Consider the following 115,753-nt stretch of genomic DNA (forward strand, 5'->3'; position numbering starts at 1 on the left):
AGATGGAACCCTGACTTGCTCTGTTATTTTGGAAAAGGGGGTATGAGGCCTTGTGGATGAGGTGACCCAAATTTGGCCCTGCCAGGCCTCACCTTTGCCCTCTGCGGCAAGAATGAACCCAGCCCCATCTGTTGGAGGCCCCTGTCAATACCTTCCATTCTCCACACCAACCCCTTTAAAAGCCCGTGCCGGGTGGATAGAGCGCCCCCAGGAGTAAAAGCGTTGCGTGTCATCACAAGGTTGTGGGGTCAGCAGGACAGCTTGGCAGTGCCATTTGAAGATGAGGAAATAGGTCCAGAAAAGTTCTATGGACCCAGTTGTCTGTGGACCCAGTTGGATCAAAGGCAGAGAACAAAGACTAATCCAGGTCTCTGGTTCCCAACTCAGCTCTCCACAGTTCCACTGTGGGTTCTGGGATTGGGGGAGGCCAAAGGCCCCACCCCATAATAGGGATTTCAGAGAACCTGGAGCAGCTTTGCCTGACAGCTTCTGGAAGAATTCAAGACAGTGTTTGGAGACATTTCTGGTTTCTGTGGCCTCCTGTCCTCGGTCTTGCTTGTCTCCCCGTCTGTTTTATCTGGCCTCTCCCCTCCAGTCGGTGCACAAACACATCCCGCAAGACTGGTGTCCAACTGTCATATGAACCAACTGAGCCTGATTCCTCATCTGTGAAGTGGGACAAGGACAATGGCTTCTCTCTTTAGTCCGGGCAGCCAACTCCCGCCCTTGCCCTCAGAGCGCTGAGGACCCGACCCTCCACCTCCGTGTTCAGCTTGGAGAACTCCACACCAAGAGCCCCGCAACGCTGGCCCTTGCCTGCGTTCCCGCACCTTTTCTGGCTTCCGCAGAAAGAGCTCCTGCCGTCCTCTCCTCCACTGCGTACCCACCTCCATCGCCCCCACACCTCACGTATAGCTTCCCCACCCCACTCCGCCTCTCTGTCCATCCTTTGGGTGAGGGCGAAGGAGGGGCGGGATTTGAATTGTTTTTCCAGGAAAGGAACCAGCCGTTTTATGGTTAATCGGGTGTTTGTGCTCAGAGAATTTGGGGAGACAGGCCTCGGGGCTGGGGTGTAGGGGGCGATTCCGACCCTGGCCGGGTCCAGAAACGGCAGTCTCCGAGCAAGGCAGAAGCGCGAGTGCCTGGTAGCGCAGAGCAGAGCCTGCAGGGTCAGGGAAGGGGCGGAGCTCTCCGAGGTGCTGAAACCGCCCGGCTCTCGGTCCTTCGGGCGCCCCATCCAGGGACCCCGGGGCCCTCCCGCTCAGCGCAGGCAAGGCTCCAAGTCCGAGATGCCGGCCCGTGCGGTTCCCGGAGACCTCGAGAGACCGGCGGCTCGCCTTCTGGGGTCTGGTTCTGGGCTCCACCCCAGGTGACCTTGGACACGACTTTCCCTCACAGGCATCCGTGAACTTGCCTTTCAGGCCTCGGCTGCGCATCCCACCTCGGGGCCAGAGAGAGGGTGCGCACCCCATCCCCTGCATAGAATGTGGAAACAGGGAGCTGGGCGGCGGGGTTTGGGGGCAGGAGGGGGTTGTGTGCTATGGGCGGGCTCCTCTCTCCCTGGCGGACCGTCGCCGGTCTCTCTCCAGCTCCCTCCCCAGCCTCGACGGCGGCGCCCCTCTTCTCTGGCTACCCGGCGACCAACACGCAGCCCCGAGTTTGGAAACAGCCGGCCCTCGGCTCTCTGACTGAACGAAACCGTGGCTGCAGAGCCGACCCCACCCACCCATAACCTCCTATTGGTGTCAAACACTCGCGCCTCCGCGGTCCAACTGCGCGCGGGGCCATATAGGGAGTGAGGTCCCCGCGGGGCGCGAGACAACCTCCTGGTCCCAGCGCCTGGTCAGAGCGGAGGCGGGGAGCGCAGCCTGACCCGGCTGCCAGCTCTCTCCCCAGCCCGCGAGGGGGCGCCGCGTCCCCATGACAACGCGGACACCCCACCCCACCCCACCCCCCAGCCTCTGGGAGCACAGAGCCCCCAGCTGAGCAACACTTTCGACCGTGGGTGGTGCCCCCACAGTGCCCGAGCGAGGAGCTGCCGGCCGGCTTCAGTCAGGGGAGCGCGTAGCTGGGGTCCCGGGTGCCCCAGGTGGCCCCCCGCGCGTCCTCGTTGGGTGGCCGGCCCGAGGCGGGCGGCGCGGCCCCACCAGGATTGGCTGCTTCCCCGTGACATCACGCGGCTCGGGGAAAAGTGCGAGCGTGAGCGCGAGTCGGAGCCACAGCGCCGGGAACTGCGGGCGGAGCAGGGGCCGCCCCTCGGCACCCCGTCCCCGCCCCCGGCCCGCGGCCCCGCTGCCTGCCCCGCCCGCTGGCCCGCGGGGCCGCCCTCCTATCCCGCCGTCTGTCAGGTGCGAGGGGAACGGGGCGGAGGTGTCTGGTAAGTGACTCTGCGGCGGCGCGGGGGCGGAGGACTCGTTGGGGGAGGACGCAGGGCTCCCGGACACTGTGGGGCTGCTCAGAGACGGGTCCGACTGGGACAGGGCCCCAGGCTTCTTCGGGGGCGAACGCGGTGCTGGTAGCTGCCGAGGGCCCCGCTGGAAGACAGGCCCAGTGTCTGTCGGAGGCTCCTCCAGGTACGCCTCTGGGAAGGAATGGACATTCAGGAGGTCGGTAGGGCGTGCCCACCCACACCCCCAAGGAGCGAGGGGCAGCCGTCTGGAGCGGGACGCCTCACTCCAGCCTTCCCACTGGCAGCTCTGCAGGGCGCCGGGCACTGGAGCCCCAAAGAGCCTTTTTCCCGCCCGTCTCCCTGCCCCGCGGCACTGCCAGCCTGCTCCTAGCCATGGAGTCCTCCATCAGCGACCTTGAACCCCGACGGAAAGCACCTCTGCCCTCTCCTGGAGCCCCTCCCCCACTCCAGGGCTCCCCCGACCCTTCCCCGGGCTGTTGCCCAGGCTCAGAGCTGCGGGAATCCAGCGCTAAACCCCGAGCCCCGTGGTTCAAGTGTCAGGCGCAATGTCGGTGCCAAATCCCCGGCGCCCCTTCTCCTTAACTCCTGCGTTTCCTCTCCCGCCCCAGGGATACATCCAGGTTCCACAGCCTTCCCGGAGCTGTAGAGTGAAAGCCTAAGAACCTACCCCACCCCCCACGACGTCCAGAGCACGCGCTCCGTTTTGGTCCAGGAAAGGGGTGGAGGGGGAGCTCAAGGACCCAGCAAAGCACGGTGCCCACGCCCAGCGGCTGCAGGAACTGCGTGCTAAGGGGTTGGGGGAGGACGGGGCACTAGAGAGACAGGGCCCCATCGACAACCACGGTGACGTGGAGGAGCCTCCAGATGGGCCCAGTAATAACGCCCAACCCGGCCTTCGAGGCTCGCCTAGCCCCTGGATTTGAGGAACCAGGTGCCCACTCTAGCCGCTTGGGGCCAGACGGCACTTCTCCGGCGGGCAGGGTTAGAAGTGTGGGAAGCAAAGACTCTTACACTCCCCTAACCCAAGCCTCGGCTGGGCCTCGGGGTTATGCGGGTGCTGCTTGCACCCTCTCGCCGGAGCCCTTTGACGATTACACGTAGCGGGCACGCTGAACCGAGCCTGGTGTCCTGCAAGGCCGCGTGGGGAGACTCTTGCAGCGGCTTCTCCACAGAAGTCAGCCCGAGGTTGGGGAAGTCAGATTATGCACTGAAGCGTCGGGGACAAGACACCACTGAGTACTCGGCTAACACGATGCCCCAAGCTCAGGAGGCCCTCGCAAACCAGTGTAGTCTGGCCCTGCCATCCTTCCCCTGGACCTTTCTCCACCCACAGGGGGGCGTTATCCAGATGCCGGCTCTTGGTCCGACTTTCTCCGCCCTCAGACAGCCAAGGTCTGGATTGAGTCTCCAGGCGGAGGCGTTTGGATGTGGCGGGTCACTTACTGTCGGCCCTGCATTTACTCGTGACACAAGCGCATTGAGTCTCCAGGCGGTTATGCACATGCACGTGTCCAAATGGCACGGGCATGCTCACGCGCACACCGGGCGCACTGGTATCCAGGCGTAGCTGAGCGCGCATACACGCACATGAAAGCAGCTACTAGCTTCTACTCCTCTCCCCAGTAATCACACATAAACAAAACTCGCACTCGCCTTCCCGCCCACACGTTCCTCGCCGTGTGCCGGGTGGAATCCGGGTGCCCTTAACTTTCCCACTATTGAACCCCAAGTGGAGCTTCGGGCAGCTCCCGGGAGGGACCTGGCGAGGGGCCCCACCTCCCTTCCCTGGGAGGCCCTGCCTGAGGCCGCCTCTGTTCGCGGTCTTGGAGTTGGGGACGGTGGCCAACAGAGGCCCCCCGCTCTAGGTCCGGAGCAGGCACCCAGGGACCGACATTGCCATCTAGCGGTGCGCACAGCTCTGGGCTGGGCGGGGCTGCACGCCTCCCCAGATCCCAGGCCCGCCTGGATCCCAGAGAAACGCGCGGGAGGGGGTGGAGGTCAGAAAGTCTGCTGAAGACCCCAAGGGGTCCAGAAGGACAACAAGGGTGGGGGGCGGAGAGACACTGCCCTCCGCCCTGTCTGCAGCTGGCAGCTTCCCCAAGCCGTCCCAGAACAGGACTAAACCACTCCTTACCTATGGGGACAAGATGTCCCCATAGAAGACAGAGATCTCGTCTGTTCTGGGAAAGCTAAGTGGAGGACCCGGCAGGGAATGGGAGGAGACCCTACCCAGGCCTCCCGTGACCCAACCCTAGATGTGTGGTTTGGAAGGGGGAAAGAACAGGGGCAGGAAAACAACTCTGAAGCAGTAGGACCGTGGAGTTGAGAAGGTAGCTCCTGGATTCTAATCCTGCCCCCACCCCTACTTACACACTGGGTGACTTTGGGCAAGTGAATTAACATTGTCTTCACCTATGAGTAGATACTTACATGTGTAAGATGAGGATACTAACAGCACCTCCCCTTTCATGCTGCTGTAAGGATTAAATCAGATAATCTATAGAAAAAGCTCAGAGGGACTCCTGACTCATTGTTAACACTCAATAAACAAGAGCTATTATGTTTTTCCCTATTTGGCACCTCCAGCCCTGTTCTGATCTGGCTGGGCCGTGTCCTGGCCTCGGGAGGCTGGCTAAAGCGATGGTTTCCTTCCTGCTGGCTGACAGATCACTCCTGCCCACCCTACGCCTGCCTGTAGGTACCAGCGATGGGCAGCCTCTCTGCTTATGTCCTCCCAGCTCAGAGGGTGATGCCTGAGGTGTTATTTCAGAGGCTCTCAGAGCTGAAAGGGGCTGTCAGACATCTGAGGAGGGGGTGGTATCTGGTCTTTGTCCTTGACTCATTGGTGACCTTGGGAGGTGGTACCACCCCCTCTTAGCCTTTCCTCCGATGAACCAAGGATCTGGGCAAGCGAATTTGAACTGCCAGGCCAGGACGCTGGGTCTGTGTCTTCGATGGTGGATGAGAAGGGCTGAGGCCAGGCTTGGCAAATGGCTCCAGCCTCCAGTACATTTTCATGCTAAAGATGGAGTTTAGTTGCTGATCTTCCCCCAAAACCCTCAGAGCTGCTCAGTGAGAGGTCCCAGGACGAATCCTCTCTATTTCACAAATGAGAGAGGTGCAGAAAGGTGAGGTGTATTGTCTAAGGTCACAGCTAGACCCCCGTTGCCCTTGGAGCCAGGGCTGCAGGATGAGTGCTCCTCCCTTCCTGCCTCCCTCCCTCCAGACCTTCTGCCTTTCCCTCTCTGTTTCTCTCTCAACATAGACACACAGAACTGCGTATATGACAGTGCCCTGCAGGGCTGTGATGGGGCCGTGTGTGTGTGTGTGTGTGTGTGTGTGTGTGTGTAATGGTGCGTGTGTTGGCGGGTGTGAAGGAGCTGGGCTCAGCGGCTGCCCTGGCACCGCACACTGGGCGTGGGCCTCCCTCACATGTATGGAAGAGGAAGAGGGGGAGGAGAGGTGAAGAGCAGCCCGGGTGGAAGGGAGTGCAGGCTCTGGGGAGGGCCCTGTGCTTGGGGACCCCAGCTGGTATACTGGTGGGCCAACCCACAGGCTCCCCTGCAGCAGTCCCTCTCTTCCTTCTGGGACACTCTCTCACCCTTTGGGTTCTCCTGGAGACCTTGGGGCTGCCCTTGCCCCTGGGAAGCCATATTTCCTCAGCTGATGGGCCCTTTAAGCTTCTGATTGTTGAGGGGCTCAGCCCCTAGCTGCTGACCCCAGCTACCCTGCACTGCACCCCTGTGCTCTGGAGTGGGGATGAGGGCTCTGAAAGGGGAGGCCACAGTGGTATGTAACTCCCTGAGCCTCTCTGCATGGCACTCCCCCTCATCCTCAAAGCTCCCAGCTCCATGCCACCTTCTCTGGTCCTCTGGTAGGCCTTCCCCCAGGTGAGATCACTGGCTCTTGTGATTGGGCCTCTCTCTACCAGAACTCTTAGCGCTGGGACAGCAATGTGATGCTGAGCAGCTGTGGAACCTTGGTCACGCTAACACCTCTGTGTCTCAGTTTCCTCATCTGTAAGTAGTGAAAAATAATGGTTTCTATCTCATAGGTTTGTTGTGAGGATGAAATGAGTTAATACATGGTAACAACAACAAAAAAGAATGTGCCTGGCACTGAGAGGACAATAAATGTTAGCTGCTAATACAGAGGGTGCCCAAAAGTGGGTACACATTTTAAGAAAGGAAAAAACTGTATTAAAATTGTAATACTCAATATATACTGGTAACAAAAGATGAATACAAGTCATGTGTTTACATGGCACCCCTGGTACATACTCTTGCCTTTGTCCCCAGTACCTTTTTTTGCCCCCGCTCCCTGTTTTGTTTTTGTTTGTTTTTTGTTTGTTTTTTTTTTTTAAAGATTTTATTGGGGAAGGGGAACAGGATTTTATTGGGGAACAGTGTGTACTTCCCAGACTTTTCCAAGTCAAGCTGTTGTCTTTTCAATCTTAGTTGTGGAGGGTGCTGTTCAGCTTCAAGTTGTTGTCCTTTCAGTCTTAGTTGTGGAGGGTACAGCTCATCTCTAGGTCCAGTTGCTGTTGCTAGTTACAGGGGGCGCAGCCCACCATCCCTTGCGGGATTCGGAGGAGTTGAACCGGCAACCTTGTGGTTGAGAGCCCACTGGCCCATGTGGGAATCAAACTGGCAGCCTTTGGCGTTAGGAGCTCTGAGCTCCAACCGCCTGAGCCACCCGGCTGGCCCCTTGTTTTTTTTGTTGTTGTTGCTTTTTTTTTAAGCCATTGTTTCTCAGTCTAGTTGTGGGGCGTAGCTCCCTGGCCCATGCTGATATTATGAGCCTTGCGCCCCCCCCCTCCCCCAGGCAGTTGGTTGGCAGCTTGTGGCTGCCGGCCGCTCATGGTAACACACGTCAGCACACGCCAAGCTCCGGCTGCTCATAGCAGCCCAGCTCCAGGGCGAGGCGTTGTTCACAATCTTAGCTGTAGAGGGCGCTGCTCACTGGCCCATGTGGGAATCAAACCGGCCACCTCGGCTTTAGGAGCAAGGCGCTCCAACCACCTGAGCCACCTGGCCGGCCCTCCCCAGTACTTTCTGTAGGGATTGGAGAGCGGCAGGTCCCCAGGTAATGTTTGCTTAAGAAATGACCAAAGGGGTGAATAAATGAACACTTCTGACCAGGGTCACATGCTGACATCTGAGACCACTCATTCCCTCCCTGCTAGCTTCCTGGGGCCCCACACACACTGGCCCCCTGGCCTTGTCTCAAACGTGCCTCAGGGCCTTTGCTCTTGCCATTGTCCTTGACTAAGCCACTTTCCACAGCTCTTCATTTGGCTGCTTCCTTGTCACCATCCAGGTCACCTCCTTGGAGAGGACTTCACTGGCCACCCAGCAGGGGACATCCCTGTCTGTCCTCTGATTCATTTACTGCACCATTGTCGCGCCTTGTTTTTTGTTACTGACATGTTTGTATGTCTCCCCTTATTGGATTGTAAACTCCGTGACAGTGGGGGCCGTGTGTCTCATCCACTGCTGGAACTGCAGCACCTGGTGCTGGCATTCAGTGGGCACTCAGTGTTGAGGAGGTGATGAGACAGTTCTCTAAGGTTCTGTAGGATGATGTTCCTCTGTCACCTTGACTCTAGCTCACTCCGCATTACCCCACCGTTCACCCCTTTTCTCTCTCCTTCCTCCTCCAGACACTGCTCTCCCACCACTGCTCTCCAAAATGGCGAACTTCACACCAGTCAATGGCAGCTCGGGCAACCAGTCTGTGCGCCTGCTCACATCAACCCATAACCGCTATGAGACAGTGGAGATGGTTTTCATCGCCACGGTGACAGGCTCGCTGAGCCTGGTGACTGTCGTGGGCAACATCCTGGTGATGCTCTCCATCAAGGTCAACAGACAGCTGCAGACAGTCAACAACTACTTCCTCTTCAGCCTGGCCTGTGCGGATCTCATCATAGGCGCTTTCTCCATGAACCTCTACACCGTGTACATCATCAAGGGCTACTGGCCCCTGGGCGCCGTGGTCTGTGACCTGTGGCTGGCCCTAGACTATGTGGTGAGCAATGCCTCTGTCATGAACCTTCTCATTATCAGCTTTGACCGGTACTTCTGCGTCACCAAGCCCCTCACCTACCCAGCCCGGCGCACCACCAAGATGGCAGGCCTCATGATTGCTGCCGCCTGGGTCCTGTCTTTTGTGCTCTGGGCGCCTGCCATCTTGTTCTGGCAGTTTGTGGTGGGCAAGCGGACGGTGCCGGACAATCAGTGCTTCATCCAGTTCCTGTCCAACCCGGCAGTGACCTTCGGCACAGCCATCGCGGCCTTCTACTTGCCCGTGGTCATCATGACGGTGCTCTACATTCACATATCCCTGGCCAGCCGCAGCCGAGTTCACAAGCACCGGCCCGAAGGAGCTAAGGACAAGAAGGCCAAGACTCTGGCCTTCCTCAGGAGCCCCCTGATGAAACAGAGTGCCAAGAAGCCCCCACCAGGAGAAGCTGCTCGAGAGGAGCTGCGCAACGGGAAGCTAGAGGAGGCGCCTCCACCAGTCCTGCCTCCCCCGCCACGCCTGATGGCTGACAAGGACACTTCCAATGAGTCCAGCTCGGGGAGTGCCACCCAGAACACCAAGGAACGACCACCCACAGAGCTGTCGACCACAGAGGCCACCACACCTGCCACGCCCGCCCGTCCCCTACAGCCTCGGGCCCTCAACCCAGCCTCCAAATGGTCCAAGATCCAGATTGTGACGAAGCAGACAGGCAACGAGTGTGTGACAGCCATTGAGATTGTGCCTGCCACACCAGCTGGCATGCGTCCGGCAGCCAACGTGGCCCGCAAATTTGCCAGCATTGCCCGCAACCAGGTGCGAAAGAAGCGGCAGATGGCAGCCCGGGAACGCAAGGTGACACGGACCATCTTTGCCATTCTGTTGGCCTTCATCATCACCTGGACGCCCTACAACGTCATGGTCCTGGTGAACACCTTCTGCCAGAGCTGCATCCCCGACACAGTGTGGTCCATCGGCTACTGGCTCTGCTACGTCAACAGCACCATCAACCCTGCCTGTTATGCCCTCTGCAATGCCACTTTTAAAAAGACATTTAGGCACCTGCTGCTATGCCAGTATCGGAACATTGGCACTGCCAGGTAGGCAGGCAGGGGTGGCACAGGAGGTGCTGCTGGTCGCATGTGTGTGCTGGGGGACCACATGGCTCAGCTTCTGTGGGGCAAGATTTCAAGGCACCTCTCCATGTTCATGTTTGCTGAAGAGAACCGAGGTCTCCAAGACCCTGCGAGGCTCAGGAAGAGGCTCTGGATTTAGAGAGACCAGCTCTCTGCTCGGGCTGAGAAGGGTCAGCCCTAGGAAGTGTCAGAATTGGAACTGCCAGGCCTATCTCTGTTGCCCTGCCTTAGGGAGCTGGGGTCACTGGCCTAGGTGGGCACCTGCCCCCCTGACCAACCAGCATAGCTGAAAGAATGGACATCTGGAAGGGAGCAGAAGCCCAGGACCCTCTTGGGAGGAGCAGAGGCCAATGCTTGGGAGAGGCTCGGTAAGGGAATGGAAGAGTAGAGTCCCCCATTCTGTTGTGATCGGTGCTTTCTGCCCCCCTGCACCCCGCATGTAGGCTCAGCCCCCTCCTCCCAAATCCCACTCTAGGGGTAGAAATCTCCCCTTGCTGCAGCTGCTCAGCCAGGTTCTGGTGGGATGGATGGGTGGGCTGGCTGGAGGTCAGGCAAAGTGGGCTCTGAGGCACCCCCCAGCCCCCCCCCCCCCACACACACACAGTCAAGTCCAGGATCGGCCAGCTGGGAGGTCAGGGTCTCACTCACCATCCTGTGGCCCCAGCTTGAGCAGGGAGTGGTTCGCAGGATTCTGACTCCTCCCACCTCCCCAAGGAGGGCTTATCCCAGGTCACCAACATGAAGGTGGGGCTGTGGTGGGCAGTGTTCCCCGCTGGCCTCTGCAGAGTTCGAGGGAGGCCTGGGTCACCACAGAGAGAATAGGGATGGACTTTACCCACACAAGCTCCAGTGCCAATAGAGGCCTAGATTGTAAGGCTTGCAAGCAACCCCCATCTCTACTCTCCTAATGGATAGAACCTTCCTGATTGGTAGAACCAAAAGACCTTTGCCTGGGTGAGGCTGAGATGGGAGTGTCAGCTCTCCGTGAGTCTTCCGGGTTGGTTCCCTCCCCCAGCCCTGGTGTGCCCCAGGAGAAACAAGGACTGAAAGGCTCAGGGGACTTGACGGGGACACCCTTTCATGGGAGCCGAGGGCCCTGGGATACATTTTCAGAACCATTTTGCTTTTTCTGTGTGCTCTTTCCATGAGCTCTGTGGAGCACCAGGCCCCCAAGAAAGCTACTGTTCTCTCCAGCCTTTTCTTCCCTCCACACTCTCCCATCCCCAACAAATTACCACAGCAAACTCCCCAGGAAGGGGCTTTTATATATTAAAAAAAAAAAAAAGCTTTTATTGGGAAAAAAAATGAGCTTGTTTCTTAGTAATGGCATCATTGTGGGGAAGAACAAAAGGGGAACGGGAATCAAATCCCTTGAGGGGAGGCTCAAGCTGCCCAGAATCCCTTGTCCCTACCCACTGTGGGCACTTGGGAGTGGGGGCGGGGAGGGAAAGGGAAGAGGCAGGGCAGGATTGATAAAGCTGATGAGTAACAAGGCACTGGTGGGTTACATCTTGGGCCTGTGGGAAGAAGGGCATGGGCCAGGAGCTCTCTGGCATTCAGACCTGGCTGCTAGTCCTTTCCCTTCCCTTTCTTGGCTGTAAAACAAGAAAGAAATACCGTGTTAGAAAAGTTCAGGTGACCCAGTCAAGATCCCCCTACACATCAAGGAGAAGAAAATTCTGCCCCCTAGTGGTTCTTAATCAACGGACCTGAAAGCCAGTGGGATAGGGCAGCCATTATGGGGCTGGGCTTTCCCCACACCCCCAACTTAAACTTTCTCTGGGGATCAGATCACCTTCAAATTCCTGGTCCCAGGAGCCCTGGACAAGAGCCTGGGCCTCTTCATCTGAGAGTGGGCATTTGACCTCTGCCCCGTTGGCCTCCCTGGGCTGCTGGGAACCAGGAATGAGCTAAGGGAGGAAGCATGGACAGTGAAGTCCTTCCCATACTAGAGGGGGCAGAGTTGACTAAATGCACCCTATGGTGGGAGAGGTGACAAAGCCACGCCCTTCCAGGACTATTTCCTGGGTCCTAAACCAGATACCCCAACAGAACAGTGTGACTGTTCTTACTGGGGCCAGAAGGATTTACTGTCTCCTGAGCACGGGTGTGGGCCAACCTCTGCAGGCACCCACCTAACGTATCTCTACAGAAGGGGAAATGAAGTGCAGAGATGTCAAGTCACTCACCAGGGCCCAAACCCTCAGGCTTAACTATTCCCCTGGGAAAGGGGGGGCAGACCCCTGCCACGACCCCCCACCCCGGTCACCCCTTGGTTGACCTTTGGCCTTGGCTTTGGTCTTGGGGGTGCAGGGCTTGGTCACACGGATGGTCTCCTGGCACTGGGCATTGTACCGCGCCTTCTTCAGGGTGCCTTGGCGGGCTTTGGTGCCTGAGCCCCCATCACAGGATCCCCAGTTCTCAAACTTGTACTTGCAGTCGGCTGGCGGGAGAGTGAGTGCCCAGGGTCAGAGCTGGGCGGCCTGTGGCCTCCCTCCACAGGCCTACTCAGGTTTCGTTGTGGCTGTGTCCTACCCCTTTCGTGCCCTCCGCCTGCGCCCCACCTCACCTCCAAACTCCTTCTTCCAGTTGCACGGCACCCTGCACCGGATGCGCTGAGTCTGGGCCCCGCAGGTACCTTCGCGGAAACCGGCGCCACAGTCCTTGCTGCTAGGGGTGCAGGGACCCCAGGTCCACTCCGAGCACTCGCTCCCCGGGCTGCCCTTCTTCACTTTGTCTAAAACGCACGGGGAACAGAGCTCAGGACCCCGGGCACGGAGAGACTCACTCGGGGATCCCTTCCTGGGGTGCGGACTTCGGAACCCAGGCGGCCCACTAGTCCTGAGGTTGCCGGCCTCACCTGCCGGTCTCCAGCCCTCCTTCAAACCCCCAAACCCCGTATCACCTTTCTTTTTGGCCACCGCGGAGGTGAGCGCCAGCAGGGTGAGGAGGGCGAGGAGGAGGACGCCTCGGTGCTGCATCCTGGGGGGAGAGCACGGGTCAGAGTCCCCGCCTGTCCCTTTCCCCACTGGGGGGCCGCGTGCGTGGACCTCCCACCCACTTTCCCATTTTCCAGGCCCAGAGGGTCGGGCTGCTTATGCGGCGGCGGCGGCGGGAGGACTTGAGGGACCGGTCCCGCGCCGCTAGCCGGGGCGTACAGCCGGGAGGCATCTCCCGGGGGGAGTGCCTAGAGCCCAGCACGCAGCTCAGGCCCCCACCCGCCTCCAGCCCCCAGGTGGGCAGTGGCCCCACCGGGACCCGCGCACTCACTCGCTCGCTGCCTGCGCTGCTTCGCTCCCTCCCGTGCCGGGCCCGTCCCGCTCCGGCCGCCGCGGCCCCTTTTGTCTCCAGAACCGGTCTGAGCCGGTCACATGGGCCCCCGCCCCCTCACCGAGGAGGGACCCGCCCCGCCCCCTCCCCTGAAACCCGCGCCGCCCCCAGACCCCGGCGTCCCCGCCTCCGCTCCCGCCCTGCGCCCCCGGCGCCTCTACCCTGGCTTCCCACTGCCGGTTCCCGAATCCTCGCTTCGCCCGGCTGGTGTCTTCCGCCCTCAGACGCCGGGCTCTCCTGGCCCCCCCATCTTGCGAGCGCAGGGTCTCCTGGCCCCAGGCCCAGCTTTCCTCCCCCTCCCAGGGGCTGTCCCTGTTCCCTGAAGGACGCCAGCCTCCCTGGCCGGCGGCGGAGCCTTCGATGGAGACTAGGAAGGAGTACGGAGTCCGGGTGTGTCACTGGGCCCGGCGCGGGGCCCGCGTTCCAGCCTGTGTGCGTGCGGCTCAGTCCCCCGAGCCCCGGCTTCCCAGTTACCCCGTCGAGGCCCCACTCCGCCTCCCAGAGCCTGTTAGGCCCCCAGCGCCCACCTAGCTGCCGTAACCGCGTACCAGCCCCTGCTCGGGCCGAGTCACCAAGTGTTCAGGGAGGTGCTCTGCTCAGTCTTGGGGAGCGTGGGACGGGAACCCCAGAGAAAGCGAATGGGTCGGAGGGCGCTGCGCCTTTCCGGGAGCACAGGTTTGCGGGGCAGAGGTGGGAGAATTGGAGGAGGAGGGACCCGCATTTGGTAAGACTGGAGCTGACAAGAGCAGGCTAAGAAGTTCCAGACCCGCCTCGGCGGTGGCTGCGGTTAACCCACCCCTTCTGACCCCGGGAGCTCCGGGATCACCTCACCCGATTCCCTAAAAAGCGAGCGCAGCTGAAGCCTGGGGGAGGGGGCTTACCCTAGGCCACAGGGCAAATGGGCCAAAGAATCCAGGGCTCGCCCCCGCCCCACCTCTCTTTCACTTCCATTGTTATCATCCCTGCGGGAAGCGGGAAGCTGGAGGAACTTAGCTCCTCCCTCCGCCCCGAAGAGCTAGGCAACCTGGCAGAGGTCAGGTCCCGGGCAGGCCCTGGGACCCGACCCCCTAACGAAGAAATAGGACCCCCATAAAAGGGTCTGCGTTCACGGTGTCCAGTTCCCCTCCCCCACATAACCCAGCAGACCCGGCTACTTCTGGAAGACCTCTCCCACAAAAAAAGGAAAGCAGAAAGGAAAAAAATCCACTTTACTGAGTCACACCCAGCTGTAAACATGTCACCGTGAAGCCCCACCCCAACCCCAGGCCACACAGTCTGCAATGAAATGACTGGGGAGGGTCCGTGGGGTAGGCGCCAAGCAGGGCAGCGGGCAGGCAAATGCAGCAGGCTCCGGATTTCTGGGAGGAAGCACTGGGGAAGGTGGGGTCAGGTCAGGGGAGGGGGCTGAGCTCTCAGGGGCCTCAGAGCAGGGGCCCTAAAGGACCAGGTGGCTTAGGGAAGGCTCCCTGATAGGGCTTCAGGCCCCTCTGCCCTCCTCTGGCCCCTAAACTCCCGGGAGGGCACCCACTGCAGTGGGTGAGGGCCAGTCTGCAGGTCATAGCCTCAGCCCGCCAGCCCACTGCAGGGGTGTAGCCTCAGCCCGCCATCCCACTCTGCAGGGGTGTAGCCTCAGCCCGCCAAAGTCTCGCCCAGTCCAGTCCAGTTTCCTGCTCCTGTGAGCCTCCAGGTCAGGCCGAGGCTCGGGGCGGGGGGGGGCAGGTGAGTGCCCAGCTCCTCAGAGTCCAGCCCTAGGTCTGGGTAGCTCCTCAGGGGGCAGCACGGGGCTCCTTCCCTGGGGCATGGGTCCCCCCGTGGCTGTCCCACTGGAATGTGGCAGTGAGGTGGGCGAGGAGGGGTTCTGGCCCCTCTTCCGCAGCGAGGGCCTCAGCTACACGGCTGTCTCCTGGTCCTCCCGTTGGATCATCTGGTAGTGCTGCCGGTTCTCCAGGTAGGCGGCCAGCTCCGTGTCCTGAGCCTTCTCTGCCCGCTGCCGGGGGGTGTCACCCTGGAGGAGGGAGGGGCTGCCATCAGGCTTAGGAAAGGGCAGGGGCTCCCCTTGGCTTCCGGGGGGGAAGGGAAGGCCTCCTGGGCCAGGCCAGCCCCCCCCCTGCTGGCTCAGGTTTCTCAAGGTTGAGGAACAGCTTCAAATCCCCAGAGGTGGACCTTCCCGGTCGCCCTTCTCACTAGGGCAGCAAGTTTGCTAGAATAGGTGCCTCCCGCCCCCCTGGCTGATCTGCTCACCTGCTGGTCTGTCTTCATGAGCGAGGCCCCAGCCTCCACGATGTAGTGGCAGATGGTGCGCTGGCCCAGGGCTGCCGCCTGGTGCAGACAGGTCTCCCCACTGGGGGCACAGGAGCTGGCTGTGAACCCTGTCCAGTCCTCCGGCCCCTCCCATCTGTCTCCCAAGGGCCGTCAGAAAGGGCAGGAAGTTCAGGGCCCTGGGGCAAGGGGGGTGGCCTAGAGGGTGAGATGTGGCCTGGAAGGGTTCATGGGCTCCCACCGGACCAAATGGGAGGGGCTGGATAGAGACAGGGTGGTTTCCAGGGTGACGGGGCCCAGCACTGCCCAGACACTCACTTTTCCTCTACAGCATCAAGGATCTCTGGGGGGGCTGGCAGAGAGGGGAGAGGGAGGTCAGAGAGGCCCGGCAGCCTCTCCTCCTCCCCTCTTGGCTGGGCCCAGGAGCCCCAGCCGCACAGCTTACCGTGGTCCAGCAGGTAGCGGACCACTTCCTTGCTGCCAGTGCTGACCGCGTGGTGCAGGAGCGTGCGACTCCGATCGTCCCGGTGCATGAGGTCACCCCCGGCTCGGTGCAGCTCCTGGAGCTGAGGGTAGGAGGCAGAGCAGGGCTGGGGTTCCTCTGGGCTGCCCTCATTCCCGTCGTCACAGAAATGCCCCCAAACTCACACAAAGGACACAGGCCTCACACACATCATTCCCTAGGAGCCACTGGGGGGCTTTCTGGAGGGTCAGGGGAGACAGTTGGCTTCTCTCACCCCAGCTGCCCATGGACTCCCCAGAAGCACTGACAACCAGGCCCTGGGGCCTGCAGTTCCTCTGAGACTTGCTCCTTTCTGATCGCAGGGACGTGGAGACTGAGCTAGGAAGCTCCCATGGATGGAGCAGGACACTGATTGTGAGCAGGGCAGGGACAGGGGCGAGGCAGAAAGGGGCAATCACCGTGGAGACCGTGCTGAGGGCAAGACGATGACGGGTAACGCCTGAAGGTGAGCTCCTGGCTCACCCAGAGGCCCCACGCCCCAGTGCCCTAGGGGGCTGCCCAGGGGCCGAAGCGGGAGCCCGGGCACCTGTACCTTACAGAAGTCGTTCCTCTTGGCAGCCTCAACCAGCTCTTCACCTGCAGGACACCTGCCTGTTACACTCTGGGGCTGGAGGCCTGGGCTCGTGTTGGGGCGTGCACACACACGTGATGTGCAGAGAAGGGGGCCTGTGGGGCCTGCGCGCTGTGCATGGGACTGGTGGTGAATGCGATCACGGGGCCCTCAACAGTTACGTGTGTGTGAGGCTGTGTAAGGGCCCCCTGCCCCACCCACCTCACTCCTCAGACCAGGGAGAAAGGAGGGGCCCTGCAGGGAGCGGCCTCACCTTTAGGGGGTACAGCATCCCCTGGCAGTGACCTACAAACAGAGCAGGATGAGATGTCACATGGCTACAGCAGCGGCCCCGCTTGTCGCCCTCCCCTGCCCCAAACAGGGGCGCCCTTCATTCTTTGAACAGTTTATTGAGTGCCTGCTACGTATCAAGCGCTGCTGTGTCAGGCACTGGCGATACAGCAGTGAACATGGCGGATGGAGAACTGGCTCTCAGGGAGCTTACATTCTAGCCAGGCAGACAGGTACACAAATAAATAAAGTATTTTCAGAGCAGGAAGTGCTATGAAGAATACAAGAGGGGGTAGTGTAATTGAACAGCAACTTCAGGTGGGGTTCCTGGTAAGACTTCTCCCGGGAGGAAACCCCCACGTGTGCATGGAGGGCCAGCGCTGTGAAGGACAGGAGGTGTCGGGGCAGTAAGGACAAGTCCGGAGGTGGGCAAACCTGAGGCCTCAAAGAACTGAGAGCTGAGTGGGGCTGGACTGTGGTAGTGACGGAGGGGAGAGGGCAGGCTGAGGCTGCACATGAGGAAGCGACCTGACATGACCAGGTATACAGGGAGGGTACATGACCGCAGGCAGCTGGGAGAGGAGGTTCTAGGCTGGAGAGAGAGCTGGAGGCCCGGGGCACGGTGGCTTAGATGGGTGGTGTGATCAGATGCTGGGAGAGGTGACAGGACTTGCTGAGGGGTCAGACCTGGGGTGGGAGGGCAGAGGCCAGGGAGAGTTTGCTGCCAACGAGCCGGCCAGGGGAGTCAGTAGGGGCCGCAGGCAGCGAGCTGGACGTGTGGCTGGCACGCAGGGCAGTGGCTGGGACTGAAGGCAGGACTTCAGGAGCTACCAGCTTGTAGGTGGGACTCAGAGGCAGGGGACTGGAGCAGCCTTGGGACTCACCGGGGTGTGGGTGAGCAGGGGGAGGTGGGGAGAGGGGAAGTGGGGGTTGGGAGGTCAGGCCGGGCCGATGCCCCCAGCAGCTCTGGGTCCAGGATATAAATCTCGTCCTGTGCGATCTCTGTCACATAGTTGAGGTGTTCCTGTGGGTGGGGAGGCCAGGCCAGGGTCAGGGCTGAGGTTCACAGCCTTCCGGGTGGCCGATGGTGGGGTGGAGGGGCCGCACGGCCAGATGACCTGGAGAAGCCTCGCTATGGACGTAAATTGATGGGGCAGCCAGGCGAGGGGCCCTGCCAGTCCCCGTTCCCCTCACCCCTAATCACCCCTCCTTTCCCAACACTCAAAGCCCAGCCCGACCTCTGTGTACTGGGCCCACCGGCTTGCCAGCCCCTTCCCACTGCTAAGTAAGCCTTTCCCCAGGCGACCTGGCCCCTGGTCCAAAGTGCCTTTTCTCCTGTGTCTCTCTGGATGTCACCTGCACTTCAAGCCCCCCCCCCCCCCAGCAAGCCTTTTCTGGGTACACTGGCTCCCTTTTCCTGTTGATACCATCCCTGTGCACTCCAGCCCGGAGGGCAGGGCCCTGCCCTGTCCACAGAATGGACAATGTGACAGCTCTATGGAACATGAGGACAGGGTGGGCCCCCTGTGGAGGGTCAGGCTAACAAGAGATGATGCCAAGTGCCCTGGAACCAGCTGTAGATAGAGCAGGACAGCAAGTGCTCACCTGGGCCCGGTCGATCCTGTAGAAACGGCTGGCAGTGGTGGCTATGGGAGAGAAGCGAGTTGGCTGAGAATGCAGGAGGCCCTCGTCCGGGCCCAGGTCTTCTGCTGCCCCAACCCCAGACCGCCCAGGGAAGGGGGCAGGACACGGCCCGGGACTGCCAGGGTCGGGCCTTTCAGAGCCACTCACCGTCCAGAAAGCACCACTTGGGGGACAGTGTCTGGCATGTCAAGGACTTGGCTCCAGCACCTTCAGGCTCCTGTTGAGAGAAGCAAAGGCCAGGGCTGGGTGGAAACAGAACCTGGAGCAGGAGAGAGCAGCACCGGGCAGGCCCGTCCCCTCCCCTCACCTGCTGGAGCCTCTCAATGTGGGCGCGGCACAGCTCCAGGTCACTGTCTCCTGGGACCACCACAGTGCCCAGTGGCACGGCTGGAGGACAGAGCAGGTCATCAGCAGCTGCTGCACCCCAGCACCCTGCCCTCAGAGGACTCAGCGGCTCCTCAGTGCTCCCCCAGCCCTGCTGTCACTCACAGGCCTCCTTGAGCTGCTCCTTGTCGTAATGCAGGGCCTCGTAGTCATGCATGCTGACCCTGCTCACCTGGATCCGCAGCTGCTCAGGCACTGGCTGCTGGCTGAGGGCAGGAGCAGCAAGAGGGGACTCGGCAAGGGCCCAGCTCGAGCACCAAACCAAGTGTCCCCTCCCAGCTGCCCTTGGGCACAGGGACCGTTAGCCCCCTTTTCAGCTGGGGAAACCAAGGCTCAACGAGGGGCAGAGTCTGGCGTCGGGTCCAGGGCACGTGGAGGCTGCAAGGGCACGTACTCGCTGTGCAGGGGGGTGGCACTGCGCCGCTTGACCTTCTGCACCATGGTGGCCTGGTTGCGCAGGGCGATATGAATGCGCGAGGCGGCCAGTTTGCAGGGTTCGCCATCCACCTGCACCGGGATGGCCTTGGATGTGGTGAGCACCACCTCACGGCACTGTGTCAGCCGTTCGCCATGCCCGCCCACCTGCAGCGCTGCCTGTGAACACAGAAGGCTCGGGTCAGGGGCCAGGGCGGGATGCTGGGACCTCAAGCCCTGCTCCTGCCAGGGACCCTGTGGCCAGAGAACACAGAGTGACCCCGACGGAAAGCGGAGGGAAGAGGCGGCCCCAACAGAAGGGGAGGTGTGGGCAAGACCCAGACACACGCAATGAGGGTGACTCCCCAGCCAGAGGGGCTTGATGGAAGTAGCCTCCCAGACGTAGAGACTGAAAGACACTCTGAAGTCAGAGAGAGGAGGAATCCAGGAGCCCCAGTCAGAGAAGGGACGTTTGGTGACCCCCACTTCCACCTTGGAACCGTGCTTGTGAGCACTGTAGGCCCAGGCCAGGTACAAAGTGGAGCTGGGGCCTCAGGCAGGCCCCACGCCGGCCCACTCACCAGGGACGTCATGGTGAAGCCGATGACTTCGAGGTAGCCGTCATCGTGCCGCTGGGGCTCGAAGTCGTGGTGCTCCCCAGGGTGGCCCCAGGGCATGGTGCCTGCGCAGTACCTGAAGGGAGGGGAGCGGCGGGCTTCAGGGGACAGTCTCACAGGATGGGGACAGCTGGACCCACCCAGAGCCGTCCCATCCTCACCTGGGGATGTTCAGGAAAACAATGCACTGGGGTTTCAGGTCCTGAATCTTGGGGGTCAGGTCAGTTCCGTCACACTGGAGGCAGGGACAGGGGAGGGGGTTGGGGTACACGCGTGGTGCCCAGGCAGCTTCCCTCCCGGCAGGGCCTGCCGCGCTGCCTGCCGGCGCGGCCCACTCACCACCACGCGGATGTGCTTGGCCAAGTCCTTGGAACTGCCCATCAGAAAGTCGGAGAAGGCTGTCTGTGGGGGACAGGCGTCAGCAGCTGGGGACAGGGACCTTCCCTCACCACTGCCTGCCAGGGCTCCTGCGGCCTGGCAGATACCGGTGGGCTGGGGGCGTGGCTGGGGGACTAGGTGGGCGTGGGGAGGGGGTGTTGCTGGGCTGGCAGACTCCAAACTCACCCCGGCATAGAACATCTTATTCCGAAAGCGGCTATTGAATTTCTCTGGGTTGGCCTCTGAGTGGCAACGAGAAACGGGAGATAGTCAGTCACTCGGGGGCTGCTGGGGCTTCCCAGGCTGGGCTGGGGAGGGAGCACTGGGAGCGAACGCCTTTTACTGGTCGTGGTAAGGTCTGACCCTCCTGCGTCCCTCCCTCCCCAGCCTCCCAAAGCCTCAGCAAGAGCTTGCCAACCTCGAGACTCATGAAACTCCAGGGTGACGTGGGCATCAAAGCCCAGACTGAAGTAGTTGTTGAAGACGTCCAACGGTAGCTGGAAAAACATCAAGGGACCAGCATGAGCGTTGGGCCTCATGGACACCTCCCCGATCCAGGCCCAGGGGCACGGTGCTTGCTCAGCCCACGTGTTTTCAGAGGCCTTTCCCACACACTTAACACGATCCCCCAGAAAGCTCTTCCCCAGCTTCCCTGCCCACCTCAGGATCTGACCTCTCGGCTCCTCTAAGTGTCCTGTACACAAGAGCACCCCCCACTCTGCTCATTTCCTCGGCTTTCCTTCCCCCACAATGCTTCCCCGATGTGCTATATTCTGTAGGAGTCCACAAGTGGGGGCTTTGTCGCGTTCACTGCTGGCAGGAGCCTGGCAGGTAGCAGGTAGCAGGTACTCAGCAAGTATTTGCCGAGCGGCTGAATAACTACTATCCCGTGAGGCTCTGAGGACCACTATTCCCACCATATAGAGGAAGAAGCCAAAGTTTGAAGAGATGAACAGACTCCCCATGATCCCAGAACCAGCAAGTGTGCAAGTGGGGCCCAGCCCCGGTCTCCTGGGAATGCCAGACACTGAAGTGTGGCGCGGCACCCGGTACATGGCCCCGGCCGACCTACCCGGTCCGTGGCGCCCTCGTCACGCTCCTCAGGCCCTGCTTCCGGGTTGGGCTCTACGTGGAGATCCCAGCGGTCCAGCTGCACCACGTTCCCCTCCTCCACGTGGGACAGGATCTTAGACACGGGCTCATCAGTGTAGCCCTGGTGGAAGGAAGCAGGAAGTGAGCCCCTACCCCACAACACAGCCCACCCCTGCGGCCCCACCTCCGGTGGGCTCTTACCCCACCCCAGTTGAGGGTGCGGGCCAAGTCATTGCCAGTGCCCAGGGGCAGGATGGCAACAGGCGGTGGCGGTTTTAAGCGCAGCTGGTCCAGGGTAGAGAGGATCCAGCCGACCTGGAGAGGGCATGGCAGAAGAGGCCAGGTCAGGCCAGCCAGGCCCAGGCGCAGGTCCGGGCAGGCTGGGGAGAGGAGGGGGACCTCACCGTGCCATCGCCCCCGCACGCCAGGATCCGCAGGTTGTGCACTTTGCGGTACATCTCCAGCCTGGGTGGGAAGACAGGGAGGGGGTAAGGGTATATGGGACGGGCCCTGAGCGCCAAGCAGACCCTCGCCACTGTCCCCACAGACACGTGGCAGGTACTTACGCCTCCTTGGGGCCTCCCTGGCTCAGGTCAAAGACTTGTCGGGGATTGAGATACCAGAGGAATGACTGGATGATTTTAGCGCCCTGTGAGGGTCGGGGAAGAGGCAGTCAGGGGTGGTGGGCTGAGGTGGGGAGCAGGCAGGGAGAAGGCTGTGGCTGTGGGAACCAGGCCTAATAGGGGTGAGGGGCAGAGACAGGATTAGATTTTCCTCAGGATCCCTGGGAAAGAGGGATGGGGCAGAAGCCTGAAATGGAACCTGGAACAGCTGAGGGGTGGGGGTGGGGTGGGAGAGCCTGACCCCGTGCCTCCCCTCAGGCTCTCTGTGGAGCAGGGAGGCTGTGCACACCTGGTTGCCCCCACTCTTGGGGTTCACAAACACCAGCAGGGGCTTCATGAGGGGGGATGGGGTGGGCCTGATGATGAAGGGTCTCCAGCGGCCCTCCTAGGAGACAGAAATCCCGTAAGGCTCCTTCCTGTCCTGGAGGACCCTACCCCATGCTCAGCGGTGCCCCTGGGGGCCCCTCACGTACCACCTCTGGATCAGACCTTAGGGTGGGCCTGGCCATAGTAAAGCAAGTTGGGTCTGACCTCCCACCCTCCTCAGGGCTCTAGAGCCCAAAGTGACCCAACAAAGGCGGAACCAGCCTGTTTCTTCCTGTCCCCTCCCGCTGTCCACCTGGCCCCAGGTCGAACCTCGGGCCCTTTCTTGCTGGATTTCCTCTTGAAGGATGCTCTCTTTTTCTTCTTGCTGGCCTTGAGGGTGTTCTGCACGGGAAGCAGGGGGGTTAGTGACAAGGTGGGTGGCGTGGGGTGGCTGGCAGGCCCCAAGTGCGTAGGAGGTGTCAAGGGTACAGGCAGGACTCACCTGGGGCCTGCGGGCACGGAGGATCCAGGTGGGCGGGATGACCACGGCAGCGTGGACCCCCAGGGAGCAGGGTTCCTCGATCTGCTGCAGCATGAAGCAGGATACCTTGCTGTGGTACTGGTGGGAGGGGGTTGTGGCTGAGCTGGGCCGAGCTGTGGCCTGGGACCCCAGCCCGGCCCAGCACAGCATGGGGGATGGCCTTAGGGGGCAGGGTGAGCGCCACTCACTGCTTGCTTGCACCAGGAGCAGCTGATGGCCACAATCTCCTTGCTGTGGAAGGTGAACTTCTGCTGGAAGCCCTAGGGTAGAGAGGGTGGTTGGGGCACCAGGGGCCAGGTCCGGAGCGGTACTCTTAGCCCCTCTTGTGTTGCCAACCTCTCTCCGCCCAGGAAAATTGGGCACATTTTTAAAAATTAAGGAAAAAATCTATCAGAAAGCCCCTAGAGCAGGAAGGCTGAGGCAGGGGCCTGTGACTCTGAAGTTAATTGCAAAGTTTTGGGTGTGCACACGTGACCTGCTGGAGAGCAGCCACAGCTAAATCCGGCTTGACTCAGATCCCCTCCTTCCTGACCCCAAACCCGGCCAGGCCCCCTGGGCTGTTCTGTCCCAAAGTCCTTTGTGCTTTTTAATAGTACCTGTCACCGTCCTTCCCTTGTGCATCCACAGACATTTATCGAGGGCCCACCCCCTACGTGCCAGAAGCTGTGCCAAACACTGAGAGTCAATGGAGGAAAGGGGGACAGGGGTCCCTAGTCCTCTCAGAGCCTACACTTACTGAGGGAGACAGACAAGAAGCAGACAATCAATGAGTGAACAAAACCACCACGGCCCATGCTCAGGAAGACCGCTGTGGTCTGTCTTCGAGCTGTACCCTCCTCCAGGAGGGCAGGAACCCAATGCCCAGCTCAGCGCTCGGCACCCAACAGGCGCTCAATGAACACCTGCTGAGTTAACAACTGAGTAAGGCTACATGAGTCTCAGAGGGTGTGCTCACGACCTCAAAGCTGTCAGGACACACTGCACTACAAGAAACCCTTCCTCTGTGCTGTCCTGCTCAGCCCGGAGACCGAGGTGTTTTGGAACTGACTGGGCACCGCAGCCGGGCTTAGAGGGAGCCCTGGGACTCTGCATTCTGGGGACACAGGCAGTGATGGTCAGGCCACACTGGACACACAGTATAGGACTTGGGGGCCGCAGGGCCCAGGTCGTGGGCAGCAGGCTGGTTGATATCCTTGGGCAGGGCCTCTCACCTTCCCACAGTGCCGACACTTGCCATCTTGGCGTCGCCTGTGTACCCAGTGATGCCGCACGAAGGTTGGCTGGTGGAAGAGGAGAGAAGCATCATTGGAGTTAGTGAGAGGTGGAGGGAACAAAATCCCCGAGCATGGCCTGCGTCCCTCGATACATCAGTGATGAAGGTGGGGGCTGCAGGAAGGTCTCTGAGGTCTTGTGTGTGAGGGGAAGGGGCTGAAGACTTCTTTTTGTGTCCTGGAGCACAGCTACGTGTCCAAGGAGGGACAGTGCTAGGAGGCATGTGGTGCCTCACCCCGCCTGCAGTCAGGGCCAGCCAGGCTTGCCCCTGGGACCTTCTCAGAGTCTCATCCTTTGCACCTCCCTGGGCCCCAGAGCAGCCTCGAAGGTGCTGAGCCCCCTAGTGGCAGTTGGGGGACACTGCAGAGAGGTCCACTTGGGGTCTCCTTGCCCCTAAACTACCTTAGGCACGTACCTCACGGACATTCCTGGAGCCTGATTCACGGAAGGACGGCTTACAGCGGAAATTTATCTGTGAAAGATTGCAATGACCACAAAACGTCAGAATGTCCCCTTGGGGTCAGGCATATGGCCGATCCCTGCAGGAAAGGGTCACTCAGAGTCATCCCACAAGGTAGGGAGGGATAGCCCCAACTCATCCCGGGGGGCCCTCAGAACATGAGATGCAGCCTCTCAGAAGCCCTCCTGAGAGCCCGAAGGAAGCTTTCCTTTCTCTGCCCAGTATTTTGGGTTTGGGAGACTGGGACTTTACTGTCCATCTCGCCCACCAGGACGGCACCATGGTTTCCTTCTCCTGTATTTTTCCTCAACCTCCAACATTCCCAACTTAGGCACCTGCAGGCACCCCGGTCCTGGCCGCAGACTTGTGCTGACTGGTCTCTGGAGAGAGACCTCTAGCTAATTTGTGGAACCCTGGTTTGAATTTCACTTTAGAGGATGGTGATGGGTCTATAACGCCTGGGGCTGCATTTGTTTCTCTTTTCCTAACTGTCCCCTTTAGACTTAGCAAAGTCATAGAGAATCCTTATCCTACGAATCTGGCGCTGGGAAGCCTGGTCTGTGCCATTCCTAGTCCAGGTGCTTTCCTGTATGCTACGCTGCTACCTGGGGGCGCTGACTGGCTATGGCAGCCCTCCCAGCCTCTGCCTGGATCCTCCCACCAGCATTCCTGCTACCTCGCTCTAGAAGCACGGGGCCCAGACATGCCCCCAGCTGCAAACACACCATGGACAATGGACTTTGGGGAAAGGTCTCCACAGTAGGAGTGTGTAGGGGACAGAGCCTGGTTTTGGGGTTACACAAAACTGAGCCAGCCACAGCTGAGTTATGAAGCTTCAGCAAGGCAACGAATGCCCCCTTCTAAGTGTTAGATTAGATACTGATAAAATGGTGTCATGGGATCATTCATTAATTCATCCTATCAACTAACAGTCAATGCACCCCACTCTGCCAGGCTTGTTCTGGGCAGTGGGGATATAGCAGCTACTATACAGGGAAGCAAGGATTCAAATGCAGGCATTTCAGCTCCAGGGTCCTTGGCTCTTCACCACCACAGACACTGGGCTATCGCTGGCAGGCAATGCTTGTGTAACACGACTATGCATGTGCAGACACACACGTGTGTGCTCTGAGGGCTTCAGCACCTGCAGGGCAGGGGCAGGAAAGGCTGAGCAACTACACTCACCTTCTCCAGCTGTTCAATGCAGGGGGTGTGCACCACGATCTTGCAGGCTGCACACTTTCTCCGGGACACTGACTTCTGCTATAGGAAAGAGAGAACCCCTGAGGCACCAGGTAACTCCACCCTGAATGCTGCTCCAGGGCAGGCAGAGAATCCTTGCATTTTCCCCAGCACAACTGCCCTCTGTGTGCACCGGGAACCCCCACTATTGGCTCCTGGCATCAGGACACAGCTCCCATTCCTCTCACCATCCTTGCGCAGCCCACAGCAGGGGCGCTCAGGTTCCCACCTTCCCCTGTAAGGGCTACAGCCCTCCAGCCAGCAGGGGTCGGCCTACAGGCGCCTAGAGCCGGATCCACCGCCAGGGGGCAGCATGCCGCACACAGCGCACTCACCAGCATCTTAGCTACACAGTACTGCTCTCCAACATAGCAGAAGTCCCCCGACACGTTGGTCTCGAACCAGATGTGCTCCCCATACGTCGCGGACTCCTAGACCGTGGGACGAACATGCTTAGTGCACACCTGCCACCCACCTCACCAGTCAGGCCCCGCCCTGACCTACCAACCCTCTCTCCCCCAAGATAAACTTGCTCCAGCCACCATGATCTACTTTGCTCCATCCTGTTTTCCCCATTGTCCCTACTATTGAAGGCTTGGTGCAAACATGGCCACCCCAGGAGGTCTGCCCTGACCCCACAGGCTCCTCTCGCATCTGCCCACAGTACCTCCACCCCCAACTGCTGCCGTGGCCCACAGCCCAGCAGAGGCTGGTACCCATGTGCCCTTCAGCACCCAGCCACTCACACTCCAGTCCACAATGCTCCGGATATGCCGCTCTGGCTCGCTGCACGGGGCCCCTGGAGCCGGAGGAGGCGGTGCCAGGTGCTGGAGGCCAGACTTGGTGATGGCTTTCCTACAGAAAAGGAGACAGCTGAGGCCAGCTGAGCACTTGGACACTCTGCTCCTTACCCCATCACTTGGGACCTCTGCCCTCACTGTGACCCCAACCCAAGGCCAAGACAGGGATAGCAATAGGGAGGGAGGGTAGAGGGCCCCTTCCAGCAGCCCTGAGACTCAGAGGATTCCTGCAGGAAGCTCAGCCCTCCTCACAGCCCTTCCCGAGTGTGCTGCTCTGGTGCAGGGAGCCCTCAGGCCAAGCAGAGTCTCAAGGCCTTTCCTCTCGGCCAGCTCCCTTGGAGGCCACACCACTCGCCCCGCCGGCCACAGCTATACCTACGCAAGCAGGGCGCTCCAGGCCTGGGGTCCGGCCGACTTGCGCCGTAGGGCTACCTGGCGCCTGCGGGACAGTGGGCGCACACGGGCGGGCATCATGGGGCCAGCTGAGGCGCCTGAGGTTCTTCTGCCCCCAGGGCCAGGATGCTGGCCTGAGGGCCGCTGCTGGCTGAGGCGCCGATAGTAACCCTGCAGGCCCCAGAGGGCGCAGTCATACACCCTGTCAGCAGGGAGCAGGTGGGAGGAGGCTCGACGCAGGCAACGGGGCACGGGCAGCAGGGGCCGTGTGCCCAGGTGTGGGGTTGGCCCTGGTCTACTGGTGCTTCGCTGGATGGCACTCAATGCTGCAACTGTCACATCCTCCTCTTGGACCCCCTCCTCCTCCTCCTCCTCCTCCTCCTCCTCCTCACTCATGCCCACAAGCCTGGTCAACAGCAGGGGTGCACCCAGAAGCTGGGCCCCAACAGTGGCAGGCTGTGGGGTGGGCACCTCATCCACGGTGAAGCGGGGGTTGCAGGCAGGGGGCGCGGTGCTGGATCTGCGGCGGGTGCCCCGGGCCCGCATCCCACAGCCCAGGAGGCAGCCCTGGAGCTGTGCGCTGGAGCGACGCCTCTGTGTTAGCGAGGAAGAGGCCTGCCCGGCAGGGGAGCGGCGCCGCGCCTTGCCCGTGGGCAGCCCCACGCTGCTGGGCCGCCGCTGCCCCTCTCCAGGGCCTGGGGACTTCCGCTGGAAGTGTCTCCTAAAAAAAGTCTCCATGCAGGGGCGGGCTGGTGGCTGTTGGCACAGAGACCAGGGAGCTCACATTTACCACTGCTGGAAGCACTGGCACTCTCCCCAGTTATACCTCTAGGCTGCCCCAGGAGTAAAAGTGCAGGAGAGGGATTCCAGCTACCCATCCCCCGTCCCCTGTCCAGGCACCATAATCCACCAAGTCCTGGCCTAAAGGACTTCGACTCTTGCTTGAAGCTGATGGAAAAGAAAAAGGAAACTGGAAGTTGCATCCTGGGTTCCAGTTCAGAGTTGACCTAGACAGACTGAGGGGCCGAAGTCAAGGGTTTCCCTCCTCAGGCCCTTTTTTTTTATTTCCACCAACATAAGGCAGGTTAGATTTAATGTGCGTTCCTGGAACATGGCACAAACCACGCCATGGTAATAAAACAAGGCTCTCTGAAAAGAAACTCAGTCTTGATAAGAGCCCTGACTCTCTCAGTCCCATTCTTGGGACCAGGCTGAGTGGCACCTAGAAACAGAGAGGGTCTGACATATGCCTTAGGGATCAAAGGACCCTGGGGAAACAAGGCCCTCAGAGAACTGGAGAGGCAGCTGCACAGGGAGAGAAGCCACCCTAGAGGGACTTTGCATAGGAAGCGACAAGAGGCCTGAGCCAAGAGAAAAGCCTTCTGGATTCTGGTGTGCGCGTGTCTGTGTCTCGGCGGGGCCGAAGGTAAGAACTTTTCTAGGAACTAGACTGCTCTCTCTCACCCTTCTGAAGAGGTGCAGTATGGACACCATCCCACGTGTGAAAGTATTGGGTGATGTCTGAAAACCTTTCCAGCTCTGCCACTGAGGATGCCTGTGCACTGCGCTTTGACCTAGGGGCCAGTGCTACCGGTAGAAGCCCCAACTCTCACAATTCCAAATACTGAGTTGCCCTGACTGAGCCGCCTCCAGGGAGGCAGGGCCCTTGGAGACCAGCCTTGCTCAAATCATTCTCCCATGACCTGTTCTAAACACATGTTCCCCTTCCTTCACCAGCTCACCTGCTCCTGCCACCTCTTCTTCACAGGCCACTGGGATCACCTGCACTTTTTCTCTCCCCAACAGTAGGAAAAGGGCAGAAAGACTGGCATGCTGGTCAGTTTAGAGTCATTTCTACCTGAAGGCAAAGCCTACACTCCAGAGATGAGCTGGGGAGTCGGGTCTTTCCTCTTGGACTAGGAGGCTGGGCTTAAGGTGGGATGGGTAGGGAAGGTGACCATCATAAGAACCGTAACGGTTCTATTTACTGAACACCTACTATGCGACAGGCCCTGGGCTAAGCACTTTCATTTACCATCTTGTCTGATTCCCTCTATAACCCTGTGAGGCAAAAAGAATGAATGGCTCTATTACAGAGAAGACAAAACTGGGGCTTCGAGAGGCGCAGTAATATGCCCAAGGTCACACGGCCGGTCAGTGGCAGAACCGGGACCTGAACCCTGGTCGGCTGACGTGGGGTCTGCTCTGCACCCAGGAAGAGGAGCTTGAAGGCCCAGCTGCCCACTGCTGCCAGGGTATTGGCTTGCCAGCACGCCCCCAGGGTGTCAGCTTTCTCTGCCAGTCTGGTCAGGCTGCCCTGTGACAGCTGCCTAGCCTGGAGAAGATTAGTCACCCGGACACACCGCCTGATGCTAGTGTCACCCAGAAAACAAAAGGCCACAGTCAGTGGTGGGGGGAGGTGCTGCAGGCACTTCGTGGGTGGCGCTGAGGGCTGGGCCCGGCCTGCTGCCCCAGACCCACACTGACAAGAGAGGCCAGGAGGGAGCAGTCACCTGCACAGCCCGCTTCACAACAGGGGGCAGCTTCCAGCGCTCCCACGGTGCTCTGGCCCACATACTGCCAGCAGCCCAAGTCCACATCTGCCCAGAGTATCCTCCGCTGCCTGTAGGTGCAGTCACTCCAAGTCGGGAACAAAGCAGGCCGGGGGGGGGGGGCCCAATGTGCTACGCTGTCCTTTCACAGGCCTCAGTTTCCTTATTTGTCCAAGGAGGCTGATTTGACATTTTATTATAAGCTCTCCGGCCAGGAACCCAAGCCTCTGTGTTTCCAACGTCCCCTCCCCCCAGTCGCTGTGCTTCCTGTTCCTCTGGTCTCCATAGAAACCTCTGTCCTCTGGTCAGCAATTGCCTGACTCCTGACTTCCTATCTCTGCTGGCTTCTCCTGAGTCTGGTCAGAGCCCAGCCTGGCCTCAGGCCTGTCCCAGCCTTCCCCGTGCTTGGACCCGGAGCCTTTTCCCACAGCACAGCTCTGAGCAGCAGCTTCTTTTCACCTCACACTGTGTTACCTTCTACATACTACCACAAACTACGAGTATGTGTAAAGGTCACTGGAGGAGGCCCCACCGGGTTCTCACACCAACCACAGAGCAAACGGGCTGCCCTCAGCCTCCTGGTGGGGGGCCTGGGGAAGCCTGTCACACCCAGAGGGAACAGGATGGGAAAAAACTCACGGGCCCCATCAACCTCTGGCTGGCTGCTGGGGGCCCAGGGAGGACAAAGGATACTCGGGAGAGACATGCAGGCTAGTGCTGGCCACATACCCGCAGCTGCCAGTGTGGGTGAGCAGCCTGAGTGCCCCAGCTAGGACGGACAGGACGCCTGACCCCGCAGCCCGGACTCTCTCACTCTATGTTAGTTTCGAGTAGAAAAGCCCAAAGGGTTTGAAATCCTGCGTCTACCATTGCTTTCCTGGGCTGATCAACTAACATTGAGTCTCGATGCTCTCATTTGCAAAATGGGGATGATACCACCTCGTTCAGAAGGTTGGCATAAGGAACATTCTGATGAGATGATGGCATAAAGTACCTGACGCTATGATACCTGACAGAAAGTAAGGGCATGGCGGGCCCTATGCCCACAGCAGACACCAGGCGTGTGGATCATGCCACGTCCTGAGGTTTGACTCTGCCCATGGCGGGACTGGGAACCCAGAAAGGGAAGCAGGAGTACCTAGAGTGGCCACCACCCACTCATGAGGAACAGAGCCTGGCAGCCAGAGCCACCTGGGTGTCTGCTCATGCCGTGAGGAATGTCCTCTGCCCCTCGTACCAGGCCTAGCCCACAGGGACACCTCTGCCTCCAGAGGTGCTCACCCAGGATTCCCTGTGGGATTCGGCCAGAGTTGCCAATCCATGCGGTAGTCAGGGCCCCACTCCCAGCAGCTCCAGAGCGAGGGCCTGGAGCTGCCTCCCCTGGAGGCTGCTGCTTAGAAGCCATGTCTGGCTGCTCTGCTCCCAGGCGGGGACATTGGAATGGAGGCCTGCCTGAGGGCTCGTGAGGCAGGGTCCCATCTTCCCCATGGTCTTTAGTCACTAAGGTGGATCCTACCCTAACAAAACAAACAAACAAAAATGCACAGTGGGGAGCAGATGGGCCTGCATGGTAAAGGAGGTGACCAGGCCAGTAATGTTTACCTCCACTGGGTCTGCCCTGGCTCGGGGCAGGTGGTCCACCTACCCTTTGCTTTTCCCTTTCCCTTTCCTTTTCTATCAGCTTCAGGAACCTCTTCTAGGGATGGTGGTGCCTGGGCCCTCCCCATCCACCCCTTCCCAGACCCACCCAGACAGACACAGGAGGGAGGAAGCAGAAGGCAAGGAAGGGTGGGGGAGCCCCCTTTGACCTGATCTGGAAGGCAGGATTGCAGGCAGGAGGTGGGTGAGCAGATGGGGGCTGGAGACCCTGTGGGCAGGCGAGCCCCAGGGTCTGGCTCCAGCTCCAGGCTGCCGGCCTCTGGCTGAGCAACTCCTAGTTTGGAGAGTGAGCTGCTGTGGCTGCTCCTCTGCCCCCTCCCCCTCCCCGCCCTCCCCCCCCCAGCCTGAGACAGCCGTTATGAAAATAACCTGATTGGTAACCGACTACACTTCCTCTCCCAGTGGCCGCTCCTGGCCCTGCAGCAAGCAGGCGGGTAAGTGCACACGCGCATACATGCACCCATGCACACAAGTACACACCACACGCACGAGCCTTGCCTTCTGGCTCCTCTTCACAAAGTCCCAGAGCCAAGCTGAGCGATAGCCCACTAGCCTTCCCTCCACCTGGCACCCATTACAGGGCAGCCCCTGCCTCAGCGCTGGGACGGTGTGTGGGGGGAAGGTCTGGGGCGGGAGAAGTGAAGGTCAGGCCCGCTCCTCTTCTGGCCATCTAACGCCTTGTCACGCCCACTGAACAGGTTTTTTGGGGTCTGGGGAAAGCATCTGAGATAGCTAACCACTGGCTCCAGACAAAACAACCACAAAAATAAACATCTATCGAAGGTTTCACAACTTATAAAGCACTTTTTACAAGCATTATCAGACAGGAGGCTTAGAATTCCCCTGGCACTGGCTACCCCAACAGGGCGTCAGCGGCTCGTGGAGACTGTGGACTAGTGACAGCCCACAGCTCAGAAGTGGCTGAATCCGGACTCCCGATCCTGGGTGTCCCAGCCCTGCCGAGGGGGCCTGTCACAGCTGCCCTGGCTTGTGTCCAGGACAGACCAGCTCATGTCACACCCATCTTGCCCCAATGCCACCGCAACCCCCCAATCCCCACCCCCCTCGTGACACACCTGGCTCCCCAGGGTCTAGATAGCAGCTCCCAAACTTCCTGGTCCCAGGACCCCTTTATATACTCTTAAAATTATTGAAGAACTCAAGAAGGTTTTGTTTATGCAGGTTATAGCTATTAAATATACCATATTAGAAATTAAAACCGAGAAATGTTTAAAATATTCGTTTAAAAACAATCAGACGATTGCATGTTAATATAAATAACATACTTTTATGAAAAATAAACTATATTTTCTAAAACAAAAAAACAGTGAGAAGGGTGCCTTGCTTTAATTTTTGCGAATCTCTTTAATGTCTGCCTCAACAGAAGACGGCTAGATTATCCTATCTGCCTCTGCCGTCGGTCTGTTGACATGTTATTTTGGTTGAAGTATATGAAGAAAATTCTGCCTCACACTGACATGTAGTTAGAAAAGGAAGGAGTATTTTCATAGCCTTTCCAGGCAATTATGGATATTCTTCTTTGCTACTACACCAAAATATGACAAGTAGTAGTTTCTTAAAGGTTAGTGGCTATGTAGAATCTGAAACCACACCAGTAAGTGACCTTTTCACTGGTCTATCGTGAATTTTGCATTTTGTAACATGAGGCATAGGTCATTGGAAAATCAAATTGGTTTACTGAGTTATGCTGATGTTCCAAATGCTGACACATTTCATTATGTAGTATCAAAAAAAAAAAATCACACTTGCTAACATCCCTACTGATCTCATTAGAAAACTCATTTTAAGTTCTGGGAAGCTGTCAGCTTCTAGGCAGTGGATATAAGGTTTCAAAAATTATAATTTTCCCTCAAAAGCTCAAATTTTACCATTAGCAACAAACACTGCTACTGTTTTTGAAGTGACAATCTCCCTTCATTCCTTTTGAGCAAATGTCTGCCAAATACCAAAGTCGGAAGAGTTTTGTCTGTCACGTGTTCTTTCAAGTTAAAATGGTGTTCCTTCAAAAAACTGACTAGTACAGCTTGCAACTCAGTTGCAAAAGTGCTTTTCAGTATACCCATCATAGTTTGGGTTGCCTTACGTACAGGTATGTCACATGTAATATTTAAAAAGATATATACTCAAGGATCTAGGCTTTATAAAATGAATACTTTCTGTTGCATTTGTTGTTGTTGTGAGTATGGAGTGAAGAGTACAACGGCTACTAGTTTGTGTTGGGGTCCCTGCCTTGATCTGTGCTGAGGTTCCAGCAGTTTTACCCACCACTGCTTCCGCACCACCAGTACAAATATCAACACGGTGAAAAGGGCACACACCCAGGGAAGCTCTGAAAGTATTATTACGAAAATAGTTTTGATCTCACCAATTCCCTGAAAGGGTCTAGCCGTCCCCACCCCAGGACCATACTTTGGGAACCACTGATTCAGAATGAATTCCAATCCTCCCGCCTGGCGTATGTGGCTTCTGCAGTGTGGCACTAACACGGCCTCCCATTCCTTGACACAGGCCCTTGCTTCTAACCCAGCTAACCTAGTCTGTCCCCGTCTAGCTGTGCCCAGGCTCACTGCTGTGTCCCTGCACATGGCCTACCTTCTGCCTGAATACTGGCCTCCTTCCCCACCTCATAGCAAAACCCCACCTGCTCACAGCTGCTCCAGCCAAGAATACGTCCCTCCCACTGGTAATTTCACACCACCCATTTGGCTCCTCTGCCACTGGACCCATGGAAGTCCTGATTCTTTCAGATCCATATGCCTCATTCCTCCCTCCCTCCCACCAGACCACAAGCGCCCACAGGGCCAGTGGCCAGGCCTCGTGCATCTGGGCATGCCCGCCAGGGTGCCTGGCAGTGAGCCCAGTGTTTATTGCTGACCAGCTCAGGAGGAAGGAACAGGGAATTCCATGGAGGGGCCAGAGCCATAAGGAAAGAAAAGGGCTTCTTCCACCTTGGGTAGCACACCCAAGGGCTGACCACAAGGCCCAGACTGGTTCAGACCACTTCTCTTTGTTGGGCATAAGGGGATGGCAACAGCTTTTGTTTTAATAGCTACCTTCCTCTTCTCTCTGAAGGCCCCGAGGAGCGACAGCCAAGGCCCCTTTCTGAGCTGGGTGCCACTGCCGCTCCATCTCTCCATGGCTTTCCTTAGGAAACCTGGACAGCAGGATCTGGGGATGTGAAGTGAGGGCGTTGGGCAAGGAGGGGAAAGGAGGGGCTGCCCTCAGACGCCTGGGGGCTGGGCCAGGACCCAAGCTGTGAACTTGCTGAAACATCCCATTTCTCCTTCAAGTCCTGCCTCCCTGTCTCAGGGTCTGGCTCCTGGTAGGCCCTGGAGAACTGTTTGTGGAATGAATAACTGACTCATTCTTTTAGAGCAGGGGTGTCCAAATTTTTTCAACGTTTTTCACCAAGGGCCATATGCGGTAAAATACACACACAGCCGGGCCACTCACTCGAGGTGAAGTACTATTGCCTCACCTGGTTTATTTAAGTAAACTAAATATATTTTTGGAATTTGCTGTGGGCCAATTAAAAATGGACTGCGGGTCGCAGTTGGCCCGCGGGCTGCAGTTTGCACACCCCTGTTTTAGAGCCTCTCCTCCAAGCCATCCTCCCACTGCTACCAGAATTCATTCTAAAGCGTCCATTTACCCTTGATTGGCTCTCTATTGTCAGCTGAGCAAAATGCAAAGACCTGGGCCTCGGCTTCCTCTCCCATCTCCCTTTTGTACCTTTTATATTTTATTTGACAGATATATAACTCACTCTGTGCCAGACTGTTCTAAGAGTTTTACAAATATTAACTCATTTAATTTTATAAAAATAGTATTATCCCATTTTACAGATGAGGAAACCGAGGCACAAGAGATAAAATAACTTGCCTGTGGTCATGCAGCTAGTAAGTGGCAGAGCTGGGATTCCAACCCAGGAGTCTGCTCCAGGTCCATGCTCTCACCTCACTCTCGAACTCTAGCTGCTTCTGTCAAACAAGCCTGTGGGTTTGTGTCTGTGCATTTGGCACCTGATAATGTCTCTACCTGCGATACCATTCCCCTGTTCCTCTCTACTGCTTAGTGACTGTGCCTTCATCTATTTCCTCTCATCTTTTCAGAACTGGCTCAGACGTCAGCTCTGCTGGAAAGTTCTCCCCAGCCCCCTTTCCCAAAGGGTTAGCTGCTCCCACGCTCCCGGCTCTGGCCCTCTTAGTTATTCTGGGCCATCAGTGCGCTGGTTTACAAGTCTATATCCCCCACCAGACTGGGAGCCCCTGGAGGCTGTTTATTGCTGGTAATTGCATCCCCAAGGTCTAGGAACGCCAGAAGTAGTTTGAAGAGTGAATAGAGGGAAAAGTGAATGGTCCAGGCTCAGCCTCGTGGATCAAGCTGAGAGCAAAGGGCTTCAGGCCAGCACAGTGACCAGCAGCTGGCCAGCTCCTGAGGCCTTCCTGCCAGCAGCGGTGGACAAGCTGCTGGTTTGGGCTGAGATCGTGTCTCAGAGGCACACTGAAACCGATCCCTGATGGGAAGGCTGATACGCCTCCCTCTGAGTCTCCCAACCCACTGCTGGGAGTGTCACAAACCCTATGCTGGCCGCCATGTCCCTCTCCTCTTGTGACCAGCCCCTCGTGTTGCCTTCTCCTGTGTCTGCAGCAGGTTCCCAGTCCCCATCTGCCACGAGCAGCATTCTCCCTCATCCCTCATACAAAATTTACTCGCCCTCTGAAACTTCTGATTACGTTGCTCCCTCCTCCACCCCCTAGAAGATCTTCTCATAATCAGCTGTCAGCCCCTGGGGCTCCACCCTGCCCCCCAAGCTTCCATGCACCCCCCAGGGGTTTTTCCTGCCGCTGAGGCAGCAACTGTGACTGAAATCTCTCTGAGTGGTCTTTCCCAAGGATTTGGACTCGAAGGTCCAGACAGGTTTTGCCTCTGATCAGTTTTATGACCTCAAGCTAAGTCTCTCTTACTTACCCTGTCTGAGCCTCAATTTCCTCATCTGATAAATGGGGGTAACCCCACTTGTCTTCCCTGTGGAAGCTTGAAAGAGAAAGTGTTTGTTCATGGTAACCAATTCCTCAGTTTACCAAAACTTTGAAGAAAGAAAATAACTCCAGTGGCCTAAAAATGAGGACCACCAAAACTGAGTTGCAGAGCAATCTGGCAACTACCTAAGCTGAAGCTACACCGCCCTGTCTGTAACCAAGCACAGGTGGAGAGAACGAGCAGGGAGGTGTGCAACAGAACCGGCTCTGAGGGGTTTGCTTGCCAGGGCAAAAGAACTGCCAACAACCTAAATGGCCATCGACAGGATATGGGCAAAATAAGCTGCTGTGCAGTTACCAAAAGGAACAGTATATGGCAGTTAAAATGGGTTCACTCGAGCTCATGTTTCAAGATGGTTAAATGTCCAAAATAATATGGATGGAAAAACCTAAACTCAGGACATGTACAGTATATCATTTAAATAAAATGCAAAAACCATACAAAGTAGTACTATACGTTGCTCCACACACATACCTGTGTAGGGAAACATTTTAAAACAGGAATGTGAATACAAACACCAGAGTCAGGACTGTGATTTCCTTTGGGGAGGGAGACGTGGGGCCTCCAGCTCTATCTAAAGCAAATACGCCGTAACGGGAAGATTTGAGCAAGCTAAGTGGTGGTGTTCCATTATTCTGTAGATTTTTCTAATTGTAAAATATTTAATGCTTTAAAACAATATCCTTTAAAACAATTTAAAAAAAAAGATTCCCAGGGGGACATTTCTCTGAGGTTGCCCTGGGTCTTCCATAGATGGCATGGAACCCCGAGTGCGTTCCTCACACTGTGTCATAGGAGGAACCCCACGTCCGTGAGACCGGAAGGAAGGTCTCCACCTAAAGGGTGCCTTCCAGAGGAGGCCGAGTGGGGAGCAGGTTGTGTCAGTGGTGTGTCTGTGTGGGCTGGGGAGCAGGAACCAGCTTGCCCCCTTTCACAACCACCCCCGCCTCAGTAAAATGTCAGCAAGCTGGGGAGGGGGTGGAGAGACAGGCAAGCTGTTAACCTGAGAGATGCTGGGGCGTAGGCGAGCAGGCCCAGGCTCCCAGACAGTTATTTTGGCGTGTGCTGTGATCGGGCTCAGCCCTGCCAGGAGAGAGGCCTCTCTGTGGGAGCTTTGCCTTGGTGCTCTGCCAGGAGCGAGGGGGAGGGGGCCTCCCCCTGTCCTCAGACCTCTCACCATGAGGTGCTGGGTCCAAATAAGGCCCAGCGTGCTGTGCTCTCCTCCTAAGCACCTCTCCCCGGGCCTCAGGCCACCCACTGAGCCCAGGGTGGTATCAGGGGCTCCTTTAAACACATCCAGTGAATCTTTTGCTCCCTGTGCTGTGACAGCAAGATAAAAGGTCACAGGCTTGCCCTCCCCTCCAGATCCAGCCAGGGAGCCACAGGTCAACTGCTTACAACCCCAGCCTCCCTACTCAAGGGTCTCCCCAGCCGAGCCTTGCCCCCCCCCTGAGGTTAGGGTCCTGGTGGCAGCTCTCCCTCGGGGTCCAGGAGCAGATTGCTTCATGGATCTTACTCCACTCCTACATGATAGAAAAATCTCTCACTCAATCGCACAGAGCCCTCAAACCCCTCTCAGGCTCCACCAGCTTGGGGATGGGAAGAAAGAAGAATGGAAGAAAAGAGTGCTAGTAAGTAGGGCAGCCTGCTGTTGTGAAAAGATCCTTGGGTTTGGGCTCCAGTGAGAGCTGTGTGATCCTGGGGCTGATCTGTGTGATCCTGGCCCCTGATCTCTCCGAGCCTTGGTTTCTCCTTTATAAAATGGGAATAAAACCAACTGCAAGGTTGTTGTGATTACATGTAAATGATGGATTTATAAGCTTCTGGCAACTATTAATTGTCAAAGAAAGATGAGCTGGTACATCCCTCACCTGGATGCAGGGGGTGCAGGGGGGCGGGTGGGAGTGCCCATCTCAGCCTCCTCCTCCTCTCCCTGGGCCACAGAGCCCTTGGTCGAACTCAAACCTGCTCTCCGCCACCTAACCTTATTTCTGGTGTGTCAGCCAAGGAAGGAGGCAAAAAGAAACGATGGCAGAATGATAACTCCTCAAGGGCATTTGGCCACTGCTCTGAAATGGCCTTCCGAGGCTCCTACCTGTAACCCAGCGCCAGCCAGGCCCTGTGCTGAGCAGCACAGGGGGTGGGGCTGACACAGGAGCAGCACTGAGTGCTTGGCACCACCCAGAAGTGCACCCTGCTAATCCCAGCCAGGAACAAAGGGAGCTGGTGAGCCTAGATGCAGGCACAGCGGTTCGCCCTTCTTACCCACACTGTCCCCGGCCCCATGCTGACTGAGAACTGCCCAACTGGCTGCAGCGCCTACGGGAGAGGCGGAGGGCAGGGTGAAAGGTGCCAGATGAGAATTTCTCAGAGAGCACGGAAGGCTTTGGGCAACCTGTGATGCGGCACAAACTGACATGAGCCTGGATGTAGGGGACCAGCACTGGAGCCCCAGATAACCCCCTAGCTAGCTGTGAGACCGTGGCGCAGTCAAGGACACCCCACTGGGCCTCAGTCTTCAGGGAGGAGGAGGGGTGGGGATGGGCGATGTGGAAGCTCACGCTCTACCTGCCTTCTGCCACATTCTGATTGGCTCCATCCACCCTGGCAGCCAGAGTATCAGGTAACTCGCCAGTAGGAGGTGTCTATGGGTCCACCCACAGCAGGTCTTCGGTGCAAGTGGACTAGCAGGAAGAATCTCTCCTCACCTGCCCTCCCCACAATGGTGCCTGTCGCCCCCTTGTGTCGGTCTAGGATACTGCAGGGCAAGTTCCCTCAGCTTCCGGACCATGCAACTCTCTTTGGCCTTCGTGGGGGTACAGGGACCCAACATCTGCTTCTCCTAGGATCCAGCGCGGGTCAAGCCTCAGGGCTAGGGTACCCACTCCCCTCCTCCTCTGCTTGGGTGGGGACTGGGGAATTGGAGGGCTCCAGGAAGCCAAGGGGGGCAGGCCTGTTTCTCTCTCTCCTCGCCACCCCAGCTTCTGACTAGGGTCATTCAGTCTTTCTTCTGTCCCTGCCTGGGAGGAACCCACCCTCGTGCTCTCTTTTTTGAGAGTCCTGGGTGGTACTGCATCCTGAAATTTGATCTTTCCGGAGCATGGCAGGGAGGGAAACTGACAAGAGTTACCCATCCCCTCCTGGACCTGTGAGCCAGAGGCTCTGGTGGGTGTGTGGCAGCAGAGGGAAGACTGAGAGAGTCCTACCCCAATTCTCAATCTTGGTCAGCTCCACACTGGCACAGGACGTCGTTTAGGAGCAGGCTGAGTTAGGTGAACTAATGCACAGCACAGCCCACTGACGTCCCTATTTCTTCCGAAACCAGTGGACACCCAGAGACTGTCTTGCACTCCCTTCCCTTGGCCACCTGGGCTGCTCCCAGTTTTAGCCTGAGCAAGACAAACCACTCAAAGAGGTTCCTTTTGTGCCAGATATGCCGGCACCATGGACAGGGATTCTCGTCTCGGAGCACCCCTCAACACATCCCTGCCAGTCATGGCAAAACCACCCCCAACCGGGGCTGCTTCTGCTCAGGCTGCCTTGTGGCACCCTCAGCCAGCCTGGAGTCTGGGACCGTGCTCACTTGGAGCCATGTGGCATCACCTCTAAATGGGACCTATTGTTTCAAACTTGTTCCACAGGTGCATTTCCTGACCTCCAGAAACTAATGACTTTGAGCACTAATGAGGGGCAGGGGTGGCAGAGCCAGCGCTCAGGCTCCCAGGGCTCTGCAGGCCGAGGTACCTTCTGTCTGGATGTGTAAAGTGCCAGGGAATTTCTGATGCCCCTGGAGTGCAACAAGGCCAAAGGATAAGTGAGTCTTCCCTCCACTCCTGATCACTTCTTAGACCAGCAGAATCTGAATGGTAAGGACAGAGGAAAAGCCAGCCGATCTGGGGATAGGGCAGGGTCTGTACATCCTCGTCCAGGAGGGGGCTGATGGATCCCAAGCGGGGACAGGTGAGGCGGAATGGAGCTGGGGGGAATCATGACTCACCTTTGTGTCTTACGGGGCTAACAACGAGGAGAAGGCAAACTGCTCCCCAGGTTCCAAAAAGGTAAAGCCAGTTGTGGAGGGCTGAGGTGGGCTTTAAGGAAAAGGCTCTTAAGGAAGATGCCAAACAGGCTGCCATTCAGAGACTGTTCTACCTGACTGGACCGTCACTCCCCTTCAAGTCCACAGCAGACTGTGCTGATTGATTACAGAACTCTCACCGAGCCAAAACCTGGGTGCAGACTTCTCAACACGGCTTCAGCAGCCATCATCAACCTATGTTATCCTGATGCTCTCTTCTAGCCACTGTCGATCCACTCATCAGGAACCCTCAGTCTCAGGGTCTGAGCTGTGTATGGGAGGGATGGGGTGCAGGGGGGGGGGGAGAAATGCAGAGGGTGGACACCCAACAAGGTTAAGAATGAACAAGGAGCCTGGGGAAAAGATGGAGGGGTGGCTTCAGCTGGAACACTGGGGACTTTTACCTGAGACTGGCAACCAGGAAAGGTGGCAGGACCAAAGAAACAGCATTAAAGGGGCAGTGCCCAGGGCAGGTGCACTGTTCCAAACGTTTGTCCCTGCTCCCTCCAATCAAAGCAAGGGGCAGGAAGGCAGCCCCAATGGCATCTGATTCTCTGAGCTCCCAGGCCTGTCAGGGGAAAGTCTTTTCCCCTATTGCCCTCTCCCTGACTCTACTGGGTTTTCCAAATATATTCTTTTCTGAACGCCCCACTGCCCCAGCACAGAGTTACTACGCAAGGGACACTCCTTACGTGCTTCCAGAGATGCTGTTTTGATTTTCTTCTCATTAAGCATCCTATCAGATCACTTAGGCTCCCCATTACACAGTGATGTAATACTATGGTTGGCAAACTTGGTAGAACATTAGAAACACTTGGAAGCTGTAGAAAACATCCAGCCCCACCTCCAGACCCGATGAGTCACACATGCCAAGGGTAAGATCTAGGAATCTGTACTTCCTAAAGCTCCACAGGTCATTGGGATGTTCTGTTTGGGAAGCTGGTATCGAGGAAGGGATGTGGGGTTTGGAATCAGACTAGAGTTCCAACTCCATCTCTGCCTCTTCCTTCTTATGTGACTCTGCGCAAACTACTTATAGTTTTTGAGCCTGTGTTTTTCTCATCTATAAAAACGGAGAAATAACACTTGTCTTGCTTATTTAGAGAATTACGTACAGGTACTTGTTGGCTCTCTTGTTTCTTGTTCTTCATCCTGAATGCGCCCGAGGTTCATCCCTACCGGCACAAACCTGTGCCTTTCAGAAGAGGCACAAGCCCAGGTCAGAATGGCCCAACACTTGGTACCCTGTGGGCAGGGACAGGAAGCCTTTGGCGGAGCCCCTCCCTCCCCCGCTGAAGCCTGTGAACACTGGAGGCTACATCCTGCAGAGCTGAGTGTAAACTGTTCCATCTTGCAGGGCTGTGGGTGACAAAACAGCCGTACTGGAAGATTTGCTCCCTGCCCTGTTTTATATGACACTGAAGCCTGTGTGGCTCACAGAGCTTACGCAGCTCCACTTGCCAGTGTGAGGACCCAAACCCCTGGGTGCGCTTGGCAGCAGTGCAGGTGCAAAGAGCAGGGCGCCGGTTAGGGTAAGGCAAGCAGAGGGCATAGGTCAGCATCACAGGAACGCCAACCGACAAAACAGGAGAAAAGCGCCCATGTTATTGGTGGCAAAGTCTACCTTGGGAAGGGACAAGGTAAAGCTCAGAGGGGCCAAATGCTAGGAAGCCTGGGCAACTGAAGGAAAGTGAGAGGGAGGCCTTGGGCAGACTCCCAAGTGGTCAGAGTCCAGTCTGAGTTGGTTCTGGGGTCCTTAGCTGATTGGCTGGCTGCAGGCTTCTCCACCACTGGAGGGCAGGAGGCAGTCAGGAGAAAGTCCAGGGAGCCAGGTGGGGTTACTCCTGGGCTCCACTTTCCCTCACCTTACACCAGGGCTGCAGTGGCAGGAAGCGGTTCCCAGCCAATTCAGCACACAGGCCATGAGCTGCCTGCACTCAATCTTTCCACACCCTCCCCCCAGTTCCTCACCAAGGTCCTGGTCAAAGCCGTGTCACAGGCACAAGATGGTGACATTTGGCGTGCTGGGGGAGGGGGCAAGATGAAGCCTGAAGAGTCAGCACAGATTCCAGACTGCAGCCCACACCATCCCTTTCCCAACAAGGGAAAGACTGGAAGGCGGGAGTGGGAGAGACGCCTACGGCCGAGAAGAGGCAGAGGTTGGGGTCTCCCTGCTAATTAAGACCACTGTCGGACAGGTGGCCAGGCAGCCCCAACCCTAGGGAGAGGCGTAAAATGCTGAGCGACTCATCAGTGACCGGTGCTCCGGGACAGGCATGTGTCCTGACAGTATCAGCCAGGCCATTGTGCAGATGTCATGCGGTGGTGGTAGGCAACGGGGACCCACCGAGGAGACCCTGTTCTATCAGTGCCCAGAAGGGATGAGTGACCAGTCCTGGGGCCCTACCTGCTGTTGCCAGGGGGCTGAGGTGATTCTGTCTTCCTGCTGGAGAGCTGAAAGCTGACCCTGCCTCGGTACCACAGAGGAGGTGCGCTCAGCTGCCGGTGCCAGGGAAGGACCCTCGCTCGGTACCAGTGCCGAGACGCTGGCGGATGACCCACACGCAGAGCCGACCTCAAGACAGCCCGAACCGCCGGTGCCCGGGGGAGACCTCCACTCTGTATCAGCACCGAGGTGGCCGAGGAATGCTCCCGGTGTCAGGCGCGGTACCCGCCCGGTGCCGCGGTGCCCGCCCCGCTCACCTGTGCCCGAAGAGCCGAAGCCCGGGGAAGCGCCGCTTGCTGAAGCGCCGCGGAGCCTTGTCCGGCTCGGGACCCGCGTAGCGTTCGGAGCCGCTGGACGAGGCGGAGGCTGACTCCGAGTCGCTGCTCCGGGCCTCGGGGCTGCCGTCCCGCGGCTCCATCCGGCCCTAGCCCCGGCCGGCGGCGGGCCCGCGGGAGACGCCCATGCCGGGCCGGCGGCTGGGGCTCAACACACCGGCTCGGCGCCGCCCGCTGCGGCCATGGCGCGCGCTCGCTCTGCCCGCCCCGCGCCGCGCGGCCCCGCGCCCCACGCCCAGGTGCCCGGGAAGCGGCCGCCACCGCTCCAGGAAGTGCCGCCAGCAGCGGCAGCAGGACCCCACATAGCTGGCCGGGCTGCTGCCTGCCCGCTGCCGAGCACGCCCCCTCGGCTGTGCGGCGGCACCGGCCCGCAGCGCCCTCTGCCGACAGCCGACCGCTCAGCAACCCGCCTCGGCTTCCTTGAGGGGACGGGACTGAGGGGCGGGGCAACCGAGGCTCCGCCTCCCCAAGCCTTGGCCGGTCCGCTTTGGAACCCACAGAATCTCTCCCGCCTGACACAGCGGCCCTGCGCACACCCAGACACATACAATATTGTCCTCCCTTAAGCCTCCCACCAACCAACCTACCTGGTCACTAGTGAACACCCGCGAGGGCGGCTGTCACCATTTCTCCCACAGCCACACGGAATAGACACCTTTCTCGCACACTCAGTGCCCGCTCACAGCCATTCATACAATGATCAGCCCTTACCCCTTTGGCTCTCCCAAATCATACCCACGGGAACCAAAGTCACACAGTGCTCCCCATACACACAGAACAAAGACGCCTCTCACACAACTACCATCATTTATTACTCAAATGAACAATTTCCACCCCAGCCTCTCACACTCAGAAATACTAATATATACCAGGACCAAAATCACTTACACCAACCAAAGTGACCCTCTCATACACCAACAAAGAACATACACGTTTCTCATATAAATTCATCTTTCCACAGCTACTCATAGTTGTTTCCAACCCTTTTGCACACTCCTGACACATAGCATTTCCCCAACACAATATCCAGTGAAACCTGCAGATCTCTTACACTACAGGAACCACCTGTACACCTCTTACACACTCATAAATACATACACATAAGGAGCACACTCATTCACCAACATATACAGGCACATAGAACATACATGCCTTTCTCCTATATACAATTACCCCCCCAGGACAATGGCTACACGTTGCCACATCCCTCTTACATACACATCACCCACCAGAAATAGGCCTCTCAGACACACACAGATACACTCCAAGGGCAGCAGAATTTGTCCCCTCTAAAGATAAGGAAAGCAATTGGAACCAGGGCAGTCGCCTGTGGTGACACAGCGAGCACTCGTGAATCAGCAGCTCGAGTAGCCTCTGATAGCCTCTGCAGGGCTGACAAAGGGAGGTCAGGAAGTTGGAGAGCACGGTCTTCTCCCTCCCGAACCCTGCCACCCTGATGCCCACATCAGCTGCCCACTGTTTCTGTTAGTGCTCCTCACTGCAAAGCCACATCCTGTGTCACCTTCACTTTCACCTTCTCCTCTGGGGTTCTGGCAGCCTGTTTTCCAGCCTTAGCCAGCCACATATAGCCAATGGTGAGGGCTTTGATCTGTGGGTAAGCCTGCCGTTTTGAGAAACAGCACCCAGAAGCTCAGAACCTTCTTCCAGCTTCCTTAAAGTTTTTCGTGGACTTGGAATTCTGACCAGGGAGATGAGGCACCAGCCCTCCAGCTAGCAGTAGGTATCAGGATGGCCAGGGGAAAAGCAGTGAAGTCCCCAAGTGGGCCTGACACTCTTCCTGGGGTGCATGGGCCCCTTTGAGGAAGTTTTCCAGTGATTCTGACACCAAGCTCTGAGCGAGGAGCTGAAGTCCCCACTGAGTTTGCACAAGGCCTTATAGCATCCAAGTCCACATTCCTTTTCCCAGATCCCCCTGCTGTTTGTGCCTTCAGCTCTTAGCCTCCTGTGAGTTCAGCTTTCCACCACACTATACCCCAATAATTCAAACATCAGAGCTCCCCTCACCCTGCCAAGAACCACTTTGCCTTTTTCTGAGCCTCTGTAGAGCTGCTGGACAATGGGTGGGTAACCCCACTTCTGCCACAATCTCCCATCCCAAATAAAAGACTCATAGAGGGCTGGAGGTGCCCATTCCCAGGCCACCCCAAGTACCTACTGTGTCTGGGGGTTCTCGGCTGGGATCTGTGGCACGTCCCAGGAGCGGTAGCGCCACATCTGCCTCAGTGCCCCCGGCCGCTCCCCTTCTTCCGTCCCCACCGCCTCCGCGGGGCCCAGAGCTGTGGCCTCATCTCAGCCTCCCCTGGTACTGTGACCAGCCCCCAGTACGCTCATCCTGCCGGCGACTCTCTTCCTCTTTTGGCACTTCCTGACCAGGGGGCCCTGCGAGAGGCCGCTGACTGCCCCAGTAGAGGACCACAGTCCTCTTAGGCGCCTTCCGCTGGCTGGGGAAGGAGGCTGGCTGAGAAGAGGAGCTGCACAGGAGAGCAAGAGGCAGGTGAGAACAAGCCCGACCAGCAACCAGGAGACAGCCCCAAGTGTCAGAGTCTGCTAGGCAGCGACCAGGCCTGCCCGGGCTGGAATCCGAACCTTGGCCCCAGCCTGGCCTTCCTCTCCACTTAACCTCTCCAATCTTCACCTCTTGGTCTAGCTGAGGTCTCCCACTGCATCACAACTACTGAGTAATGGTAGGGGAAGGGGATACGAGCGGTGCTCAGCCCACCACACACAACTCTCTCTCCTTAACACCTCTGTGAGCATTGCACCGTTTAATAAGGATCAGGCGCACAGGACGGTGTTAGAGTGGAAAAAGGAGCAAGAATGAAGCTAGAAGATGTGGGTCACGTCCTAAGTGGGTCTCTGCCACTTACCAGCTGTATGACCTGGATCAGGTCAGAGAGGTTTACCTCGCTGAGTTACCTTAAACCTTTCTGGAATAAGGTAGGACATAAACGGATAAACCAATGAATGTGTGTGTCAGGGACTTTTGTGAGCCTCCGTTTTCATATCTGTAAAATGATAGGGGAGCAATAGTAATAATTGAGCTCATGGAGTTTCATGAGGATTAAATAAGAGGTGAAAGGGTTTATAAATGAATTAATTCAATAAATATTTATTGAGTGCCTGCTATGCATCAGACGCTGTATCAGACTGCACAGCAGTGAGGAAGGAAGCAGGGCCCTAACTCTTAGAGCTTAGATTCTAGTAGGGAAGACATCTAGGAAACAAATAGTTAATATATAAAATAATGTCAGGTAATGGGATGTACTATAGAGAAAAGTGGAGCCAAAATGAAGGGGGAAGAGAATGACGTTGGGGTGCATCACTTAGGTAGCGGGGAATGGGAGAGCCTCTCTGAGGAGGTGATGTTTGAAAATAGACTTGAATGAATTGAGAGCAAACAACATTACTATCTAGGAGAATAGCATTCTAGGTGGAAAGAATGGTAAGAACAAAGGCCCCGAGGAAGGAATATACTTCATGTGTTTGAAGAACAGCAAAAAGGTTACACTGTGTTGGACTTTGAGGCCATCATAAAGATTTGGCAAATACATAGTAAGGCATACACTTATCTTTATTATTAAGGTTGGTGGTGGGATGGAAATTGTACCTTCCTTCAGCACTCTTTAATCACACTGCTCTATAATTAGTTTTTTTGTTTTGTTTTGTTTTTAGCTCTATATATTTGTTACCCCAGGAAAGCTGTAAATTTCTCGAGGACAGAAATGGTGTCAGTTCAGTTCAATAAACATTTACGTTGCAGAACCTGCAGACACTGGAATACGCATGATGCCATCCCTGCCCTGAGAAACCTCCATCTGGGGCTGTAATCACCTTTGTGTCCCTCATGACTGGAACATAATGTTTCCAAATAAATATGTGTTTAATAAATCATGCCATGCTAGGAATGATTAGTACTCAGTAATAATAAAACAATAGCTAATATTTCTTGGATACTTCTGTGCCAGAAATCTTTGGATCCTTGTAATGACTCTCTGAGGTAGATCCTATTATTTTCCTTTTACGTATGGGGAACTGAGGTATAGAACTGCTATGCTCATTTGTCCAAGGTCACCCAGCTGGTAAGTGATGGAAATAAGAATCTGTGCCCTTAAATAAGACATCCCAGTACTCCTCTACGGTTGGGGACATGGCCAGGTCATGCCCCTGAGCCTTGGCACGTCCTTTTCCATCAGCGCTCCCTCCAACCTATCATCTCTGAATCCCTCAAGGCAGGTCCTGTATGCTGTGGCCCATCAGAGGTTCTGCCAGCCAAGCCAAGGATTCTTCTAGAAGGAGGCTGTTGCAGGGCCCTGTGCTCCTCTCCCAGGGATTCTGCAAGCAGTTTGAGCAGTTAAACAGAGGAAATGGGGCTGGGCTTGTTTTCCATCAGAGGCTTCTGGCAGCCCTGGAGCAGCAGAGAGCAGGAAATGTGGCTCCTGGAGGGGAAGTGGGGCAGGCTGGAGGCTCTGACAAGCACAGCAGTCCTGACTATGGGACCAGGGTCCCCTTGGGCTTGTACTCCTTGAAGCTGTCAATATTTTCCAAGTGGGGTGGGGAGGACAAAGCTGGAAGGGACAGGTGTGTAGGGCTGGGGAGGATGCCCTTGGCAGTTCCTAGGACAACATGTGCCAGCACTGGGGAGCTGGGGACCCCTCAGAATCCACGCAGATACACACAGGAAGAGGAATCTGGGTAAGAAAATTATTCTGGGCTTTGCTGAGGCCCCAGAGGGTGACGTGTTCTACTTTCTGTGGCCTGGATGAGCCAGTGGGAGCTGGGGAAAAGAAATGTACCAGGGCACCAAACACTCAACCCACGATCTGGACAGCCTCTGCTCCCAAAACCAGCCAAGCCAGCCTCCTTGGCCTGACCTTCAAGGCTCCTTATGTTCTGGTTCCTTCCTTTCTTGCCTCTTTGCCCAGGCTTTCCCTGCAGAGATTTTCTCTCAGCTCACACCAGGCTGGTGCTTGCCTCACAGTAGGTGCTCAATAAACATTTCTTCCCTCTTTTTTCACACTTCCTTTAATATGCACCCTCACCCCTGCTATTCCATTCTGCCTATGCTGCTATCCTGGCCCTGTCTGCCCATAATGTTTGGCCAATCTAAATCTCCATCATTCAAAACTCCAGCCCAAAAAACTAAAGTGGGAAGGTGGAAAGAGGCCCAGACTAGAGTCCAATGGTTCAGATTTCAGCCCTTGCTGAGTGACTCTGGGCAAGTCACTTCACATCTCTGGGTTGGATGATGAACCAGATAATTTCTAAAATCTCCTTTAGCTCTCACAGTTTCATTTGAATCACCTTCCCAGATCTGTAGGTTTTCACTCATTTATTCGCTTGACAAATATTTTATACATACCCACTAAGTGTCAAATGCTGCCCAGAGCCAGCACTCCCACCATATTGATTTATCTCTGACACTTTTGTTCCCAACAATATTCCTATATCATGCGACCTTCTGAGTACATTAGTTTTGTCTCCTTACAGGATTCTTGAACCCTGTATTGCTCCCAGCTCCGTGCTGGGTGCAAGTATGTGCTCAGCAACTTCCTATGGAAGTTGAAATGAGCTGAATACGGTTTTCCCATAAGCTGAGCAGAGGGAGGGGAACTGGCTTCCTGTTTGCTTGAGTGGCTGCGGCGAGGCATGCAGGATTTTTTTAATCCAAGTCCCTCCCTAGTAGCTAAGTCTGCGATCCAGGTAGCTGCTGAAGCCCTTGGAGGCAACCCAGAGCCCAAGAGTACCTGCTAATCGCTGGCCCTGCCCAGGTGCTAGGCCTCTGTCCCCACAGAGGTGACAGAGGTACCTGCAGGTGCCACTGGATATTGACAGATGAAAATTTGATTAGGCTCCTTCCGGCAGCCTCATTAAAGTCAGGAGCAGGAAGAAATTGGAGGAGAGACTGGTGACTCTCTCCCACTGGGGCAAGAGAGCTGTGGGAGCTCAGCAGTCAAAGGTGGTCCCTCAAACCATGATTTCCCTTGGAAATTGTCCTTTGGCACTTCCCGGTTCCCCAGGCTGGAGGTGAGAGGAGCCTGGGGGGCTCTCCCCTCACTCTGGGTTAGCTGGATCGGCCCTAAAGAGCTTTCCTTTGCTTCCAGCCTGGACTTAGCACCAAGCCCCCGGGGCAGAATAAGCAGGACTCCTGTCCTCCAAACCTCTCACTTGTATCTGTTGGCTCATAAGCCAGGACTGCATGCAGAACCACCTTTCAGCTGCCACACCCTCTGTCCTTTTGTCCCTCCCCGGAATATGTGCACTTGGTATGGAACCAAAAGAAAACATCCATTAAGAACGAAAAGTCCAGGCCCTGGGAAACCTAATAAAGTGAAAAAGGCTTTGGAGTGAAAACTAATTGAGCTGGATCCCAGCTCTACCCATTATTGGCTGTGTGACCTTAGCAAATTGCTTACCTTCTCTGAGGCTTAGTTTCTCATCTGTAAAATGCTGCCCAATGGCCCTCATATCCCCACCTATCCTATGCACCCTACTTGTCTTCCTTCCCCAAATATCTATAGGCCAAGGGCACTAGTCAAGCACAGTGGAGCCCAGCAGAAGCCATATTTAGTCCCAATGCCTTCCCAATCCCCTTTGTGTATCTTTGAAGAGAGGTCTTCTTCAGCCTGTGCTAACACTTATCTTTGGGACTGGACTCTTGGGGGGGCCTCTCTGAATGCTCTGCCCTGAAACTGCACCAACTGAGGCAAAAGTAAGACTCCAACCCCAGCTTCCAGTTGCCTGGTCCATGGGTTGAATTCTCAGAAGCACAATAGAGAAGAACCTGTTCAAATGCCTCTGGTTTAACTGATCCTCCAAGCTCCTCTTGAAATGCCCATATGGCTTGTGTCCGCCCTGGTGCAGGTGGTGGGCAGCACGAGCTGCTGGGGGCATGTCCCAAGCACCCTGTGTCAAAATCGGGTGGATAAGACCGTGTCTCTGGGATCTCAAGCCCTGTCCTGCTGACTTCAGGACGAGCCCAGCCCCACTTCCGGGCACTGTCTTGCTTAGCCTTTGACTCACTGGTCAGTAAGAACCTCAGGTCGCTGTGGGGGAAGGAATTCCGGGCTGGGCCCGGGTCCCGCCCTTCCCAAAGGAAGAAAAATGGATAGAACCCCCAGCTTCCAGCTTCCTCTGGCAGCGGGCCCCCTCCTCCAGCTCCAGCTCAGCTTTCTGCCCCTGGTTTTTGCATTTTTAATTCAGGACAGAATGTGATCTCTTGCAGCTCCTTGCTTTATCCTGTTGCTATTTAAATTACAAATCGGCCCCATCTCCCTGTCACTCTTGGGTTATTTTTAGCTTCTGGTAAATAGCAGCAGGGAGAGTTGAATCAGGTGCCCCTCCCTGGAGGAGCTGTGTACCCGCCGCTGTATGCCTGCAGCAGGGGGCACTCTCCCCTGCCAGTTGTCACCCCCAGTTGCTTCCCCTCGGCCCTCCTGTGGGGGTGGAGGAGACAGAGGGAGGACTGCAGGCTGGGACTTTGCACACAGGCTCAGCGCATGCTCTTAGTCTCTGTTAATCTCTGCCACCCCCCAGGTCTCACCGTCAACCATTGCTCAGAGCTAATCTCCTTCAGGGGCCTTCTTGGACCCCCAAACCCACAAGGAGGTCCAGCTCTCAGGGGCAAAAGATCTTCTAACTTGTGTCTCAGCCCTGCTATGAGTCAGGAATTTTACATCACTTATCTTCCTTACTCTCCTCAGCCACACTCTTGTGCAGGTATTATTGTTCCCATTTTCCATATGAGGAAACAGGTCAGAGGTGAAAGTGACTTAGCCAGCCAGGAAGGGGCAGGGCTGGAATTGGAACCCAGGTCTCTCTGACCCCGATGCCAGCACTGCATGTGTGTTGTACTGTGTCTGTCTCTCTCTGTGGAATGCATGTGTCCTTTGCCCGATGCCCAGGTTGACCCCCAAGGCCCGCTGTCAGCTGTCTTTCCCATGTGTTTGTCCTACCCCCTCACGGGCCACATGCAGCCTGCTGCCTGTTTTTGTAGGGCTGTGAGCTAAGAATGTTTTTTACAATTTTAAATCGTTGGAAAAAAGCAAAAGAATAATATTTGTGACAGTGGAATGATATGAAATTTAAAGTTCAGCGTCTATAAATAAAGTTTTGCTGGAACCCAGCCACACTCATTCGTTAGCATATTCGTCCAATGGCAGAGCAGAGTGACAGAGAGCGTGTCACCTGCAAAGCCTAACGTATTTACTGTCTGGCCTTGTACTGAATCATACTTTTGTCAAGGAAAGGGACCATGTCCCATACTTTCATGTCATGCAGTGCCTGGCCCAGGGCCAGAACTCCAGACAGAGGAGCTGGGCCTCCTTCAAGGCCCTGCTGGGGCTACAACAGCACCCAACACAGGGAAGCGCCCTGCCAATCACACCCCAATGTTTTCAGCTCACATTTTATTCCCCCCCACCCCCTTTAGCTTCTTCACAGGTGAAACTGGTGGTTTCCAAATCTGCTTGACTATCAAAATTACCTGGGAGAGGTTTTTAAAGTTGAGATGCCCAGGCCCAACCCTAGACTCCCGATGTCAGGATTCCAGGGATAGGGCTTTAGAAATGATTTTAAAAGAGATTCCCCCCCCCCCAGGTGATCTGAGGGCTCAGAGAGCTATTTGGGAGCCACTGGGCTGAGCTCCAGAGGTCCAAGCTCTGCATCTTGTGACTGGTCCTTTCAGACCAAACCCAGTGTCCCTTGTACCCCTCTGGCTTTTCCAGGCTGGACACTACCCTCCAATGGTCTTTTGAGCCCAATCCTGATAGTTTAGAACTTCCTCAAATGTATGGGACATACCTTTACCTCACAACCAGATGCAGACACAAGATGTATCCCACAACCCGACACCCCCGAGTTCTATTGGCACAGACCTGCCATCTCTCCATTCACGTAAAGCAGATGCCAGGGCTGCTTCCAGCCCACACTGGGGCTGTGGGGTGAAGGAAACCTATTTTCCAGAAACCCCCATATCCCTACTGTCCTGCTGAAAGCCCCCGTCTTCACCTACGTCAGAGGCAGCCAGGCCTCAATCCTGCTTCCGCTTCAATCCCTCGTCTTCAAAATTTTTTTGCCCCCGCATTTCTGTCCAAAAGCCCTTCTCTGTGTGAAGGGCTTTCAACTGCTTTTCTTAGAAACTCCTTACAGCAGGGTGGGAGGTTTAGCTGTGAGCCAGAGTGGCATGGAACTGTGGCAAGTGGAGGATGTGAAAAGGGCCTGAGCTCTTGCCAGCCCTGGGAGGCCTGTGCAAAGAAGAGCTTGCATCAGTCATCAGGCCACTCAGAAATGCAGGCTCATGGGAGGGCTTAGCCAGAGAGCACGGCTTTTTCCACTGGGGTCCCCTGGGCCTGGAAAGGTTTTTGAGGGCCCAGGGCTGCTTTCTTTTTCACAGGGCTTCCTCTGCCCTCTCCCCAAGGGGCTCTCCTTGACTTGATGCCTTGTCCAGCTCTGGTCCTAAGACTGGGCTCCTGGCCTAACCCTGGTGTGAGGAGGTACCCTGCCTGATCTGTCCAGGGCTGACTGCTGGAGCCCACCCTGGTGCTATCTTCTGCAGCCTTCACACGGGGGACCCGGAGGTCTCCTGATCCCTTCACAGCCACAGAGGAGCCATCGCTTAGTTACCCTGCATCCTCAGGGAGTAGAGGCCTCAGGTTTGGCCCTGGAGGGGCCTCCATTCAGGAACCACCCTAGGAGAATCCCAGCCCTTACAGCTGCCTCCGCGTGTGTGTGTGTGTGTAGCCTCTTTCATCTCAGACCTTTAATTTTTCTATGCTTCCTGTTCTCTAAGCTTGTACTCCACTCTGGCCTCCTTTCCAGCTCCAGATGCTGTTTGTCCTTGATCCACAGACAAGGAAAATCCTGGGGTCACCCACTTCTGTTACAGGTGAAAAACTGAGACCCAGAGAAATATTGTCTACCTCAAGGACACACAGCAAATCACTGGCAGAAAAGAGAATTCAAGCCAGGTCTCCTGATTCCCAAACTACTATTTTTCCTAGGATTCTACATTCTATGGCTCTCCCACCTCCTCTTCCCTCCTCAGTCACCTCTGTACTCTCTCCTCCCCCAGGGGACTTTCAAGGGCTCTTCTATCTCCAGCCAGAAGGCATGGGATAGATAATGCCCTCCTTTCAGCATGGTGTTCTGGAGGAACTTGGTAGTGGAGCCCAGTGTACCCCTGATTCCTGATATACCCCCGAAGGTAGGACCCATGGGAAACTAACCCACTCCCCATTTATTCTGAGCATCATGGTGGAGAAGTCTCTCTGCTTCGCCATCCTCCTGTAAGTGATGGAGGCCTGATGGCTTCAGAGCTATTAAGAAAATTGGGGCCCTTGGAGCTCCCAGGGCTGGGCCGGTTTTATGAAACACCTTCCCAGAAGACCCTGGGAGAAGCAGGACAGCCTCAGACACACCCCTAGTCCTCGTGGTTATAAACAGACAGAAAAGTTGTCCTCTCTAACCAGGCTGATGGCTTCAAGAACTGCAGATGCCTCAGTGTCCCCGCTGGACCCTCCAAAGGAGGGGACTCTGGGCCAGGAGCTTTACAGGGGCAGCAAGTCTAAGTTGAGGCTGAGGTCTGGGAGAGGAAGAGGAAGGTATGGCCGCCTCCGCCCTGCCTCCAACCCCTTCACAGATTTCCTCTCTATGTAACTGACCCACACTTGTTTGAGGGGCAGCCCTCCCGTCTCAGGTCATGCAAGTGGTTTCTGGGGCCCACTCCAGGGAAGCCCTAGGCAGAGGTGGCAGGAGCAAGGAGGCTGGGAATCTTTCACAAGCAGAAGATGGTTTAATTAAGACGATGCCAGGTGGGGGTGTGAGGTTGTCTGCCACCAAGGACGCCAGTGAGGGCCTGCTGGGGCAAAGATGTCCAACAGCGGATTCCTTCCCTATCACTAGCCAGCCGGGTCTCAGCGGTGGTGGCAAGGGCATCTCAGTCCCTTCCACAAGCCAGTGCCTGGCACAGGGGCAGCCCATAGGAAAGCTCAGGTAAGGCTTATTGAATGAAAAGGGAGTCCCTCTTTCCTCCAGGAGGGCCAGGGTGTCTCCCAGCTCTCCCGGGCAGGTTGAGGTTTGTTAAGGATCATGTCTTGGTGACATCTCCCCTCACTGCCCAGTACAGTATCTGGCACCCAGTCGGCATCAGTAATTCCACGTTGAATGCATAGGGCTTTCATATAGAGAAGGGGTCCCAGAAGCTCGCCCTCTCCCATGCACACGGAGGGCAGAGACCCCTTGGTAGTCATTTCTGAATCCCCAGCATCAGGCAAACAACGGGCACTTAATGAATGTCGATTGAAAAGGGGGGTGGTCCCAGGCTCTGCGCTCCCCTCGGTGCCCATTCTCCTTACCTGTAAGACACCTGCTTTCGTAGGTGCATCTGGCGGAACCGCTCCTCCACCGGGGGCCCAGCAGCCATGCCCCAGGGTCCCTCGGGCCAGGGCTGCGAGACCTCGGCCTCCTCCCCCCGCCTGCAGCGTCGCCGCACCACCTCCTCGGCTGCCCGGCCGCAGCCAGCCCCGTCCCTGCTGGGCCCTCCGCCGCCCGGCCCCTCGGCCATCCTGTAGCTGCCTTCTTCCCGCGGCTCCTGCGGCCTTTCGGGGTTCCTGCTAAAGTTCAGTCTCCCTTCCTCTTGGGCCCAGGGACGCGAGGCAGGGAGGGAGGGGAGCGCCGGGTCCCGCACTTCCCTCTCGACGCCCGGGCTCAGACGACGCGAGCAATGAGACGCTGGGCGCTGCGCCTGGGAAAAGCGGCTGGGATCCTCCCGCGCCCTGGGGTGTTCTCGGTGGGCGTCGGGGTGCTGCGTCGTGCTTGTTGGGGCGCCCCCCGGACGGCTGGAAGCGGAGCCCGAGCGGAGCAGGAGCCGGGGTGGCGACCGCGCTTCTGCATTCGCCGCCGCTGTTACGCAGCGGAGTGTCACCTTAGAGACACCTGCCAGCCTGCGGGGTCCAGAAGGAGGGCGCCTCCCGACCCGGCCTGCTCGGTTCCGGGCACTGAAGGAGCGAGCCCCCGCACAGCAGGCGGTGGGCTAGAACACTGCCCCCGGCGCGAGGCCGGGGGTGTGGGGCGCCCGCTCGAGCCCCCGCCGCCCCCACTCCCGCTATTCCGCTGCTCAGCAGCTGCCAATCATGTCCCGTCTGTCACTCAGCGGCTGTGATACTCCCCCACCACACACTCTCGTCCCGCGCTTTCCGGCCTCGGCATTCGCAGCAGCAACGGGCAGGTGGAGGGGGAGGCGCGGGGCCGGTGACAGGAGCCAGCTTTAACCCCGTCGGCGCCGCGGGAATTTAGAGGTCCCAATTAGATTTGGCTAAAGGGCACAGGATGGGGAAGATACTCAGGGACGCCTTGAATTTGGGGATGGACCTGATTGCTGGTAACACCGCCAAGAGCTCTTCTGGACCCTGCCGGCAGGAGGACCCAGCTGGAGGTGGGTGTGGGATGGAAAACTTCCTGACCCTGGAGTCCTTAAGCCTCCTCAAGGCCTGGCTGCTTCCTATGACCGGCCTTCCGCTGAGGTTCCTGGGCCAGGGTCTCCCAGAGATTGAATCAGCCTCCTGGGTCTGGAGACGCTGATGAGAGTCCATCTTGGACTTCTTCCTTTTCCCCTCCAAATCCCATGGTTCCTCCTTGTATCACCTCCTTGTCCTTGGGGTGTTCACCACCTGAACTTTACATCTGAACAAGGGTGGGACTCTGAGAAATTATTCTCAGATCTAAGGCCTCCTGTTCACTGCCTCAGACTCATCTTTCTGAAGTTAACCTTGGACTACTCTCCCCCTGCAGATGGCTCCCCCTTGCCTATACTTTACCCCAGCATTCAAGGCCTACCTGGGTCGTCCCACACCCAGGAACACTCTGGTTCCATCCATTTCCTTCTACTCATCTGTGCCTCCTTATTCTGGGAACTGGCATCAGGCCTGTACACCATTGTTCAGGCTGTCCCCTTCATCTGAAATCTCCTTCTGCGGACGTACTTCCAATTCTGAGGCTCCACTCAAATACCTCCTCCTCTTCCAGGAAGTCTCCCTGGATGGCTCTAGTGGAAAGGCTCTCTTCTTCCTCCCAGCCCCCCTTGCCCTCAGCACCAGATGTCTAGTCAAGCCTGTGTCTTCTCTTTCCCTATTCACTCAGCCCAGGAAAGTGGGAGGGACCAGACTCACCGAGGTAGAGAACGGGCTACAAAGGGGGACAGCTGTGCCGCTCATGGCTCCTCTGACTCTCATCAGCCCTACAGTGGCCGTCCTGCTCTGTGCCACTGCCTGGAGTTGGTGCCCTTCTCTGTCCCACCTATGGAAATCCTGTCCATTGTCAAGGCCCATCTCAAGTGCCACATCCCCCGTGAACCCCTCCCTGATGCTCACTGCAAATGCTGTCTCCCTCCTTCAGCCCCATAACTATTTCCTGGGCCTCTCTCTGGGCACTCCCCCTCACACTCTAACAATAACTAACATCTCATTTGATCCTCACCACAACCTTGGGTGGTAGATATTATCATTTCCTCCATGTTACAGATGAGGACACTGAAATGTCATTCAAGTGATTTATTTGCTTAAGATGGCTCAGGTGGTGAGTGGTGGAGCCAGGATTTAAAGCCAAGCCTTCTGGCCCCAGAACTCATGCTATTTCCCATTCCCCCATGCTGGCTGCCACACAGTTGCAACCTTGAATTTTCTTGTTTCCCTCATCTGTAAGCTCCCAAAGGGCAGGAAGGGGCCTGCTTCAGCTCTGCCTCCCACCTCTCTCTGCGTCTAGCAATCCCATTGTGGCTAAATGGAATTGCATTAAACTTCTGGACCACAGGGGAGTTTCTTCCCTAAAGCCAAGTTCTAAAGATGCCCTGATGCTGGAGGAGGAGGGGCAGGGCCCTCTGGCACCCTGCCTTCTAATTGTGGCCCATCGGTTCGCCCTTGGGATTTCTAATTTCCAAGCAGCCTGGCCCAGGGTAGCCTCCTACACCATGAATTATGATAGTGCTGGCTAGGTTTGACATTCCTTCACCAGCTGCCTAGCTGCTGGGTTTCCAGGTTGGTGTTTTGTTCAGCTCTTTCCTGCTGAGCACTCCCCACTCAATCCTTTTAAAAGAGAAGCTTCTCTCCTCTGTCCTCATACCTCCCCCACTTAAGACCAGCTGCTCACTGTATTATTTTTTTATCTGTAGCTCTGCCCTTTCCCAAGAATCCAAGGGGAAAATGAAGGCCCCCTCCCCTGACTAGCCTGACCAGCTTTTGCAGCCTCTCCCAGTGGCAGCCTGCTCCTCTGAACGTCTCCAGCCTGTCAGATGCACTCAGAAAATAATTGCCAATGTCTTTTGAGTGTTTACTGCATAACTGACCTTGTGCTAAGAGCTTTACGTGCAAGCTTTCAGTTACCCCTCACAGCAGCTTTATGAGGGTGGGTACTATTTTTCAGATTAGGACACTGAGGCTTTGAGAAGTTAGGTAATGTGCTAAGGTCACACACTGAAGTGCAACGCAGATGTCAGTGCCCACGTTCTTAACTGCCACTCTGATGACAAAGCAACTCAGGCTCCTTTGGAGGTGAGTTCCCAGCCTGTCTCCTTCCCCTGTTTCACCAGTAGGTGACCCAAAGGTCACCTGCTACCTACAGCAGGTGCCAATTTGGCCTCTGGAATTGGAATTTTGCCCTGGCCCATCCCAGCTCCAGGTATTGCCCACAGCTGCTATCCTGGCTTCCAGAGTTTTGGTTTCCAGGTGTAACAAAGGGTTTATTGTGGCAATCTGAGCAGGATGACTGGCATCGTGAAAGCCATCACGTGTGTGTGTGTGTGTGTGTGTGTGTGTGTGTGACAAAGCCTGCTGCCAGGGCTGATAATAGAATGCGGAGGCTGTAGTTCCATCACTGGGGGTACATGGGGGGTGCGCCCCTCAGGGGCAGCGACACATGGCCCTGAGGAGGTGGTATGTCAACAGGTGGCTTGTGGGAGTGGATTAACCTTGCATCCTAACATAGGTGGGTCAGACTGCTTTAGATGGACAGGCATAGGCTGGTGATCACAGATGACCACACTTTGACTGGCTTGCCAAATCCTGGGCTCGCTAGGGTAGTTGCTCCAGGAAGCCCCAATGTTCCTGGACCAGGGCAAGAATACAAAACTGAGTTAGGGGGAAGGACATCTGGGGGAGAAAGGAAGGCGTGCTGGGGGGTGAGCTGGAGAGCTGGAGGGGCAGCCTGAGCTCTGGAGACAAACCAACCTGTGCTCCAATACCAACTTTATCACCACTTGCTGCATGATCTTGGTCAAGTCATTTCCCCTCTCTGAATCCCACTTTCTTCATCTGTAAAAATACTCACACTTTAAGATTATTTTGATTCCTAATTGGGACGTGTATAATTCTCAGTCCAGTGCCTGGCATGCAGTAATTAGTCAAAATGGGAGTATAAAGGGCGAGATTTCAAGTCCTTTGAATCAGGAGCTAGTTCTTGTTTGTGCTATAATGCTAGAAATGTGCTATGCAACCCCATAAATATTTGTTGAATGAATGAATGAATGGCGAGGGGTCACACCAGACGTCAATTTTGTTTCTTATTCCTCCGAATGACTATTTCAAACTTTCCCCTTTCCCCCAATTCAGCTCCTATGCCAAACCTCCCCATTGCCCCATCCTCAAACTTCACACCCATAGGGGGCTCCCTCAGTTTCCTGTCTCCCCACATTCTTCACTCACAGAATGCCTTCCCTTTCTCTCCAGGCTTCTCAGGTCCAAGGTAGACCTCTCCACCCCCTCTCTGAATCACTTCCTCACCCCCCACCCCCATCCCTTATTTTCCCTCTGTGTCGGCTCTTTATAGTCTAGGAATAACCAGTTGACTCTCTCCCATCTAAAAGAACACACCCAAACTGTCCTTGATCTTACCTACGTCCCATTTAGTCACCACCCTCTGTTTCTTCACAGCTGAGCTCTCTGAAAGAGCTCAGGTACAGCCCTCCCCCACATCTACCCCATCTTCAAATCAGTCCCTTCTGTTCTCACTTCCACCCAGGTCGTCTCACTTCTGCCCTAGACACGGCTCTAACCAAGGTCACTGGTGACCTCCTATCTTCTTCTCATCTTTCCCAAACTCTCAGATGGTATCCGACACCTGAGCATGGCTCCTGGGAGCTCTCTCCTCCATCAGAGGAGATGTTCTGGGAACACTCATCTTTCCTGGTTTTTCCTCCCCGATCATTCCTTCTCAGCCTTCTTGTTCAGGCCTCTTCCTCTACTGTCTCTTAATGTCCATCTTCCCTGCAGTTCTTCCCCCAGTTCTCTTCCCTTTATGCAGACCCCAGCCTTTAACATACCACCCGGATGCTGACAATTTCCTAATCTCCACCTGGGTTCACTTTTTCCCAAGCCCTAGACTGACTTGTTTATGTGAACATTCTACAGGCAACTCAAATGCCAGATATGCTAAAATGAATCCTCTTTCTCTCCAAACCTGCTCTTCCTCCTGCATTCCCTCTTGGTAAATGGACACACCATCCATCCAGGCCTTCTAGTCATACACCTACATGTCGTCCCCGGCTCCTCCCTCTTTTGCACAAATTTGATGTCAAAGTCTGTTGATAATTTCCTCTGTCTCCAGAATCTGGCTTATCTTCACTATACCCCCTGCAGAGCCCCAGGACAGGCAAATCTGATTACCTCACTCTCTAGGTTAAAAGTATTCAGAAGCTCCCCATCACCTTCGGGATAAAGTGTTCTGTCCTTCGATCCCTGAAAGGGCCATACTTTTCATCAGGGCCAGGACTAGGGTGAGGCAAACTGGGCGCCACGGGCAGTGAGGTCCCCAACAAGTGGTCAAGAGGAGGCTGTGGGAGGAAGGGGGATAGACGAGGCCTGATGGCCAGTTCTGAGGTTCCATAATTCTGTCTGGTCTTGTCCAGCTTTTCCCTGCGTGGGCAGCTGGTGTAGGCACCATCTCCCCACCGCAGCCCTCCTTCTCAGCATGAAAGTATCGTGCTTACATGTTCAAGTCCAAATGCCTTAGCCAGGCATTCGAGGCCCTGATCAGCCAGCCTCAGCTCTTAGCATCCTTGCCCTCTACCTTTCGGCTATTCTAAACTATTAGAATTTCCTTGAAGTTTTCCTGCCTTCTCCCATCTTGGAGGCCTTTGCCCAGGCAGTTCCCTCTTTCTGGAATTCCCCTTTTCTCTCTCCTGCCTACTTCCAAAGGCTTTGACATCACCTCTTCCAGGAAGCTCTTGCTGCTCAAGTCTGGGTGACGCACTGTCCTCTGTGCTGTGAGAGCACCCTTGCCGGCCCCTTGGTACATTGTATGGATTTTTTTAAAAATAAATTTTATTGGGGACCATTGGGGGACAGTGTGTTCTCCAGGGCCCATCAGCTCCAATTTGTTGTCCTTCCATCTAGTTGTGGAGGGCGCAGCTCAGCTCCAAGTCCACTCACCATTTTCAATCTTTAGTTGTAGGGAGCACAGCTCATCGACTCTAACAAACTGAGCCATCTGGCCACCCCTCCAGAGGCTCAGAGGGAGCTCTTCTTTTTTTTAAAGATTTTATTGGGGAAGGGGAATAGGATTTTATTGGGGAACAGTGTGTACTTCCAGGACTTTTTTCCAAGTCAAGTTGTTGTCCTTTCAGCTCCAGGTCCAGTTGCCGTTGCTAGTTGCAGGGGGCGCTGCCCACCATCCCTTGCGAGACTGGAGGAATCGAACTGGCAACCTTGTGGTTGAGAGCCCGCGCTCCAACCAACTGAGCCATCCGGGAGCTCAGCTGCAGCTCAGCTCAAAGTGCCATGTTCAATCTTAGTTGCAGGGGGCAGAGCCCATCATCCCTTGCGCGACTCGAGGATGCGACTCGAGGAGTTGAACCAGCAACCTTGTGATTGAGAGCCCAGTGGCCCATGTGGGAATCGAACCAGCAGCCTTTGGAGTTAGGAGCACGGAGCTCCAACCACTTGAGCCACCGGGCCGGCCGAGGCAACTCTTCTTTAATCTAGTTGTGGAGGCCGCAGCAACTTGGCCCACGTGGGAATTGAACAGCAACCCTGCTATTCAGAGCTTGCGCTCTAACCAACTGAGCCATCCAGCCGCCCCCATTGTGTGGATATTGCTTCTAAATGCATAGCTAATCTTTCTCGAGTCACTCTGTGTTGGGCCCTGTTCTAAGCACCTTCTATAATTTACATCATTGAATCCCCACAACAGTCTCCTGCATTGGATGTTAGTTGTATCCTGGTTTTACAAAGGGAGAAATGGATGCTCAGGGAGATTCAGGTTACGTAGTGTCTTAGTTTCCTATGCTACATAACAAATTACCACAAACATGGCAGCTTAAAACAACCTACATATAATCTCAGTTTCCATGGTGCAGAATCTGGGCAAGGCTCAGGCTCTCATCGGGCTGCAGTCCAGGTGTTGACTGGGCTGAGGTCTCATCTGGAGCGGGGGTCCTCTTTCAAGCTTGTTCAAGTGTTGCCAGAATTCAGTGCCTCGTCTGTCACTGGAGACTTAGGCCCTCAGCTCCTGGAGGCGGCCCCTCTCCATGCAGTTTACAACATGGCTCTTTGCTTCTTCAAGGCCAGCAGGAGACACTTGCTCTTCAGGAATAGCCCAGTCTCTCTTTTAAAGGCTTTTGCCTGATTAAGTCAGGCCCTCCCAGAATAAGCTCCCTTTTGAATGATTCAAAATCAGCTGACTGGGGACCCTTAATTACATCTGCAAAATCTCTTTACTTTTGCCATAAAAGGTCATCTAATTATGGGAATAACATCCCCTCATATTCACAGGTCCCCTCCATACTCTAGGGAAGGGGATTAAACAGGGCACCTACCGAGGGCTGACAATTAAGTTTGCAAACCTGTTGCAATAATGTTGCTAACCTTTTATGATATCAGAGGGATTATTCATTATGAATTTGTATCACCTGGACAGTTAACCAAGTTTATTATTTGGAAGTGCTGAAAAGGCTGCATGAAAAAGTTAGACGACCTAAACTTTCAACCAACAATTCATGGCTCTCGCATCACGACAATGCACCAGCTCACATGGCACTGTCTGTGAGGGAGTTTTTAGCCAATAAACAAATAGCTGTATTGGAACACCCTCCCTACTCACCTGATCTGGCCCCCAATGACTTTATCTTTACCCGAAGATAAGGGAAATATTGAAAGGAAGACATTTTGATGACATTCAGGACATCAAGGGTAATACGATGACAGCTCTGATGGCCATTCTAGCAAAAGAGTTCCAAAATTGCTTTAAAGGGTGGACTAGGCGCTGGCATTGGTGTATAGCTTCCCAAGGAGAGTACTTCGAAGGTGACCATAGTGGTATTCAGCAATGAGGTATGTAGCACTTTTTCTAGGATGGGTTTGCAAATTTAATTGTCAGATCGCATATGCCAGGGGCAGGAACTTTGGAGGCCATATTAGAATCGTGCCTACCACACACAGCAAGCAAGAGACAGCTCCAGGAGGCAAACACAGCTCTTCTTACTCGGAAGTCTGTGCCTTTAATCCAGTTCAGGCAAAGAATACCAGGACAAGAAACTGGCAGGTCTTAGGAGGACCCACTTGGGTACTTCGTATGAAGTACCTAGCACAGCACCTGTCCCACAGTAGGTACTCAGTACTTGCAGTTCCCATCCCTGAAGGCCAACTTGGTGGCTTATATGCCTCTCTGCTTCCGTACTCAGCAACGGGAGGTACCTGAAGAAGCCTTGGAGTGGGGCAATTGCAGCAGAATTCTTTGACCATCTAGTTTGAATTCTGTGTCTGGCTGGAAGAGGGAACCCAATAAAAAAGTCTTCCCATACCCCCACACCCCAATCCTCAGTCACCCCCTATCAAAATATAAAATAAACTTACCTTCTCACGCCCCCATCCCTCAGATCTACTTACCCCTCCTCCCCCAATGAAGAAAGGGACAAAGTCAGGAATTGATGCTGCATCTTTTTTTTTTTTACTTTTGCCTTCTTAAAGCATATGCTGAGCTGAAGGATGAAGCAGTTTGGCAATTAAAAAGGCCCAGCGGCTTGGGCAGCAGCAGGGGGAAGCCAGGTGAGGGGAGAACTCTTTCCCTGGCCGGGGAACAGCGAAGCCCGCACTAACTTCATAAAATATAAAACAAGGGAGGGGTGAAGGTAGGAGGGAGACTTGTAAAATACAATATCTTAGGGGATTGGCAATAATAAAAAATAAGGTTCATTATTTACAAACAATTTCTGTTCTTGGTCTCTGTACAGTGGGTGGGGGTGAGGGGTGGGTGTATGTGTGTGTGTGTGTGTGTGTGTATGTGTGTGTGTGTCTGTGTGTATGTGTATGTGTGCATGTTGATGTGTGTGTTTGTGTGTGTATGGGGGCCAGGGAGGAAGTGGTCGTGATGGTCATTATGAGAAAGGAGGGGGGTAGCCCAGTAAGTGGTTTATCTGAGAAGGACGGATGGTTGTGGGAGGGAGGGGGGGAGAATGGAGTGGTTGGCCCAAGGGAATAGTCCAAACGTGAGCGGGTAGAAAGGAGAGGCCCCAGTCAAGATCTGGGGTAAAGGGGGCTGGGGAGAAGTGGAACCCTTTCTCTGGGATGGGACCCCAGGGGGCAGGGGTACAAGCTGGATCCGGGTTAGTGAGCAAGACAACCCCTCTTCTGGGTGCCAGGGGGTATGTCCTATGTCCTGGGTCTTGGTACAGCCTAGGAGAGCTTGATGGTGGTGTTCGGGCCCAGATCCCTGGAGAGAGAAGAGAAGTCAGAGGTGATTTGTCCATTGAGGACACTCTTATCCCTCTGCAAGCTGGATCTGGACATGGAGGGATGAGGCCTTGGGAGGCTGTGGCCGACATGGGACCAGGGGTGGACAGAGGGCAGGAGGAGCTTGGGACTCTGGGAAGGGAAGGGGCCACCCACTCACCTTTCATGGAACCACTCCTTAGGGTGGGAGAAGTTGGGGCTGGTGCCATTTCCAACGACATCTTTTGGCCAGGCTTCACTCAGGTATTTGGTGGTCTCGTGGGTGCCGTCCAGATGGTCATGCTGCAGGTGGTCCTGGGGTCGCTGCTCCACTGGCCCCCCAGGTTTGATTTCCCAGCCATCTGGGGGCTCCACAGGCAGCAGGGCGCTGTGGCCATCCTCCCAGGACCCTGGCCCCTCATCGTAGAACAGGAGGCTTCGGGAGGGCACTAGAGAGGGAGCTTGGGGTGAGACAAGGTGCCAAGAGGCTCCCTTCCCATCCTGGCTACATTCATGGTCTAGTAGGTATGGACATGGGCCCTGGAATCTTACAGGCCTGGATTTGAATTCCAGCTGTAACAATTCCAAGCTATGTGACCTCAGACAAGTCATGCCTTTGCTTTAAACTTTCTGAGCCTCAGTTTGTTCATCTGTAAAATAGGGATACTAGGACCAACTTCATGTAGATGTGAGGTTTAAATGAGATAATAAGTGATTGATTGTGCATAGTAAGCACCCAGAGAAAGTAGATCTTCATAAGCAGAGGGTACCGGCCAGAGCATCTGAGAGTTGGGTTCTAAGTCCACTTCTATCACTCACTTTCTGTGAGACCCTGAATAAATTTCTTCCCCATTCTAGGCTCTAGAATGCTTTTCAGGGAAATGAAAGGAAAGAAAACCCATTTGTTGGAGATCTACTAGGTGCCAGCATTGTGCAAAGCCCTTTGACATGTATGAAATCATTGGCATTTCACAGAAACTTAGGAACTTGATGTTTTTAGCCCCATTTCACAGAATAGGTAATCGAGGTTCCAGGTTATCAGGTACGTTGTCCCACACTAGTTTGAGCTGAAGGTGAGAGGCAATCCCACTAGGATCCATTACCACCCTGCCAGCTCTCAAGCCCTGACCTCTGTGAAAATCTGTGTGAAAGGGGTCCCCTAGGCTTGTGCAATGCACCAGCTCTGTGCACCAGCCTGCTCCACTGTAGACGTGTCCTCCTCTTTGCCCTGCCCAGACACTGGGCCTGTAACCACTGCATTCACCTGGAATGAGGAGCTCATTCCTTCCCTGGCCAACTCTGACCCTGGCTTCATTCATCAACACAGGCCCCCCACACGCCCCCCAATCCCAACTTCCATTCCTTCCTCTCCTCAGGCTTCCCCTACCACCAAACGTACACGGCCCCTCTGGCCTTGGAAAAACATCCATGGCTCTCAAGACCTTGCATCCCCACCGCCCACATCCCTTAGCAACTGTCCTATTCTCTTCTTCTCAGGCTGTACACGTCCAGGGAGCGGTTGTCACTCCCCGCCTCCACTTCCTCTTCCCCTAACACTCCCCTTAGCCAGCCGCTTCCTCCCCTCAAGGCCTTACAGGGGAGGAAGTATCCCTCCTACAGGATCTCTCCTTCTCGAAACTGAAACGCACTCTCCCCATCTCCTTGCCACCTGACTGCTCATCCATTTCCTCTTCCTCTTCCTGCCCTGCCACATAACTCGCTCCTGGTAAATGACGAAGCACAGTCAGGAAGTTCCTCTAGAGGTCTACCTGCAGTAGCTTCTGCCTCTGGAAATCCATACTATTCTTCGCTGTGCCCTGTACCAGTTCTCCCCAGTGCCACCCATGCGTTGTATCTGTGTTGCAAGCATTCATACACACACCATGTAATTTAGTTCTCACAACAACCATGTTCAGTAAGTGCGGAACTGTAACTCTCATTTCCAGATGAAGAAATTAATGCATAGAAAGCTTAAGGCACTTGCCCAAAGTCATGCATGTAGCAAGTGGCAGTGGCAGGTATGACTGACTCTGAAGTGCCATGCTCTTCACCGCTCTAAAGATCTGAGTCCGTACCACCACGACCCTTCTGCTCCCCATGGTAGACATTACTGATAGACTATGGCACTCCTTCCTGTTCCTCCTGAGTGGTGTCTCAGAATCCTTAACGCAGTGTTTCAGGCAGCCGCCACCATCTTATTGGAAATGGCCCTGGAGCTGAAGCTCATTTGCTGTCCCAGTCATGAAATACTGATGGTGCTTAGCAGAGGCCCCATAACCACTGGCACCCTAATACGTGGGGGTTAGGGTGGGAACGTTCCTATTATCCCCTAAACCACCCTTAGGGGGGCCGGGAATCCGGGGGTCTGCATTGTAGTCTCAACTCCAAAGCGAACATTGAACAAATCATAGACCTTTTTGGGCCTCAGTTTCCCTATCTGCAAAATGAGGAGGTAGAATGAGATGATGAAGCCCAAAACTTGGCTCCTCTCGTGTCTGGCTTCTGTCCAGAAGTTGGAGCTGGGGGAGGGCAGCCCGGCTCAGGGCACTCACTCTGACTGGCTGTGTAGACGCTGTCAGTGGCCATGGGGTCTTCCTTCACAGTCTGCGAGCCGGAGGAGAACTCAGGGAGGCAGGGCACGAGGGAGCCCAGCACCAGAACGAAGCACAAGGCTGCCACCTGGTAGTGGAGAGAGAGTGGTGGTCAGAGCCGGGGCAGGGAGGGGCTACAACCCTGGCCACCTCTAATCCTCCCCCTCCAAAACCAATAGGTGCAAGAGGTTCAGTATTTTTCCAGGAAAGCAGCTCCCAGAGCCAACTACCCCCTCTCTGGAGAAGGTGGAGGAGGCTGCTCAGGCCTTCTCAGCCCATTGTAGGGGGCCAACACGGGCACTGCAGGAAAAAAAAGGAAAGTGGCTAATGCAGGTATCACCTATAGGGTGGAGGAATCAGGAAAGGAAGAAAGGGGTAGGTAGAGGTGAGGATTGGGGCTGGGACAGGGAGCAGGACACATCATCACACCAGATTCCCTGCAGGAGGGGCTAAGAGTCACAAAGCCCGAACTAAATAACCCCTGACGACATCATGGCTCTGCCACCTGACAAGAAGGTCTCAGAGGGTGCGGGGAGTGTACAGGCTATACATTTCCAGGAGAGGCTGGAAGAGGGACGAGCAGGGCATTCTCTTCCCCACCATTCATTCCAGAAACACCCAAGCGTACTTCCCTGTATCTCCCCAAGTCCTCCACTCCACAGGGTATGGAAGATACCTCCTCAAGAGACTTGCCCTGCCATTCCCTAGCTAGGTTCGCATGAGTCACTACACAGCCACACTGTGTTAGAATTGGTCAGGGAAGGTCATGTTCTAGAAGGTTCCATGGGCTTGGTGAAAGAGGCTGGAGTCTGCTGGAGCCAGCCAACCAGGCACTAGCATGATGTGGCCTGGTGATGTTGCCCACAGTATCGCTAATCCTTCAAAGCTCCTCCCCTAACCCCCACCCCCCGCCCCATCCCCAGAAAGCTAGCCTGAGGACGACGTGTCCTCCCGTGGCCCTGTGGCAAGGTAGCAGCACCTACCATGAGGCAGGTGCCAGTCTGGGTGGAGGCCATCTTGTAAGGTCTGGAGATCTTGTTGGTGACCAGAGCCTGGAGTTTCTGCAGCTGCTGGAGCAGGGTCCTGAGGAGGGCACAGCGGTCACCTGGCAGGCTCTGACCCAGCAGGCATCTCTGCCTCCTGGAGCTCTCTGGTGGGAGCATCTGGGCTGGCTCCAGACTTGGCTTCCACACCAGGTGCCCATTTCCGTCAAGACAGAAAAGGTCACCTCCTGCTTGGTTCCTCTGTGGTGTGGCTCGGACACCTGGGTCCTGCCTCATGGTGAATAGCTGGGTCACCCTATGGGAGCTCAGGGGTGAGCTCCTGGCCAACGTGGGGTTTGGAGGAGGGCCTGTCCACCTGGGCTGAGGTCACCTTCTTTTTCTTACCCTACATCAGCCATAGCTGAATGGACCTTCCCTTTTTTGCACCCCGCAACACCCTGAGCTAATAAGAAGGAAATGTCTGGCAGCTGTCTGGTACATAGTGAGTGTCCAGTAAATGGTAGCTATCATTTTTGTTAATTTTATTGCCGTTTTTGCATTTATCACAGCACCTGTCACACTTTGGTTATTTATGGATTTCCATGTCAGTCTCCTCAGCTAACTGTGGGCCCCCTGACGGTAAGGACTGGGTCCCATACAGTGTGGAATCCTGCTGGTACACACAGAGGGTGCTCATCCCACGCTTGGCGGACAAACGGTTAACGATCTCCTCCACTCAGCCTGGCGGTGGGGGTGCAGTTCCCACAATGTACAGCAGGTGGCGAAATAGGAATCTGGGCCAAAAGTAGATGGGTGAGGGTTCCCACTCCCCTTCCCTGAATGGGGGCATTCTCCAGGCCAATCAGGGGAGGAGCTGCATCCCGCTGGAGAAGCTGGGGGAGAAGGAAGGAAAGAAGGAAAAAGCCTTCTGTTGAGCACCTGCTACATGCCATCTGTTGTCTACATTATTTTAATTATCCCAGCAAATAATCATTAAAGACCTTTGGCTGGGCACTATGAAGAAGTCAGAATAACAACAATAACAAAGAAAAAAGAAAAACTATTATAACATGAACGGAGCGTTCTTAAATGCCAGCCACAGAGCCGGGTTCTTTAGTCGCACTGTTTCATCGAGTCTTCCCATGAATCCTGTGACACGGTGCTTCTATCATCTCTACTTAGATAAAGAAACCGGGACACAGAGAGGTTTAACAGTTTTCCCAGAACACTAAACTGGCAGAGTGGGATATGAATCCAGAGCTGTGACTTGACATAGCTACCTCTTACCAGGCACTGTGCTGGCTCTGCACTAATGTTTTTCAAACTTAACGGTAGAGGAGAGTCCCTCAAGGATCTTGTTGAAATGCAGATTCTAATTCAGTAAGTCTGGGAAGAGTCCTGAGGTTCTGCCTTTCTAACTAGCTCCCAGGTAATGCTGATGCTGTTTGTCGGAGAAACTGGCTTTGAGTGGCAAACATCTACACCTGTAGTTCTAACTTCAGGGTGCGTCAGAGTGACCCAGAGGGCTGATTCACAGGTTGCTGAGACCTCTCCCTGGAGTTCCTGGTTCATTAGCCCTGGCATGAGGCCTGAAAGTAAGCATTTCTAACACGTTCCCAGGGGATGCTGCTGCTGCTGCTGCTGGTCTAAGGACCACACTTTGAAAACTACTGCTCTGTACCTTCTCATGTAAGCATCTCTCCAGCCCTGCAGGTATCTAGAGCTCTGTACAGATAAAGAAGGATGGGAAGCTGGAGGCCCCAGGCTGCAGGGTCTGTTTCTGGGGTTCCTGTCATCCTGAACTCAGTTGCCTCTTCTCTCTCCTGCCTCCCAGAGCTATGCCAGAGCCAGGCATTGGGTACAGAAGGCAGGGGGCAGGGCGGGAGGCAGGTGGCACCACCCACCTGTTGGCATTCTCCAGGGTCTCTACCTTCTTCCACAGTTCATTGTTCTCTGATGTAAATGTCTCCACCCTGCAGGGGCCAAGTAGTCACAGGCTCAGGGGCAGCCCCCAGACTCACGGCTGCCCCCTCAGCTCTGCCCACCATCATCCCATCCCCTGTCCCCCTGCCCCTGGCGCCCTGTGAGACAGACTAGGGAGAACAGGGCAGGCTGGGGAGTAGGGCCCAGGCCCCCCACCGCACCCAGCACGCTTACTTCTTTTCTAGACACTCCACGTATTCCTTCTTCTTACGGCGGCTCTCCTGGGCTGAGATCTAGAGGGGGAAGACCCCAAAAGAGGGGTTACCATGGCCTCGTATCCACCTCCTGCCCCCCAATTTAAAGGATGGCATTGTCAAAGGAGCAGAGGCCCCCATGCACCAAGGAGGCCTCAGGGCAGGGTCTGGGTCCTGCTTTACCTTGTTCTTGATTTTTCTCCGGACCCTCTTCAAGGCCTTCTCCTCGGCTTTGGTGAGGGGGAGTTTCGTGGGGATGGGGTAGCCCTCTGCAATCAGGGTGCGCTTCTCCTCCTCGGTCAGGAGCAGTGGCCCTGATGTCCCCTGTAATTTCTATGGGAAACAGGACATGTAACCATGTCTGGTTATAAACCAGACAGCCCTTGGTTCAACTTCAAGCTCTGCCATTTACTCTTTGTATGATCCGGGCAAAGCACTCAACTCTCTAAGCCTCAGCTCCCTCATCTGAAAAAGGGACAGATCTGAATTAAACTCAGTAACATGTACCAAGTGCTTAGGACAGTGCCGGGATGCCAGCATGTTAGGCACTCAGTACATTGTCGGGGGGCTTCCCAGATCCCATCCTGGAATCCATCACCTGAAAGCCCACTTCTCCAGGGCCCCCTAAACAGTACACTCCTCATCTCCCTACAGTCTTGACTTGGAAGGCTCCACACCCATCCCAGGGCTCAGTGCCTAGCTCCATGTTTCCTGGGGGACTCCGGGCCTCTTGAGCACTGCTCCCCAACCAGTGCTTCTTGGAGAGAGCCTGGGCCGTCCTCCCGGAGGTCAGGAACGTCAAGTTTTAGTCCTGGCTCTGCAACAGCGTGGGTTCAGCAGGCCTCTTGGACCTCTCTACTTGTTTCCTATTCACCACAAGGCAGCATTGAAAGATCCTCCCTCCCAACTGCCAGGCAGGCATCTCTCTGAATTCTGATGCGGGTGGCAATCCAGACTCTTCCCCACTGGTGGTGTGTCAGGGTGGATTTACTCAATTCTTTGCCCCACACCACCCCCAGCTGCTTACGTGAGGGGCGGTGAGGAGGGGGGAGGTGGAGATGGCTGTAGAGGAGCGGGCCATCGGCCGGACAGGGCTCGAAGGGGGCAGAGATCGGGGACTCTGGGAGCCGTCGCTGTCGCTGCCATGGCTGCTGGGGGGCGTCGGAGGCATTTGCACCAGGTCCTCTGGGGAGAGCAGAGGAAGCCAGGTTAGCAGACTTGCACCCCAGCTGTGCTGGGACCTCAGAGTTCAGCAGAGCATGGCTCTAAGCCAGCCTGATGGTGTGCTCAAGGCTGCTGGGGCTTGAGCGGCTGTAAGAGCAGAGGGCCCTCTGAGGCATCAGAAAGATGGGCGCACACAGCCCAGAAGCTGATTCCTGGGTTCTACGTCATGGCTCCTTTAAGCCGGGTCCTTGGTGTGGATATCACAGAGGCTGGGTCCTTGAAGTCCCTCCCCCATCTCTGACTTCAGGAGCCTCCAGCTTGGCAATCCCCGGAAGTGCCTGGAGTCAGCCCACAGCCAGACCCATGGGGATCGGGCTGTGGGGTGAGCAGCAGCCTGTCCCTTCCTTCCTGTCACCTCAAAATGTCCAGCCGTAACTAACCCAGAATTTCCATTTCCAGCTTTAGGGTAACAAGACGCAGGCACCCGGCTTTCCGCAGGACAGCCAGGGGCACTGTTCTCCCCAGCACCCCACTCCGTGCTGCCCCTCTGTGGCCATAGCCCCAGGAAGACTGACGTTCTGCAAATGGTCAGGAAGAGGCCTGGGCAGAAAGCAGGAGAACCAAGAGTCTCGCTGCAGGGAGAGCTCCCAGGGTAGGAAAGAATGCCCAGATTTATGGATGGATGGATGGATGGATGGATGGATGGCAAAACAGTGGGCTTCAGTTAGTGAATTATGGGAGGGGGATTAGGAAAGAGGGTGAGAGGTTGTTGACAATAGCGATGACAGTCAGAGATTGGGTAAGAAGGGCACCGGAGGGATGGAAAGTGGGCAAGGCAGGGAGGAGAGGCTATTCGGGAGAGACGTGTGGCGGTCAAGAGAGATGGGTGGGCTGGGTCATGGGAGCAGGGATGCTGTCTCCTAACACTGGAGAGGAAAAGAGTCCCTCCCTGGACACACTTACCTGGTGTCACTTTGAGGAACTGGTTCACCTCCTGGGGCTCTGCTTTGATCACTGGCAGCTGAGTCATCTCTCCCGGGGCCTAAGGAAGAGACAGGTCCAGCTCCATCAGCTGCCCCCGGGGCTGTCCCCACCATGTCATCCACCCCACTTCCCTCCATGAGGCTGGTGGTCTGTCCTCCACAATCGGGAAGGTGACTGGGCATAGCCCAGAGGGAGCAGAGACAAGTTCTTGTGCTTGGAGAAGCCATGTCAGATGTAAGAGAGGAGCATGGTGGCCAAGTAGTATAGTTCAGGCCTTAAGTTCAGAGACGGAGGGCTTCTTGTGGCCTCTAAGGCCAGTGCCGTCTTCTCGGGGGAGTGCTGACTGAGAAAGCCAGGAAGCCTTGGCATACGGGTTGCCATGAGAACGAGAAGTAACGTCTGGCGTATCGTGGCTCTTCAATGAATGGTAGCAACAGCAGAGATGAAGGAGGCACTAACTGGCTGGGGGCTGAGAAAGCTCCCTGAGCAGTTGAAGTTTGAAGTGAGTCCTGAAGTGTACATAGGAGTATTCCAGATAAAGGATGGGGCAGGCGGTGAGTGAGAGGAAAGGCATTCCAGCAGAAGGCAAACACCTGCAAAGGCACAGAGGCCAGACAGTGCATGGCTGGTTCTGGAAACTGCAAGTATTCAGGGTGTCCAGAATGTAGGGGTGTGTGTCAGGGGTGGAGTTGTAGCAAATAACACAAGAAGATTGGGGTGGGGGACTAGAATCCAGATAAAGAAGTTTGACGCAGGGAGGAGCCCCAATGGGTTTTAAGTGAGGGACTGACATAATTCAATTTATACTTTAAACAAATATACATTCCTGTTTCTTTCTATTCCAACTTTCTGTCCCAGAAAGGACTGCCAACACACACGTGACTGGTATTCTCTTTGAGGAAGGCACTGTGGTGGGTGGATGAGTGCTGGATTCTTGGACTCTCTCCCCTCAGGGTCCAAAGCCAACAGAGAGAGGTCATGAGGTTGTGGATGGGACACCGACTCCCAAATTTAGGCAGATGAGTAAGAATCCCAAAAGATTCAAGTTGGTGGGGACCTGGGAGGTTCCCTGGTTCTGTATCCCAGCTCAGCCCCCAAGTGACAGATGAGGAGACTGTGGTGCAGGAGGGTGATGGCACTTATGTGACAGGTCACACAGCTCATGCCTAACCATGCAGACTCCTGATTCCTGTGCTACTAGGGTGTCGAGACCTCACTGGAAGGAAGGTGTGGGCTTTGGGGTCTGGCAACTGAATCTGCAGTGCGTCTCCAGTGTTTCTGACGGTGTGGTTTGAGGCAAGTTGCTTAACTCTTTGAGCCTCGGTTTCCTTCTCTGAGGCAAGTGCCCAACCTCTAAGACCCTGCCTGCTGCTGCTATCCCACCTTCCCTTCCAAAGCAGGAAGGGAAGACCTGAGGAGTCGCTGAGCCAGTCTTGGAGATGGGTCACAAAAGCTCCTCCACATATGCAGCCAACCCTTGATCCCTGCGGACAGTAGTGGGGAAGGGAAGGGCTTGGGAGGGGCTGACCCATCTATTATACATTCTGGAGGACCCGTGGCTACATTCTGATCAGGTGAGCTGTGTGGCCAGCAGGGGGCAGGGCCAGCCTGGCCCAACTCAGACTGGGGATTTAAGATTACCCTCGTAGACTCAGGGCCAGAAGCTCCTTAGAGGTAGCTCATGCTGCCATTTTATAGAGAAGGAGGCTGAGGAAGAAAGAGGGAATGCAACACGACCAGAGCACAATGAGAGCCGAGCTGGGACCCAGGCAGGGCCTCTCCCTGGGGCCAGGCCTCTGGGTCTCACATTCCCAGAAGGGTCTTCAGACATCAACTTTGGATCTGTCGCTTAATGCTGCTATCTCTACATTCATGGGGCGCAGAGGGCGGGGGTGGTGGCATGACAGTTTGGGTTAAAAATATTAATCTCAAGAATGTAAACAACTGAAATATAGCACACATGTTATATCCCCATTTTGGTCTTTTTTCTTTTGTAAAATGCTGTCACTTTGAGAAAATTAAGACATCATCCCTTTTGCTGATGGGCCCACAGTCCTCCACCCCAAGTCAGCCCTGCTCATGGTGGCCCTGTCACCTGGTAGCCAAATAAGCAGTGATGAGGCAGGGGTCTGGGGAGCCAGTTTGCCGGGGAAGGGCTAGAGGGCACTCTGGCCTTTGGGGTCCACTGTGGCCCGGAGAGGGCTGTCTCCATCTCTGGGACTCTGGACCTGGCCCCTGACACCCAGCCTTGCCTGGGTCCCTATAAGCCTTTTTCTGCACAGTGAGGCCCCCAGCTTATTCTGAGAGTTCTGTGGTTTGTGCCCATCCCAAGAGGGAGTCAGAGGCTGTGTCTGGGAGTTCCAAGCCTCAGCCCTGAGGGTCACATTGCGCCCTGTTCACAGAACCCTGGGGTGCATAGGGCTTTGGATGCTTCTTCCCACAAAGACCCACTACCCGTCCTCCCTCCCTCAGCCCCTTACAAACCGTCCCCAGACTCACCTGGTGGGGGATGGGCAGCCTGGACAGGGGGCTGAGTCCCAGAAGCGGGGTGGTGGCCATGGCAGCAGCAGCAGCCATGGCAGAGGAGGCAGCCAGAGGGTCCATGGGCAGCTCCGGGCTCTGCTCCTGCTTCACCATGACGGAGCACAGTTTGTGTCCCAGCACCCATGCTCCATGTTCCACGTCTGGGGGGAGGGAGCAGGACCCAGGCTCAGGGGACTTCCAGAGAAGAGGGCTCACCCCCCCCACCCCATCCCCTGGGAGCTGCTCTGGACTGGGTGGGGGAGGGATACTAGGGTATAGTGGGAGGCAGGCAGGAAAGGGGTGGAAGGCGCTTGTGAGGTGGACGGGTGGAAGGGGCTGGGGCCAGAAGGAGTGGGGGCATCTTTTTCATATAGCAGCTTACAAAGTGGGCTTAGACAACAGACCTGGACCCCTCCAGACTGTAAGGCTATATGACCTTAGGCAAGTTGCTCAACCTATCGGAAGCCTTAAATTGTTCATCTGTAAAAGTGCCCGAGGAGAAGTAAATGTTCAATGAACAGTAGCTATGGTTAATACAATTACTGTAATTTAGCAAACATTTGCTGAGCACTGTGCTAGGTGCTGGGGATCTAATGAGAGTCATAAGCAGTTTAGTGCCGTTGGAATGGAAAACAAAGGGAAGATGGGGTCAGAGAGGCCAGCAGAGGTGGCATGGCCTTGGAGGCTGGGCTCAGAGCTGTGATTTTGTACTAAAGGTAATAAGATGGCACTGGAGAGTTTTAAGTATGCTCAGATCTATAATGTGAAAAAAGATCACTCTGCCTCCATGTGGACACGGGACTGGGGGCGGGAAGATGGAGGCAGGGACCTGCAGAAGTCTATTGAAATCATCCAGCAGGAGAAGATGAGGAAGGATGCACAGGACCTGGTGACTGGGGGCGTTTGGGGGGTGAGGGGTGATGCTCAGGTTTCCCAGGCAGTGTCCACCTCCTGCCCACCTAGTGGCCCTCCTGGCCTCACCTGGGCCACAGGGCTGGCAGACATTGCCCCTTTTGCTGATGGGCCCACAGTCCTCCACCCCGTCAGCCCTGCTCATGGTGGCCCCAGCACCTGGTAGCCAGAGAAGCAGTGGAGAGGCAGGGGTCTGGGGAGCCTGTTTGCCGAGGAAAGGCTAGAGGGGACTCTAGACTTTGGGGTCCACTGTGGGTGGGGATTGGGGTCAGTGGCTGCCTGATCCCACCTCAGAGGCCAGGCCCCACCCTGCTGGGAGCCTGAGTGCCCCAGCTCTGGGCCACAGGCTGCCTCTCGGCTCGAGGAACACCCACAATCTTCCCAAATTACAGGGCCAGCCTGCTGGCCTCCGGGAAGCTGCCCCCTGCAAACGGCCCACAAATTACTCTAAAAATAGACTTGGGGTGTCCAAGGAGTTGCTGGGCTGGCCCTGTGGGGGTGGATGGAGACTCTGCCATGGGAAGGAGTCACCCACACCCTGCCCTTCCCCAGGCTGGGGCCTGAGGCCTCACTGAGGTGACTTCAGAGGCTTGGCTGAGGCCAGGGCATGAAGGGAAGCTGAGACCTCAGCAACCACAAGCCCTAGAGCCATTTAAAACCCCGGTAGGTGTCCCTGCCCTTGGGGTGAGGTTAGGGAGGGGGGTACAAAGGCCTTTCTCTCCCCCTGGGGAATCTCAAAGATCCTCAGAAGCAGCTCACACTTCCTGTGCTGAGAATAGCTCTAAGCCCTGGACACACATGAACTGAGGCAGTCCTCTCAACAATCCTACAGGGCAGGCACATATTTCCTCCATTTAATAGATAAGAATATTAAGAAAATCACTCAAGACCATTGTCCTCTAATGAGAAAGAGGAATAAGAACCACTACAGTATTAATAGGACTTTTATAGGCACAATGAAAATAGCCACTAATTATTGATATATGTTATGTGCTGGGTACTTTATGTATATACTTTTTAATCCTGTCTAGAATTCTCAAGACACATGTTCTCTTCATTTTATAATTAAGGAAACAGAAGCCCAGGGAGGTTAAGTAACTTGCCCAGATCACCCTGCAGCTGGTGGAGGCAGCCGGACACACACCAAAGTCTGTTTGGTTCCAAACCCAGTACCCCTTGCTGCCCCTCGAGGCTGGCAAATGTGGTGGTGGCACGGGTGTGAGGGTTAGAATCAGGGGCTTCCTTGCTTCCCAAGTCCCTCCCTGGCATTTTACTGTCTGAGTGACCTAGACGGCTCAGCTTTCCTAGAGTCTCATTTTTCTTACCAGTTAAATGGGGATTATGAGAAAAGTGATTCCTACCTCACCTATGAATTGTGAGAGATACATGAGATAATTAGCATGAAAGCACTTTGTAAACGAGAGTACTATCGAAATATTTATTGCTATTTCCATTTGTAAATGAAGGAACTGAGGCTTATGGAGTCTAAGAGATGTGTCCATGATAACCCAGACAAATACGATGGGACCAGGCCCGCCTGTATTTGAGGAAATGCCTGAAGGGGCCATTTCTAGGTGGGGCACTGTCTGGAGTTCTTGACATTGATTACCTGAGAGAAAAAACTCAAAGCATCCTTTGCTTAAAAGCAGGAGAGATGGGGAGAGAGGAGAGCTTTAGAGAAGTCTCCCTTCAGGAATAAAAGTAGGTACAGGAGTCTTTCCAAGGTAGCATCTCAGAGGACATCACAGTGTGAGGAGGTGGGAAGGTTCCAGAGTCTTGAGAACTTGTCCACATTTATGGTTTATTCCCCTCCCCCATACTCCAAACCCTGTTTCCTCTAAGTCAGTGGCTCTCAGACTCAAGTGTGCTTCAGAATCACCTAGAAAGCTAGGCCATACCCACAGGATTTCTGATCTAGCCGGTCTGGGTGGGGCCTGAGAATTTGCATTTCTAACAAGTTCCCAGGTGATGCAGGGCACGCGGCTAGTCTGGGAACCACCCTTTGCACACCACTGACCGAAGCCAGCAGCAAAGTCTTTTGAGAAGTGCCCATATGGGTTTGATATGAAGGAAAACAAAAAGGAAGGAGGCAGCCCCCCTGAGAGATGTTGTGGGTGGCTCCTCTGAGAGCCTCTGGGAGTCTTAGCCTGCAGTGCTCCGCTCCGGTCACTCAAAAACTTCCTCCCCTCCTGGGCCTCTGGGCCCTTCCACCCTTTCTTACCTTGGGTAGTGTCCTCCATCTTGATGGGCACAAGAGGGCTCTGAGGCGCCGAGTCACCACTCAGGGAGTAGCTGTGCTCGGCCTGGATGCCTGGTGTGGGGGAGTCCAGTTCCATGTCCAGTAGAGGACTCTTCTCGTCCAGCACGGGGTCATCAAAGAAACTGCTAAACAGGTCGTTGGAGAAGTCCTCCATGTTCTCCCCAAAATGGTCCAGGTGCTCAGGGAAGTGCTACGGAAAGAGGAGGGGAGTCACCTTAGCTTGAGAAGGGGGTGCAGACACTGCTGTGGTGGTCCCCCCAACCCTGCCATCACCACCACTGTCCCTGCAAGCTCCCATCACTCTTCCCGCCGTCATTAATACCACCACCAGCACCACCAACCTCGCCACTATCTGCATCACCAGGACCAGCTATCATTTCTATCATTACCAGCACCACTGTCATCACGTGACCTCCACCACCACCTCCACCTCCAGTTTCACTATCATTATCCTCAAGGATGAGCTCTGGATGGCGTGAAAGGATTCCTGGACCAGGCAACAGGACACGGGGCTCGAGTTCTGGCACTGTGACCTTGGTCACATTATTTAGATTGCCCAAGTCTGTCTCTCAGTCCACTTTACTTCCTTCATAGGAAGACTGAAATTGTGTCTATGCCAGCAAGTTTGCACTCCAAAGCAGTATTAGTGACTTTTGTATCACCTTTTGCTGCGATGCAAGGTGGTGGGATTACTGAGGCCTCCACTTCCCTCATCAGCTCAGCCTGCACCTATCTTCATGCCTCTAGCATGTCCCTTTTCCAAGCCATTCTTTATCCCAAGAGGTTAGGCTCTGGCACCATATTACTTGGGTTGAAATCCTGGCTTCCATGCTTCTAGCTATGACTCAGTGCCGTTCAAACTGTGAGTGGTGACTCATTAATGGGTTGTGAAATCAATTTAGTAGGTCATGACCAGAATTTAAGAAAAAGTAAAGCGGAACAAAACAGAGTAGAAAATATCAGAGCGCACGGTACTCAGAAAAGTTCAATACCTGGTGTAATTTTTAAATCTCCATTATGTGTCTGTGTATGTTCTTGGTAATGATGTAAAATATATTTCTTAGAAGCAAAAATGTCTGAAATATACCGTGTTGCCCCGAAAATAAGACCTAACTGGAAAATAAGCCCTAGCATGATTTTTCAGGATGACATCCCCTGAGCATAAGCCCTAATGCGTCTTTTGGAGCAAAGATTAATATAAGACCCGGTCTTATTTTCGGGGAAATATGGTATTGGTCTCCATGATCCTGGGAAAGTTGATTAACTTTTCTATGTTTCATTTCTTCCTCTGTGTAGGGGGCATGATGATAATAGTTCCTCTGCTAGGTTTATTGTGAGAATTAAACAAGTTAATACAGGTGATGCTTGAACAACATGGGTTCAAACTGCACAGTCCACAATCTGTGGATTTTTTTCATCTTGTAAACAGATGACGTAAACCTACAGTATTGATAAATATGTATAGTACAGTACTGTAAATGTATTTTCTCTTCCTTATGATTTTTAAAATAACATTTCTTTACCTTACTTTATTGTAAGAATACAGTATACAATACATATAGCATACAAAATATGTGTTAATCAACTGTTTATATTATCACTAAGCTTCCCGGTCACCAGTAGGCTATTAGTAGTTAACTTTTTGGGGAGTCAAAAGTTATACGCAGATCGTCAACAGTGTAGGAAGTCAGTGCCCCTAACCCCTGTGTTGTTCAAGGGTCAACTATACATGTAAAGCACTTATAACAGTCCCTGGTACACATTAATTACTTAACAAATGTTACCTCTTATTGTTAATAAAGCACCCAGTGGCTGGTACATAGGAGGCGTTTATTTTTCTCTCTAAAGAATTATAAATATGTAAGGAAATATTACTGTTTTTCATTCATTACTTACTGACTGAATAAATTTGCTGGTGGGTTGGAAGAGATGGTGATGGGGAGATTGCTTCCGGCCCTGGGGTCCCACCTGGTGAGTGGTAGAGGACTGGTCATGGGGGATTGATTTGAGGTCTGAAGTTGTTGGTTCTTTCTAGCTTGGCATACTTGGAGCCTGTCCCAGTCCAGAAGGAATGAGCAGAAAAACCCTGTCTGAGAATAACGTTCAAAGCCTCAGGAGCATCTGTCTGTGGGGAGCAGGGGAGGAGCAGAAGCTCCGCAGTCAGATAGCATTCCTTTTGACTCCTTGCTCCACTGCTTACTAAGTTACGTCACTTCTCTGCGCCTCAGTTTCCTCATCTGTAAGGAGGAGTAATAGTTCCTACCTCATAGTGTCGTTGTTGTCATGAGGATCAAATGTTTGTTAGGTGCTTAATACTCACCTCAGAATTATGAGGATAAAATGAATAAATACATAAATGCATATACATATCAGGGGGTGCCAAAAAAATGTATATAAGTGGACTCTTTGGTCAACGTTGCTCAAGCTCAAGTAGTTCACCGTAATCAGAAGTGTCTAAATGCTGATGGTAACCACTTTGAGCACCTCTTGTAATTGCAGAAGTCAAACATGACTTGTATTCATCTTTTGTTATCGGTATATATCGAGTATTTCAATTTTAATACAGTTTTCCTTTCTTAAACTGTGTATACATATTTTTTGGCACCCTCTGTATAGGCAGTAAATACATCTAACATTTAGAACAGTGCCTAGTATGTACTTGTTAGCCATTATTATGAAAAGCCTAACTCTGGGCCCAAGGTGAGCTGAGCTTAGCGCTCAGGTGGTTTGGTCTTTCCACCAAAAAATGCATGATCAGAGAATCCAAGAGAAAATGAGTTCAGAAACCCCATTGACTGAGGTACTCCCCCTCTTCCCACTTTGCCAGAACTTATCACCACTATCTTACATTTTTGTTGCGCTTTCACATACGTCATTTTATTCAGCCCTCACAATTACCCAATGAGATAAGGAAATTACATATCTGCATTTGACAGATAGGGAAACTGAGGCCCAAGGAGCCAAGCAGAACTGGGAAACATGCACAACTCCTCACTGCCCAGTCCTTCCCCAACTGCAGCAGACATTCCCGTTTGCCCGACAGTAAACTCCCTGAGGCAAGGTCTGTATCTTGTTCACCTGCTGGAGAGACAAGGCCTTGTACTCCAGAGGGCAATGCCATCAGTATGTCAATTGTCCGTCAATGCCTGGGAGGGAGGCAGTACCAGGAGGTAGAGGCCTCAGCTGAACAGGTCTCTAAGAATAACTGTGATCCTAGATGAAGCCATTTACAGGGTCAACCCTCTTTCCCCACCCCCAACCACCCAGCCAGGGACAGGCAGGACTGTGCTAGCCACAGCCTCTGCAGAGCCTGGGCCAGCCCAGCTGGGGGCGCATTGCCCCTGCTCAGGGTCTCTCAAAGGCCTGGTGTGGGGACCAGGGGGAGGGAGTTGTGAAGACTGCAGGGAGCAGTGAGTCAGCTGCTAAGGTATTTCTCCAGCAGCTGCTCTTCAAACGATAAGGGTTTGCCAAGCCCATTCCTGGGGCCTGGGAGAGGAAAAGAGGAAAGACACTTCCTCTAGTCTGGGCTGGGGTCCCTGAAGGCCTTGGCTCCAGGCAGATGAGCTGGGTCCTTTTCAGAGATCCCTTTTGGGGTGCCCATAGGAACATGTGGAGGAAGCTCAGTTGGTTCCCTTTTGTGAGTAGCCCCCACCCCACATGCTGGAAACAGCAGCCAAGGCCCAGAAGGATGGAGCTTCCAGAGGGTGGGAGCCAAGTGGAAGAAGAGGGCGGCCAAGGGGCTGGCAGGGTGGGGGGTGGAAGACACTCAGAAAAGCCAGTCGTTGCTCAGGGGTTCCTTGTGCGCTGGGCCCACCTCTGGTGGCAACAATTGTTGTGTACCATCACCGGCAGGCCCACTTCCTGCTCATGGGAGCATTGCCAGAGGGGACTCCCTTTACAGAACTTTGTAGCCCTACTTCTATCGGGTGTCTGGTTTATCAGAGCAGCTCAGTTATGGTTGGTTTACAACATCAAGCTGGAGACAAGGGACCTGAGAAAGCTCGTAGTCCACGCCCTCCTCTCCCATTTGCTAACGAGGAAACAGATCCAGAGGGGGAAAGCCACCTACCTATCCAGGGTCACAGTGAGCTGGTAATGTTGAGGGAGGGGTTCTTCGCAGCCCTGGGGCTGACAAGGCGTGGGGCACGTTCTCCTTGTTGTCCTCTCACTTCTTCCTGTTTATCCACCCTCCCCACGACCCTGGAAAGCCAACTCTGGACATCTCAGGCCTCCTCAGCCCCGGCAGGGCCCCTTGTTCCCCGGTAACCACACTCAGCTCTCCCTCCTGTTCACACACACAAAGTTCGGGTTTCAGACTATCCGATGGAAGAAATTATTGGGGGTGGGAGACAGGAATCGATAAACGGCAGGGGGTTTTTGGGCCATCGTTCTGAGGGGGATAAGGTTCTACTGGCGATGAGCAGTCTTTGGAGGTGCCTTTCCAGGCAAGGGTTGGGGAGAAGTGGGTGGGTGGGAAGCCAGAGAAGGAAATACTGGATTATGATTTGTTTCCCTCCTCGTTAAAGACTTTTTCCTACAGTCATGCCAACACAAGCTCCTTCTCGGCTGCCACGCGCAGCCAGCGCCAACTCCACTATCTTGGAGGACAGGTCCGGGGCTCTCCTGCGCCGATCCCCCGCCCCTCGGCTGCAGTCCCTCCCTAAGCCGGTCTCTATCGCCGACCCTTTAAATTTAAAATAGGACCAGGGTCCTGCCTGCTGGGCGCGGCCCACAGGAGGTTAACGCTGCGCGCTTGGACCGCCCGGCGCCGGAATCCGGCCTGCTCATTGGCGGAATCTGCGGAGTTCCTGGCCAATGGGAGGAGGCAGCGAGAAGCCCGCTGCAGTAGCAGCTGCGGCCGCGGGGGCCTGGGAGCGGGAGGCGGGCAGGGCTCGCGTGGAGGAAGTTCCCGGGCCCCGCAGACCGCCGGGGCACCAAAAGGACAGAGTATACTGGGTCCGAACTGTGTCTCCTTTTGTGCCTGGGACAGAGGCAGAAATGGCCCCTTTTAGCTTCCAGGTGGGCCCGCAAGTCCTACAATGTACTAAGCCCACATCAGTAGCACCGTCTCGACCCCCCACCGCGAGCAGGGGAAGTGGAGAGGGAGGGTCTTCTGGAAGGTCCCCAGCTCCAAGGGGAGGCTGGGCCCCAATTCTTAAGTCCCTGTGCAGCTTTTCCAGCTAAGCTGCTTCCGCCCCTCCTTGAATAATCCTACCACGGGCGCATTGATGGGGCAGCGGGGTCTTGGTCCTTGGTGGGGGTAGGGGGAAACTCCTGGGCGGGCAATAGGACCACCTGAAGTTCCTGTCAGTTCTCTCCCCTAATTCTTCCATTGGGGTCAATGCAGAGAGACGGAAAAGCTGTCTGCCGAGGGTGTGTGTGGGAGAAGGGTCTCCCCGCTACCTGAGGTGGCCTCAGAGCGCCACCTTCCCTCATGCCTCTAGCCCCTCGACGCCTGCACCCCCATCCCTGGTTTCTGCCCCTCCCCGGAACCAGGCTGATTCAGTTTCTCGGGAAAGGAGGGAGGAGACCAGAATGGGTACAGGCTGAGCTGTGGGATAAGGAGTGGGGAGGGGAATTCTGGGCCACGACATTCCTTCCAAGAAAGTGAGCTCTGGGAGAGATGTAAGGAGAGTCCTCTTACACTTCTCTCCTTCCCTTTCCCCATGGGCTGGGCCCCCACTCCTCACCCCCCATAGACACACTGACCCATACATTCCTGGATGGTTACTTTCCTCATGGTCACTAGAAAATTGCCCCTATTTCATGCTGGAGGTCCACCAGTCTGAGTCACTGCTGTGCCCAGTGTGTGTATGTGTGTGGGATAGAGGAGGGGAGGTGGGCCTCTGGGTACCCAGTTGTCAGACAGGCCCTTCTTGTCCTTAAGCATCACCATCCAGGCATTGGGGTTGCCTTCCCAGAGCTAGACTTGAAGGCTGTCTTGTGAAGGGGAAAAGGCCTTGGACTCAGACTCAGGAGACCCCGGGGCAGGTGCGTTTCCTCTCCAAGTCTCAGTTTCCCATTGGTTATAGTCTGTGCTCCTATTGAGGCAGGGGTGGCAGGGACAAGGTGAGGGAAACTAATCCTCAGAAAGTGGGCTCTTTTCCTCTGCCTTGGCCTCTCTGGGCACTGGGAAGGGGTGGAGCCAGTTCTCCCTGTCCCAGGAGCCAGCTCCTCCCAGAGCCTTCCTGGCAGGACATGGGGGTTAAAGGGAGCACATAGTTCCAACCTCCAACCTCACTCATCCCCCATTCCCCACAGGCGCAGGGAAGGCGGCTGCTGAGGTTTCAGATTTTCCCCCTAGAGAACTATTTACCACAGAGCCCAAGTCCAAATAAGCAGAAATGCTTCTTTGTGCATGTGTGTGTGTGCGCGCGAGCACACACACACTCTTGTACACACACTATACAGACGAGCTGTGAGGTTCCTACTTACACAGGGAAACACCACCCAGCGTAAGATCCACATCCATGGACCAATTCAGACAGTTCCATAGGCAGCGCAGCACAGGTGCTATGGCACATACTCGTACACTCATGGGCTCACACAGGCGGACACTGCAGGCACTAACCCAGACCCAGTGAGGACACACTCCTCAGATGTGATCGGATACAGACTCACATACGCGCACACACGTGCAGTCACCCCAGACACAGCCACAAATGTGGTCATGCACACTCTCACGTGAACATGCTCAAAATCTCACACGACCACAGAACTAAATGCTGACTGTGCCAAGCCATGTGCCTGAGATGAGTGAGTCATGTGACCCCCCAGCAAGGGAATTTTGGGAGTCCCAGGTTTGCCTGAGGCTGAGATAGTGAGGGCTGGGACTGGAGGAGGGGGCAATATGGGCAACCGAGCTTTTCTGTGCGTGGGCACTGGAGAAAGGAAGGGACAGAGGAAAGGGCAGGCTGGCACCCATCAGAGGCTGCTTCTATGCAGAGCAGGGTCCTGGGGAGGGTGTGCATTCTCTCCAGCCCCCAGCCCTGTTGGTCTGGCACTCCAGTTTCCCCTCCTGACACTGGTAACCCTTCCCTGGCCAGGATATGGGTCCCTCAGGAAAGTGGAGAGCTGGCCTGCAAGCTCCCGGCCAGCCCATGTGCTGTGGCCCAACCCTGGGGTGGGTGCCAGTTACTGTCTGGGCAGGAGGAAGCGATGGCAGTGAGTGCCACAGCCCAGGGCTGGGATTAGCTATGACTGGCACCATTAAGGGCACAGCAGCCCACGGTTTGGCTGCTGGAGATGTTGGTCCATAGGCAGTAGCCAGAGGATCCCTGTAGGACAGCTCAGGACACTGGAGACTCAATGCCAGGGCTGCCACTAGGGGCCTCTGGAGAATAAGGACATCCAATCATATCCATTTATTCATCACTCACACATTTGTTCAGTATTTACTGAGTACCTACTGTGTACCCAGCCCTATGGATACAAAGATGAACAAAGCCCAATTACTGCTCGCAAAAGGCTTTCAGACTAGTGGTGTGACTACCCCATTTATGAAGGTAGGTCCAAGGCTTGAACTCTGATCTGTGTCCAAAGCATTCTCCACCTTGTATCAAGAGGGATCTTCAACACAAATATGACTATGGGACTCCCTGCTCAATATCCACTGATGACTCCCTACGGCCCTTATGGTAGTTTTCCAGGTCCTTAAGGGAGCTTGAAATGATCCAGCCATGTTGCCTCTATGTCTTGATGTGTCCAATTCTCATTCATATCTCTAAAGCCTAGCATTGGTCCCAGTACACTGGAGATGCTCAGGTGTTTGCTGAGTGACTGACTGACTGAATGAGTGAGTGAATGAAGGAGTGTGCCAGTGAGTTGATGGACTGAGGCCTTTTTTCTGCAGCTGAGCCTCCAGGAATGGCTGTCCTGAATTCCACTCTGATGCCAGCTTGCTCCTGCTCCAGGCAGTTTCCATGCACCTGGACTCTTTCCCATGGCTCCTCCTTATTGGGGCTTGTTGTACCCATTCTCCAGGTTGTTATTCCTCAAGGCCTTAAGCCTTGGCCAGACCAGGTACCTGGGGACCACCGCCCTCTACTCAGTGCTGGAGGAGCTACCCCAGGCTTAGGCCAGGCCCAAGAGTATAAACAGAGCCCAGTGGCCAACCAGCTAAGCTGCTCTCCCAGCCCTTGGCCAGCTGGAAGGCCCTCCTTGGCTGGAGCCTGCCATCCAGCTCTGGCTGGAATTCCCTTGGCCTCTTCCCTCTCCTCAGTGCACTCAGCGTTCGGCCTTTGGCTTCCTCAGCGTCCCGGCCTGTCTGAGTTGTCCTCAGGTTTTATTTTTGGAAGAAGCTGCATTCCCTCTCCTTATTTACTCCCTTCCTTTAGGGAAGGTATGGGACCCCTGGGCTCGGCTGGGGATCAGGCTGTGACTCCAGCCCCTGGGGTCTGGATCTCTCTGGGGCCCCAGGGGAGGGGACTTCCAAAGATTCCTGACCCATGTGATGCTTCACAGCCAGATGTGTCTGCCCTCCTTCCCCCGCTTAGTGTGTGACTAATGCCTGCCCCTGCCCTTCTTGAAGAGCCCCACGATAGCCAAAAGAAATCATTACAATTTCAGAGCTCAAAGGCATTCTGGCATCATTAGGTCCATCTCCGCTTATTTGTAGAGGCAATGCCGCTCAATGGTTATGAGCGAGGGAGGCAGACAGACCTGGTCCTAATCCTTGCTCTGCTACCCACTGTGTAGTGTTGGACACGTTACTTAACCAATTGGAGCCTCCGTTTCATCTATAAACTAGGGGAACTTATAGCTGTCTCACCAGGTTGCTATGAGGATGAAATAACATTTGTAAACTGCTTTCGTCAATGCAGGACACATAGAAAGCTCTCATTAAATGTAGCTGTTATTATTACTACAGAGAGGAAAACTGAGAGCTGGAGGAGGGAGTGGACTTGCCCAGGATCACACAGCTCAAGGTAAGCAGCCATTTCCAGAGTCTTTCCTCTGTCTCTATCTCCCTTCCAAGGAGAAGGGAGGGGGCTGGCATCTGCCCAAAGGAGGAATCTCCTTGAGTCAGTCGCATGGGCAAATCCCTGGCTCTTCCGGGTCTGCCTTGTATCACTAGCTCAGGCCCTCCTCTGGGGCAGGCATTTCCTCCGTTGCCCCAGGAGCCTCTTTCTTGCTCACTGAGGGTAAGGGGTCCTGAGAGGAGACCCCAGCACTCAGCCCCAAGGTGGACCCCTCACCAGTGGGACTCAGAGGAGGGGGAGTGCTGGGTCCTGACATCACAGAACAGAGAATCTGGAGCCACAGCCATGCAGGCCAGCTGGGGCCCTTCCAGCACCGTCCAGATGTCTCAGGAATGTGCTGAGCTGGGAACTACCTCGCTCCTTCCCTCACCACCCCCCAACCCTTCATCCCCTCATATGCTTGCTCAAGCTCTGCCTTCGCCCCACCCCCTTCCTCTTTCTACCCTTCCTCTTTCATCTATCCCTGTGTCCATTGTCCTTCTGGTACCTTGTCACAGTCCAGCTCCCTCTCAGACCTCTGAAGGGGTCACTGAAGGCAGGAACCCTTCCCCTTCTGCAGACCCCATGAGCTGGCCATGTGGGGTGGGGGGAAATGGAGCCTGAGCCGACTGGGGGGGGAAGTTCTGAGCAGATGGTATATGCCAGATCCTAAATGTGGAACTGATTTGCAGCCCTGGGAGAGAAAAGGGTGAAGGCTTTGGGGCAGCAGAGGGCAGGACTGGACTTCCTCTCTGGGAGGATGATGAAAGGGGCTCCGAGCATCTTGTCCCAGCTGAGGAGTGGGAGGGCCAAGGAGGTGAGGTGCCAGGCTGGGCTGGGCTCAGGAGGACGGCTCAGATCCTTCTAGGCTCCGGGGCCCACAGGGACATGCTTTGCCTGATAGTGGAGGGTCCTCAGCTGGAGGAAGGGTAGGGAACACGATTAGTGTGCCAAGGTTGGGCCAGGAGGAAGGACATGGTTTAGGCCAGGGCTCTCAGCATTAAGAGGGACAGCCTGTCCCTCTGCAAGGGTGGGGTTGCCTTGGACCTCCCCAGGTCAGTCTGGCCCAAGTGCTGGGGATGAAAGAGCCAGAAGGGAACTGGTACTGCTGGCCCAGTGTGAGAGTCACATCAGGGCAGAGGGTGGAAGGCAGGGGAGAGAAGGGACCTGGGGTCAGCTGCTGCTTGGGCTACACTGGGCTCAGGGAGGGCCCACAGTTCCGTGTCCTGTGGGGGAAGGTCCCTCAGCATCCAGACAGACTGACAGCTTACAACATGCCAATGGACTCTAGATCTCCTAACACTGAGATTGTTCTGAGTTGCTGGGACCACTACTGTGTCCAGCTCAGAACTATCACTGCTTCCCTCCTGCCTGCTGATAAAACTGCCAACTCCTAAGTACTGCATTCAAGGTCTGTAGTAAATGGACCTTGACTTAGCACGATAGCTGGAGCTGCTCATCTTTGTCCCTCCAGCCTAGATGGATGACCACCCCAGCTCCTTGAACCTGCTGTAAGCTCCATCATTGCAGTACCTTTGCTTATACCATTCCGTCTGCCTGGAATGCCTTTGCCCTTCATCTCCTCATTCCAACTCCTGGCACCCTTTAAGGCCCAGTTCAAATGCGCTTCCTTCAGGACGCCTTCCTTGATCATCCCGCTGGAAGAGTCCTCTCCCTCTCGTCCCACCATAGCACCCATAGACTGTTAGGTCACTTGCTAATATCATACATTGCACTCTAACTACGCACAAGGGGGCCCATCTCTCTTTTTAAACTTTAACCTCCTTGAGGGTAGGATGTAGGATAGAGTTCATCCGTGAACCCTCTGCAGGGCCTTACACATGACCTAGCATACAGTATGCCTGATAGTAATGATAATAATACTTATCATAGCTAATGTTTAAGTCCTAGGCACTATTCTAGCTCCTTCCATGCAGTATCTATCTCATTTAAGTTTCAGAAGGTAAGGTAAGTACTATTAGTATCCCCATTTAATGGTTGAGAAAACTGAGGCACAGAGAAATTAAGTAGCTTGCCCAGGTTTATTCAGTTAGCAAGAGGTTGAGCCTGGATTTGAACCCAAGCTCTGATGCTCTTAAGCACACACAACACCGGTTGTTGAACGAATGATTGATTTCTTGCTGCCCCATCCCTACACCTAGCACAGTACTAGAAACAAAATATGGCCCCCCCCACTCCATCCACTGGGGTCCTGGGTTTGCTCATCCCTGGCCATCTGTCTCCCGATGCCCAGAAAGACAGAGCCCTGAGAAGGGGCCCGGTGTCTTTTGGCTTTGCCCAAAAGAGCTTTCCAGCTCCAGAGAGGTCAGACAGATAAGAAAATAAAGTCCCTATGATCAGGGCTTGGCACGGGGATGGGAGAAGGTGGGACATTCCTCCAAGAGCTGTCTAGTGCTGGGGACCCTCCTTTCAGGTAATGATAGTAACAATCAGAATAAAAAAAGCAGCAACAACCATACAAGGTTTACTATGTGCCAGGCACTGTGCTAGGCTTTCTACAAGAGTTATCTCATTGAATCCTCATAAGAAACCCATGTCCTACAGTCAGCTCTACTTTATGGATAAGGAAAATAAGCTGGGAGAGGTGAAGTCACCCACCTGTCCAAGCTCAAACAGATGACAAACAGTGAGAGCCGGGATTTGCTCCCGGGTCTGAGCAGCTAATGGCGATGTCACCCCACCTCAGGTACGGTCAGCTCCCCAGTGCTTTTCTAGGTATCTGCCATCTGACCTGTGGACTCACTGTCTGGGCAGGCCGGGCCTGGAAGTAGGCAGCAGGTCTCAGGACGTTCCTGTTTAGAATCTGCCCAGAGTGTGGTGGACTCAGGGTCTACAGCTCACCTCTTCCCCAGCCTCACGCAGCTTTGAGAGACCAGGATAAGCAGAGCTGGCTCTATTACTTCAGCCGGGCAGTGAGGACCCAAGTATCCATTTTATTATACTTTATAATTCATATGCATGCATTACATATATTCTTTTATGTGAACAATCTATTTCATAATAGCAAAGGCCATCACGGGAAAGTGAAGGGTAGATGTGGGATGTAGATTATCGTTCACTATTTGAATAAATAACTTCCACTTTAAAAAAAGTACCATCAAAGTTGGAAGTGTGGAAGTGTCCTTTCTTCTACTGTCCATCCACCCACCCATTCACTCCTTCTTTCCTTCTTTCCTTCCTTCCTTCCTTCCTTCCATCCATCCTTCCATTCATCCAACAAATAAACATTTTCTGAGCACTCAGTCACTACAGTTATAACTAGGTGATAGACAGAAATAACTACTGACTCTCCCTGCCCTCAAAGAACTCTTAGTCTAGTTCAGCCATGAGGAAGCGAAGGCCTGGAAAGGGTTAGTGGTGTGCCCAAGGTCACACCGCGTGTCAGGGAAACGAGAGCAGGAGAGGTGAGGACCTTCCAGGCAGAGGGGAACACAAGGGCAAAGGCTGGGGCCTGTCTGCCTCCAAAGCAAGTCCCCTTAATCACTGCTTTAGAACTGCACCCCGGCTCTCCTCAAGGGCCTGAAGAGCCTGCCTTACACCACTGCTGCTTTCATTTTTGTTATTCTTTTGGAAGGGGAAGAGGCGGACAGCTGCTGCTGTCCAGCTGTTATGTCGGACCACAGAGCCCAGCCCAGATGTGTCAGCCTGTCTGTGATGGGTAAAGTGGCTCCTGGGCCAAGAGCCAAGGGCCAAGGAAGCTGCAGGGAGGGCTCTGTCCCAGGAGAGTTGGGAGAGGAGCACAGGAACCCAGTAGCAGGGAAGCCTGTTATTGCCCCAGCTGTTAAGTTGGCCTTATGGATGACATGGTGTCAGAGGCCATAGGGATTAGGATCTTTGACAGTCCAAAGAAATTAGTGCTTTTCACATATTTTCTCTGATGATCACAGTTCTGGGCCATATCTTGCCTCTCCCAGCTTCTTCTGAACCAGACACCCCCACTCCTACTATCTCCCTAATCTTGGTCAAGCGTCCTGCCACTTTACTCTGGCTTCCCCTAGTGTGCCCAAGAGGGTTACATAGTGTTCCAGCCAGAGCAATGCTCGTGGTCTTGACTTAACTCCACCCAAATCTTCCTCTTCCATCCTGCCCCCTGGAGCGCTGAGACTTCCAGAAGAACAGCCTGTTCTCCAGCATCTGGAGCTGGTTTCTAGAGGGAGGTTCAGGGCAAGCCAGGTCCTTGAGAGGGATGCTCCAAGAGGACCTCCATACCAAGACTTGCAAGAGGCACATGGTACGAAGAGGGGTGTCCTTCATCTTCCTCTGTCGGCACAGCAGCCAGGCCAGACATAAACAGACCCTCCCGGGGAGTCCAGGAGCTGCAGAGAGCAAAGGTCTGAGTTCCCAGGCAGGCCAGAGAGCAGCATCCCAGAGGAAGGACGAGGAAAGGGCACTGGATGGGGTGTGGGGCCTCTCCTCTCACAGGCCAGGCGACTGCCAGCTCTGCTCCTAACGCTTTAGGCATCCCCGCTGCCCTAAGGATGGGAGTGGCTGAAGATGAAGGTGGGGCGACCCTGATATCCAACACCCTAACCTTTCCTTGCTCTAGAGAGCAAAGTTCCAACCAGGACAACAGCAGGAGAGAAGATGGTTCTCTCCCCTCCTTCACTCACTCCATGGGACGCTAGTCCCAAGAACAGAGTTAAGATGTCCCCTCCTCTCTAATGCTCAGGTTTTCATTTGCACAGGGATAATGATGCCTATACATGCTCAATGAAAAGGGACAGAGCCTCAGTCCTCCCTGCTGAAAAGCATTCCAGTAATTCCTTTGTCAATAAGGATGGGGACATTGGGGAGGGAGGGTGCAGAGGTCACCTTTTCTGAGAAACCTTCTGACCATGCTTCAGTCTGCGTGGCGCTCTGTGGTTACTGCTTCTGTCTCCCTCCCTCTCTCTCTTATGTAGGTCACTATGCATAGTGACCGGCATTGGTGCTCCTTTGGTGCCCAGTTGTGAAAGGACAGGATGCGTATATTAAGTAACAACCAAGCGAATCCCCAGCTGGTCCAGGGAAGCCGGTGGGACCTCACAGCAGATCGGGATCAGGCAGCACCTTCCTGGGATCCAGCACTGCCATCACCCTCCTGGCTGGCGAGACCAGGTTCTCAAGGACCTTTCTGGAATTATCAGTATACGTACTTCTTGAACACTCAGGCCTGTCTTTTAAAAAACATTATCCCCCTTCCCTTAAAGGGATTGCCCCAGTCTGAAATAATTTTTTCTACAAATACAGTAAATCTTTGAAATGGAGCGAAGTCCACTATATTGTGACCAAATCTTGGCTTCTGTCCTATACCTGGGGCCCATCTCAGATAAAGGTGGGCAAACTCTTCTGTGTGAGGCTGCTAAAGAAGAGTCTGCTCCTGCTCCTCGGGAACTTTCTCAGTTTGCTCTGCTGCATGCAGTAAGGTTTCACAATCTTTACTTCTATGCTTTTTGTGATAATATAGACCCACTGAAAAATAGTTTTTCATTGACCCTACAATACCATAACTCTACGTTTTATACGATTGAAAATTGTGGACTCAGCTTATTGCCTTATGGTGGAATTTTGCTATTTGTTAAGTACCTATTTTGTGCCGTGGTACTGTGCTAGGTTTATGGCAATGAACAAAATTGACAAGATCTCTCTTCTCATGGAGCTTGGTTTTTCACAGAGGAAATGGATAACAAGCCAATAGAATAACTGCCAACTGGTATAAGGGCTATGAAGAAATCAAAGGACTGAGTGGAAAATAACATTAGGTCTCACTGGAGGTAGATGGGGAAACTTTCCTAAAGAGGTGACATTTGAACTGAAGAACATGAGATGGAGAGAACTGAAGGGAACGCATTCTAGATGCCAGGAACAGCATGTGCAAAGGCCCTGAGGTAGGAATAGAAAAGACTTAGTTTTAAGTTGGTGATTGTGGATCCAGGAGGCCCAGAGCAACCCGAACAAGAAGAAACTGGGAACGATGGAAGCCCTGAAGCCAGTGCTCAAGTCTGAGTTCAAGCCGCAAGTTCAAATCTACTGTGGCTCAGCCAGCTTTAGACTATCCTGGACCAGGAGCTGTGGCGATCTGTGCCATATAGGGGACACGGATAGCAATGACAGCTCATTGGAAAGCATAGAGAGTCCTTCCTGAATCTGAGAAACAGTGTGGGCTGCAGGACTCTGGTAGCTGGGAGTAGATAAGCTTAAGTACCCTTTTTCCTCCTCGTAAAATGTGGGGTCTGGCCCGGGCCCCATTTCATTCATTCAGCAATGGTTGGTTGGGGCCTACTCTGTGCCAAGCACTGTACATGGCAGTGGAGATACAACAGTAAACCAGACAGATAAACCCCTGCTCTCACAGAGCTCATATCTCAGTAGGGGAAGCAAAAACAAAACAAAAAATCCTCTGCCCAAAACAAACTCAATGTTTTGGAGGAGGAGGTGTCTGGGGAGATCTCCCTTCCTGAATAGAAGCCCTGAGATTTGGACTCCTCCATTCGTTTTTCTCCATTAGTTCTTTTCTAGTGGATTCTACTCAGACCAGAGTGCCTTAGCCTTTGGGTCCTCCTTCCTGTTGGTGAGAATTTAAAGAGAAGCACACATGCGAGCTCACACACTCGTGCACACACAACCCTTCCCTTTTAAGGGCTGTCAAAGGCCCACACACGTACATAGGAACACCCAAATGCACATACTTCTCTAATCTCCCTAAATCCCCCAAAGCCTGGGGTGCTGGTGGTGCTGGTGGTTTTCTGCTTCCCCATTTAGCTCGGGAGTAAGCCAGTCTGGGGGCTTGGGGAGCAGCCGTCAAGCTCAGCCCCAGCACCTCCCTTCTCCCGGGCTGGTCCCTGGGTCCCGGTCATTCCCACACCTGGTCTCCCCAGCTGCTGGGAGGTAAATGACTGTGCTGGGCAAACATCCTCGAAGCTTCCTGCTGCTCCCCTTTGAGACAACAGAACTCCTCTTCCTCTTCCTCCTCCCCACACCCTCCCAGCCAGGGGCTTCTCTGGGATCCAAAGCCATTTTCCTCTAGAGAAATGAGAGTCATTCCTCCCCCTTAACCAGAGGAATGAGGCCAGAAACACAAAAACCTAATGTCTCTATCTGGTGACACGACCTGTTCTCCCTCTGGTCCTTTATCCCAGTTCTCTGAGTGGACCAGACCCTCTTATACCTGCCCCGGGGCTGAAGGATCACAGGGTACAGGGAAAAGGGCTTGAGAAGGGCCACATTAGGAACTGTGGGAGAGTGGGGAGGGGAAGGGAAGAGAAACCCCCACATCTGGCAGGAAGATCAGCCCTTCTGAGGGGTGTCCCTGAGAATAACACAGACAAGATTGCAACAGCATGAAGGTATCGTCGTAGAAGAAAAAACATAGTACCCCTGGCCATCTCCAAGCACACTTGACTTTGCATACTCATTCTCCTGTCTCTTTCCAAGCGAATGCACGTTTCTTAGTAGTATTCAGGGTGAGCATACATTTTGATGCTTGCTTTTTGCATAGAGCCATAGAGCACATACTTTCCACACGACTTTATTGCCTTTATCTGGATTTTTAAGGATAGTGAATACCCTGCTCTCCATCTTCCATACTGAGAAGCACACAGACTCCATCCCTTCCCATCTTTAACCCTGGAAACGTTTTACTATCCTCATACAGAATGAAGAGGGAGTTGAAGGTGGAGTTGGCATCGGGTCCCAGCTGGAAGGGACCTTAGACATATAAATGGAGGCACCAGAGAAGGAAAGTGATTGGCTCAAAGTCACACAGCAACTCCTACCTGAGTAGTCCTTACCGCCACCCTATCTAGTGTCTGGAGCGAGTTAACTATGGACACTTACCTGCCAGGCATTGTCCTACATTAATCTTTCATTAATTTTGTCACTAAATCTCTACCATAACACTGTGGGAAAAGTTCTATAGCTCCATTTTTCAGATGAGGAAACCGAGACCCAGAGGAAGAAAAGTCACTTATCTGAACTGCCCAGCTGGCTGGTGGCAGAAGCGCAGCTAGAACCAGATTTCCTGATTCCCAGCCCAGGAGTTCATTCGCTCTCCTCTTAGGAATCCTTTCCTCTAGCCTGCCTCACCGGAGCAGGCCTAGGCCCCAGGTTAAGAGCTTCCCCAGCAGGGCTTTCCCTCCCAGTCCGGGTGCTGGATACCACTGTCTGATCATGCCTCCTTTCCTGTGCTGGACCACCGCCCAGATGAGCAGCTGGGGACTCGAGACTGAATGGAGCAGCAGGAAGAGGCTGTAGGCTGCAGAGTTCATTCAGAAGAAAGGCCAACTCAGAGCTGCTGAGGGCTGAGGAAACCTCACAGCGAGGCTTTACTACCCTCCTTGGCTGCAAGGGTACAAGCTCCAATAACCTCCTCCCTCTGATGAGTATCTATTATCAACTCCAAGAAGGTTGTGTGGAACCCCAGATCCCTGCTACTTTATTCCTAGGATCTGTGCCAGATCATTCTTAGAAAGACTTGATCCAATCTTTGCCCATTTTATAGACAAAGAAACTGAGGCCCAGGGAGGAGAGCTGGGTGGCGTGCCCCAGGCTCACAAAGGGAGGCAGAAGCAGAAGCAGGACTAGAACTCAGCTCTCCCCACAACCAGTTTAAGCCGTCTCTCCTCCTCCACTTGGCCTGTCTGCCGAAGAGTGCTCTCTCTGACTGGGAACAGGAGCCTTCTTCAGAGAGCAGGGTGACCCAGCCTAATGAAGGACAGGGAGACCTCACACCCATGCCTCCCAGACTGAGGTTCCTGCCCCTTGGCTGCTTTCTCCACCATCAACCAGTCTAGCAGGGGGAACAATTAGGTGGAAGTCCAAGATGCCCAATTTAAGTGTCTATGCACTTAACTCTTGTCTGGCCAAGTTTATCTTAGGCCAGTAAGTAGAGGCCAGCAGGTAGAGACCCCTGAGATGATCTGTGGATGTGCATGTGTGAGCATGTGTGTACATGTGAGACTGCTGGTTCACTGCATGGGTGGATCCCACCAGATTCCCTAAGCTGCCCACCTTTCAACTGGGAAGGCTTTTCTGAACCCAAATATTTTTCCCCAGTTACTGAGCCCATGCCCCTCCCCCAGCAGGGCCTTCAGGCTGAGGCTGAGAGAGGGAGGGAGGGAGGGAAGAAGAGAGAGAAGCCACGTTTCCTTAGGGAGGGAGGGGAAGAGAGAAAGAGAAGAAAGACAAGCCCAGAGACAGAGATAGTCACGGAGAGACAGAGAAAGTCAAGGAGACATGAGCGACAGAGAAACAGACCTAGAGACACATAGATGGGGAGAAAGACCTCTCTCCTCCTGAGGGATTGCCCAGTGCTGCTCTGACCAGCTGGGCGTCAGGTCCCTGCCTGGGGAGGTCTTGCTCCTGACTTTGGGGCAGCCTCGCCAGCACCCCTAAGTTTCCAGGTCTGCCTCAGAACCTGAGTCTGGCTCTGGCCCCCACATGGGGCGTCGGGTGTCTGGCCCTCTGAACACTCCGCTGTGCGCCTCCCAGCGGAGAACCAGCTGCGGGCCCACTTTGCGCCGAATCTGGTCTTGGAACCCCGGGAGGGGGCAGGATTGGTGTCTCTTGAGCTCATATCAGAGGATCGGATGGCCCCCGACGCCTCGAGGTCCCCTTCCCCGAGAAGGCGGAGGCCAATGCATCCACGGACGGACCCCCCCCCCCCCGGGGGGGCGCGCGCTGGCGCAAGCACAGAGGCTCCGGTCCAGGCTCTGGGACTAGGGAGGTGTCGAGGGATCTTAGTCATCAAATCTCAGAGCTCTAAGCACGTGTCCCTTCGGGGGACCCTGCACCGAACCCCCTCCTCCGCTTCTGCCCAGTGATGTATAGCTCCGTCCTTCAGGGGGGCCCAGGCAAGCTGCGAAGACCGGTGCCGAGGGGTGAAAGGGGGACGCAGACCCTTCATCTTACCGCATTGTTGAGGAAATCCGACTCGTTCAGATCCCCCAAGTCCAGGAAGCTGGATCCGGGGAACAGCCTGTCGGCGGGGAAGGGCTCCAAGACCGCGTCCATCGCGGCCGGCTCCGGAGACCCTCTTCGGCTGGGCTTCCCTTACTCCAGGGCGGCGGCGCGCCTGGCCCAGAGCTCCTGCTTGAGCTCTGGCAAGCGGGCGGGGGCAGGTCCGGGGCGAAGCCCCGAGGGAGGGGCGGGCGGAGGCGGCACAACCCCGGGTAGGGGGCGCCGGGGGCGTGAGGGCCTTAGGGCAGCGGCGCGGAGCGGGCTGGGCTCAGGGGCCCCGGGCGCACCGCGGGCATGTAGCCGATTCCTCCTCCTCCTGCTCTTCCGGGGGCACAGCTGGCTTCCATGGGGAGCCCGGGAGTGGGGCTGAGGGCTTGAGGAGCCCCCGGGACAGGGTGGGAGCCAGGGACGGGGGAGCTGAGAGCTCCCCCGAGACTGGGTGGCTACCAGGCGCTCCGCTCTCTCAGCGTCCCCTCTGCTCGGCTTCTGTCACTTTCCTCTGTGAAACCGGGAACCCCGGGCTGGTTAGCCCAGCTGGCCGAGGCGCCACGCCCCCACATCAATATTCACGATAATCTCATATTAATGAGAAGAGGGAGTGGCCTGAGAAATCGTCCCTCCTCTTTTAAAGAGGCCTCTTTTAAAGAGACAAGCTAGTCTTTGCCAATCTCTTTACTGACCGCTCAGTATAGGGGGTTAAAGCAAAACCGTCCCGGAGCGAATAACTGTTCCTGGAACCTCCGCATTTTGGTAAGGCTTTGCCAACCACTCTCCTGTAACTTCACGAGGGAACTGAGTTATTTCCATTTTTTCCTGCCTTATGCTAGAACCTGAACCAAATCCAAAGCCATGGAATTCTATCTCACAGGCCCCTCCAAAAAATCTCCTCAATGGGGAGATTTTCACACGTCTCCTCCACCAGGAAGCCTTCTTTGATCCCAAGGTTGAAGCAGTTACCACCACTGTATACTCACAGGACATTGTGTGCTTATATCATTTGGGGTGAATTTACTGTCTTTGTTTGCTCAATTGTCTATGACCCTAACTGGACTCAGGGCAAGGACTGTATCCACCTTTCCTGTGTGTGAAAGGGCCAAGTGAGCAGCAAAGATGAGGCTAGGACCCCTCTCCTCATCAATCATCAAGTCCCCCTAATCGTTCTGAAGAGCAAGAAGTTGGCGAACAGTGGCCATGGAGTTTGCCTGAGCCAAGATGCTGGTTGGTTGCATGCTCTGTGGTCATGGGACACTCCCAGACCCCCAGGATCCATTACCTAAGTGGCCCGTTCCATAGTACGTCTTAATCTCTTAAAAGGGCTGATAAACAATCACCAGGCACCTGAACAAATGGAGGTGGTTCAGAAAGACACTCCCTCAGAGGGCTGGGCACACTGTTTCCTGGTCAGAAGTCATTAACAGGATTAAGTGTGTCCTTGCTGCCTGGGGCTTTTAATTAGCTCAGGAACCAAAAGGCCTTTAAGAAGCAGAGATGTCATTGCAGTTAAGCTAGGGATGTCACTGAAATGGCTCTCGCAGTGCCAGGGTGGGAAAAGGGGACACATTGAGGCTAAGGGAGCAGCTGTTTGCTTGCCTGGGGCGGGTGGGCAGGCAGGCTTTTCTGCCCGCTTTTCTGCCATCTCATGACACGGTTGACATAGTTCTGGAGAATGAAGTTCTGACCCTCCAGGCTGTCACATAACTGTTAGCTTCCATGCCTCCTGGAGGGTTTGCTCCTGAGAAGCTGGCAATAGAGTCCATGCTCTGGGGACCAGTGCACCAGCAATACAACTCTGAAAAGTTAGGCTGGACCCAAAAGAAATCAATTCACTCTCAAAACAGTGGCAGGTAGAATTAGGATACTGAGACCATAGATGCTTCTCCCAAAAGTGTCACATCTGGTCAACCGGGGAACATTCAAACACTGGGAATGAGAATGATCCTTTTCAGGGTGGGGGAGTGGTCTTGGCTGAGTGAACAAGCCAGTCTGTGGTGGGTGAGCTTGTGCTAGCAGGTGTCTGGAGTCCTGGCTCCTGAGCTGGAGTCCCTGCAGGCCCCCAGGAGGAACAAAAGTGCCCGTCTGCCTGAGGTTGGCTAGAAATTGTGCCCATGTTCCTCCCAGCTTGCTCTGTAATTAGGGACACAGGCACCATTTAAGTGATTGGAGAAGATTATACAGTTTTAGATAAATAGGATTAGCGTGTCCTCTCTTTCCTGATTCTTACCCAGGTGAACACCCCAGGAAACTGTTGAAAATAATCCTGGGGAGACATTCTGGTTCCAGTACCTCCTGTGCAGTCTGAGACACAGGATCTTCCAAGAAAAGTCCTGAGGGTGAAGGGGTGGGAAGAGGAAGGAAAAAGAAATGGGCACTGCAGAACCTGGGACATAGTAGGAGCATGTTTCTCTGCGATGGCAAAGTCCTGCAAAGATGAGAATGGCAGAGGATTTATTCACATATTCTACAAGTGTTATTGAGCACCTATGAACACTGGAGACACAGTGATGATTAAGAAGTTATGTTTAGGGTGAATGAGGAGAGCCTGGGGGATAAAATGAAGAAGATGATTTCAGATAGTGATAAAGACGATGAAGGAAATAGAATGGTGAGAGATGGCTATGTGGATAAGGAAGGCCTCCCTGAAGATGGACCTGTGAGCTGAGAGCTGAATTATGAACTGGAACCATTGTGGGGTAAAATGGAAAGAAAAGCATTCCAGGCAGAGGGAACAGCAAGTAGAAGAGAAAGAAAGAAAGCCTGGGAGGGGCACGGGAGGAAGATGATGAATGTAAACCCCCAATGTCCTGCATAAACCCCCTACTTATGGTTATATTGAGGCTCAAGGCTTTGTTCTATTTAAGTACTGAAAAGAAGTGCATCAGTTCAAAGGCCTGCCTGAAGCCTTCTGTAGCAGCACATCCCTTCTGTATAGTCTCTTAAAGGTTTTTCAGGACAGGCAATTAGACAGCTGAAATTAGGTCTGAAATCACGGTTCTGACTCAACAGGGAGGGTCTGCTTTCTCCCTCAAGTCCTGGGCATGGTCCACAAGCCAGCCCCTCTCAGGCCCCTTCTCTGCCTCTGAAGGGTTGGGGAAGGAGGCCAAGACTGGTTCTGTAAACACCCCCAAACACTCCAGGTCAAGAAAAGCATAGACCGAGGCCCCTCCTGTTATGGGCTCGAGAACATCTGGTGGTTGCTCTCCAGCAGCTGCTCCAGCTGTGAAGCAAAATGCATAGACATCCCAACCCAGGCAGTGAAGCACAGGAGAGAAAGGATGGAGATAAGCTTCCTGCCTGTCCCAGACACTGAAGGGCAGGTAGAGAGAGAGGCTCCTGCCAGGCGGAGCTGTAAGAAGGGATGGCGTATGAGAGAGTATGTGTGCATGCATGTTCGTGCATGCGTGCATGTGTGAGTGTGTGTGTGTGTGTGTGTGTGTGGGTGGGTGGGTGTGTGTGTATGTGAGAGAGAGAGAGAATGGGGGGCTTGGCTGGGGACTGTCACACTTTGACACCCCTGGATAGTCTCTGCTCTTCTCTGGGTCTCAGTTTTCCCATCTATAAAATGGGAGAGGTTTTAATGACCCCTAGGATCCTGTTCTCTCCAAGTACCTTCCAGATGTTCCCTTACCAGGATACGGCCTGCAGGGAGTGGGGGATGGGGTCAGGACCTGCCTCCTCAGGAGGACTGGCACTCCCATTTTCTAGGCTCCCACCTGGAGCCTCCAGGAGGGAGCAAGGGTGGGTGTTTACACTCAGCAGGCCAGCCCCGGTGGTGGTAGTGAGAAGGTCACCCAAAGTAAACCTGCTTTGTTTGCCTGGCTTGTAAAGGGAAAAAGGCTTTGGTGCACTCTAACAGGAACTTCTGAGAAATGAAAACATATTCATCCTGGAGATTAGGCTGACTTCCGGGGCACAGATGGGAACTTTGTTCTTTTGTGGCTCCCCTAAAATGGGCTGCATGGCTGCTCTCCCTGTGCCCTAGGCTGGGGCTAGATACAGAGTCCCTGGGGTGACACCCTTTCAGGAGGGTGGGGGTGGGCTTCAGACCCCAGCTCTCACTCTTCTCCATCCCCTTGGTATGTGGTTCCTTCCCAGCTCCACCCTGAACCATAAAAATATCTGACCTTTATCGAGTACTTGCTTTGTGCTGGGCACGAAATACTTTATTTACATTATCTCCTTTAATTCTTAGAACAAGCTTGTAAGATAAGTAAGATAGTCACTGATTCTGAGATGCATATTTTAAAATCTCTGAAGTCAGAATATGTCTTATAATCAATGGTATGTTGTAGTTGAATGGACAGTGTTCTTTCCTTCTTAATGTACAAAAAATAATGGTGCATAATACAACTGATGACATTGTAGATTCAATGAAACACGATATTATTATTATTAGCCCCAACCTGCAGGTGAGAAAAGCAAGACTCAGAGAGTTTATATTCCTTTATTTCACGGGAAACCAAGGCCTGGGGCTACAAGAGGCTTGCCTTTGATTGCTTAGCTTCGATGGGACAAAGACAACACTGAAATCTGGGCCTCCGGGCTCCTCACCCAGGGCCTTTTCCACTCACCCCAGATGAACTGGGTTTGCTCACTAGGCAGAGGCAGTAGCAGAGGGGAGGGACCTTCCAGGACCTTCCTCAGCAGCTAGTGAATCACCAGCCACCTTGCCTTGGAGAAGGGCCTTAAAAATAGATATTTTCCCCTTTCCAAATTCTCTGAAGACTGAAGTTCCTTAAGGACTAGGAAAACACTTGCCTCCCTTCCAGCTCCTTTTCCTGGTAATTATTTTAGCTTCTCTTTCCCTGAATTTTTGCTCTACTGTCCCATCTTCAGACTGGAGGCAGGCCCACACCTTGGCCCTCTGTCTGCCTGCTGCCCGAGGAACAGCTCCACCCTCTTCCTGCTTTGCTCTCAGTCTTGCTCTGTATTCACCCTTCTCTCTACCTTACACCACCTGCACCAACACTGCTTCTAAAGACTCTATAACCCAGACCATGGGCTCCCACCCTGAAGACATACACTCAGGCATACAGCCCTCCATCTCCCTTGCTCTCTATGTGCAAAGTCAAGGGAGAAAAAATTAACAAAGCCACTCTTGCCTTTGGTGAGTTCTCATGTTGTTGGGGACACCCCCCTGCAAATCCTGCCCCACCTGGGGCTGGCAGAGCTAGAAATAGGGGACTACGAGGAAAGGCAGGGGCATGGAAAGTCAGTGGCTGGACTCTGCCTGTGATGTACTGACTTGCCAAGTCCTTCTCCAGCCCTACTTCCTGTGCCTCGGTTTCCCCAACCTCCAGTGCTGGTGAGGCTGAAGTGGCTCCTCCTCACCAGGAAGCAGAGAGGCAGCCTCCGGCATCCAAAGCCTTTGCTAAAATGCAACTGGGCATAGTTCAGTCCAGCAGAGACTGATCACAGTCAAGGTTAAGCCAGGGCCTCAGATTCTTCCCAATACAGTGAGGGCTTTGGATAAGATGGTCTCTCAGATTCCATTCTACCAGCTCTGAAGCGCTATGACTCTGTCTCTCTCTGCCCAGAAAGCAAATGTGGGCCTTGTGGGTGAGGTTTCCATGTGCTCTCTGAGCATCAACTGGCCAGGAGCTGAGGGGAGTGACCGTGCGTGCACACACTTGGGTGGATGATCCTGTGTCTAGAGGTGTAGACGTACATGTGGGGCTTCTGTCCTTTGTACACGTGTGTGAGCCTCTGGAGGAGAACGTGCCAACTCTCTTCTAGGAGCGGGCCCACCCCTCTGTGCACTTCCACGCCAGCGCGTGCGGCTGCAAATCTGGTTTCCATCTTCTTCCAATAGGCAGCAGGGCTGGGGGAGACTGAGTGGAATATTAATTGTGCTCTTGCACGTGGCTGAGCTCCATGAATGTGGTGGTCTGAGGGAGCAGCCTGAAGCTATGTGGGGAATGAGGGAGACCACAGGAGTGGGGTTCCCTGGAGTTTATAGGCATGCTGGGGAGGAGGCAAAGCCCCGAGACCCAAAAGGGTGGGTGGCGGAGGGAGGGAGAGAGCTTCTGAAGCTGAGGATCTGGAGACAACGGGAAAGACACTAACTAGGTTTAGGGCCATTGCCATGTTTGCCTCACCCAAGGCCTGGCACATGGTAGGTGTTCAATAAGTATTTGCTGAGTGATTAAATAGCTGACTGCTCACATGCATGGCAGATCTCATAGGTACGCCTTACCTGAGAGAAGTTGGAAGACCGTATCGGAGGAAGGAAGGACGTGGGCACATATTAAGCACTTACCATGTACTGGCCACTCTGAGGGTCACAGTCAGGCATTTTATTTTATTTCAAATACACAAAGGCCCTAGGAGATAGTATCATTCTCACTGCACACACATTCTCCCCTACTTGCCCCTATGGGAAGGTCCAGGGAAGAAATTTTTCTTTGACTTGAGGGCCCAGGAAAGCTGGCTGCTTGTGAGCGGTGGGTCTATTTTTAATCTAATGGGCACTCTGGATTTTGTAGCTCACTGCATTTCCTTCTTTACTTGAGCTGTCAGGACACTCAGAGATGAGTTTGCTGGGTTTCACCTCTTGCAACAGGATCTCATAGGGATGCATTTCACAAACGAACTGCATCCCTGGCTTCATCTTAGCTTTTTATCCCCCCCTTTCTCCATATCCTTTTCCCTCTATTAAACGCCATTTAATTGCATTGTCTGTAGGATTTCTCAAATACCTTCAATACAGCCTGAAGTGAGACAAGGTGTAACTACAAAAATATTTTTACTTTTATAGGGCTCAGAGAGGTTGTTATTTGTCCAAGATCACACAGCTGTTAAGCAAGAAAGTTGGGAATTTGAGCTTGGGTCTGTTTGACCCAAGTCTAATCTTTCCACTGAACCAGACTCTAGGACTGGACAAGTTGCACAGTAATCAAGGGGCTTTCTGGGGAGTAAGGAGCAGCCTGGAGTCTGCAGACACAGCCTTTAACTCTCACCCACCCTCAGGCAGTGTCCCCTCCTGGAAAAGCAGGTGACGGTGGAGGCTCCCATCCCATGTCATCCACAAAGAGGCAACTCTGGGGACGCTGGGCATCCCCCATCCTCAAGGACCAGCTCCAGCCCCTGGGACTCAACTGAACAAATAGGAAAGCAGCAGAGCTGGCTTTGGCAATCATCGGTTAAAGCAAATATATATTCCAGATGCTCCGAGGAACGTTTCTGGAGCTTCCAGAGCTGAAGGGCGGACCAATTCCCTGGAGAAAATGAATGGATGTGGGTTCAGGGGAGCCATATTTTTTTTCTCAGCTCTATGGCAAGCAAGGATCCAAAGATCAGGATGAAGGGCCCCAATGGTGCATATTCTGTGCTTCATTCCCTCGCTATATGCCTTCAGACATGCCCACCCAGAATCTGTCTCCCCTAGAGAGACCCTGGATGAAGACTTAGGGGTTCCCAGTGTAGGCCTTACACCTACCTATTAGTGAATTCATTCCTTAAGGGAGCTGGCACCACACATGTGCTCCAAACCCGGGACCCTGGGCGGAAAGCACAGAGAATGAGTCCAGTCCAGAATGGAAGGGGTGTTCTGAGAGCTGCCATGGAGAATGACACTCTCTGACAACCCAGGGGACACTGGCAGAGAGGCACAATGACACAGAGCCAAAGCATAAAGACTCCATTCCTTGGGACTGTCCAGATGAGCCTGGGCTCTGCAATGTGGGATGCTTTTAGACACCAGTATGCCTGGACTGGAGGAGAAATAATCATAGAAACAACGATTTTCACAAACTGCCATTTACTGTGGCCCCATTGTGCTTCAGAGCTCTGCCAGTTTGCAATGCAGATCTCAATCTTCTGACTCTATAAAGAGCTCCTATAAATCAATGAGACAAAGACCCACAATCCAATAAAAATATTGGCAAAGAATAAGAAGCGTGAGTCTGATCCATTCATACAATAACATTTATCAAGTCCCAGATTCTATGCTAAGCATTTCCTATGTGTTTTCTCACCACAACCCTTCAAGGTAGATACCATGATTACCCTGTTTTCCTGAGGCTCAGAGAGGTCAAATCACTTGCCCAAGATCACACAGTTGACTTGGTGTCTGACTTCATAGTCCATGTTCATAAGGTAGGAGTTGGGGGGACAGACAACCACCATTTCCTGGGACCCAATGCCTTAGGAAAACCTGCCAGGGACTGGGGAGAGAAAGTGAGGGAGGAACAGCCAGCTGAGGTAGAATCCTCTCTACCAGACAATTTGGGAAGAAGCCTAGAATTCCCAATGTCTAGGTAGAGGGTGTTTTTTTCTTTTTAATTTGTTAAATCCATAATGCATCTCATGACTCAAAAAAATAAAAATGGAATAGAATGAAAAGCAATCCTCCCTATATCCTATATCCTAACCACTATGTTCCCACCCTTACGCTAACATATAATCAATTTTATTACTTTCTTGGGTATCCTTCTATGGTGTGTGTGTGTGTGTGTGTGTGTGTGTGTGTGTGTGTGTGTGTGTGTGTGTATTTTTCTGTCTTTTTTCCAACTGAAAAGGAGCATATTATATACATTGTTTTATACCTCCTGCCGCCCCTTAATCTGTTTCAGAGATCTTCTGATAGTAGTACATAGAGAACTTCCTTATTCTTTTTTTAAAAAAAACTTTCCATAGCTCCCTATTGTATCACTCACTGTACCATTATTTATTTACCTGTCCCCAATTGAAGGACATTAGAATTGTTTCCAATTTTTACTATAACAAACAATAGAACAAGCCTCTAACGATAGCCTGGTTTAAGCACTGTGTATCCGTAGGCTAAATTCTCAGAAGTGGGAAAGCTAGGTCAAAGAGAATGTGTGTTTGTACCGTGGATAAATACTGTCAAGTATTTCACATCAATTTACACCTCCACCAGCATTCTGTGACATTGCCAGTTACTCTACAGACTCTCAAACAGGACATTATCAAACTTTTGAATCGTTTTTGGTTTGCTTTTCTCTTATTATTAGTGAGTTTGAGAGTCTTTTTAGATGTCCTAGAACACTTTATGTTTCGTTTTCTGCCACCATTTCATATTCTGCCACCATTTTAAAAGTGGTGGTTGGTCTTGTCCATCTTGTCCTGTTGATTTCTAGAAGGTCTTTCTGTGTCAGGGAGATTGTGATACGATTTGCAGGGGCAGTGGGGCCACAACTGGCAACCTCTGGGAAAGACTATAGAGGTAGATTCTTCCCCACGCCTCCACCCCCTCACCCAAGCCCAGTCATTTATTCAACGAGCATTTATTGAGTATCTCTTGAGTGCCAGACTCAGTGCTTAGGCATCTGAGACCAAAGGTGAATAGATAAAGCCCTCCGGTTGCTCGAAGTCCAGTGCGGGTTCCAGATCTGTAATCAGACAGGTTGCAGTCCATGTGAGATAAACTGTAGTTCGGGGATTCAGAACGAATGCTTCAGGAGCATGGGAGAGGAAGCCACAGCCCCTGCCTGTCCCAATAGAGTCTGACATCTGTCTCCACCTGGCGCTGGCTCAGAGCTGCAGAGGCTTTGCCTGCCTCCCCTCTCCCTGGGGGTTCAGCCCTCAGATTCCAATTACAGAAATGCTCTGATCCAGGAAGATGGCTCCCTTAGTACATATTTACGGAGTGCTTACCACATGTCAGTCCATGCGCCCCTCTCGTCCACTCTGCCTCCATGCGGCTCCTTCCCTGTCCTGAGCTGGTCCTCTCTGTCTGATTTGACCCTGCCCTACATTGCTTGTCACCTGTTGTCACTAGTGCACATTCCTCCACTGCTCAGAGGATTGAAATTTCCTTGATGGCAAGATGGGAGATTTTCCCCTCCCCTTGGTGCTTAGCATCTGGTGACACTCTGTGAAGTCTTGTTGGATGATTGATGTTAAATGGTTTGTTGGATGTTAGGGAAGTTGGAAACCATGGCTCATCTGAATTGGGGTGCGTGTGGGGGGAGGCGCGAAAAGCACCCATTAGACATGGGAATGGGTGGTATATTAAGCTGAAACCCCAGCATCAGGGCCCAGCCAGGAAAGGGTTAAGCTTGCCAGGGTTTTGTGTATGAAATGGCACCAGAAAAAAATGTGCAGACTAGCAATTGAGCCCTGTGTCATCCTGGTTCAAATGACATTGTCTGAGCTTCCCCAGCCTCGCCTCCTGCACTAATTACAGACCTTTCCTGGGGAGGAAGGCTGGGGCCAGGAGGTCCTCATTACAGGCTCCCTCTCTGAAGGGAGCAAACCCCAATGACCGAACCCGATGACCAAACAAATTCTCCTGAAGAGACACCCAGGGGTTCCTCTGATGAGCCTCCCTGCTGTTACCAGGCTGGGGAAAGGTTAAGTAGGCATGGACTAGAGTGACAGGCCACAATGTAATAGTGGGGGGCCGGGCTCAGGCTAAGGTACGACCCCGTCACCGGCTCCACTCGCCCAAGCCGGGGCCCTTTCTCATCTCTTGCCCCCCAAGATGGCTGCTACCAGGGCTGTGTCAAGGCTTCCCTCTGTGGTTGACTCCCGGCTGCCTCTCCCTGTGGCCTGTGCAGACCTCGCCTTCTTTAATCTTCCATTTATCTCAAGGCCTCACCCCTCTGAGATTGGCTTTGATGTGGGGCCTGCTCTCAGGGGGGGAAATCGAGGGTTTCTGAGGCCTGGTTTGGACTCTGCCCACTGCCCCCAACCCGGGAGGGCCCAGAGGTCTCCCAGCCATCAGGGCCAGACCCCAAGGGTAACCTCAGCAGACAAGGCAAGAACTGTGGGCCCTGATCTTTAGGCAAATGGAAGGCCTGCTGCCTGGACCCTAAAGTGGAGGAGAAGGCTCAGAAGTAAGAAGTTTGTTATCACATTGTGTCATTTATTTGTATACCTGCCTCCCCCATGAGACTGTGAGCACGACAATAGCATTATTATGTGCTAACTAAATGCCAGGCACCAAGCTAAGCATCTTTCACTTAAACATCATTTAATCCTTATAACTGTGTGCAGTAGATATCATTTTAAAAGGGAGGAAAGTGAGGGTTATTGATTCATTCACGTTCATACAAATATATTGAGTTTCTACTATGTGCCAGGCACTGTTTTAGGCACTGAGGGTGTGAACGAAATGGGCACGTTCCCACCCTTCTGTACCTGTTGGGGAGACAAATCATTAAAAATGGTCAAATACACATAGAATCATGTCGTATAATATAAAGCTAGTGTCTTGAAGACAAGTACTGTCCAGAGTGACGGGCCCTTTGTTTTGGACTCAGTGGTGTTTTCCTGAGTGGACAGAGGGAGTTAGTTAGCTGTGTGACTTCCTGGAGAAAGTGTCCAGGAGAGGGAAGAGAAGGGACAAAGGTCACAGGGTAGAGGTACTCGTGTTGCTCCAGGCACAGCCAGGAGGCCAGTGGGACAGTGATAAGAAGTGAATGGGTGAGGGAGCAGGAACTGGGTCATGTGGGACGCTGCTGAGGAATTCAGATTCTTTTTCTGAGGGCAAGGGCAGTGACTGGATGGTTTCAGCATGAGACGGACTTAATCTAGTTCATGTTGAATCAGAGACTCAAAATGTAAGGTGCAGAGGCTAACAACTAGCTCAGGCTCACACAGGTGGTCAGTGGTGACACCGAGATTCAAGCCCAGATTCTGTCTGACTTGAGGTGAGCCTTTGTGCTGCTGTCTCCCACAAGGGGCAGGGACTGTTTCCCATTTGCCCGGGTGTCCCCTGTGCCCAGCAGAGGGTCTGCCACAGACAGACTCAACGGCCCGTAAATGCTTGGGGAGTGACAGATCAGTTCCCGCACTTTTGCTAACCTGTCCGTGGGATTGGGCAAGTCATTTGCATCTCTCTGAGTCTCAGTTTGTCCATTTGGAGTTGGAGGAGTAGCTGTCTTATCTCTAGGACCCCACCTGGTGGGGATCCAACAAGAACTGGTGTGCAGAAGGGCTTTGTGCAAATTGTCAGAATATGCTCTGCTGTCTGTGTCTGTCCTGGCTCCCATGACAGCTCTTGACATGACTACTGAGGGGCACAAATGTGTCCTGCTTCTTGGGGCAAGACATGCCCGAGTCACCTGTCTTGAGTATGTATGTACTTGTATATATCTGTTCACCTGTGTTGACAGCACCTAGAGAGCAGCTGCCTTGGCCTGGTGGTCTGTGGGAACTTGACATCTAGAGTCTGGGGAGAGGGAGCGGGAGACATAGAAATAGTGGCTTCCCTCCACCCCCATCCATACTGAGGCTCCTTGAATTCCATAGCTTCTTCAACATCCTCTGTTCCAGCTCGTAGCGAAAGGTGTAGGGATTGACTGTATGCTCGTCATTCTATTCCACCTGCTTGTGGGCTCCTAAGGGCTGGGACTACTCCTTGTTCTTTGTACCCCACGGAGCACCCCAGGGAGTGTCTGGTATCTGATTGGTGCTTAGTAAATGATGGATGGATGAATGAATGGTCCATAGTCCCTGGAATCAAAGGGGCCTGGAGGTCTAGGGCTACTGGAATCTATTGTAGCTAAGTCACTACTTCTATCTGGGCCTCAGTTTCCTCTTCCATAAACAGGGCTTTTGTCTGAGTGAGTTTATTTATTCGTTCATTCACAGTCATCTTTTGTGAATGTTATGTTGCTGTGATATGTTCTGAGGATATGGACATTAATTAGAATCAGTGCTGTTCTCAAGAAGCTGAAAGGTGTCACAGGCAGAGATCACAATAATTGCAATGTAAAGGGATGAATGTCTTTTTGGAGGGCACCAAAGTGACTCAAAGTGACTTGCCCAATCATTTGCATCTCTCAGGTCTGCTCTGCATTTGAGAGGGGATGGGAAGATTTCACAGTATAGGAGAGTCTTGTGTGGGTCTTGGCGGAGGAGTTGGTGTTTGCTAGGTGGACAAAAAGAGCAAAAGGCATTCCAGGCAAAGGAAACAGTATAGAAAAGTTTGGGGAAGTATGGCAGAGCCTGCACCTTGGGGACACTGTTGACAGTTGAATATGGCTAAAAGTTATCAAGGTGGGGAGGGTACAGAGGGGTATAGGGCTGGAGAGGGCAGCCAAGAGCTAGATTGTGCGACACCTTGGAGGCCCCTCAAAGGAATTCCAAGAGCCATCCGGAACACAAATGGAAGCCACTGCAGATTTTATGGAGGAAAATAGCATGATCAGGATTGTGTTTTTGGATAAACCACTTGGCTGTGGTGTGGATAATAGATTGGAGGCGAGCAAGACTAGATTCCGCAGGTGGAGTTACGAGGCTGCTGCTGTTATCCAGGTGGGATATGATAAGGGCCTGAACAAAGTTAACAACGACTAACAGTTGTCCAGCAGGTATGATGTGCCAGCCACGCTCTCTGTTAAACATTTGCAAATACTATCGCATTTCACCCTCATAGCTGCCCTGTGAGTAGGTTCTATTGTGATTATCACCCTTGCATGACAGATGGGGGAATACTCAGTCACAAGGCTAACAAGTGGCAGAAGCAGGACTTAAATCCACCCACTGTGGCTTCAGGACCCAATATTCTTTTAACTGATGAAGGCAGTGGGTGGAGACAGGGCTTGGAGTCCAGAACTGGTTAGGAGCTAGACTCAGCAGGACATGGGTCAGTGGGATCAACAGTGAACGCTAACAGCTGAGCACATTTGAGGGCCCCTCCCATGACAGGGGATTCTGGGATAGTGTCTCAGCTCAGGAAGAAGATTCCAGTATGTCACTGTGGGCCTCCCCATGGGGTGCTGACATGATGCCGCAGCTGAGGTCTCTGCTGCAGCTGGAGCTATCTTTACCTTTTCCCCTGCAGGAGTTCTGGGGAAAGCCCCCTTCGCCCCAGTTCAGGCCCTGACAGAACAGTTTTGCAGTTTCACACTGCTATTGTGTGCACACTAGTGGGCGAGTCAGCTAGCACTGCTCACCTCAGGGCCAGGCTCTGGCCCTCACTTACCTGAGGGTGGGCCAGGGCATGCCCACCTCCTTGGGCCCTGCGGACCCCCCCACACCAGAGTGGAGCAGTCTCCTGAAGGAGTCTGACCCTTGGGCCAGAGCTGAGAAAATGGGATCTGCTTCCTACTACGTCGTTCTCAACTAGTAGTGTGGCTTCTGTTTGTACTTCCTCTGCTGGCCCACAGTTTGAGATGCTGGCTCCCTGCTTACCTCTGTGGACTTTTCCAGGCCCCAGAGCCAGCTGGGCCACCTGAAGTCAGGAGACCGATGGACTGTGAGCATGATGATTCGCCTCCCAGCAGTGGACACCGTGGCCTCCACCTGGAGCTTCGCTTTGTCCTTCATTGGTCAGGGCACTGGCTTTATTTTTTAATAAATAAAGGTGAACCTGACTCACAACTCAAGAGAAGCCGCAGCTTGCTCAGAGCCATCAGCATCACCATGGCAACATGGCCATCCTCGAGCTCTTGAAAATGTAATTATCAACAGCAACCCTGCCTCTTCTCACCTCATAACAGCTCCTGGCCTCCACAGCTCCCTGACCCTCAGGGCTGGGTGAATGGCCCAGGGCAAGGCCTGGGCTCCCTCAAAAGTAGGAGTTGAAAGTAGGGACACAAGGTTCTCATTCATGCTCATCTTATCTGCCTGACACTTGCACATCCCTCCGGAAGGAGCTGAGAAAATCTTCTTTCATGCTGGGGCAGGCACTAGCGGGTAGATGTTAAGTCCACATTTTGGAGCCCTGAAATCCATGATTTCTCTTGGGAGGATAAAATTGTGTGGTGGGGGCAGCTGCAAAGGTGATAAGATCTCTAATTAAAATGTATGTGAGGATGTTAATAATAACAACCACTTAATGAATGCCTACCACCATAAGTCCAGGGTGTATGGGATGCTTTATATACCTCGTCTCGAGTCCCTTGCTGTAATTACTTACTTAGAGGATATTTTAATTAATACATTAATTTTAATTAATTTAATAATAATATCTACCGTTGACTGTCAGACACTCTGCTAAGCACTAATGTTTATGTTCACCGGGGAAACACTATGATTATTCCCTATTCATAGATGAGAAAACAGAGGCTTGGAGAGGTTAACTAATTTGCCTGAGGTCACTCAGTTTACCAAAGGCAGGAGCTGAGATTTGGACGCAGGTGTGGCTGACACATGTCCTTATTATTTGGTTATAGCCTAAGGCTTAGTCGAAGTTCAAAGCTACCTAGTGAGCCGATAGAGGCTCCAGGGTAGCCTGGTTTCGATTTTCTCCAGGAGACTTGCCTGAGTTCCCCACCCCCCAAACAGCTCCTGACCACCCTCACCAGGGTCACCTGGGGAGATTGAACGAAATGCAGATTCTCGGCCCACCAACATCTGTGGCCTCAGACTTTTGGGTGTGGGCCCTAGGATTCTGCATTTTAGGCAACTCTCCAGGTTGAACTCTAACATTTGCGAATTTAGATTTGACTGAGCTCCTGGAGAGGAGAGAACATGTCTTTTCTGAGACATGCCCAGGGCCTCGCCAGGCATGTCCTCGAGTAGGGGCTCAAAGCATTTGTTGAACCTGAATGAAGAAAGAATTGGCCTCATGGAGTCCCCCAAGCCTCTCCAGGGCCAGGCTCCCTCGGGCTCCTGAGAGCCTATGGTCTTCACATTCACTCGCTCCGCCCCCCCATCTTCCCACCCACCACACCCCTGCCCCTGGGCAGAACTGCCCACCAGGCTCTGCCCACTCCTGTGACTTTCCCTGCAATGGGAGCAACAGGCTACACCTGTTGTTAAAAAGCTCCATTTGTTAGTAAAACCAACTCAGTACTGTAACCTAGCTTTTAAGGAACATAGTACCCTGACTCCCCAGCAAAATGTCATATATGGGCACCCACAGGGTATAGAGGAAAGCTTGGGCTCTCTTCTTCTGACAAATTTTACTCACAAAAGAGGCATATTTCTCAGAGCAAAATACCTAAATATCAAGTAATAAGGCACTGACTGGGTCTGTAAACAGGGGTACATGTGCATCATGGAGTATCAAGCAAGTATTAAAAATGAAGAATTTTGGAGTATTTAATGATGTTGTAAAATGTTCACCAAAAAAGGAGAGAAATAAACAGGATAGCTAACTATACACCTGGAAAGATGTTTGTGATATATGGCAGAGAAGCCAATTGTCCCCCCATATCTGTTCTCCTCTTTTGCCATAGTAATAGAATCCCTACTTAGGTAAAAGTGATGCACAAAGCCCAGGAAATGTCCTTTGAGATAAGCGGCTCTGTTCTTTGCTTCTTCCTTCAGCTGCCTTGGGTCACGAGTGGACAGCACCAGCGAAGGATGGAGAACCCCAGTTGGATAGAGCCTGGGTCCCTGAAGGTCAGGGAGCTGCCGTACTAGCCTGGGCTACTTACTTCTGGCGTCATTTACTAGAGAAAGAAATGAACAGGTTTAAGCCACTGCCACTTTGGGTTTTCTGAAAGTAGCATATACATTGAAAGTAGCTATACATTGAGTATAGCTGAAATGTCTATTCAATGTAAACTATATTGTTAAATGAACAAAAAAATAGAAATTAAAAACATTATGAACCGATTACGTATGGCGTCTGATGGGTTCTAGACTTAGCAGGGTGATCACTTCATAAGGTATGTTAAATGTCTAATCATTATGTTGTATATCTGAAATTAATATAATATGGTATGTCAACTGTAATAGAAAAATAAATTTAAAAACAATTAGCACCTCCCACAAGCCTAGCATCTAAAGTAAATACAGGGCAGCCGGTTTGCTCAGTGCTTAGAGTGCAGTGCTCATAACACCAAGGTCACCAGTTCAATTCTCACATGGGCCAGTGACCTGCACCCTCCACAACTAGGTTGAAAACGACTTGACTTGGAGCTGATGGGTCCTGGAAAAACACACTGTTCCCCAATATTCCCCAGTTAAAAAAAAAAAAAGTGAATACAAAATGGGGGAAAAATAAACAGCTTTGATCAAACTTAAAAATAAAAGTATGAACTCTATGATTCCAATTTTATTTTAAAATGTGTATATATATAGTTACGTATGTACATAGAAAAGTGGACAGGAAGATTTAAAACTAAAATGTTAGCAGAGGTTATTTCAGGGTGGGAAGGCTACAAGGATTTTACATGGTTTTTTGTTGCTTATCTGTATTTTCTCACTTTTCTACAACAAAAGTGTAGCACCTTTATAAATAAGAAAAATAATAGAAGGCATAAATGATATGATCCTAAAGGAATCCCTATAGATCCCAATCATATAAAATATTCTTTATTCATTATTACATGGAAAAAGATGGAAAAAAGTTTACTAGGTAAATATTAACATTTAAAAGCATGGGAAATTATTCAAAATGTATTGTTAAGAAGAAAAAATGTTATTAAACAATATGATCCCTTTTATTGTAAAAAGATGAAAACAAACCTAAAACTTATACAATGTTATCGGTCAATTATATCTCAATTTAAAAAAAGAGAATAAAGTGACATAAATGTATGCTAGGAAAAGGAACAGAAGGAGATAGCTCTATATAAATGGTCCAAAGGAGAGATTCTGCTGGTTCTTATTTTCCTCTTTATACTTTTTGGTATTTTCAAAAATCTTTCCCAGTAAACCTGTATTAATCTTATTTATTTAAAAATGTTTCTACTTAGAGAAAGAAAAGGATGTTACAAAGAATAATAAAACATGCATTCCCACTACCTAGAATTAAAATGATTAGTATTTTGTTATAATTTAATCCCTACCTTTATTTTTCAGAAACAAGGAGTAACAATAAAGTCCTCTTTATGTATGTCTATCACAATCATTAAAAAATTAAATTAGAGAGAACTTGCCCCGTCTGGGACAGCCCTGGGTGGTGCTATGAAAGGGCAAGAGAGAAGCACTCGGGGACTTTTAACTTCCTTCCACCTTCAGCCAAATGTTTGGCTCTAAGTGACTATTTCCAGGACGGAGGCGGCCTGGGTACAAGGGTGCCAGATTTGCCTGGCGCTTCCCCTGGAACATACAGCGGAGGGTAGGGCTGGAAGAGGAGGGTCCCAGTGGAGCACTTTCCTCATGAGGTCAGTTGGTGCCCAACTGGTGTTTACAAAGAGGGTGGGGCCCCGAGTCTCCTAGTTCTGAGGCCTTTGCTCTCAGGGGAGCTGGCCCCTGGCAGGCCACAAGCAAAGGGTGGCAAAACCACTGTCTCCTTCGAGGCTCGGAGGCCAGGCTGCAGCGGGGAGGATTTTGGGAAACGAGGGCTCTGCAGCAAGGATGGTAAAGTGGTCAGTGGAGGTTAAGGAGATCCAAAGGAGGAAGGAAAAAGGGGAAGAGGTGGGAGCACTCCCATTTATTAGACCTTCCATGGGTTGTTATGACCTCCACTTCATAGGAGAGGAATCTGAGGCTCAGAAGGGTTGGGGCAGTTGCCCGAGGCCTCACAGCTAGCAGTCCAGGCTGAGGTTCAGAGCACTGCAAGGCTCACGCTCCTCCTCGTGTTGGCACACCAGGCTGTGTCCCGTGGGGGTGATTATGAGGGAGACGTTCTGCATTGCTCACAGCCTGGAGCAAGGCTCGGGGTCATTTGGAGGCTGAGTTCCAGGAGGTGATGAGGTGTTCTGAGGCAGCCTGTCTTCACTTGAGCATTGGCTACCGCCTGGCTTAGAGGCTCAGAGAGCCTAGTAAAGTCTGAACTGATTTTGGAAAAGTTTCCCAGTGTCCTTTCTTCTTGACATTGTGGAGGGCAAGGGCCCCTGGGCCCATAGTCAGCTCTCCAGGAAAACATCAGAGCGTCTCCCAGAAACTGAGCGGGGGATGAGAGTGAAGCCTCTCAGCCCTTCCCACCTCATCTGCCAAACACAGCCCTTCACTCTCCTCTCCTGGGCCAAGGTGGGGGGCAGGCTGGTATATCCACATGAGCCTCTGTGCTGTGGGTGCATTCACACATGGGGACAAACACACATACGTGCACGAGGATGGGCGGGGGGCGGGAGGGGGGCAACATCCTGGTGAACTACACTTTCCAGGCCTGCCCCTTGTCTCCAACATCTGACACACATCCCAAAGGTGGAACAGGCCTGGGATCCACGGGGTTCTGCTCAGAACTGTTGACCGTCACCCAACCAGGCACCCTGGTGGCCTGGCTGCAGGGTGGGTCTTCTGCCCACCCTCATGCTTGGGAGTTTCCTGCCTGCCGTGTTCTGAAAGTTTGTGTCCCCCCCGCCCCCCAGGTACATACGTTGAAATCTTAGTGCCCAAGGTGATAATAGGAGGTAGGGCCTTTGGAAGGTACTTAGGTCATGGAGGTGGAATCCTAAACATGGGATTAGTGCTCTTATAAAAGGGACCCCACAGTGCTCCTTGGCCTCTTCCACCCTCTTGCTTTGCGGATTCAGCAGTCAGTGGGCCATGTGCAACCTGGAAGACAGCTCGCACCAGAACCCAACCATGCTGGACGTCTGGTCTCCAGAACTGTGAGAAATAAATTTGTGTGTTTATAAGCCACCCAGGCTTTGGTATTTTATTATAGCAGCCTGAAGGGAGTAAGATATTGTTGCTCTGCCCAGGGAGACCCTGCCCCCATCCACAGCTGGAGTAGGCGGCGGGGACCCTGACTGCCTCTTTCCAGCTGGACTGGGCAAGGTCCAGTCCGGAGTACAGAAGCCATGTTCAGCAGTGGGAAAGGTTGGAAGTGCCGAAAGAGCACACAGGGAGTGGGTGGCAAAATAATTACCAGCAGCAGGAAATTGCCCCTACCTTTGAGGCTGGCAAAACAAAGGGAGAAGGGGGTGGTAGCCCAGGAGCTGGGGCTGCCCACTAG

General features: G+C 53.9%; 4 protein-coding genes across 18 annotated transcripts; 1 reads left to right on the forward strand and 3 right to left on the reverse strand.

Moving 5' to 3' along the window:
- The first annotated feature begins 2,248 nt into the window (after positions 1 to 2,248).
- CHRM4 (cholinergic receptor muscarinic 4) lies at positions 2,249 to 10,833 on the forward strand. 2 transcript variants are annotated; one of them, XM_033121763.1, is made up of 2 exons: positions 2,249 to 2,377; positions 8,073 to 10,832. In XM_033121763.1, exon 2 carries the CDS (start codon positions 8,102 to 8,104, stop codon positions 9,536 to 9,538), a length of 1,437 nt encoding a protein of 478 aa, XP_032977654.1. In that variant the 5' UTR covers positions 2,249 to 2,377; positions 8,073 to 8,101; the 3' UTR covers positions 9,539 to 10,832. The 2 variants fall into 2 exon arrangements, with proteins under 2 accessions (XP_032977654.1, XP_032977655.1); XM_033121764.1 differs by lacking the exon at positions 2,249 to 2,377 and adding an exon at positions 2,475 to 2,573 and having other exon boundaries at positions 8,073 to 10,833.
- On the reverse strand, positions 10,824 to 13,870 carry MDK (midkine). Of its 4 annotated transcripts, none has more exons than XM_033121766.1 (5): positions 13,782 to 13,870; positions 12,476 to 12,552; positions 12,140 to 12,307; positions 11,852 to 12,013; positions 10,824 to 11,165 (listed from the first exon to the last, which is right to left on the reverse strand). In XM_033121766.1, the coding sequence occupies exons 2-5, from the start codon at positions 12,549 to 12,551 to the stop codon at positions 11,140 to 11,142; spliced, it is 432 nt and encodes a 143-aa protein (XP_032977657.1). In that variant the 5' UTR covers position 12,552; positions 13,782 to 13,870; the 3' UTR covers positions 10,824 to 11,139. The 4 variants fall into 4 exon arrangements, with proteins under 4 accessions (XP_032977657.1, XP_032977659.1, XP_032977658.1 ...); XM_033121768.1 differs by lacking the exon at positions 13,782 to 13,870 and adding an exon at positions 13,428 to 13,533; XM_033121767.1 differs by lacking the exon at positions 13,782 to 13,870 and adding an exon at positions 13,062 to 13,266.
- A 219-nt stretch (positions 13,871 to 14,089) lies between these two features.
- DGKZ (diacylglycerol kinase zeta) lies at positions 14,090 to 54,766 on the reverse strand. 11 transcript variants are annotated; one of them, XM_033119011.1, is made up of 33 exons: positions 31,050 to 31,178; positions 27,161 to 27,445; positions 26,676 to 26,860; positions 26,243 to 26,351; positions 25,832 to 25,927; positions 25,440 to 25,517; positions 24,210 to 24,266; positions 23,734 to 23,802; positions 22,711 to 22,782; positions 22,484 to 22,600; positions 22,312 to 22,383; positions 21,965 to 22,060; positions 21,619 to 21,701; positions 21,457 to 21,517; positions 21,254 to 21,367; positions 21,033 to 21,173; positions 20,379 to 20,457; positions 20,147 to 20,202; positions 19,922 to 19,984; positions 19,744 to 19,817; positions 19,547 to 19,658; positions 18,946 to 19,145; positions 18,657 to 18,757; positions 18,475 to 18,554; positions 18,315 to 18,384; positions 18,129 to 18,169; positions 17,408 to 17,547; positions 16,507 to 16,538; positions 16,215 to 16,258; positions 15,605 to 15,725; positions 15,478 to 15,511; positions 15,142 to 15,241; positions 14,090 to 14,905 (listed from the first exon to the last, which is right to left on the reverse strand). In XM_033119011.1, the coding sequence occupies exons 2-33, from the start codon at positions 27,425 to 27,427 to the stop codon at positions 14,789 to 14,791; spliced, it is 3,081 nt and encodes a 1,026-aa protein (XP_032974902.1). In that variant the 5' UTR covers positions 27,428 to 27,445; positions 31,050 to 31,178; the 3' UTR covers positions 14,090 to 14,788. The 11 variants fall into 11 exon arrangements, with proteins under 11 accessions (XP_032974902.1, XP_032974900.1, XP_032974899.1 ...); XM_033119009.1 differs by lacking the exons at positions 27,161 to 27,445; positions 31,050 to 31,178 and adding an exon at positions 42,743 to 43,381 and having other exon boundaries at positions 25,440 to 25,514; XM_033119008.1 differs by lacking the exons at positions 27,161 to 27,445; positions 31,050 to 31,178 and adding an exon at positions 42,743 to 43,381.
- A 7,987-nt stretch (positions 54,767 to 62,753) lies between these two features.
- Positions 62,754 to 96,546, reverse strand: CREB3L1 (cAMP responsive element binding protein 3 like 1). Its single transcript, XM_033121891.1, has 12 exons — positions 95,995 to 96,546; positions 77,087 to 77,315; positions 73,930 to 74,114; positions 71,410 to 71,488; positions 70,310 to 70,467; positions 69,466 to 69,615; positions 69,263 to 69,321; positions 69,010 to 69,078; positions 67,106 to 67,205; positions 66,084 to 66,210; positions 63,713 to 63,980; positions 62,754 to 63,532 (listed from the first exon to the last, which is right to left on the reverse strand). Exons 1-12 carry the CDS (start codon positions 96,094 to 96,096, stop codon positions 63,496 to 63,498), a joined length of 1,563 nt encoding a protein of 520 aa, XP_032977782.1. The 5' UTR covers positions 96,097 to 96,546; the 3' UTR covers positions 62,754 to 63,495.
- Positions 96,547 to 115,753: the final 19,207 nt, after the last annotated feature.

The sequence above is a fragment of the Rhinolophus ferrumequinum genome, chromosome 11, assembly GCF_004115265.2.
Source record: "Rhinolophus ferrumequinum isolate MPI-CBG mRhiFer1 chromosome 11, mRhiFer1_v1.p, whole genome shotgun sequence".
In the NCBI taxonomy this organism is placed as follows: domain Eukaryota; kingdom Metazoa; phylum Chordata; class Mammalia; order Chiroptera; family Rhinolophidae; genus Rhinolophus; species Rhinolophus ferrumequinum.

Bases quoted from the DNA above. Each gene is read 5' to 3' on its own strand.
- CHRM4 (XM_033121763.1), top strand. From the start codon at position 8,102: ATGGCGAACTTCACACCAGTCAATGGCAGCTCGGGCAACCAGTCTGTG.
- MDK (XM_033121766.1), bottom strand. From the start codon at position 12,551: ATGCAGCACCGAGGCGTCCTCCTCCTCGCCCTCCTCACCCTGCTGGCG. The intron at 12,308-12,475 runs GTGATACGGGGT...CGTGCGTTTTAG, and splicing joins CGCGGTGGCCAAAAAGAAAG to ACAAAGTGAAGAAGGGCAGC. The intron at 11,166-11,851 runs GTCAACCAAGGG...CTTGTTTTACAG, and splicing joins GACCAAAGCCAAGGCCAAAG to CCAAGAAAGGGAAGGGAAAG.
- DGKZ (XM_033119008.1), bottom strand. From the start codon at position 43,366: ATGTGTCTGGGTGTGCGCAGGGCCGCTGTGTCAGGCGGGAGAGATTCT. The intron at 25,518-25,831 runs GTGAGTGCGCTG...TCTTTCCTATAG, and splicing joins ACTGTGTAGCTAAGATGCTG to CAGAAGTCAGTGTCCCGGAG. The intron at 15,726-16,214 runs GTACAGGTGCCC...TCCTACCCTCAG, and splicing joins AGAGGAACGACTTCTGTAAG to CTCCAGGAGCTGCACCGAGC.
- CREB3L1 (XM_033121891.1), bottom strand. From the start codon at position 96,096: ATGGACGCGGTCTTGGAGCCCTTCCCCGCCGACAGGCTGTTCCCCGGA. The intron at 71,489-73,929 runs GTGAGTCTGGGG...TCTCTTCCTTAG, and splicing joins GGCTGCCCATCCCCCACCAG to GCCCCGGGAGAGATGACTCA. The intron at 69,616-70,309 runs GTAAGCAGCTGG...TGTTTCCCATAG, and splicing joins CCCTCCTCACCGCCCCTCAC to AAATTACAGGGGACATCAGG.